The sequence below is a fragment of the Lagenorhynchus albirostris genome, chromosome X (genome assembly GCF_949774975.1).
Source record: "Lagenorhynchus albirostris chromosome X, mLagAlb1.1, whole genome shotgun sequence".
Lineage (NCBI taxonomy): Eukaryota > Metazoa > Chordata > Mammalia > Artiodactyla > Delphinidae > Lagenorhynchus > Lagenorhynchus albirostris.
Window position 1 is genome coordinate 113,876,678 of NC_083116.1, and position 117,671 is coordinate 113,994,348.

At 42.4% G+C, this 117,671-nt stretch overlaps 1 protein-coding gene, 2 long non-coding RNA genes and 2 pseudogenes across 3 annotated transcripts; 1 reads left to right on the forward strand and 4 right to left on the reverse strand.

The window, feature by feature from the left end:
- Positions 1–809: 809 nt before the first annotated feature.
- On the reverse strand, positions 810–51,302 carry SMS (spermine synthase). Its single transcript, XM_060138061.1, has 11 exons — positions 51,022–51,302; positions 33,933–34,053; positions 31,832–31,922; positions 31,215–31,279; positions 25,973–26,148; positions 24,286–24,429; positions 23,519–23,619; positions 10,281–10,395; positions 9,352–9,431; positions 2,759–2,874; positions 810–1,323 (listed from the first exon to the last, which is right to left on the reverse strand). Exons 1-11 carry the CDS (start codon positions 51,068–51,070, stop codon positions 1,284–1,286), a joined length of 1,098 nt encoding a protein of 365 aa, XP_059994044.1. The 5' UTR covers positions 51,071–51,302; the 3' UTR covers positions 810–1,283.
- Positions 51,303–51,618: 316 nt separating this feature from the next.
- Positions 51,619–54,402, reverse strand: LOC132513584 (uncharacterized). The gene is made up of 3 exons (XR_009538505.1): positions 53,871–54,402; positions 53,582–53,766; positions 51,619–52,668 (listed from the first exon to the last, which is right to left on the reverse strand). It is a non-coding gene; the product is annotated as an uncharacterized LOC132513584 (long non-coding RNA).
- A 161-nt stretch (positions 54,403–54,563) lies between these two features.
- On the forward strand, positions 54,564–56,359 carry LOC132513218 (centrosomal protein of 78 kDa-like; annotated as a pseudogene).
- A 114-nt stretch (positions 56,360–56,473) lies between these two features.
- On the reverse strand, positions 56,474–65,869 carry LOC132513669 (uncharacterized). Its single transcript, XR_009538513.1, has 3 exons — positions 62,095–65,869; positions 61,435–61,553; positions 56,474–57,271 (listed from the first exon to the last, which is right to left on the reverse strand). It is a non-coding gene; the product is annotated as an uncharacterized LOC132513669 (long non-coding RNA).
- A 1,398-nt stretch (positions 65,870–67,267) lies between these two features.
- Positions 67,268–101,418, reverse strand: LOC132513668 (centrin-2-like; annotated as a pseudogene).
- Between the last annotated feature and the right edge of the window lie 16,253 nt (positions 101,419–117,671).

Below are 117,671 nucleotides of genomic sequence, written 5' to 3' on the forward strand. Positions count from 1 at the left end.
CACTACTGAAGCCCACGTGCTCTAGGGCCCGCGTGCCACAACTACCGAGCCCGTGTGCCACAACTACTGAAGCCCGCACGCCTAGAGGCCGTGCTCTGCAACAACAGAAGCCACTGCAATGAGAAGCCCGTGTGCCGCAACGAAGAGTACCCCCGCTTGCCGCAAGTAGAGAAAGCCCGCAGGCAGCAACACAGAGCCAACACAGCCAAAAATAAATTTTAAAAATTAAAAAATTAAAAAATAAAAGTTTGAAAAAAAAAAAGCAAAACAGGATAACCCAGTGATGTCCAACAGTCCAGGTCAATATAACCTCACCTTTGATGTGGATTGTGACCCACAAGTACACTACCAAGCTGTTACACGTACTTCCTTAGGTGAGTTTAAGCTGCTCTTGCGGCTGTGGGCCTCTCCACAACTGTCATCTATCTATGCATCAAAAAACTCAGAAAACTTCACAGCAGCATTCCAAAATGGTCTTTATTTTCACATCTAATACACCAATAAGAGTTGGAATAGAAAGAAGCTTCTGACTTTCAACTTTACAGTAAGGCCAAATCTTTTCCTATCCTTAGGTCAATTTTATAATGAATAACTGGTGAATGTAATAGGTTGTGTGTCATTTACCACGGTGGTAAATGAAGTCATTACTGCTGTTCAAAAAAGGCCCTAAGGCCATCCTATTAGAAAGAGATAAATGGCACCGAGTGATATAACAAAACTAAAAAAAGACCAAGGAGACATCTTTGTTCTGTGAGATCAGAAGCGAGAAAGAGACGACCTGGCTGAAATAAAACAACAGACACATGAAATTTCTCATTTGTAATTTTAATCGAAAGCATTGCTATTCATTTTTTAAAGTCTTTCCTTATAAGCACCAAATTTTAATACCTATATCAATTTGGGGGGAAAAGAAACTCCCGTCAAGAGCTTCCCTCCAGAAGAAAACAATGATGTTCATTCTTCCAAACAATCAAATTCGAAGTCTACCAAAACAGAAACAAAAGAAGCCCACACAGAAAAACAAAAACAAAAACAAAAATCACATTCTAGAGGTTCAGTGCATTTAGCAGCCTTCACTGTGCTGTCTAATCATCCTTCAAAAAAATAACACCCTAGTTCACCAAAATATACATTTTCCATTTGATTTTTAAATTAAAAAATAATTAAAAAAAGGAAACTTGAAGGAATTCACAACTAATTGCCTGACTCCTTTCGATGTCATGTACAGCATATGAAGGTCAGGAAGGCTATTTGCAGCACACATGATTAGGGGAAATTGATTTTCAAGGTTTAGCTTTCTTCCAAACAGTGTAAAATACCCACCTGCACAAGGAGTCAAGGAATAAGAACAGGTAATTCAAGGAAAAGCAGGCATCACTTCAAATTTGTTTACTGGCCTACAAACTGGAAGATGGATGAAAGCTTCAGAGCTTACAGCACTGTGGTAATGAGAATGAAGACCTCTTAAACAAGGGCACTTTGCAGCCAGGATGCCCACCACCTGTGACGTCGCGGGGTGGGGAGGGAGGGCAGCAGGTGAGCAAAGAAAAGATTAAAGGGACACAAATATCCTCTCAGGTAACACTTCTGCTTCCAAGGACTCTAAAATGTTTTGGGGAATTAACAAGAGGGGAGAGACAAAGACAAGAGGGAGGTGAGAAGTGGGGTGGGGGGGATGGGAGGAAGAGAGAAAGGAGGGAGGTGGGAGAAGAGGGAGCTAGGAAGAGAAGGGGGAGAAAGGTGGAAGGATGGAGAGGAAAGAGGAACCAGAGGGGAGCCAGAGGGCGAAAGCCTTTTCTCCCGGTGTCATCAACTGCTTTCTAAACTCTTTCAATGTATAAAGAAGAGCTGGAAAAAAAAAAAAAAAAGAAGAAGAGCTGGCTATAACAAATGCTCTGGCTATAACAAATGCTCTGGAGAGGAACCCTGATGAACATGCTCGCCTGTTCGCCAGGGAGAGGTGTCAAAGCTCTCCACAGGCCAGGAGGAACCTGGCGGCCCCTCCTCCCTGGGAGACTGTCATGGTCACAGAGCTCAGGCTAGCAGGCAGCCATGAAACCTGCTCTCACAGGAAGCTAGACCCTGCCACCTCCGGTATGGTAGCTTTGGTCTACAGACCACAGTCCGGTTTTTAGGAGGAAGAAATGCACTATAAATTTCCAATGACAATGCTTTCATTTGGCATTTCTCTGGGTTCTTTTCTTATTTCCCTGGACTAACTTTACTAAGTGGAACTAATGGAGAACATCAACATTAACTTTATGATGCCCACCATTATTTTTAGCTCTATCTCTACTGCAAATCAGAATCAAGTGAAGTGTAGAAACTAATATTAAAGTAGGGTAATTTTAACATAAAAGGACAATGAGCTTCTTCAGTCAGCCTGCTCCAGCTGGGACGGTGTCTAGCTTGGGGCTTCTGAAGCTTTAAAGTGCACATCAATCTCCTGGCAGGCTGGTCAAGACAGGTCACCAGGCCCCACCCTCCAGTGTTTCTGACTGGGCAGCAGGCTGGGGCAGGGCTCGAGAAACTAGTTCCCAGGGGATGCCACAGGTCTGGGGACTGCCTGTGAGAACCAGTGGTGCCAGACCATTAAAACCACCTGAGAAGCTGTGTCAGGCCACACCCCAGCATCTGAGGGGCGGGGACCAGGGCCTTACATGTACTATACAACTAATTCTGTTTCTTTAAAATGTTAAACAGGCATGATATTTACATGGAGGTTCTGATTTGGCAACACAATGTGGTCAAAGGATACAATTCCAAGTATGAAGGGACACAGACGATCTCCTTCGAGAATTCCACAGGACAATACAGGTGCCCCAGCTGTTCTTCATAGAGTGACAGGGCTTCAGTCAAATTGACACAGTTTCCCTAAATCAAAGAGAGAAAAGCAAACAATAGGATTCTTAAGTCCTACTGAACGTCCCACTCATTTGAAGGTCTCTAATAAATGAGCAATTCTAGCTTTAGATAAAAGTTCAGCTCTGAAAATGAGATAAGGTTTCTGTACTTTCACAAATTGCACTGAGTTCTATTTATAGATCCATTAGCTCATTATCCTTCTACCTCATTTAACAAGCCATTTCAAATTATTGGAGTATGAAGCAACAAAAACCAGTGAGACCAATTTCTCATTAGTGACACAGTCATTGTATCAACATCATGCAATTAGCAAAGATTCATACACGTAACCCATTCAAAATAGTCACCACTGTGTTGAGAATGAAGTATCAAAAAGATAATGTTCTTGGCTTCCAGAAACTACAACCCTCTTAAGAGTCTAAGATGTTGACACAGAACTATATTCACACCTCTGTGCTTTCCCCCAAAATCTGTGATTTATTTTATTTATTTCAATAAGAGAACAAAAGTCTATTCAGGATGTATACACTAAGGATATTCCCCAGTTCTACTCTTTATCAAACATTTTCTCTTGACTTCATTGTTCTAATTTTTCTCCCTTTTTTGCCACCCCTTTTCTGTCTCCCCAGCAGGTAGGAGTGCTCCATGAAATATAGTGGAAGTCTGCTGGGAAAGATTTATTTTTTGAAATGTGTTCTTTTTTTAAACTCTTGAAGTATAGCTGATTTACAATATTGTGTTAGTTTCAGCTGTACAGCAAAGTGATTCAGTTATATATACTATATATATTATTATATATTATATATAGATAGATAGATAGATATATCTATATCTATATATCTTTTCAGGTTATTTTCCATTACAGGTTATTACAAGATATTGCACATAGTTCCCTCTGCTATACAGTAGGTCCTTGTTTATCTATTTTATATATAGTAGTTTGTATCTATTAATCCCAAACTCCTAATTTATCCCTCCTCCTCCCTTTTCCCCTTTGGTAACTATAAGTTTGTTTTCTATGTCTGTTTCTGTTTTGTATATAGATTCATTTGTATGTTTTTTTTGTGGTACGCAGGCCTCTCACTGTTGTGGCCTCTCCCGCTGCGGAGCACAGGCTCCGGACGCGCAGGCTCAGCGGCCATGGCTCACGGGCCCAGCCGCTCCGCGGCATGTGGGATCTTCCCGGACCAGGGCACGAACCCGCGTCCCCTGCATCGGCAGGCGGACTCTCAACCACTGCGCCACCAGGGAAGCCCTGTATTAATTTTTAGATTCCACATATAACTGATACTTGATTCTGGACAATCAAGGATAAATACAGTGACCCAGCTCCTTCAACTTTCTTCCAGCCTCCAACTTAGATAGGATATGTGGAGCTGCAGTAGCCACTCTAGGACCATTAAAAAAAAAAGGTGAAGAGAATCAGAAATGCTGGCCAAGACACAGGAGAGCTGCTGAATGCATACAGTACCTGCATAATTCTACAGCAGTGATTCTCAATCTTTAATGTATGTATGAATCATAGGGGGCCTTATTAAAATGAAGATTTTCATTCAGTAGATCTGGGGTAGGGTTTATCATTTGAGCACAATTTTCCCCCAAGGGCTTTTCATAATGGATTTAGAAAACAAGATGGATATTTAATACCAACGATTTCCTCTTAACCTCTAAAATTCTTATATATTTATTTATTTAATTTGGTTGTGCGGGTCTTGGTTGCGGCAGGCGTGCTCCTTAGTTGTGGCACATGTACTCCTTAGTTGTGGCCAGCAGGCTCCTTAGTTGCAGCTCACCAGCACCTTATTTGCAGCTCACCAGCACCTTAGTTGCAGCACATGTACTCCTCAGTTGTGGCTGGTGGGCTCCTTAGTTGCGGCTTGAGGGCTCCTTAGTTGCAGTTTGCTGGCTCCTTAGTTGCAGCTCACAGGCTCCTTAGTTGCAGCATGCGAACTCTTAGTTGCGGCATGCATGTGGGATCTAGTTCCCTGACCAAGGATCAAACCCGAGCCCCCTGCATTGGGAGCATGGAGTTTTAACCACTGTGCCACCAGGGAAGTCCCAACCTCTGAAGTTCTTAACATTTGGAAGACAACTGAATATATGTGCTGATCACATTCCCTCATAAGAACTTTGCTATCAATTTGCCTCAAAATAGCCAAGTATAATGTAAGATGAAAATTATTCACATATAATAAAGCAGCCTGTGATATAAGCGTTCCTGAGGATGGCTTTCAAAACCAAAGAACCAGTCAGTCATGGGCAAGTGGGTAGACAGAACTATTCCAAGGGCTGGCCTGGGCGGTTTTAACGTAGCACATTCGCTCAGCACATCGTCATCCTTCAGTGCCAGCCTGTTTAGTAACCCATCATCTAGGGTCCTGCAGTGGAAACTGGCCAAAGTGCCCTTGGCCAGCATATAATTTGGTTTCAACATCAAGTTCACCATGAGAGTACATAAACACCACATGTGTAATTTAAGATTCACAAATAGAAAACACTGCCCGGTTGTTTATAGAACACCTCACTACCGGGGAAGCTATAGAATGGAAATGCCACCAAGGTTCACAGTTCAAGGTTTTCCTTGCCATCTTAAAAATGACACCATGCTCTCTCTTTACAGAGGGTATATGGGAAGTCCTCCTTACAAAGAATGTGGTAAAGAAATAGGATAGTTTCAATTTATGCTTCCCCAAAATTGTCAAAAAGCAGTTTAAAAAAGAAAAAAAAAACCCACAGATACCTACCCAAAAAAAGTAATGTGATACATTTCACTTTTCTATGTATTTAAATGGAACTACACTGTTCTTTTCTTACGACACATGAAGGATGCATAATAACAATCTAATAGCAAAGAATTAAGAAGTTTCTCCTTGCCTCATGTTAGCTGTGGGTGACACTTGCTTTATTACTTTATAGATTTTAGTTCTGTTTGTATCTTTTACACAGCTTGTGTGATTTCTGTAATATAAAAAAGTCTGGACTTCTCTGGTGGTCCAGTGGCTAAGACTCTGCACTCCCAAAGCAGGGTGCCCGGGTTCGATCCCTGGTCAGGGAACTTGATCCCACATGCGTGCTGCAACTAAGAGTTCGCATGCCGCAACTGAAAAGATCCCACATGCCGCAACTAAAAAAAAAAGTCTGGAAGAATACCTCCTTAAGGACACCATTTTTATCTAGTTCAAAAGCAAGCAAAAACAATATGATGATTTAGCAGATCACACGTGTGTAAAACATCTATAAAGAAAGCACAAGAGTAACTGAAACAAAAAAATCACACTAAAAATGGGTTACTTCCAGAAGGCGGGAGGGGATTAGGGAGGAATGCAGACGAGTCAAGCGTACTGGTAACATCCATGACTGCGGGGGGACGGGGAAGTTAATATCTTTGTATCATAACTAATATGAATACCACACACATATTTTTGTACTTTGAAATAACCTACAGTTTTTTTTTATAATGAGGGGTGGGGGGAACCTGCCTCCTAGTCCCACAAAAGCAATTCTTCCCTGGATTCAAATTCCCCTAGCCTGCCAGCGGTGGATCGATGAATCCCCACACATTCCAGGACGCCTTCCCCAGCTCTGTGGCCCACAGACAAGGCTGTCTTCAACCAGCCACAGTGACACTAGTGACATCATGAACTTGCCATTGTGATGCAAGCAGTTTTAGGCAGGAACATTTAGCTTTTGTCAGTCACCAAGTTAACAAGCCAAACAACATTTTTGTCCCATCTTTAACCTTACTCCATTTCTAAGCTACAGGCTCAGGGAAGGGGGGTGGGTGTGAATTAAAGGTATCTCCTGAGCATACCACGTGGTAGTTTTTGAAAGTATTACACTGTGGGAATGACATCAGTACATACTGAGTCAAACCACACTGCAGCTCTTGACTCCTGCTTCTTCAAAGGCCTACGCCCCCTTGGTTCATATGACACATTCAACCACCCAACATACTGTGGGATTCCTGGGTATCATAAAAAGAGATCGCCTTGAGTTTCCAACTATAATGAATGCGGGGGTGGGAAGGATGTCCTAATACATCTTTTGGACAATTCTTAGAAACCAGCACAGCCTTGAGTATTTAAGGTGATTTTTAGTAAAAGTTGGCTGGCAAAGGCCAGGTTATCAAAGCCTGAATCATTAGTATTTAGGAATGGGCGGGGATGATCTGTCAAGTAAGCCTTTCTATTAGTTGTTCATACTGAGAAAGCAGTTCCCCAAGGAAGCAGTGTACCAGGTAAATACAACAAAAGAAAACACTCGTGCTTTCTTCCTAACGGTACCTATTCTCTACTATAAACTGACTGGTTTGCAGTAGATCCAAATTGTTTTCAGTCACTTTTGATTAAAGATGTCAGAGCCTCACAGTCTCCCCAACTTAAGCTCCATGAGACTTCTATTTGCAGAAACATAAAAAGAACCAAATTCTATCAATATATGCTCTGCTTGAGAAATATCCACTTATGAAAAGCCCAACTCACTGAATTCGGGTTGTTTTTATAAGAATAAGACCACTTGGTTTGAGCAGGTTTCATTGTAGAGTTCCTGTAAAGCAGGGGTCAGAACCCTTTACAGGGTTCCTGTAAAGGGCCAGACAGAAAATATTTTAGGCTTTGCAGATCATATAGTTTTCACCAAAAGTGCTCCAAAGCTGCCGCTGTAGCAAAAGCAGCCATGGACGCTCTGTAATGAATGGGCATGACTGTGTGCCAAGAAAACTGCAAAAACTAGCAGTAGATGAGATCTGGCCCGTGGTTTACAGACCCCTGGACCCATGGCTTTTAAAAAGTCAATTCTACAATGTGTTTTAAAAATCATTCTTAAGGATCAGGGTAAGAAAAAGTCCATTCGTCGACAGTTGTCTGTTCCCTTGAAGCTTGCCAACACTTTCACCAAGTGCAAGGTCCAGGATTAATTGCCCGTGCAGGGGGAGGAGGAAGAAAACAGGATGGGATGGAAACTAATTCAAGGTGTCTCTTAAGTTGCCCAGCTGTTTTCGGCACTATGAATCTCAGATCCCGTAAACTGTCTGGGGTCTGCTTAAAAAAGTCTCCTTGGGAGAATAAAGTTAGGACCTTTCTAGTAGCTCTTGACATTTAACTATAACAATGCTTTAAAAAAGTTGGGGGGGAGGTGGAATTCTCCTGAAAATGCTGAAGAAGTAATTACAGGGACCAGAGTACAATACTGTTTATCTTCTGCTTATGAATCAAGGGATTTTTGTACCAAGTAAAAAGACGGATCATCAATTAGCTGCTTTTGCTGTCATTTTCGAAAAGTTAAGGACTTTAGTAGGTTATATATATATGTATTTTTTACATATCAAGAAATACTAACTTCAAACCTTTTAAAATTAAGAATCCCCTAGAAAATGAGGAAAATACAATTTGCTTCCACCTGGTGGCAGCAGCTCATACTACAGCCAGAGCAGTTTATGAAATTATGTAGATGGCTTTTCCACTAAGAATCTCCTAGAGGATGAGGGGAAAAACCACGGTCTGTGTCTCCATCTAGTGGCAGTAACTCACACTACAGCCAAAGCAGTTTATGAAATTATGCTGATGGCTTTTCCACTAAGAATTTCCTAGAGCAGCGGTCCCCAACCTTTTTGGCACCAGGGACCAGTTTTGTGGAAGACAGTTTTTCCACGGAAGGTGGGGGGATGGTTCAGGCGGTAATGTGAGCCATGGGGAGCGGCAGATGAAGCTTCGCTGGTTCACTCGCCGCTCCCCTCCTGCTGTGCGGCCCGATTCCTCACAGGCCACAGGCCGGTACTGGCCCATGGCCCGGGAGTTGGGGACCCCTGCCCTAGAGTTTGGGGGTGGGGGTGGAATCACAGTCTGTGTCTCCATCTGGTGACAACTGCTTATACTACATCCAAAGCCCAAGTTTAATAAATCAGAAGGTTGTGGTAACAGGACACAACAGAACTCATTAATTCCCTAAAAATGACAGGTCAGCTATTTACAAACTTACTGCTTGAGAACATAATCCAATTATACTGGTCTGTCCTTGAAATTTTTTTCAGTACAATACGGTTTTATTTATCCACTTCTCTATTACATCTTCAACTACTTCCTTCCATATTGACAATGTTGGGGATGATAGAATTAATATATTGCATAATTGCTCCATTGCTTTATGCCACATTACAAATATAACAACCTCAATAACAATACTAATACCATCACCACCAACATGATTACCGAAAATATACAAAGGATTTTTGCATATACTTGTCCCAGTCTCCCCCACTCACCACTATTTTTAATAGTTGTACTATCCCTACATTGTCAAAGCATACAGCCATTACATACTATACGCACTCCCTTTTAACCTTCATTTAGTCTTAATTTTACAAGTAACTAAATAGTTAGTGCTACCATTAGTCTTTATGTTAATGTCTCCTTAAGTATTTTGGCTGTGTGAAGCACAAAACATAAAATTTGAGAGTTTTGGGAAAAAAACACTTAAGTAAGTCTATACCTGTGTAAAATATTTCCCATCCTGTTTCAATACTTTCATTGAGAGGTCAAGAATCAGTCTGAGAAACTCCCATGTGGAATCTGGATGTAAAAAAAAAAAATTAAGTTTTATAAATATGAGTTTACGTGCATGAGAAACAACATCTAAAGTCAAACATTCACATTAATATTCAACAATACAAAAAATAAGAAATAGCCATGAGCTTCTTTAAGACCCAATATTTGAGGGCTTATTCGTGAATGAAAGCATACTGTCACATATTTTGTGTCTTGGACACACGTGCACATACACGCATACACAAGCAAGATCAAAAGCAAATGTGCATGTACGTAGCAGTGTCCTCACCATACCCATAAAGATTTGACACAAAGGCAGTGGTTGAAATCTGAAAGACAACAGCTTTAAGTAACGGGGAAAGCAGCAACATCTCAAGAGAGAAACTGCAAGGGTGAGGGTCAGCGAGGGTCATCAGGTGGTGACCCGAGTCTGGAAACTCAGCAGGAAGACAAGGTAATAGAAAAAACATGAACACTGAAATCCTAAGCTAGCAGTAATTTCGAGTGGTGGTCTGAGAAGGGGAACTGTCTCTGGTGTGGCTTAGAAAGGTCACCATATTGTCCCAGTACAGGTTAAAAAAATCACAGTATGTAAAAATAAGTTATCCAACAAGCTAGTGTCTCAATGGTATGAGTCATTTTATTTCATGCTTACTTCAAACAACTGAATTAATTTTTCTCATTTAATGGCAAAACAGGATTTGACCAAAGCCAAATATAGCCATCTTTCCACCTCTGGCCTCAGTTTAACTACCTTTAATAAATGAAGGAACTTTTCTAGACAATCTCTTAAGATCCTTTCATTCTCACATGGTGCCAAGAAAAACGTTTCCATGAACATTATCTTGGTTAAAAAGAAAAAACAGAATCTACCTTCTTCCGGAGATGTGGAGATTGGAACAGCTGTCAAATCATTAATCACATAATCAAACTCTCTCCCTTCTTTGGCGTACCTCTTCAGTACTGGAATACAGTCTTCTATTAGAACCTTCCAGAGAGAACAGGAACAGATGCGGGTGAGCCAACACATATGGAAGTAGTTAAACACTTGTAAAAGGAAAGGGGAGACGGCATGTGGGGGTTGAGGGCCACAGCACCCTGCCGCACAAGCAAAAATGACTTCCACCCATACCTGCTAAGAGCTAAAATTCAGGACCTACTGCATGCTTTACAACTCCTCGCAGGTACTATTATCATCCCCATTTTACAAATAGAGACACAAACGAGAGAGGTCACAAAGCCTGCTCAAAGGCACCCAATAAGAAACGGAGCCAAGAAGCACACCTAGATCTGAAAACCAAGTTCACACTTTTAACTCTAATCTATACTGCCTATCCTACTGCATGTATTTTCTTCTACTTTTAGTTTTTCTTTTATACTAAGCACTGAATGACTTTGTTGTCTATTGATTTATTTTTTGCACCTTACCTCTAATACCTCAAGTACTGATGGTAATAAAGCCATGTGATAAATGCCAGCTCTCACAATCACAGAGTTATTAACAAGCAGAGTATAGCAGGTAGAAGCTGGAATTCTCATACAGACCCTTTACAGTAAATACAGGAAATAAGTTTGGGGGTTGCCGTATCTTTGGAGTACTGAAGCTATGAGCTAGGGACCCACCTAGCTGTAGGCAAATTCCTGAACAAGAAAGGAGTTATTCTCCTTGTCTTTTCATTTTTCTACTTAACAAAAAACATGTTCGTGTATAAAAAAAAAAAATCACATGTAACAAGTCAGAAATCGAGCTTGCCACAATTCCCTAAGATAAACTATTCCAGATCTTTTCCTATAAATGCTCTTACACATATCCTCAAAACCACAATTCTTAAGAAACTGGATCTTCCTGTCCGGTTGTTACATAACTCGTTTCATTTAATGCATCAAGTGCAACCATGCAAAGATCTAGAAGGCACTAACACCTCAGCCGCCTCCAACTACGTATCAGTCTTGTTTGATATGTTCAGTTTTCCCTTGTGCTCAAAGTCTTGTGCACATTCACCCGCACATAAACACAAATGCTTGTTCTCGTTTGTATAACTAGGATCACACACATCGTTCTGAACTTGGCAACTTTCACCTAACACCATTCCAGGTAATGATGTTTTTTTAAAAATATTAACATACCACTAAAAGTGCTATATATTCTTACCATCGTCAAGTCTTGGTCTCTACAAACACAGCCATAACAAACCTCCTTGTATAGATGACGGTTGCCTGGATGCCCAAACATTGGGTTGCCAGAACAAAAGGCATGTGTACTTTACTTTTTAATTCTGAAGGCAATTCTTGCTCCATAAAGCACCTGTGTCCTTGCAGCCTTCCCAGTACTGGATGTTGTCCCCGTTGTTTTATTTTGTCGAGTCCCTTGCTAACTTTTCACAAGAACTTCATGCCCCCAATAGGGGCAAGCAGCTTGTCATAAGTTTGCAGGCTATTTGACTTTCGTCTTCTGAAAAGTACCAATGAAAGCGAGTACCCCTAAAGCCGAATTCCTCTGCCAACTTTATGATTAACCTCTCTATCCAAAACTTTATTCCCTTTCTTGTCCCACACCTGTTCCCCTCAAGCCTGAGGAGTATCAAAGAAGTTGGGGGGGGGGTGTTGAAACTGAGCAGGGCCCTGCGGGCCCTCCCGGGTACAAAACCTTTCTGTATCCCTACACCTAACAATCTGATACATAACTCTGGGATCTTCGACAGGAACTAAGGCCCCCACCCACGTGGAGGCTGGTAACTTCAGGCTGAGCACAAGTACTTACAACCATTAGACTGATGACTGAGAATCCAGTTAACACCACCGGGGTACCTCACCACCAACCAATCAGAAGAAAACTACACACCCTGCAGCTCTCCCCTCAAATTTGCCTTAAAAAACTCTTCCCTGAAAACCCATTAGAGCTTGACCTGTCTGTTTTTGCTTGGCCCTTGCAATAAACCTTTCTTTGCTCCAAACGCTGAAGTTTGTTTGTTCGGCCTCACTGTGTATCAGGCACACGAATTAGGTTTCACCAGTTTTGATGAGCCAACCAAGAGACTGCCCGAGACAGGTCGACCCTGGCCGAGGGCAGCCTTCTTCCCTGAGTCCCCAACAGCCACCAGAGCTCATTTCACTCAGAGGAACTTGGAGGGACGCTCCCTGGCGATGCCGGATGCCAGCCCTTTCAGCACAGGACTGTTTAGAACCAAGAAACATTCTGACCTACGGCCCACCTTAGGTATCGGTTTGGGCTGAGTCTCTCCAGCATGCGTGAGCTAGGAATTCTACCGGCTCCGTCTAGGTTCATTCCCTTTCAGGAAGTGAGCCACTCTGGGTTCACTGAGAGTCAATCTGATTCTCTTTTGGGAGTCAGACGAATCTGTTTGGAGGCCTCCATCTGGGAGTGGGAAAGCAATTTTGAAATATACCTTATCTGATCTCTTGTCTATGCGACCGTATTTGTTTTTTATATCTGTGTATCAGTCAGTACTTGCATTGGCTGGTTAAGATATCTCTGGTAATGGAGCTCATACTGACACCCTGGTTATTCTTCCCTATTGCACTGGCTTCACCTACAGCAAAGAAATCTTCCCTTCTAGTTACAAAAAACATGTTCATGTAAAAAAAAAAATCACATGTAACAAATCAGAAATCGAGCTTGACACAATTCCCTAAGATAAAGGGACTAGGGGACTAGGCTTGGTCATTTGGCTTTACCTCTGATAGGGCATTGGTTGGCTCTCTCCCTTTCTGGGGCTAGGGAACTGTGACCCTGAGATTGTTCTGCATTGCATTGGTTTGCTCTTTGCTTGGTATTTGACACCACCAGCCATGAATAACTATGGATGAGCACAGCTCTGCTCCATCTTGTAGTCCCCTAGAGTACATTTTTCAGAACTGGGAGATCAGCTTTGCTCCCATGAATGAAAGAAAATATTCATCGTAACACTGCCTGGCCTCAGTACGCCTTGGGATCTGGACAACAATGGCCCTCTAAATTATAACAGCATCTTTCAACTAGAACTGTTTTATAAAAGGGAAGTGAAATGGGGTGAAATTCCTTATGTATAGGCTTTTATGCTATGTCGTATCTACTGAGCCTTTTGGAACTGATTTGGCTTTTATTTTGGGTGTGAGCATGAGTGTCTTGGTACACGAGTCCCAATCCTGTTCTCTCTTCCTGGTTTTAACCCTCTTTAAGGGAGTCTTGGTAACCTGAACGCTGATTCAAGTTCATCTGGAAGGGAAGCATGTGAATGTGCGTGAGTGATATGTATTACTGTCTATTACTGTTATTGATTTAAACCGAATTGGCTACTTACAAACTGAAGGAAATCTCACCCTGAAAATGGCTAAGATGGGGCTCTTCTGACATTCCAAAACTAGTTTGTGTGTGCACAGTTAGTAGAGGTTAGCTAATACCTTGGAGATGAAAATGATCTACCTGGGCTCTCAGAAACTTTAATCGTCTGTGATCCCTGACACCGGGGTGGGAGTGGGGGGGACGGGGACAGGGAAGGGGGCTTTTTAAACACAAACAGGAAAACTTTTACATCTGTGTCTATATAGACATATGTATGTCTATGTGTACATTATAAATATGTGTCTATCTCCAAATGGCATTGACAAGATTGGTTTGTGGATGAGTTCCATTTAACTGACCTAAACAAAATTATGTGCTTATTTAAATTCTCAGAAATATAAAAAACTAGTTAAATTTCAGGTTCATGTGATCTGGGAAACATTATTAAATTGATATTTGGTATTAAATCTAACTTAAGCATGTTGGTTTAATATACACATGTCTTTAGAGTCATCAGTATTAAGTATAATACTTTTATTGCATCTAGGGTTACTGAAAGTTCATATTGTTATAAAATTTGTCAACAAAAAAAACAACTTGATGAGACATTTGAGTAAATTAAATGTAAATTAGGTAAGTTTTCTAGGAGAAACCTTCTTTTCAAATGTTTAAAAAATAAGGGAAGGGCTTCCCTGGTAGCGCAGTGGTTGGGAGCCCGCCTGCCGATGCAGGGAACACAGGTTCGTGCCCCAGTCCGGGAAGATCCCACATGCCACGGAGCAGCTGGGCCCGTGAGCCATGGCCGCTGAGCCTGCGCGTCCGGAGCCTGTGCTCCGCAACGGGAGAGGCCACAACAGTGAGAGGCCCGCGTACCTCAAAAAAAAAAAAAAAAAAAAGGCTGATGACGCATGCGCCCTTTTTGGCCAACTGCATCATTGTCGAAGTTCTGCCGCTTTTCATGTGCTTTAAAGGCGAGTCCAATCTACCTCTTGAAAACTGTTTCCTGCAATTCTGCATTGCTTTCAAATCCTCTTCGTTGCCTTACCTCAATATATTTTTGGACGATAGTTATCATTTATAACTCTGCAGGTTTGTGAATTGCAGTGCCCCTGAGCTCCATTTTTCAACTCGCTTATTCAGGAGCTGGCAGCAAAACCCCAGGATTGCTTCAGGCCCTATTCTGGTTCCGGGGGGCAGGCTGATCCTTTGGTTAATTCTTCTTCCTGATTGGAAATTAGAGTGACATGTGCCTGTCCAAACACCTAGAGCTAGTCTCTCATTGGTTCCCCTACTTCCCGTTCATCCTCCGGCCAAATTGCACACTGTATGAAACAGGAGGTTAAAGGTGCTGATTCTCCAAGTGGGGAGATTGTTAGTAAAGCGGCTGGAATGGCAAACCCGCGCACCAGGAGATGAAAAATGAGGTGCGTTTTAGAAACCTTTCCCGATCACACGGTGTACCATCGTCTGGGTTTCCCATGCAGGTTGTAGCTATAGGAAGATTTCCTTGAACCTGGAGATTTGGGACCCTTGGAATGGGTACCACGCAGTATTACTTTAAAGGGTCTGCATTTGCTCACCCAACCTCACCAATCCTCTCAGCCCCAAGATTGCCCAGCCTTATGTCTCATCCAGCTGTGCGTCTAGATGTGGTCAATCCAGGTTGCATCACAGCCCCTGAACGAATTTTGTAAAAATTTCTCTTTCACTGTCTTTTTTTTTGTAATTTATTTTTATAACGGGGTATCTGATTTTCACTGCTGTGTTTATGCCGCTTTACACCCACTTGATTCACTTACAAAGAGATATCAATAAACGTTTTTTTAAGATTCTTAAAAAAAAAAAAGAATAGGCTGATGCAAGACTGGAGTTTGGTTTTTTGGTTTTCTCTCTCTGCTGGCAAAACAAAGTTTTCTTACAATGCTAAGCTGCTTTCAATAACAGATTGTGAGTTTTTTTGCCTTTCTGAGGGATCTGACTGTAACTTTCTATATTTGCCTTTGAGATCTTTTATTGTCACTTTGGTTAGGTGAATGGATATTGTTTCACAATGACCTATGATCTTATTTGACCAGGTGTTTTGAAACTTTTTAATATTTTTGACAAACGTCCCAAATATCAAATTCTAATTGACGTTCTTTTGACCTCCAGCTAACTTTAGGATGCTTCAGAAGAACCCTAAGGCATCTCAGAGATTAAATGAACTAGGATACTTCAGTATGTTAAATTACATGGGAAGCATTGTCAAATGAATGTTAAGCCTTATCAGGTTATACGGTATGGGCAAATGTTTTTATATTCTTAAAATTATATGAAACACAACATTATAAATCAACTATACTCCAGTAAATTTTTTTTAATTATATGGAATTTCTCAAAGTCTGGTGTGTCCTGATAAAATGTTACTCATAATTCTAGTTATTATAACCAAGTTTTTGGTCAATTACATTGGGATCAGGTGTTTAACTGTACCTTTTAAGTCTTGTCACTCAGTTACTGTTTTACTGTTTTTCCAAAAGTGCTTCATCTTCAAGAAGATTCATAAAAAGGACTTTTTGACATGTCCAAGTCTCATAAATTTCAGATCATATCGATGAACTGGGTAAGCAATTACAGAATCCTAACAGAAAAACCTGGCGTCTTCATAAACACTGTTAACAAAAAGGATTACTGAGTGAACCGGTGAATATGGTTATAATTTTTATGGTTTTTGTCTAAAATACTACTGGTTTTGATCTGTGTTTTCCAGATATAAGGAAACACTTCCCCTCAAGCTAATTATGACTTACAGCAATGAAACACTGATTTTTTTTTTTCTACCTGAGCCCTCCAAAAATTGGCAACTCAGATTTCCCAGCAACCTTATCAAGGTGAACAAGAAAGGTCACTACCTGACAAGCGCAGGAGTCTCAAGATGTTTTGGAGACCTCTAGAAGAGAGGAATTCACCCAGATCTACAGACATGGCAGGCAGAATCTGTGGCAAGCCCTTGGCATAGCTTTCCTGGCCCTGAGGGGCCTTTTAAAAATTCAGTCTGGGATTCCTTATGAAAAGTTCCAGCACAGCCAATTTAAAGGATCAATTACACGTATGTAAATAAATCAGACCAAGTTTGTGAAAGTCTGATTTCCATAATTTGGCTAAAATATTTGGTAAAAAATGAGGGTAATTTTGGAGAAAGATTGTTTCAATAGATATTAAATTCTAGTTCTGTTGGGGTCTGTATTTATTGCCTAAGACTTACTTCCCAGATAGCTCCTTGTTATATAGTTGTAAAGTTTAACTGAATTATTAAAGACACTGAGCTTGTTTCTGAAGCTTATAACAGCAACCTATCTTGAGATGAAGATCAGATGTCCCATGACCTGTGTGTGACAAGGCCCTATCAAAATTGAAAGCTACTGTGTTAACCATATTGTTGCCCCCAATGTTCAGGATAGAAAGAAAACTTTCTAGTGAAGTTGTCAGGGTATAACTACTCATACATGACATATATAATAGCTAGCTTTAAGTCTACTGCTAAAAGCACATACACACTGCTTGTGTTACAATTCGGTATAATTAACTAAATGTGTAGCCTATGAAATGTTTCCCCATTAGCATACCTCTGAGCCTGTTGACAGCATCTGATTAGTTTTCCCGCAAAGTAGATACCTAGGCAAATTTATATAAACAAAAAGGAGGCCTAGCACAGAGGAACATGAGGGACCCAGGGGGAGGCAGCAAGCACCCTGACATCAAGGGACAAGTACTTTGGTCTACTGAAAGATTTGCAATCAAAAGGGGAAATGATAGAAAAATCTTCACATATGGAAGTATGGGGGAGTCATTCTGGCTTATACACGGTTTAACTTAAACTTTACTGACCAGAGCGGCCTGGTCATATGGTACATATGCTTTGGCCATTGAGGAGGGGAATGAATTTGTCAAGTCAAAATGGAAGACATGTGGTTCAGACATCCAAGGTAGAACTAGGTGGCCTTTGAGGACGTGATTTTAGACACATCTGTCTTGTTGAGAACTTGAATTTTCTGAACTGTATCAGACTCTGGGATACCACCAGCCATTCTCAAAGTAGTGCTGGCTGGCAGCTGCAACCTTATCTCAAGGTCTCCTCTTGTAACTATTAAATTTTTTAGACAACAAAACTGCTTTAGATCATACATTAGCAGAAAAAGGAGACATGTAATGGCCAATAGCTCCTTTCATGTTAATATCACATCAAAAGTTATAACCTACTTAGGGGGAGACTTGTAACCAGTTAATGTAATTTTATCTAAGTGCCAGGTCCAGATTGGTTTTCAGGCTCATTCTCCTGAATTTCTCAGGGAATGACATCTACTTTCCAAGGTCTGTGTGGGTTGTCACTACTACTCCTACTCCTAGATCTGGCACACCAAAACAGGGGACTAAAGAACTGAGATCTTGTTTTTTAAAAGAACTGTTTTGATGTGGACCATTTTTAAAGTCTTTATTGAATTTGTTACAATATTGCTTCTGTTTTATGTTTCGGTTTTTTGGCCATGAGGCATGTGGGATCCTAGCTCCCAGACCAGGGATCAAACCTGTACCCCCTGCATTGGAAGGCGAAGTCTTAACCACTGGACCACCAGGGAAGTCCCAGGAACTGAGATCTTAATCATACAAGACTCTGATTCAAGACTTGGAACTTGGGAGTATTTCCAACTCAGTGTCCACTCCCCAAGGTGAGGCAGGACTATGCCCCATTTTAGCAGGAAGCAGACAGACAGGTCATCACCCCATTCCCTCAAAGATTTGGAGAAGGTTGAAACAGGGGTGGGGTATTAAAACTGAGTCATCCATCTCCCCAGCCCCCAAAAGTGGACTCCCTCGGCGGAGTTTATGATTAACCTCTTTATCCAGAAGTTTATTCCCTTTCTTATCCCACACCTGTTCCCATCAAGACTGAGGAGTATCAAAGAAAAGGGGAATTTAAAGTGAGTGGGGCGCCGCAGGCCCCTCCCAGGTACAAGTCTTTCTGTGTCCCTATAGATAACAATCTGATACATAACAGAGTTCTTAACCAGGAACTAAAGCCCCCACCCAGGCAGAGGACAGTAACTTCAGGCTGTGCACAAGCACATGGACCCAGCCTGGCTGAAACAAGATGGCTGATGATTTGAGATTTCTTTAACACCACCCTGTTACCATCAACCAGAGGAAGGTCACACACCCTGCACCTTCCCCCAAATTTTGCCTGTAAAACCACTTCCCTAGACACCACCAGGGAGTTCGGGTCTTTATCACATGAGCTGCCTGTTCTTTGCTTGCCCTTTGCAATAAACTTTGCTCCAAATTCCATTTCAGTTTGTTTGGCCTCACTGTGCACTGGGCACACGAACTTGGGGTCTACAACACCAGTTTATATCCTTTACACCTTTAGTTAATATTTTAAAATATTAGTAGGGGCTCTTTGTATTATTAAAGGGATTAATTCCCTATCATGTTTGTTGCCATTATTTTCAGACTTTTGGCTTGGTTTATATAGTATGATGTTACTACTTACTGGTTTCTTGTCTTTCATTATGAGGTTTCCCAACTCCAAGGTTAGATACTCTAAATTTCTCTAAATGTATTAGTTTTAGTATCTAGAGCTTAAGTCATCTGAAATTATTTTTTCTATGGCTTCTAGGGTTAATTTTGTTCTCATGCAGATGGACAGCCCATTATGTCGACATTTACTAAATCAACTAAACCTTTTCCCAAACTTAAAACACTTAGGTCCATATATTAGCTTTGTGTCTACACAAACACCAAGGTGTGGTCAAGTCTCTGTGCCATATTTCTATATTTGTCATCATCACACTTCCTCTATTTGCTTACTGTACTTCACAGTAAATTAATAAGAGGACAAATCTCCCTTCACTGTGATCTTTTTTTAATTTTTTCTTGGCGAGTCTTAGATAATCACGGTTTCAAGAGAACTTCAAAATCATTTGGTCTAATTCTAAAAACCCCCTTGGGGATTATGGTACTTTTTCATCTAAGAAATAACTTGTCTCTCCACATATTCACACTTCAGTTGCTTGTCTATCAATAAGATCTTAACATAATTCTATCAGTCTCAAAATCATTCCTGTTAAATTTATTCCTAGTATCAACTGGTTATTATTTTGAAAACGATTTCTGGCCCACACTCAATTTCCATTCAAACTTTTGCATTTACAATAAGGAAAAAAGTTTTAGTCTGCCTTTATCCTATCGCTACACCAAATTCTCATGAGTTCAAGCTTGTTTTCTAGATGAGTTTTCTATATTTTGTGAGCATTCATGTCCTCTGCAAGTAATGTGGTTCTGTCTATGTTTCTACTGTTTTCATTTTCCTACCTTACTGCATTAAGGAGTCAAAAACAAGGTTAAACAGAGCATCCTCTTCTACTTCCTAGTTTTAGTGGAAAACGCTTATGTATTTTGCCATTTAATACAGTATCTTTACATTTCTGATCGTTTCTATTATGTTTAGGTAGTTTCCCTTCTCTTGTAATTTTCTTACCAAGTTTTTATTAAGACTGCTAAATATTCTCAAATGGTTTGTCACCTGTTAATACCAAATTATTTTATTATTTTTATAATGGATTGTGTTGACAATAGATTTATGGATTGTGTTAAGAGATTTAAGATTCACATCTCTTCGGGCTTCCCTGGTGGCACAGTGGTTCTGCCGATGCAGGGGACGCGGGTTCGTGCCCCAGTCCAGGAGGATCCCACATGCCACAGAGCGGCTAGTCCCGTGAGCCATGGCCGCTGAGCCTGCGCTCCGCAACGGGAGAGGCCACAACAGTGAGAGGCCCGCGTACCGCAAAAAAAAAAAAAAGATTCATATCTTTATACTTAACTAAATTTTTTTTGGACCTAACTGAAAATTCTTTAAACTGCTAGATTTACTGCTTATAAATCTATTTTCTAAAAAAGGATAACATTAATTATGTTTTATAAATGATAAACAGTTGCAAGGACCTGGTATTTTTTTAATGGTAGTATTTTAATGGCTAAGGGGCTTGCCTACTGCTGTCCCACAGACCAGGAACCCCCACCCCTTTAGAGCTCCAGGAAAACTCTCAGCCTCAGAAGAATTTTTCAGACTCCCTCTGGTGGCTTTTCTGTTCCTGAAAGGGAACTCCACAGTACTGAAGGTTTAGGTTTGCAGTTCTTGTTACATTTTTTTCTTAATCCATAAGTCAACCTAAGGAGCCGCCAGGGAGACATGAATTTGAAACATTCCTCTAAAGTTACCCTATAAATTGCCCTTTAAACTCCCTAAACTTACTGTCTTCATCTACAAAATAGAAACAGTTGCCACTTGATACACATGTGAGGATTAACACTTTAGGCAGAGGGTCTGGCTAACAATGCAAACATTTGCAAACAATGGTAACTTTTAGCTCATTGTGAAAAGTCTGTCATGCTCTGAAGAACCTAAATTCCCCCTCTTCTTTTTCATGTGTATAGCATTATATTTTGACTTCCGTGTATACTATAGTATGCTCACTGCCAAAAGCATAGTTTCCATCCATTACCATACAGTTTGATCCCCTTTAGCCATTTCACCCTCCCCTACCCCTTCCCCTCTGAGAAGCACTACTCTGTTCTCTGTATCTATGTATTTTTATTTGGTTTGTTTTTTTCCTTTATTTAAATTTTTTTTTACATTCCACATGAGTGAAATCAGTATTTTTACAGTATTTTTCTTTCTCCATCTGACTTTATGCTAAGTGGAAATAATACCCTCAAGGTTCATCCACGTTGTCACAAATGTCAAGATTTCTTTCTTTTTTTATGGCTGAGTAGGATTCTATTGTGTATGTATACACCACATCTTCTTTATCCGTTCATCTGTTGATGGACAGTTAGGGTGCTTCCATATCTTGGCTATTGTAAATAATGCTGCAATAAACATGGAGGTGCACGTATCTTTTCGAATTAGTGTTACCCTTTTCTTCAAATAAACACCCAGGATTGGAACTGCTGCATCCTCCCTCCCTTTTTAAACTTTCCAACAGTGTAATAAGTGAAATACGTACTTTCTTTTCCTTTTGCCCATAAAACTATCACAACTGCATTTTAACATTGATATAATTTCTCTCTGTTTAAAAAATTAACACACGTGGGCTTCCCTGGTGGCACAGTGGTTGAGAGTCCGCCTGCCGATGCAGGGGACGCGGGTTTGTGCCCCGGTCCGGGAAGATCCCACATGCCGCGGAGCGGCTGGCCCTGTGAGCCATGGCCACTGAGCCTGCGCGTCTGGAACCTGTGCTCCGCAATGGGAGAGGCCACAACAGTGAGAGGCCCGTGTACCGCAAAAAAAAAAAAAAGAAAAGAAAAGAAAAAATTAACACATGTACCATGAAATCGAATTTGGATACACACGTATTAGAGAACATGGGTAGGTGTAGGTAATTTACATAACGAAAGCATTCATCTATATGTTTATAAAACTAGAGGTACACATTTAAGATTCTGGTCAAATAAAAATATGCATTTGCTTAGTTATCTTGTTCTACCTAATAATGTAGGTATGGGCACCTAACATATGAATCCTCAAAATACAATACAAAATGTATCCTATAGGGCTTCCCTGGTGGCGCAGTGGTTGAGAGTCCGCCTGCCGATGCAGGGGACACGGGTTCGTGCCCCGGTCCGGGAAGATCCCACATGCCGCGGAGCGGCTGGGCCCGTGAGCCATGGCCGCTGAGCCTGTGCGTCCGGAGCCTGTGCTCCGCAACAGGAGAGGCCGCAACAGTGAGAGGCCCGCGTACCGCAAAAAAAAAAAAAAAAAAAAAAAAAAAAAATGTATCCTATAAACTATAATGATCAGTCAACTTACAAACACAGTAGAATTTAGGAACTTATTTGCTTAGCAAGAATCAATTATTCCTACATCAAACATCATCTACACCCTCTAATAAATACCTGAATTCCTTCTCAAAGACCCAGACACAGAAAGACTCAGGCTAAAGAGACAAAAGTCAAAAGTGGTGGTTGCCAGGTCATAAAAAAGGTACATGGCATCTTTTATACAAGAATGACTTAATGTTATTAAATTCAAAGAATCTGGAGTTAGCCATTTCTTTCTTTCTTTCTTTCTTTTAAACTATATGTACACACCTTCCCTGAATACAAATGTATATAGAACTCACATAAAGAGAATAAAGGGTAGCAGAACAGGCTACCTCAAAATACGGTGCTTTGGCATATTGAACATTTTGAGCTGTAGGCACTTGAAAAACAGCAAATGTAGGGAGAGGCTTTCTCTGAACTCCCCTTTATCTGCCTAAAGACACATCCTCCAAAAGGAATTCAACTGCCATAGATCCCCTCCCCGAGGAATTCAACCAGGGAGGATGGCCTCTTATCACAGCAGATAAGGCTGACACCACACCCAGACAAACTCTGTCACAAACTATCATACTTCTTTTTCTACTCTTCTAAGGGCCCTGTTCATTTTTCCTAAGTCATTTATTCTCCCTTAAGACTCCTACATCCCTCTGACCCTATTAGGATCATATTTAAGCCTAAATTCTAAAGCTACCTCTGAGTTGCTCATTTTTCTGTGCATCTCCCATAAATACATGAGTTTAAAACATTTAATAACTTGTTTTTCCTCTTGTTAGTCTTTTATTACGGGGGTCCCAGGCAAGTACTAGAAGGGTAGAGGGAAAATTTTTCCTCCCCTACAAGATGACCTATCATCTTGATTATTTATCTTCTTAACCAATTATACTTAAAGCTGTTTTCAGAAGGCACAGTTCTGATCAACATATTATCAGTTGACATAATAAAAAAAACATTATCTGATAAATATAATTACCTGATAGCAGTCTCCTTTAAGATTGTCTAGGACATCACCACATGTTTTTCGCATGTATTTCTTACATCCGTCAATCACCATTTGGTCAATGTTCGAAATAGGTTAAGGAGAAATTTCCCCTGGATTTGGATGTATCAAAGAATTCTGAGATATACTTTTTAAAAAGGTTAAGATGAACATAACATTTTTTAACACTAATTTGCGTATCGTAAGTTTAAAAAATGATAAATGAGACAATGACTTCATTTGTTGTGCACCAAGGACACTCAAAAGGAACTCAATTTTCTTCTAATGAAGAAGCCATTTCAGCAATTGCTGAACAGTAGACACAGTACAAAGGTTACTTGCTCTTTAATTCTCAACTCTGCTTCTTTGTTGGTAGCCATATAAAAAGGTACTGGTGGGCTTCCCTGGTGGCGCAGTGGTCGAGAGTCCGCCTGCCGATGCAGGGGACACGGGTTCTTGCCCCGGTCTGGGAAGATCCCACATGCTGCGGAGCAGCTGGGCCCGTGAGCCACGGCCGCTGAGCCTGTGCGTCCAGAGCCTGTACTCGGCAACAGGAGAGGCCACAACAGTGAGAGGCCCGCGTACAGGAAAAAAAAAAAAAAAAGGTACTGGTACTAAGTCGAAATGTTTGTTCAAGGTAGTCTTTATAACACATTTACCTCGTAACATTAACTTGAGTCTTAAGACAAAAAACGAGGAAGAAAACAAACAAAGCCCACTTAACTTGATCTCTTATACCACAAAGGATATCTCTACCATAGTGACCATCTTTGGTTTCAGTTTGACTATTTCACATAATATGCCCCCATCTCCGCCTCCTAGAATCAGTACATCTTTGCCAGTGTAATCTTCTTTGCCGCTGCCCATGATGGCCCGGGTATACGCCAGATCACTTTCCGCCAAATCTAGGGAGAAGAAACATCCAAAATGGTGACTATAACCAAAGCCATACACCACCTGACTTATACCAGAAAGTGCTAGAATCTAGAAAATTCAGAAATTTTCATTTTCAATCTTTAAAAACAGCAGTATACAGAGGTGTTGTTTTTCTGGTTTTTTGGATTGTGGACTTTCATCAACCCTACTCATCTTAACACCCAACATAAAATGTTACCTACATAGATTATATACATATATACTTTAGTCAGTAGGAAGAAAATTCAGTCTTTAGACTGTTCTGATATGATAATTAAAAAGCAATTGCATGTGTCCAGATGAAATATGAAGCAGAGTTGCTTCAAAAGAATATGAGAGAGGTCTTCCCTGGTGGCGCAGTGGTTGAGAGTCCGCCTGCCGATGCAGGGGACACGGGTTCGTGTCCCGGTCCGGGAAGATCCCACATGCCGCACAGCGGCTGGGCCCATGAGCCATGGCCGCTGAGCCTGCGCGTCCGGAGCCTGTGCTCCGCAACGGGAGAGGCCACAAGAGTGAGAGGCCCGCGTACCGCAAAAAAAAAAAAAGAATATGAGAGGTATGTATGTCCATGCCTCTCTCTCACTTTGTCACAGACATATATATACACTACCAAACGTAAGGTAGATAGCTAGTGGGAAGCAGCCGCATAGCACAGGGAGATCAGCTCAGGGAGATCAGCTCTCGGTGCTTTGTGACCGCCTGGAGGGGTGGGATAGGGAGGGTGGGAGGGAGGGAGGGAGCCGCAAGAGGGAAGAGATATGGGAACATATGTATATTTATAACTGATTCCCTTTGTTATAAAGCAGAAACTAACACACCATTGTAAAGCAATTATACTCCAATAAAGATGTAAAAAAAAAAAAAAAAAGAATATGAGAGGGAGAAAAGTAGACCGGAGTTCAGGGGAAACAAGATTGGCCAGGAGTTTATAATCGTTGGCACTCAAGGGTGAGTATATGTCGGTTCATCTTACTGTTTTGTCTACTTTGGTTTGGAATTTCCCATCTAAAAGACTTCTTTAAAAATAAGCAACATAAAATAGATAACCAACAAGGACCTACTGTATAGCCAAGGACCTACTGTATAGCACAGGGAACTCTACTCAATATCTTGTAATAACCTATAATGGGAGAGAATATAAATAATATATATTCATATACATATGTATAACTGAATCACTCTACTGTACACCTGAAACTAACAACACTGTAAATCAACTATACTTCAATAAAAAATTTTTTTTAAAAAGGCAATTACATTTTCTTTTGAAATACAATCTAAATACTAATCACTAAGAAAACTAAGGAAAAAAGAGTAACAAGACAAAATTTTCATGGCTCTACTATAAAACATGAAAGCCCAGACAAGCCACAGGTTAATCCAATGCAAATACTCATCTCAAAAAAAAAAAAAACAACCCAGCAGGGCCATGGACAAATCTGGACAAATCCACAACGGTGGTATGTGTCAGGAAAACACAATCTAATACATTGTCACTTTGTCATGCGATTGGGGTAGGGATGGAATACTTACTAACATCCCCACTGAGGATGAGAATATTTCCAAATTGTTTTGAGTGTAAAATTTTAATGTTCTGGTAAGGTGAGTCTTCATCATACACCACTTCATCTATGTCGTACTCAACCAGGCGGCCATCTGCAGTGGGCCAGTATCTGTCAATGGCCCCTCCTCGAACTATGGGTGGTAATCTGGAAAAAAAGGAAAACAGGAATGAGTCTTAAAAGAAAGGCTGCTTAGGTGAGGCTGCCTTAAAAGAGGACCTGGGAACAAGCATGTGCAGGGGCCACATGACCCCAGGCAGACGCCTAAATAGTACACAACCAATCTAAAACTTGCGCTTTGAGGTTTATACAAACGTGGCCACTACCAAATTTCAACACTGTTGTACATTAAGAATTTACTTTTTAAAAAACCTTTCTGGCATACTTTAAATTTTCCCTAAAAAATGTTGAAGGAGAAAATGGCCACTGCAAACATCATCCTTCACCCCCAAATACTCCAGCAGGAATCTGTTAAGACTGCCTACATAGCTGCTTTGTCACTACCACATCCATTGAAGTCCACATGGATGGAATACCAGCACCTAGTAAGGAACCCATGTTCAAGTATCCCCAACTGCCAATTATCTCCTTCAGAGCTATTCTACTTTTGAATGAAGAATCATATACTGTATTTTGCTGTTTCCCTTTTTTACCCTCATTTAATCGAAAATAGTCCGTTGCAGGAATAGACACAGACAGAGAATGGACTTGAGGACACGGATGAAGTGAGAGATTGGCATGGACATATATACACTACCCAACGTAAAATAGATAGCTAGTGGGAAGCAGCCTCATAGCACAGGGAGATCAGCTTGGTGCTTTGTGACCACCGAGAGGGGTGGGATAGGGAGGGTGGGAGGGAGACGCAAGAGGGAAGAGATATGGGGATATATGTATATGTATAACTGATTCACTTTGTTATAAAGCAGAACTAACACAGCACTGTAAAGCAATTATACTCCAATAAAGATGTTAAAAAAGAAAAGAGAAAAAAAAAAGAAAAGAAAATAGTCTGTTGGCGTCGTCACCTCTTCCCCGTGTTTCATGACATTGACATCACAGCAAAGTCCAGACCAGGTGTTCTGCAGGAAATCCCTCAAGTGGGTTTGCCTGAAGATCTCTTCAATAGAGTCAAGTTGGCATATCATGCAAGCATCACATCAGGGGCACGAGATGTGTTCCTGTCCTATTATTGGTGATGCAAAGAGTGACCACATGGTTAAAGCAGATGCCCACGAGATCCCTACACTTGCAAAGGTACCGTTTTTCCTTTTGAAATTACTAAGCAGGGTGTGGAGCGGTCCTGTGAAACTGAGTCAAGGTCCTGATCTTTCAACAAACCTTCACCAGTGGCTTTGGCATGTAGAACATTCTTGCCTGAACCAATTATTACGAGAAGAGCTGCAAACTGATGATTTTCTCATTCAGTTCTTTCTGTTAATACTGAGTATTTTAGATAGGGTGAATGTACTAGAAACTAACAGCAGAGGACACTACATGAAAAGGAAAACCAGACCTGGAAAGGGGGCTTGGCAAATTAAGTGGAACACAAACAAGATGAGAACTCACTGCATACATAACACAACCATGGGCAAGTCCTGTGTTCTCAAGTACAGTGGGGTTTACAGTAAACAAGCCACAGGTACCTAAAATGCTGGGCTGGGCTACCTCTGACTCGCTTTGATAAGTCTTTGCTCTTCCGCTCACCTGTTTCCAAGAATACAGTCTGAACCTGTTACAGGTTAATAAGGCTTTCTATGAGGAAATACTAACATCTGCAAAAAGCACTGAATTTACAAAGCAAATTCCCATAAACTGTCATTTAATCCTAACTCCTCCTAATTTAACCACTTCTTCATCTTCCAGGAGAACAAACTCAGCTGTTGGAATTAGGCAGATCAGAGGTTTTTCTTGTAAAATGTGGCACCCCAAACAGGACAAACCCCGAGAGTAGGCAAACAGGACTTGGGGGAAGCCTCTTCCACCTCTGGCTGATCGGCGGTGGGTGGCATGAGGTGGGAGCATGAGCTACCTGTGACACTGGATGAAAGTAACAAATAGCAACTCAAGGGCTTTCAGGGGAGGAAACCCACCCCTCGGGTCGGACAGCTGGCCAGCTACCGGCAATTACTGAACTATGCACAAACCCAATGAAAACAATGTCCATTCTCAATTGAGTCAGTGGTGCCTTGGGTGCAGGTAAGAGCTCTTTCCTCCACAGCAACACAGTGGTTTTTAAAGAGATGCAAAGAAGCAAGGATCTTTTTCTTTTTAACATCTTTATTGGAGTATAATTGCTTTACAATGATGTGTTAGTTTCTGCTTTATGACAAAGTGAATCAGTTATACATATACACATGTTCCCATAGCTCTTCCCTCTTGCATCTCCCTCCCTCCCACCCCTCTAGGTGGTCACAAAGCACCGAGGTGATGCAAGGATCTTTAAGGATGGGGAAGCCATCACCTTGATCATACCGAGCAGGACCCTGTGGGGCTCCTGGGCACAAAAGCCTTTCTGTGTTCCCCATTTCTTGATTACAAGAAACGGGGCTTCATTCAGCCTTCAAGACCTTCCCTGAGTGCCGATGGGCAGTTCAAACAGATGCTAATTAGGGAAGGGAGGGGATGTGCAGAAGAGGGAGGAACAGTCAAAGGAAACAATAGTGCAGCCTTGGGGCACGGTCCTGGTTCCCCTCAAGGGACACACATAACAATATCTTTGAGCTGTTTTGCAGATACTGAAGCCCCCACCAGGTGGCAGAAGTTAACTGCATGCTGCCCACCAGCACGTAGACCCCAGACCAGTTGCAACCAGAAGGCTGATGATGCTGACGCCCACTTACCTCCCCACCAGCCAATCAGAAGAATGTCCACGAGTGGATCACGCTCTCCTTGAACCATTACTATAAAACTCCTCACTACCCCCTCCAGGTCGGGACACGCAGTTCTGACGGCATTAGTCCACTGTGGCCCCCTTTGTCTGGCAAAGCAATAAACCTATTCTTTTCTACTTCACCCAAAACTGTCTCCAAGATTTAATTCAGTGTTGGGGTACAGAGGCCGGATTTGGCTTCACTAACATGAAGCACATCTCCCTGAAATGGGCTTTGGGAGATATTCTGGAGCCCTACATAACTCTCTTTTCAACCTTCACTACAGAAAGTTGAAAATAGATGGTAGAGAGAAAGACAGAATATGTCCCGGGCCTCAGGTACACCGTGTAAATTGCAAGAATTTTTCTTTTCAACAAAACATTACTGATGTAAGCTTGTTTTTCCTGTTTCTTTTCTTTTGAATAGCAGGATATGAAAATAAAGTTTCTAATGAATCCCATGGCTTCTTAATTCAGATTTAAATCACTGGCCACAGGGGAGTAATCATTTCAGATGTTACTGAGTCATTTGTTAATGATTCAGTCTCTAACAATGTCATTCCCCAGACAGAAAAGTGGCACCATTCTTGTCCTTTTGAGGCCAAAAACAAAGGGCCTACAACAAAGTATTCCCAACAACTTCCTGCCCCCTCCACCCTGATTTTATGAAAAGATGTAAAAACAGTGACAAGGAAAAACAAGGCCTGTGCTGTTTTGAACTGAAGATCGGAAGTATAACTGCATTCTCACTTCAAAAACTCCCATATCAAAACCACAAAGGAACCAGACTTCTCATGAGTGGGGAAGCCCATAAATGCATTCCATCTATTTGCTCACTCCTAGAAGTAATCCCAATAAAAACCAGACCAATTAAAAAAAAAAAATCAGGCATTTTGATGTTGGCCAATTCATTATCACCGAGTTAAAGACACAGTGGGAACCCGTTCAATTCAGATGGGCCAGGAAAGATTAGGAAAATTCTGCAAGCAGGAAAAGAGGGAAATTCCAGAAAAGATTGTAGGTGTGGACAAGTTCTTTAAGGATGGGGAAGGGCCCGAGGACACGTAAGCTGAACTTGGGTGGGGTAAACAAGTCTGGGTGCTCCAACAGATTTCAATCAAGTGGCCGAGTTCTACACTGTGTCCTGCTCTCTTCACATGCAGTTTCCTGCTTTGTGTCCATGTTGGAGGTTAAACAATTTTCCAGTTATCTTACATCTGCCCTGGGGCTTTCCTCTAGGCTGATCAAATTTAGCAGGATGAGCCATTATGTACTTAACTGTTCTTAAACAGCCAATAAGGACTCCCTCTTGTGGAAAGTGCCCTGAAATGGAGAAGTCTGTATTCTGGATGGTCACTTCCATCAGTGATGCCCCGACCTTACCGAAGTCTCTCTGTGTTTCTGCATCTACGGGTTTGCCTTTATGAGCAAGGGACAAGCCCACTTTTGAGGGCCTGATAAGGAGCCACCCAGGCAGGGCAAGGCAGAACCGCTCAGAATTACCTGCTGTGCAGCCATGATTAATTCCCAGGACCTACCAGACTCTATCCCTCGCAACAAATGTCAAAACTATTACTTCTATCAAAGCTCTTTTAACATCTGACACCACTGACAAATACTTCTGTTCTGTCCAACAGAACATTTCTGGCACCACAGAAATGTTCTTTATCTGCGTTGTCCAATATGGCAGTCACTAGCCATTAGCTAGAGACATGAGGCGAGACTGAGGAACTGAACTGTTTTTTTATTAACTTAGTTTTAAATAGTCACATGTGGCATATAGTGGCTGCACTCCTCAAGAAAGGTTAATGGTCTTCGTTTTCATCTGAAAAGAACCCACCAGGGGCTGCTCAAGGTGGGTGGCCTCTGAAACTCTTAGTACCTTGCAGTATCAATGTCATCTTACCTGAAAGCACTGAGGCAAATTTTCTATCATCCCATGCTGTCATAAATCTCTTAAAACTGCTTAATTCTACTCTGGGGCCCAGAACTCTGAGGAAAGACAAGACAATCTTTTCTCTTTACTGGACAGGGTCGAGGCGTTTTCTAGCTCCCCTTCGAGGTGCCAGCCCCACCTGATTCTCTGCGTTACACAGTTCCAGCCCCTTGGAATCACTGTACACTCCCTTCTGCCTTTGTTCCACTTTGTCTAGCATCTCTTTCTCTCATATACAGTTAGTCTTCTGTTGTAAGGGCCCACTACCTCAGTCTACCAAGTGGCCAGAAGCAGAAGTCGACTTTGATCTCTTCTACATCTTAGACACTGCTCAGGGATAACACCACCATTCTGATTATTTTATCGATGAACCAAATATAAAAGAACATTCAGGAGTGGACTTACCGCTTCACCCGCTCAGTACTGTCCTGACTCAATTCTTTCATTCTTTCTTCTACTTTGTTCAAAAGCTGCAATCAAAAGAAAAGAAATGGGCTTATCGAATAAGCTGAGTGGAACAGGAGGTTGAGACTGTGTTGGCAGAGCTGTGATACTGGCAGATGCCCAGATACACCTGTCCTCCCTAACCCCTACAGCAGCCTGCAGGCCTGGCACAATTCCACACGCCACTAGCGCAACACAGTGTCGACCTCGCTTCAGCCTAAAGTACCAACAAAATAATGGCAAAGGGAAAGCCTCAAGAATATTGCAGCTGTAACATCCTGGATAAAGGTTTACATTCCCTCCAGTGCAACAGTAAAATCATAACTCAGTACTCAAGCAGTCAAGGGAAAGATGACAGCCAGGTTCCTAAAAACTACTGAGGAACAACTATTTTTCTTCTAAAATCACTTACTTGAAGGGAGGCAAGTTTAAAATTAAGTGAATATTTAAGATAAAATAGAAATTTTATTGAAAAAAAATAAGTGAAACTCAGCAAATAGGTGAAAATAATTTTATCATTAAACTGAGCAGTTTTTGTGATCCTCAAATACTTGAGTAAATAAAAGTGGAAAACTGACACTGTCAACTTCTTTGCCTTGTGCATCACCGTCGTAACTCTGAAGGTCCAGCAACACCAATCCATGCGGGTAAATTCTCAAATTGGCAAAGCTACAGAGGAAAGCATAATTTTAAGGTTAGGAATTGTATCACGGCACTCAAAAGAAAAAAGACACCAACCCAGTTAAAAGGCAAAACCACTGCTCTTTTTTCCCTATATTACATAATTGTCCCTGTTGCTTTCTCATTAGAGCCTCTTCATGGGGGCAGGGAAGCCAATCATTTAGGGAAGATTTTAGAGAGAGCCACCAAGTGCTAAGGTTTTCAAAACAGGTTCTTGGGTCCAGAAAGTGATTCAGCAGCAAGTCCTATGCATCTGATTTTTAAGAAGGTTCCCCAGCAGTGATTGACTCCTCCTTAAAAGGAAGCGAGGGTGGTGAAGAGCAAACTGGGTTCTCCCAATTACCCTCAGAGTTCAAAACAGAGCCGTGGTATTTCTTTCGTTTGTTTGAATAAATTTATTTATTTATTTATTTTTGGCTGCGTTGGGTCTTCGTTGCTGTGCACGGGCTTTCTCTAGTTGTGGCGAGCAGGGGCTACTCTTCGTTGCGGTGCGCAGGCTTCTCATTACAGTGGCTTCTCTTGTTGTGGAGCACGGGCTCTAGGCGTGCGGGCTTCAGTAGCTGTGGCACACGGGCTCAGTAGTTGTGGCTCGTGGGCTCTAGAGCGCAGGCTCAGTAGCTGTGGCACATGGGCTTAGTTGCTCTGCGGCATGTGGGACCTTTCCGGACCAGGGCTCGAACCCGTGTCCCCTGCACTGGCAGGCAGATTCTTCACCACTGCGCCACCAGGGAAGTCCCCAGAGCCGTGTTTTTCTGACTGCAAGCAGGTGGTGGCTAAATTCACTGAGCTCGGGGCCTGCAAGCCAGATCCAGCCCGCGGCATGTTTTGTAAAGCCTGCAGATTAAGTATGTTTTTTTACATTTTTAAAGAGTTGCTTAAGAAAAAAGAGGGAGTATGTGACAGGGACCTTATGTAGCTCCTTACAGGAAAAGCTTTAACCTCTAATTTAGTGTATCTGACCAGCTTTTTTATGGAATAAAAATAAAGAGTGTATTACACATGTGTAAGAATTATCTGAAGAAACTTTTCTTTCAATTAGACATGTATATTTGTATACATGCAGATGTGTATGTGCACATCTGATATAAAATCACTTCTTACTATAAGGTGTGGTTAAAGAAACGTTTGAATGACACTAAATAAGATGAAGAATTCTGTTTGGAGAATACGGGCAGTGCGCTTAGATTAAAAAAATTAATACAACTGTGGGAGTTCCCTGGTGGTCAGTGGTTAAGAATCCGCCTTCCAATGCAGGGGACATAGGTTCAATCCCTGTTCGGGGAACTAAGATCCCACACGCTGCGAAGCAACTAAGCCCTTGCGCTCTAGAGCCTGCGCAGCACAACTAGAGAGCCTGTGCTGCAACAGAAGATCCCGCGTGCCGCAACGAAGATCCTGCGTGCCACAACTAAGACCCGATGCAGCCAAATAAATAAAATAAATATTAAAAAAAAATACAACTAGTTAATTTTCACCTTCAGCCCTTAAATGGCCTCAAAATCAAGTTCAGGCCCAGGACACCACAAACTCATCTGCACCTGCACGAGCTGACCATCCCCACCCACCACCACCACCAGTCACATAAAGGAGAGGGGCCAGGGGTAAAGGAAGGAGAGAGAAATGCCACCTCTTAACCAGCTAGGTGGTTCTAGCAAAGAATCCCCCACCAGAGAACCTAGGAACACAGAGAATGCCGAAAGGTAGAGTCAAACCTCACCGGATTAAAACCGGAAATAAAGAGGAAAAGTTGCAAGGGGGAGAAAATGGAGACCAAGAAAAAAGGTGACTGAGGACCAGGACCACACACAAAGGGGTCATTAACCAGAAGTGAGGCCACCCTTTACACATACATCCACCCACACATACAAACACACATCCCCACCCCTACACACACACACACACACACACACACACACACACACACACACACACACACACACACACACACACACTGCTGAAGTGCTCAGACCTGAATAGGAGCACTCAAGGCCGCCTCACCTGCCGTTTTTGTTTACGTAGGTCGCTAAATAGCCATGGTCCTGCCAGGTGTGCACCGACTCCATCATCCCCTGCTCCTGGAAAATGGACTGGAGGCCTTTCAGAATGGTCTCACCATCAGCTGGAGAACAGGGGGAGAAGGCAAGATGGTCAGAATGAAACATTCAGAAGCAAAGCCAGTGAGGCACAGTTTGATGAATGAACTTTTAAGAAAACCTGAACAGAGCTGCCAGCGTCGCTTATCCCCTTTGTCATGAGCTACAACGTTCTGAACCCTATAAGGAGAGGCTTCAGATTACCAGGGAACAAAATAAGAATGGCAACACCAACCACAAAACAGCTGTGCCAAAAATGCAGACAGATATTCAGGAAACTAGAAATAGTCTAACAAAATATTCAGGCTAGCCAGAAACCAGAAATACAAACACAATAAAAGACATTCCACTTTAGCTTAAGTAAGTTAATGAGAATACAGAGTACTAGAAAAAGAATTCCATCCACTGTTGATGGGTATCATAAAAAACTTCAAAACTTTTGGCTTTGTGTTCCAGGTTTTCTACAATAAGGATGGCTTGCTTTTATTATTGGAAAAAATAAATGGCGCCACTCAGTAACCTATCTCTAACTGGTAGAAACTGAACAACACTTCAGTATGGTACAAGCTGCTAGGCACTGTGACCCCATCTCCCATCCCACTACCTGCTACCCAAGTGGAGCTCAGGTCAAGGACTGAGGTCAAGGTTATAGAAATTGCGTTAACCTCTGTAGGTTCACTTGAAGCCACAATCTTCAAGAACATCCATCATTATGATATTTAGATAAAAACAAAATGCAATTTATTCTTATCTAGTTGTACCTGCAAAAGTACTCACTCCTTGAGAAGGGTAAGATAAAGAAGCAAGATGAGACAAAAGGAATTACTCTGTATTCTCAGGAGCCCACCACAGGCTGGTGCTTTTTCCACACAAAGGAAAAGAGCAGGGGCTGCAAAGCGTCAAAACAAAGCATCCCTGTGACCTGAACCGAGGGCAAAAGAAAAAAAAAACAAGATCCACAGCTGACCACAGTGTGGTTTCACAAGAAAATTACACTAGAATTCCTTCCAGAAACTAAGGAGTGCCAAAACAGACTGGAAGGATTTCCACAATCTACGCAAGAGTCTATCTCCAATGACATTTGGAACTATGCTCCCAACACCTTCCAGTGCACAATAAGAACGAAGGCCACAAACTGGGTTCAGAGGCCAAACTGGGCAGCACATGTGTCTTATTCTGGCCTATGCAGACATTTTAAAAAATGTAAATTGCCACTTACATAGCAGATGATTTCATCCACTCCAACTGTCGTGGGTGGAATAGTGACCCCCAAAAGATATGTCCACACCCTAATCCCCAGAACTTGGGAGTGCGACCTGATTTGGAAAAGGGTTTTTGCAGATGTAGTTAATTTAAGGATCTAGCGATGGATCATCCTGGAGCCTCCAGGTGGGTCCTAATTCCAGTTAAGTCCTTATTAGAGACTGAAGCCTGGAAGACCCAGGGAGGAGGAGGGGGGGAGGGGAGGGGAGAGGGGAGGGGAGGGGAGAGGGGAGGGGAGGGAAGGGGAGGGGAGGGAAGGGGAGGGGAGGGGAGGGAAGGGGAGGGGAGGGGAGGGAAGGGGAGGGGAGGGGAGGGGAGGGGGAGGGGAGGGGAGGGGAGGGGAGGGGAGGGGAGGGGGAGGGGAGGGGAGGGGAGGGGAGGGGAGGGGAGGGGAGGGGAGGGAGGAAGACAAAGACTGGTGAGATAATGGCTACAAGCCAAGAACACGTGGAGCCACCAGAAGCTGGAAGAGGCAAGCAAGGACTCTCCCCTAGAGCCCTTAGAGGGAGTGAGTGTGGCCCTGATGATACTCTGTTTTCAGACTCTAGCCTCCAAAACTGGAAGAGAACGCGTTTCTGCAGTTTTAAGTCACCCAGTTTGTAGTACTTTGTTACAACAGCCCTGGCCAACTAATATACCCACCAAAAGTCCTATTTTAACTCTGCTTAACAAACAAAAGCAAATGGAGTAGCAAAAATGGCAGTGAAGGAGTGATTTTTTTCATCTTCTCAATCTCCAAACACAGAGCAATTAGGCTAGCACAACCAAACCTCACAGACAACATTTAGAACAAAACTAAATGACAGACTGCATCCCCAAACAGCACACCAGGAGTAGGTAGAGACAAGCAGCCCTGGCCCACAGACCTGGTGGGGTACCAGCAAGTGTGAGAGAAGTGAGCAGAGCGAAGGGACTGCAAACCCCCATAAAAATACCAACAGCGGTTCACCCACAAAGGAGGGGGGCTCCTCCTTTCAGAAGGCAGTGAGCGCCCAGCAGGTCGCGGGGACCTGGGCAGGGTGGAAGAGCCACGACCTGTGCCCGGCCAAAATGAACTGAGGCCCCTTCAGGAAAAAGCCCCGCATCGGGAAGGGACCACTGGAGCAGCGGCCACACCACGGCCCCACCCGAGCACAAGCACCGCCCAGCATGAGCAGTGGCCTCCAGTCTCATTCGAGTCTCCCTCGTTCCCAGCAAAACTGTGCCTTTGGGAAACTCATTTGGCAAAGACTAATCTAGCTGGCTTTGCTATTCTGGAACTGGTTTCAGGAAATTAAAACGGGGAGGCCTGAATTATATCCCCCAGAACTGTGGTTTTAAGACTGAATTCAGCCCCTGAAAAAAATGTCAATTTCAAACTTGATACAAAGAACTGACCTCGTTCCATTTGTGTTTGTCAACGAAGCCTGGTGGGGTCGGGCCACCGTGGAAGTGAGTGAGCTGCGGGGCGGTGGAGACAAGTGCGCCCAGCAGTACTTGAATTGTGACTAGGAAAGCCACTATGCAATTATTCAATCCCTCCCTGGCCAGAACAGATGTTTTCTGTTTTGAAAGTGTATAAAACAAATCATCGCTCCTGGTAAACGGCCTCAAGACCGTGTTCAGCTGGCACATCACAAAACAGGACACCAACTCCCCGTGCTGGTGAAGAGGGCTGTGCAGGCAGGGTCATCCTGCGGATCGCTGGCCAGGCTGTGCACCGACTGAGGGCCCTGGGGCTGAGCTGGAGCAAACTCTGTCCCCTGGGCAGGAAAAGGGGGTGTCTTTGTCTGATACACGCAAAGCCCTTGACTGCTGGCCAAGCCCAGCGTGGCAACCATCCCCTGTTTCTAACTGGCACAATTAGCAGAAAGGCACTGAGTGGGCTAATGGAGGCCCTCCAGCCAGGTTTCAAACTGAAGGAAAACAGATTACAAAGGAGATCCAGTTTAGTGTTCCCTTATTTCTATACTGTGGGCTTACCCCCGCAGCTCAGTAGAAATAGCCCGGGTCTGAATGATCCTTCTGGCTGTTGCCACCGCCCAGTCCCTGTGGCCAGGGACATGGGGACCATGCCGTTTTGCCCACTGTTCACCTCACTTCATATTCACCTTCCTCCTGACCCGGGGGCTCCCCTGTCACCCAAGCTGCTCCCAGCCCTTGGAGAGGACTCCAGAAAGCAGAGCTGGAGCTGAAACAACTACCTAGCATCTCTTTTCCAGAACCAAGGTTTTAAGATGAAAACTGGAAACCAAAGAAATGAGATACACTAGCCTTAACAAGGTAGCTTCCTTGGTCATCTTGATCTCAAGTGCTCAATAAATGTTTTGTGGCTAAATGAAAATTTCATCTAGCTAAATGAATCATCCTCATTCCTGTACCTCTGCAGAGCTTCTGGAACACCTAGACCAGTGGATTTCAATCCTAGCTGTGCATTATAACCACCTGCGGAGTTACAAAACTTCTGATGCCACATCCTAGACCAATTAAAGAAAAATCTGGGGGTGGAACCCAGGCAACACTTTTTTAAAGCTCCCTGGGAAATTCAATGTGCAGCCACGTGTGAGAACCACTGATCTAAACCACTAGATAAAAAAAGAAAAATAAACCCCCACTAACTCCAAGCTAACTACACTACAGTCACCAGAAGGTTACAGAAAATATTCAACACAACAGGAGGCCTGAAGAAAGTCCGAACTCCCTGCTAGCTATAGCCACAGGTAACCCGTGACGGGCCCCCAGAAAATGCTCTGCAATCAATTATCCAATTTCAACCTTTATGCCTGTCTAGTAAGGAGCACGTAACATGACCAAACAAAATGTGCTTGCTCTATCAGGGTTCCTCAACTTGGGCTGAAAATACAGTGTAAGTGACTTTCCTGTCCCTCACAGGACTTTTGATAATCCTAGCCATACCCACTAAATACAAGAAGAGCCCCCCTTTGTTAAAAAAAAAGACCCCACACCCCAATTTCCCAGGGGCAGAAGGGAGGTGGGTAATGCAATCCCTTGAGAACTACTACATGCTCTACACGTAAGCGAGCAGGAGCCTGGGGTCAAAGCGCACCCAAATTTGGGAACACAAAACAGCAACGTCATAAGTGCCTATGAATCAGAAAATATGAAAATAGATTCAATGCTAAAAGAGATATAAGTACACTGCTTTCAAGTAGACATGGTAATCCAAACTAGGCTAATAAAATGTTGCTTGGCACAAGTTCTTAGAAAACTCTGCCCAGGCAAGAATGATGTGCAACTAGTAAAGCACTCAGAGCCTTCCAAAGTGCTCAGAAACATAGAGACCTGTCCCAGGGCAAATGTGTCCTTTGTCCAATGGGCAACTCAGTGTCCTCGTTTCCAGACCACTGCCCACTTTGTGTGTGTTTATTCAACAATAACTTAAGAAGAATCCACTTGGAGGTCTGCTGGAGGTCTAGTCCAAATATACCGCTATCAAAAGAAGACAAGGGAAGACAAGGTTTCATCTCCCTGCCTCATTTTGTCCCAGGGATCCATTCATAGGCCTCTCGGAGAATGAACCTCATTCCTCTGACCCTGGCCATCAGCTCCAGACGGCCGAATCCCAAATCTGTACATCCAGCTACAACCTGCCTCTCACCCAAATGCTCACCACACTGTCCCAATCTCAAGTCTGGAATAAAATCCAGACTTCCCCACTCCTTCCCACCAATGGTTAATACCCCTGCCACTTAAGATCCCCCTTAACGGTCCCCTGAAGCTTCTCCCACAAGTCCCCCACCACAGCCTCTCTGCACCACTCAAACTCACTGGCCTCACAGACCTCATTTCATCAAACATCAAATGGAGGCACCACTTCACAGGGTTCCTATAAGGAAGCCAGCACCAATGTTCGAGCCCTCCATCCCTCACAGTCAGGCACTGCCATTTAATCATTATCCATAAGGTGGGCAACCCTGTGGACATAAGTAGATTAGCTGCACCCCCCAACATTACTAGCCCAAGTAGAAAAGAGAGTCCTCCCCAATAAAAAACTATGACACCAGGTGCCCTGCTTCAGTTAGATTCCCTCTTCTCCAGCTTCAAGAGGCTAAAATACTGTAACCTCCTTAACTAAGTGAATTCCATTAGAGAGGCTGCCCTCAGGAAATAAGCAATTCTCACACTTCCAGAAAAACTCTTGGACTCTCCACCCCATGACCGTGACTTGTGCCTTTAAGTCTTTTCCAACTTCAAACACTTCAACTAAGAAAACTCTGGACATAAATTATGAGGGCTTTAAGCTACACAATGCCAAGTCTCTGCCGCTGCAGGGTCATCACCCTGCACCAGCTGTGGGCCAGAGCCACACTAGTCCCCCCCCCTCTGCAAAATTAGGTGGCTGCATTCCTCTCTGCTCTCACATTTAAGCAGCACCTGGCTTATAAAATTAGAAGATGAATTTCTATTCTTGCTAAACGTATCTTTATATGCGCTGGAAATGCCACACTTCACCATCAAGGACCACCCCCCCCCCGAATTTTACTGTCTCCTAGGTCTCTCTCTCCCAAGGTCTCTCTCTCCCACAAAGCTCGGGCAATTTAAGCTCCAACAGGTGGTTAATTATTCCCGTGGTTGCACCATGCCCAAGTAGTGAGGCCCAAAACCCAGCCTCCTTCCATCCCACCTCCCACTCCCCAGACCCTGGAATTTCCAGAGCCCCCTGATGTGCCTCCTCCATGCACACTTCCCATTTACCATCAAGGTCAGACGCCCCACCCCCCCTCCCACCTCCCCCTCTCAGAGATCTGCACTCTTTCAGTGGGAAGATGGCCCGAAGCTGTTGGCAGATCCGTTTGCAGCTCCCTGCAAGGGGAAACATAAATGCAGGTATCCTTTCCCCAAAACCCCAGACTCTCATGTCAGAGAACCTATGAGCCAGGCTTGGGTTTGTACAGTTTACCAGCTTTCTGGTCTTCTCGACAGACCCCTAAACCTAAAAGAGGAAGATAAGGAAAATGGACTCCAAATACAGTTTGAAATCATTCAAGTATCTGCTTTAAAAATCCTCTCAGATATTCTCATCTTCACAGTGGTGTATTCACAGGACAGTATGCATTGGTCAAAGCTCACAACTGTACACTAGGCACTTCCCTGGTGGCGCAGTGGTTAAGAATCCGCCTGCCAGTGCAGGGGACACGGGTTCGAGCCCTGGTCCGGGAAGATCCCACATGACACGGAGCAACCAAGCCCGTGCGCCACAACTACTGAGCCTGCGCTCTAGAGCCTGCGAGCCACAACTACTGAGCCCACGGCCACAACTACTGAGCCTGCGCTCTAGAGCCCGCAAGCCACAACTACTGAAGCACGCTCACCTAGAGCCTGTGCTCCGCAACAGGGAAAGCCACCGCAATGAGAATCCTGCGCACCGCAACAAAGAGTAGCCCCCGCTCTCTGCAACTAGAGAAAGCCGGCGCACAGCAACAAAGACCCAACACAGCCCAAAATAAATAAATAAATAAATATGTGAAAAAAAAATGTACAACCAGCATCCTACTTAATGGTAATAGACTGAATGCTATCAGTAAGGAGGCAAGGATGTCTCAATAAGGCCTAGAGGTCAAGATGTGCCCAAGGTTACACATTTAAGGCTTGTAAGTGGTAGAGCTAAGAGCTAGGATCCAAACTCAAGCAGCCGGGCTCCAAAGATCCAGTGCTTTTAATCATGACACTGTGTTGCCCCCTGCTTAGTTAAATACGGGACAATAAGCCATTTGTCCCAGACACCAAAACATCAACAGGTTATCTACTTGTGATAAGGTGAGAGATCTGGGTTTCCCCCTTTCTATTTCCCTACACCCTGCAGGTAGTCTAAAATGAGCACATAACTTAAACAAAAATATGTAAAAAGACAAATGCATAAACCATTATTTGAACAGCTTCTGGAGTTTCTTCAAGCAAAGCCATATCCTTCATTAAAAGAAAAAAATATGCATGGGAACTCTTAACAAACAAAAAACATTCACAAAATGTTTTTTTTAAGACCTATCATATTCCAAAGGGAATAAAGTGATAGTAAGCTCTTTTTCTCTCCAACCTAGACAAACCCCACTTAGGAACACTTGGACTGACAGGCCCATGATCCCCTTCCTCACAACCCCAGACCAACTGGGCCACTTAGCTGCAACATTAAACAGTTCAAAAATTCAGTGTTAAACCATTTATAAAACCTACACCACTACTGTTTCCCCAAGTGTGATCCATGGCACCGGTTCTAAGAAAAAGGGTCCCATAAGTAAGTCATAGGATGTAATGTACAGCATGGGTGACTATAGTTAATACCGTACTGCATATGTGAAAGTTACTAAGAGTAGGTGTTAAAAGTTCTCATCACAGGAAAAAATAATTTTCAACCTATGTATGGTGACAGATGTTAACTAGACTTATTGTGATCATTTCACAACATATACAAGTATCAAATTACGATGTTGTAATTAGTTGTAACCTGCAGCTAATACAATGTTATGTGTCAGTAACACCTCAATAAAAAAAAGAGAAAGGACCCCATGTTGAACCCAGTTTGAGAAATCTTCTAATATTTTCTAGAAATTCAGAATGCCCATTATCCTATCGGTCTTGCTTGACCACTGTGATCTGCAGTCCTTCAGAAGAGACAATTTGGTGCTAAATGTAACAGTATCCTAGAAATTGCTCAGGATTCTCACAGGAGAAATTTCCATTCCAGAGAAAACAGTCATGCCACACAAACCCATGGAAGTGTTATCTTAAAAATCAAAACGTCTTCATAAAATTCTGCTTTAGTAACTTAGAGAGGTCAAGTAAAGTAGACCAACCTTCAAATCACATGCCAACCCTTTATTTTCTGCCTCTTCTTTTGCCAGCAGAACTTTCCTTATCTTTCAGTAAGCGAAATTCACACCTCTTTATAACAGATCATCTTTACCCACTGGCACAATTTCAAAGTACTCAGCGCTAAGTACTGCAATTAGTGTTAAGTGTTTTATGTATCATTTGACACTCTTCCAAACATTTTATTGGACATCCCACCCAACAACACAGTGTGTGGGATATTGGTATCACTGGTGCCTTCACGCAAAGGGCGAAATTAAGGTACATGAGAAACTACCCAGAGGGTCAAGTCAGCTCAGGAACCCAGAACACGCTCCTGGCTCTTACCAGTTCCTTTTGACTTTGCCGCTTAGCCCATGAATGCCTTTGATCACAAGTGCGGCCACTAGCTCAGGAGCTCACTCCAGAACACAGGTGACATCATCAGTTTAACGAACTGCAGGCCCACCACAACTTTGGGCTCCAGAGTTGCCTTTTTCCTGGGGTCTGGAAAAATGCCCAGTCGTAAGGGTTTAAAAGAGCATTTGTGCAATGGTTTACATACTTGGCTGGCAGAATTCAACTGAGGAGGTTTCCTGACTTTTCAAAAGAACTGAGCCTGTATTTAAACTACCATGAAATGGTGGTTGGAGCCGCAGCACACACCAGCAGGCTTAGGTTACAACTGCAGTGAAATGGTGGATTAAAACGCGCAGAGCATGCGTGACTCCAAAAACTAAACTCAATAATAGCTTTCTTGAACACGTTTTTAAACAGAGGCCCAACCACAATCCAGTAACTTTCGAGCTAATCCTTACGTGCCAAGGGTTAGTATAACCACGGTGGTCTCAATTCAAATTATAAAGCCCGTAATTCCAAATCTTACCCAGGGTCCCAAATCCAACACCAAAAGCTCTAACTTTTCAAAGCTATGAGAGACCACAGCACTTCAGTCTACCTCCCAAGAAGGTAGGGAAGGTCTGTGAATGCTGATTCAAATACGGCCAATTTCATTATACAATTAAGAGGATTCAAAGAATCCAGGACTTCCCTGTTGGTCCAGTGGTTAAGACTCAGCGCTTCCACTGCAGGGGGCACAGGTTTGATTCCCTGGTGGGGGAACTAAGATCCCACATACCGGGCAGGGAGGCCTAAAAAAGAAAAAAAGAAGAGGGGCTTCCCTGGTGGCACAGTGGTTGAGAGTCTGCCTGCCGATGCAGGGGACACGGGTTCGTGCCCCGGTCCGGGAGGATCCCACGTACCGCAGGGCGGCTAGGCCCGTGAGCCATGGCCGCTGAGCCTGCGCATCCGGAGCCTGTGCTCCGCAACGGGAGAGGCCACAACAGTGAGAGGCCCGCGTACCGCAAAAAAAAAAAAGGAGGATACAAAGATTCCAAATTGGTAACTCCTCCACTGCAAGACAAAACTAGCTTTGCCCCACAAAAACAAAACAGACAAAAAACCCACAAATCATCCACCAGTTGCTTATTAAATTGGAAAACACTCTTTTTAAGAAACATCACCTGCAAAGCTTCAGGTTACTTGAAAAAATATCTCACTTGTTAGCTGGGGTGATTGTTCCTAAATGCCTGGATTATGGAATCAATTTCTTAAATAGCTGTTATCCCTTCCAAAGCATTTAAAACAATAGAGAACTATCAAGTAGGAAATAGATGAGGCTTTTTGATACAAAGCACAAACTAACTTTACCCTATACCACCTCTACAAGTTTAAAGACATAGGTATAACTGCGGAACTATACTCTAAAAAACCATTAAGGTTTACACAATTTTTTAATGGCAAGCTCACAAAATGAATTCCCAGCAGTGTGCAATTATTCAGCCTGGGGTCAAATACAGCATGATCAGTGCAATTAAGAATCTTGCAAAGTTGGGGAAAGGGGAGGTTTTTTTTTTAAATCCCAGCAAAGCAAAGGAGCATGCCAAATGTAGTCAGACTCTAACAAGGAACCTCCCCCCAAGCAGTCCAGAAAACATTTTCAAAGACAATGAAGGTATGAGAGAATACCTATGTCACACAAAAATATACCTTCCCCAGAGCTGTTAGAAAATTCTGAGTCCAGGTTCTACCTGGAAGCACAAGGAGTGTGAGACTCAAGTGTGTGTTGGGTGAGGATGCAGAATCGGGTAGAAATGGACCTTCATGTACCTTGGAAGTGCTGATAAGGAGTTTCAACTTCATCTGTAGAGTAATGAGGACTCACAGGAGGGCTTTTAAATGGGAAAGGGGACAGGGATCTGTTGCGTTCCTGTTGATTGAGCCCTTCCCAAACAAGGGAGGGAGACAAGTAGGGAGACTGTGGCCAAGGACTGTAGCCAGGAAAAGGGTGAGCAAGGAATCTGAGAGGGTAGCAGGTAGAATCCATAGGACTTACTGACGTGGATGGGTGCCTCGAAGGTTTCTGATACACGGGTTTTTTTTGTTTTTAATGAGGATCCTATTATAGTGGTTCTCATATAATCAGCATCAGAATTGCTAGGAGGAAAGCTGGTTAAAAATGTAAATTCTAGGTACTACCCTCCCGTCAAAGACTGTGATTCACGTCAGTCTAGAGTGGGGCCCACGCATGCATTTTCCCATTCATCAGCCGCCCAAGGTTTCATCGTTAAAGCGGGTGTGGATGTTCTCTATCACGGTGGTGGATAAAGTGTGATGGGACAATGATAATGCTGAGGGGGTAGGGAGAAAGCTTTTTCTACTCTTGAACAAAAGAACCAAAAAGCTAGATGCAATCAAAACTGGTTTAGGTTTTATGCTTATAGTTATAGCTATTTAAAATACATGAAGATGGGCTTCCCTGGTGGCTCAGTGGTTGGGAATCTGCCTGCCAATGCAGGGGACACGGGTTCAAACCCTGGTCCAGGAAGATCCCACATCCCGCGGAGCAGCTGGGCCCGTGCGCCACAACTACTGAGCCTGCGCTCTGGAGCCCACAAGCCACAACTACTGAGCCCACAAGCCACAACTACTGAAGCCGGCATGCCTGGAGCCCATGCTCCACAGCAAAATAGGCCACCTCAATGAGAGGCCTGCGCACCTCAACGAAGAGTGGCCCCTGCTCGCTACGGCTGGAAAGGGCCTGCGCGCAGCAACGAAGACCTAACACAGCCAAAATAAATAAATTAAATAAATTTAAAATACATGAAGACAGTGGGAGGGAGACAGAAGAGGGAGGGGATATGGGAATATATGTATACATACAGCTGATTCACTTTGTTATACAGCAGAAACTAACACACCATTGTAAAGCAATTATACTCCAATAAAGATGTTAAATTAATTAAGTAAGTAAGTACATGAAGATGATCTGCTTCCGCCAGAAAGGAGCTCAATAAATACATGGAAGAGCGGGAGCTTGGTGGAGAGGGTCCAAGATGGTTCAGGAAATGGGGGGTGGGGGGTCACCTGAAGCCACAGGCTTTGCTCGGTAGGAAGTGCTAACTGACCCCAGTGCAAACCTCAGGGGAAGGTAAGGCCCATCCTCCTTCCCTGCACCACGGACACTTGCAAAAAGAACCAGGGAAATTTTGCTGATGATTTGTCATCCAGATCACTGCAACAACCTGGTTAGAATTTACACCGGGGATTCTCTACTCCAGCACCACAGATATGTTGGCTTGTCAATGCTGTGCACTGTAGGATGTTTAAAATCACCCCTGGCCTACTAGATGCTGGTAGCACCTCCCAAGGTGAAGAGACAAAAAAAGTCTCCATATAGTGATAAATTGGGGGGGAGGGGGGGAACACGCAGTCATTGCCTTAACTTAGAGGCTTCCTGGTTGTGGAAATTAACAAAGGACTTGGAATCAAATATACAGGGTTTTGAATCACAGGTAGCCCACTTAAAAGGAGAAAAACTTCAATGGGCCTATTTACTCATCTTTAAAATGGGGATAAAACCCACCATATGGCTGTTGAGAAGATTACATAAAATAATGTGTTATGCACTTAGGGCAATGCCTAGCCCAGGAGGCAATTAGTAAACACTGGCTTTTTTGTTTTCAAAAAGATGTTTTGAAGAAGCGGGGACATTTGCTTACAGCTTTGGCCTGAGTGGAAACCTCCTCCCAAAAGGAACAATATAGAGAAATGACAGTCTCAGTTCTCTCTCCAGCTCCTGGGGGCCCTGAACCTGGGGTCTATGGACTCCCAAGGGCCAGGGGACACAATTCAGGGGCTCTGTGAACATGGATGGCAAAAAGCATACATCCTTATTTTCACTAATTGAAACTTAGCATTTTTTTCAATTATGCTTGTAAAACCACACATTATCAACTACCTGGCCACTGTCACAACAGAAGCACAGCTTTTCCTGATCAAATGACAGCTGAAATACGGATTTCCTTGGCTCTACTCCGAAATTATGGAAATTTGGAAATTATGAGGCCTGCAGCTAGACTGTATTTTGTGTTATGAAAGAAGCACATATTACTATTTACTATGTCACATATTAGGGGTTTTATTTTGAGAATGTTATTTTAAATAGATGGGTTATTTTATGCATTTAAAATTCTTATTCTGAGAAGCGCTCCACAGGCTTCCCCAATGAGGGCCAAAGGCACACAACTTAAGAATCCCTACCCTCAACATTTTTCGGCTAAGCCCATAATTCCCCAGCAGGCTTATGGTTTTTCTTGTTGTTGTTTTGTTTTGGGTTTGTGTTTTTTTTTTTTTTTTTGGCCGCGCTGCGCACTTGTGGGATCTCAGTTCCCCGACCAGGGACTGAACCTGGGCCATGGCAGTGAAAGCCCAGAATCCTAACCACTAGGCCACCAGGGAACTCCCGTGTCCTTAATTTACTAAATAAATTTCTGTTATAAAACTAATTTGTTAATTTGAATGACATAAGTCACTTTGTTTCCCTACATAAACTATAGTGATCCAAAGGACAGACACAACAGCATCAGTCACATTTCCTCACTCAGGACCCATCCTCTTAATTCTAACAGTAAATGTGTGCCTCGTTTTCCCCTAGTGGACTTGAACTAGCTTTCCACCTTTACCATAACATTAGTCAGGTCCATTTAACCAGTACTTCTCAAACATCTATGATGTATCAGAACTGTGTCCAGGATAAAAACCCTGGAGGTCACCCTTCAAAGACACTCCCAACCCGGGGAAGAAATGGACATGAAAAGGAAGACTGCAACCCTACCCTTCCAGGGCGGGCAGAGGTCGTTGAGTACCTCACTCGGTCTACCTCACTCGGTCTACGCAGAACACTTGCTGGCTGCCTAGCATAAACAAACCACGTGTCCTCCACCTGCCCAAAGATGCTTAAGCTATACTAGTGTGGGACATGTTTATTCTTCTTAGCCTCAGGCTAAGAAGTCACAAAATGTTTTCTGGGCTCAAGAGTCTTCACAGTCCAATACTTCACTTACGAGAGGATCAAAGGTGAGATTTTTTTTCAGCAGAAGTTAAAATTTCCTGAGTTACCTCATCAGCCAGAACTAAACAGGCACCGCCAGGCCCAACCTATAATTGCCCTCAGTGGCCCAGTGGCTGCTGGGTACTAGCTGGCTTGCACTGGTAACCAAGTTATACAGAATCGTAACATAACGTAACTAAGTGGTTCAAGTTTAATTCCATTAAAATCACATCGTGGAACTGGGGCATGAGGAAGGATTACTGACAAATGAGAAAAAGAACATGATTCCAGGCTCCACAGGCATTTGACTCACCCTTGAGTCACATCCAATACTCACACGCCAAGATTAATGCCTTTTGACTCATTATTATCAATTAAAATAAATGTTTTTGAAGACCTCACAGGTGGTAGACTTCTCATCAAGTGCCCCTTAATGAAAACCGAAAACAGATCCTAGTTTAGCCGATCCCCTTATTCTACAAGGGTGGATACCTACAGACAGCAAGGGCGACATGCCTCCCCCCAAAATCAAGTGATGGGGGGAATACAATAAGAATCAGGGTCCTCTTACTCCCGAAACAGTTTTGTAGGGACTCAAGATCTAACACAGATGCATACATACATGTCCCCTTAGGATCTCTTTCTAGAATATTCACCTTGTCATCAAAACTTTCTCATCTTTGAAAACAAAAAACTTTCTCATCTTGAAGATCAAACAATCTGGGAATTAAGAGTAACTGGCTGGGGGACATCCCTGGTGGCGCAGTGGTTAAGAATCCGCCTGCCAATGGGCTTCCCTGGTGGCGCAGTGGTTGAGAGTACGCCTGCCGATGCAGGGGACACGGGTTTGTGCCCCGGTCCGGGAAGATCCCACATGCCGCGGAGCGGCTGGGCCCGTGAGCCATGGCCGGTGAGCCTGCGCGTCCGGAGCCTGTGCTCCGCAACGGGAGAGGCCTCAACAGTGAGAGGCCCGCGTACCGCCAAAAAAAAAAAAAAAAAAAGGCTTCCCGGGTGGTGCAGTGGTTAAGAATCCGCCTACCAATTCAGGGGACACGGGTTCGAGCCCTGGTCCGGGAAGATCCCACATGCTGCAGAGCAACAGAGCCGGTGCGCTACAACTGCTGAGCCTGCGCTCTAGAGCCTGTGACCCACATCTGAAGCCTGCACGCCTAGAGCCCGTGCTCCGCAACACGAGAAGCCACCGCAATGAGAAGCCCGCGCACCGCAACGAGAGAAAGCCTGCTCGCAGCAATGAAGACCCAACACAGCCAAAAATAAAATAAATAAAATAATTTAAAAAGAAAAAAAAGGATCCGCCTGCCAATGCAGGGGACATGCGTTCGATCCCTGGTCCGGGAGGATCCCACATGCCACCGTGCGCCACAACTACTGAAGCCCGCGCGCCTAGAGCCCGTGCTCCGCAACAAGAGAAGCCACCGCAATGAGAAGCCCGCTCACCGCAACTAGAGAAAGCCTGCGCGCAGCAACGAAAACCCAACGCAGACAAAAAAAAAGAGTGACTGGGAATTCTCAATTATTTTTTACTTTCTCTTCACACGACTAAATTATTTGGATGCCACTTCCACACCTCGGCAACTTCGAACCCGCCAGCTTCTCCCGCTCCCTTCCAAAACTGCACGTCCATGGTTCTCTCTCCCTCTCTAGACGGTGCCTGCCCAAAATGTTCAAGTTCTCTCATTTTTTCTTCATACAATTAAGGGAAGGTTTTCCCCACTTCTACAATAGAACACAGAAGTCCATTGGGAGCACCCATTTCAACAGACAACACCTGAATTTAGCTGCAAGCTGTTTAAGGCTTCAGGCAAGGACACTCAGGCTGAGGGAAGGGCAGGAATCTTCCGGCCTCATCGTTACCCTGCTTAGAGCCTGGAAAACTCACACTCAATAAGTACAGGTGAGCGCTCACACAAGACTGCCACCAGAAACTCAACTCAGCAGCTTAGTGGCTTTGAACCCCTATTTCTTCCTCAAGCCTCACCCTCCCAGTGAAACTGGCAGGCTAATTACTCAAGAAAACCTTTTACAGCTCCAATCACCATTTCATCTCCTGATTCTCCCCAGCCGCCTCCCTTCCCTCCAGCCTCACCTAAGAAAGGAGGGAACTAAGAAATGCTTTTTCTCCTAGTCACTTCCCCACCACCCAAATACGCTGATATTACTTCACAACCCTGTAACGTTTTCCAGCAACTCCATTAACATTAAAAGCCCTGGGGGATGGGGGTGCCCAACGAAGTGCGCCCTATCCTTCCCCCTTTTTACCACAGGGAAGAAGCAGCTCAGACAGGTTGAGAAATAAAGCCAAAGTCACAAGCAGAGCCAATCAACACAGGACAGAAAACTAGGTCTTGTCCAAATCCCTAAGGTCTTTTTTTTCCCCCTCATCTTATGCCTTCGGAAATCCTTTAAACTGGGGAAGAACATGCAAAGTGAGTACTCAGAAGTTTAAAAAAAGGGGCAGGGGAGAAAGAAAGTGTAAAAGTAATGTTTTCAATGGTAACAGAAAAGGTGGCTCCAGCCAATTGGAGGAAGACGGTGAAAAAGCAAGACCTGGGTGAGACGCTCCAAGTGGGACAAACCGGAAGCGCAGATTCAAGTCTGCGGCACTCACAGGTTTAAAAGCCACCAGAGGGACTTCCCTGGCGGTCCAGGGGTTAAGACTCCACACTCCCAATGCAGGGGGCACGGGTTCGATCCCTGGTCGGAAAACTAAGATCCCGCATGCCGCTGGGCCCGGCAAAAAAAAAAAAATCCACCAGAAAAAAGACCAGCAGTCCTACCCCTCCCCCTCCCCCCCTTAGACGCACCCAGGAAAAAAGGATGCAAAATACCCTTCCTCTCCACAATTTCCGCAGTCAGTCCGGACTTTCCCAGCCCCCTGTTCTGGCCGGCTCGCAGTCTTCCGAGCCTCCCCGATTCGGAGACTTATAGTTCCCGCGCTGGGACTTCACCCCCCACCCAATAATAATATAATCATCGTTTCCTTTTCCCGTGCCCAGTCCCTTTCCGGGGGAATCTGTCCTACGCGGTCGCCTGAGAATTCTGCGAGCGCGGCGCGGTCCTGCCCCAGGCCCGGCTCACACGAGGGGAGCCCCCACCCCCGGGGGAATATACCCGCCTCGGGGAACGAGGAAAGGTCCCGCGGGCGGGCCCCTCGCACGCCCCCCGCCCCACCCGGACTCTTCCTCTCGCGCCCAGGGCGCGAGGGGACCCCCGGCGGGGGCGGCCGAGCCCGCGAAGGGCGCGGGTGGGCGACTCGGGCCCCGGAGGGCGGCCCGGTCGGGGTCGAAGAGGGAGCCAGCGCGGCCCCCCCCGGGCCCCGCGCTGCCGCCGGGACAGAGCGCGGCGGGAGCAAGAGCGCGGCCTCCACGCGGGCGCCGGTGCAAGCGACAGCCCGGGAGACGACAGCGCCGGGGCTGGGGCCGCGCGACCGTCCGCATTGTTCGGCCCGCGGCGCGCGCCCCGCCCGGCCCCGCCGGCCCCAACCCGCCCGGCGGCGGGAGCGACGGGGCAGGTGGCGGGCGCGCGCCCTCACCTTTGGTGCCGAGCATGAAGTCAAGGGTGCTGTGCCGTGCTGCTGCCATAGTGAGGCGAGGCCCTGGGCCATGCCTGGGGGAGGCGGCCGGGGAGACTGGGGGGCCGCGCGGCGTGTCAGGCTGCGGCCGGCGGGGAGTGCGCCGCGCCGGGGAGGCTGAGGGTAGGAGGTAGGAGGGACCGCGGGGAGCCACCCGGGGAGCGGGGGCGGGGTCGGGCCCGCCTCCGGGAGGGAGGAAGCGAGGACGCCCGCAGCCCCGAACTCCGAGCGCAGCGTGTGAGGCCGCGCTAAGGCAACTGTGGAAACGTGGGCGCCGTGCTCCCCGGCGTGCGTCACCAATGGCCGCGCCCCGCGCCGAGGATCTGGCGGGCGCTCCCGCCATCCGTTAGGTCACCTTAGGTTTAAACCACGCAGCACGACTTCCGGGGGGCCCACCCCCTGCGCTTCCCCCAGACCGGCCCCCCGAGCCCAGGCCCCTCTGATTTCCTGGCCAAGCCAAGAAAATAAAATGCTGGGAACCACCCTGGAGTCTAAAAGTACTGCCGCCTTTTCCTTAACTCTTCAAATGCTACAATTTAATCTATTAGAATTGTCATTTACATTATCTATAGCCAGGGCCGGCTCTGCGTTTCCGCACAGAACAGAAAGCTCTTGGGTATTCAACTTAGTTGCCTACGTTTTTGCGAAAAATGGGAATGGGGAAGAAGTGAGAGGAAAACGTTGTTAATGTTGACTTGAGAAATTACAGCTTCTAGAGTTGCTCGTCCACCACTGATGTCTACATTCGTGGCAGTGAACCTTTTCGCTGTGAGCTTGTCTTTGACTTCGGGGTTGTAGCTAGTGATCAACAAGATGCGACAAAGGAGAGAACATCAGTGTCTGGCCACTAAAGCCCTCTTTATGACACTGACAGTATCACTGGGCAAATGCCTCCATCATCCCATCAGTCCTCTGTGCCTCTCTAGGCGCTCCCAGGCTCCTCAGGAATTGCTGTAATGGCTGGACAAAGTCTAGATCAGTGAACTCTTGTACCTCCACAAGCGCAGGAGGAACCTAGATATGAAGCTTAATCTCTCCTGCAAACAGTCCCTAGTGGCTGTTTTGCTGAGTCCTTCACCTTTCCACAGGAACTGGGCAGTGTCTTCACAAGTGTCCTTTAATAGACCATCCTGTTAAGAACCGGGGCCCCCTTTCAGCCCCCACATTAATTTTCTCCAGCCCAGGCCACCTGTTTGTTGCCCTGCATGTTTTCCTTTCTTCTGTGGATCCCAGGGTCCTCAATTTCCATAGCTCTTCTGCTATCTCAGCCTTCAGTCTCTATTCTTCAGACTGCAGCTCTTGCTTGCTTCTTGGGATGCTCTCCAGTTCTGGTCATTCCTCCGGAGTCAGGTCCCCGGGAACGCAGTTGTCCTTGTCTGCCACACTGCAGGGGCAGCAAGGCTCCACAGGCCTCCTCAGGCTCAGAACAGCCCTGCACTTGCTTTAACTTTCTGCTCTCGCTGTCTTGAAATTGTGAATGATTTTTGAACAAGGGGCCCCGTGTTTCCATTTTGTACTGGGCCTGCAAATTATGTAGCCGGTCCTGCTCAACAGCTTGTGTCCTCCAGGGCAGGTGGCAGTGGCCAGCGATAGTGCCCCGCCTTGCTTCTGCAGGTGCAAAATAGACAGAGATAAAAGTCCCTGAGATACTCTGCCATTAACTAATCAGAAAGCCACAACAAAACCCTAACGCTTCATAATGTTAGCACAGCATCAGAGATAAATGGGCCTTGAAATGGAGCCAGCATTGTTGGGTAATTTTAAGCATGTTCACAGTGCCTGTATTACCTATCAATGACACAATCCTGGTGAGACTGTTACAGGTAGGACATGGACAGGAATCAAGGGCTTGAGGCCTTTGTAAATACCTCCAACTGGGCTGTGAGTACCTATTTGGATTCTGGAACGTGTTCTCTTTGCCTGGGTTTTATAATCTAGGCCCCTGGCTTCAAGGCCTCTTAGAAGACAAATAATCACTTTGTTTGTGGGAATTGCTTGTGTTACAGTTGACCAGTGTATCCTCTGCAACTGTTATCACATCAGAGAATTCAGTAACTTATCCTGCAACAAAAAAGCAGAAGAGACTTACCCAACGCCAGCCTGCATTTCCTCATCAACAAAATCTTGGCAATGGTGAAAATGTAGATATCATGGATTAATGTCCTCTTACCTGCCCTCGTCTGCTCTTGGCCCAAAGGAGGCCTGAGACAGAGAAAAGCAGTACCTGGCATCCAGCAGGAGCTGGCCAGGTGCCCTCCTGTTGAACATAAACAATTCCCCACAACCCTGACATCAGACAAGGCCACTCTGTGACCAGGATAGGACGGAACAAAAACAACACCACTCCATAATCATGTCAAAACACGGACAAAGCAGGAACTTGTCCAAACCACCAAAGTCACCCCAACGTCCCTGGGTCCTGGCTCCTAGAAGAGACTGCTGCTTCTTCACCAATCCCAGCCTTTGTCTGGTCTTCCCCGCTTCTCGGGCAAGAAGACTAAGACGCCTGATCAGGACTCACCCCCGCTTCCTGACAACATCCAATCCAGAGCGACACCCGGCTTCCTTAAACGCTCCCCAAATCACCAGACACAGGCCCCACTGCTACGTGTGGTCCTTCGTGACCCCCTCTCGCTGTGATGCCCCGCGGGTCCCCGTGGCATACGGCTGTTCCATTGCAGGTGCTCCTGAGGACGGGGGGAGTGGCTGGAGGGCGGTGAAAATAAGCTGAAGTCAATACTTAGAGCGGAAAAGTGACCTCTTAGCAAAATCCTACTTGATGTTAGATATTACACTTATCCAAAACTCACATTCACATGGACCCATCTGCTTATTGGCAGTCAGGCCAACTTGCACGTCTGCAACAGTTTTTAAAAACTCAGAGAGGGGCTTCCCTGGTGGCACAGTGGTTGAGAGTCCGCCTGCCGATGCAGGGGACACGAGTTCGTGCCCCGGTCCGGGAAGATCCCACATGCTGCAGAGCGGCTGGGGCCGTGAGCCATGGCCGCTGAGCCTGCGCGTCCGGAGCCTGTGCTCTGCAACGGGAGAGGTCACAACAGTGAGAGGCCTGCATATCGCAAAAAACAAACAAAAACCTCAGATAAAGAGCCACACTGTCCTGCACAGTTAGCAACAATAACTACCTCCTGGTAAGAAGAGAATGGAAAACAGAAGAGATTTCTGTTAAAAAGGAGAAGACAGTGGCCATGGCAGGGAAGTTGGGGTGCTATCTGGAAACTTCCCCAGCTGAAAGAATGCACAGGCCATTCTATGGGGCTGCAGTCCAAACCTCTCTTGTGAAGAGAGGTGGGGGGGAGGCAGGGGCGAGCGCTACCCAGTAGCCGTTTGTTCTACTGTTTTGTTTTTTGCTTTTTCACCAGTTCACTTGGGACCCTAGGAGACATTCTGCCTCCCTGCCCCCTGTGTGCAGCTGTGGTGAAATCACTTCCTCTCTTAAAAAAAAAAATAAAAAGAACTGGCCTTAGCTGTTTGTTAGGGTTACAATGTCTGACAGATATCTGGATCACTCCCCCACCATTTCTCAGATGAATGTGGGCCTGGCCTAGCTAGTTAAACACGGTTTAAATTTCTGATTAAAAAGAGCGTATAACCAAGAGGGGCCTGGAATCTTTGATACAACGATTCTCAACTTTGGCTGCAGACTGGAATCACCTAGGGAGCTTTAAAAGCTATTGCTGCTACCTGGGCCCGGACTCAGGTGCAGCTCAGGCATTGGATTGTTAAAATAAATATATAAAAACCCGGGAGGCCTGCCGGTTTGAACCGCAGCCCCGCACGCGGAGGTCGATGAGGCTGGCGCCAAGGGCCGGCGATTCGCCGTGGGAGACAGCGCGGGAGCGCGGCATGGAGGGCCTGGCCTAGCTGGGGCTCGTGGCCCTGCGTCATCTGGCTGCGACGCGGGTCCTGCGCACGCTGCGGGGCTGCAGCCCCCGGGCGGTGAGCACCCAAGGGGCCGGGAGGCGAGCCGGGGACCCCAGGTGGGTGTGGGCATCGTGTCCACAGCCAGCGTCCCCGAAGCCGCGCTCGGGCCATGATCACTCGGTGAAGCTGCGCTGCGACACCGCGGCCGACTTCTTCCCGCGCTGTGAGGACCTGTGTGTGCTGCAGGACTCAGTGCCTGTGCCCGCCTTGCGCGCTTCCCTGCAGGAGGGCCTGCTGGAGTTAACGGCGACCGCCTCCGCGGGGTAGACTGGGCGCTGCTCCTGAGCACCCTCTGCCCCTGATCTGTATCCAGAGCTTCTTCCAGCCACGGCTGGGCGAGACAGTTATTTGTCAAGGTGTAAAGAACTCTATCACTTTTAAGACAGTAAACTTCACGGGGTGTAATCTGACATGGCAGGGAGCAGATCACATGGCCAAGACCTTAAAGTATCTGACTACCAGAAGGCATGAAGAAACCTGGGCTGAGAATCTCCATTCCAGGAGACCTGATCTTGACTGTATGGCTGGTTTGAGGCGCATCGCTCCGAACTGCGACATGCTCATGGGTGACCTGGGTGCAAGTGCTTCTGCAGAATCTCTTAGTGAGGATTTGTGGCTTGGAGGACTCTTCCACACGTGAGAAAATGAGAGTTGTCTATATGTTAAATCTGTAGAGTTAGCAAGTGACCTTTTGTCTTTCATCAAAAGCACTGGACCTGCAGCAGTGTGGCCTCACCAGTGAAGGAGCAAAGGCTTTACTAAAGGCCCTTGAAACCAATGGAACTCTGCTCATTCTGGATGTAAGAAAAAATCCACTTGTTGTACCAGTGGATAACTTCTCCATCGGTGAAGGAACCATCCAAAGCTGCTAGACAGAAGAAGAGAACTCTAATTTTGGAAAGTGGTCGAAAAGGAAAAGCTACTATTAGAATTGATGTCCAGTGGAGCCCCAGAATAGAAGCAAGATGAATATTCCATTTCACATTGGCAACACCAAAGGAGATGATGCTTTAGAAAAAAGATTTGTCGACAAAGCTCTTGAACTCAATATGATCTCCCTGAAAGGGCATAGAGAACAGCAAAACATCCACAGCTATCCCAAGCTGTTGAAACTTAACCTTAATTCTGACTTGAACTGGAAGCTTTTAAAAAGTCTTCTCTTGCTTTTCTACCAAATTCCAGCTACTGTTGTCTTTGCTGCTACTTTTTCTGCCTAGATCTCATATTCAAAGCTGCCTATGGGTTTAATTATATGCAAATTGCAGGTTGTTGTTTTTAGAGACACACAGACACACAGCATGGAGGGTGGGTGGGGCCCTCTAGGTGCTGAATTTTGATCCTTTGCAAGATGACAGCAGTGGGGTCTTCTGGACTTTCTTTATACGGGTTATTCTCATAAAGCGATAAAAGTGACTTACTATATGTTTATATAGCAAGGTCTGTTTTTAATACCAAATAGTTTATATCTCTATGCATTTATATCTCTGTGCCTTTATATTTCTAATAATACGGTTCTTGTTGGTATATGTTGAGACTTTGAGAATTTGTTAGGATCCTTGACCTTGTGCATTAGAGTGTTACGTTCTCAACAGTTGTGTGCCTCCCCTTCCCCCTCCCCTCTCCCTTTTTAAGCTGCTTCACAAGATTTGGAAGCTCCCTGATTCACTTTTACTTTCCTTTCAGTGGGTAGAAGAACGGTTAGTTGGTTGGTTGGTTGGTTTTGTTTTTCAGTTATGCTGTTAAACTAAAAATCTGTGTTAAATTCCCTTACTGTTTCTTCACGTGACTGTTCTCTTTCTGGTGTTTGACCAGTGATGCCGTGAGTTCGGGAAGATTTTTGCTGAAGAGTCTTTTCCCCTATTGTTCATCCATTGTCAGTGTTTTATGTTGACCGTGTGAAGGACATTAAAGTCCTAAAACATCTTAAAGAAAAAAACAAAAACAAACAAAAAAAACCCGGGAGATTCCAGTGCAAAGTGAAGAGTGCCTCTGCCAAACCCCAAAGCAGTGTGAACCCCAATAGATAAAGCCATGAGGCTGGCTCTGATACAAGTAAATAAATACATTTTAAAAGCGAGAAAGGGCTTCCCTGGTGGCACAGTGGCTGAGAGTCTGCCTGCCGATGCAGGGGACACGGGTTCGTGCCCCGGTCCTGGAAGATCCCACATACCGCACAGCGGCTGGGCCCGTGAGCCATGGCCGCTGAACCTGTGCATCCGGAGCCTGTGCTTCGCAACGGGAGAGGTCGCAACAGTGAGAGGCCCGCGTACTGCAAAAAAAAAAAATAATAATAAAATAAAAGCGAGAAAATAACAAGTGTTGGGGAGGATGTGGAGGAATTTCTGGTGGGAATGTCAAATAGCACAGCCACTGTGGAAAACAGTTCGGTAGTTCCTCAAAACGTTAAACAGTTACCATGCAACCCAGCAATTCCCCTCTTGGGTGTATACCCAAGAGAATGGAAAACAGGTGTTCAAACAAAAACTTGTACACAAATGTTTATGGCAGCACTATTTACAATGGCAAAAAGGTGGAAACAACCAAATTTCCATCAACAGATGAATGGATAAACAAACTATTTTCAGCCACAAAAAGGAATGAAGTACTGATACATGGCACAACATAGGTGAACCTCAAAAACATTATGCTAAGTGGAAGAAGCTAGCCACAAAAGGACAAATACTGTATGATTCCACTAGAAATGTCCAGAATAGGTAAATCCATAGAGACAGAAATTGGATTAGTGCTTGCCAGGGGCTGGGAGAAGGAAGGAAGTGAAGTGACTGCTTAATGGGTATAGGGTTTCCTATTGGGGGGGATGAAAATGTCTTGGAATTACATACAGTTACCCCAAATTGTAAATGTACTAAATGCCGGTGAATTTTTCACTGTAAAATGGCTACTTCCATGTTATGTACATCTTACCTCAATTAAAAAAAAAAAGACATGTAGCCAAACCAAGTTTGTAAGGTAAAGCTGTATAGAAATTTTTATTAAGTGAACTTCATCACCTATAGCAAATTCCAAGTAAATGCCTGATGGGGTGGACTTGAAGTGAGATGTTTGCAAAAAGGAGCAAATTGAAGGCAGCTGCGAAACCAGCCTCATGGTTGTGGTTTTCCCAGAGAGAAGCATTCTTCAGCCTCTCAGCCTCGAATGCTAACTTATTTAATCCTTACAATAGCCCTAAGAGGTAGGTGCAATTATCCCCATTTTACAAATGGATTAACTGAGGCACAAAGAGGTTAGGTAGCTATAAAGTGCTGGAGCCAGGACTCAAACCCAGGCAGGTGGTTCCAGTGTCTGGCTAGTCAACCCTTCATGGTGCTGCCTCTGATTGCCCTGCCTGTTGTCTCAAAGTGTCCCCACTTTTCTTTCTTTCTTTCTTTCTTTTTTTGCAGTACGCGGGCCTCTCACTGCCGTGGCCTCTCCCGCTGCGGAGCATAGGCTCCGGACGCGCAGGCTCAGCGGCCATGGCTCACGGGCCCAGCCGCTCCGCGGCATGTGGGATCTTCCCGGACCAGGGCACGAACCCGTGTCCCCTGCATCGGCAGGCGGACTCTCAACCACTGCGCCACCAGGGAAGCCCCCCCCACTTTTCTTATAACTCCCCAAACCGGAGGTGTGTGAGTCTGCCCGCCTCCCACCAGCAGGCGCCCCCTCCCCGTCACGGAGTGTGTGATTGGAGAGGGTGTCCTGCTCCCCTCCTCTCTGGAGCCATTGCCTATCTCCACCAATTTCTGGGCTGAACCCCTACCCAATCTCTTACTAGCTGTGTGACAGTGAATAGGTTCACCAACCTCTCTGTGCCTGTTTCCCCTCTCTGTAAAATGGAGCTAATAACAGTAGAGCTGTTGTGAGGATTAAATGAATAACTATATGACAAGCGTAGAGAGCAGTATCTGACACCTGACAAGTATTCAATAAATGGCTATGCTGATGAGGATGTTTGATATTATTACTAAGGCACACCCTACTCTGGGCACTGAGCTCCTTCAGAACTCTTGACTTTTCATCCTTGGGTTCCCAGTTCTTAGCACTGTGCCTGGCACACAGCAGGTGCTCCATATCTGTGTCCTTTGAAATGAACTGAGGAATAGAGCATCATGCTCAACACCCCAAAGGACCCCAAGCAGAGACCCAGTTCTCAGGAGTCCTATGTCGGGAAAGGAAGATGATGGTGACAGCCAACCCACTCTGTTCCCCACTCTGGACTTCCCCACTCTCTTCCCAGTCATTCAACTCTACAGTTGGCCCTCCAAATCCGTGCGTTCCGCATCTATAGATTCAACCAACCTCAGATTGAAAATATTAAAAAAAACAAATTCCAGGGCTTCCCTGGTGGCGCAGTGGTTGAGAGTCCGCCTGCCGATGCGGGGGACATGGGTTCGTGCCCCGGTCCAGGGGAAACCCACATGCCGCGGAGCAGCTGGGTTCCTGAGCCATGGCCGCTGAGCCTGCGCGTCCGGAGCCTGTGCTCCGCAACACGAGAGGCCACAACAGTGAGAGGCCCGCATACCGAAAAAAAAAAAAATCCATAAAGTCCCTAAAAACAAAACTCAAATTTCCCTCTGTCCGGCAACTATTTACATAGCATATACATTGTATTTATAATTATTTACATAGTATTTACATTATATTAGGTATTATAAGTAACCAAGTAATAACCGAGGGAATTCCCTGGTGGTTAAGACTCCGCACTTTCACTGCCAATGGCCCAGGTTCGAACCCTAGTTGGGGAAATAAGATCCTACAAGCCTTGGGGCACGCCCCCCCCAAAAAACAAAAAGTAACCGAGAGACGGTTTTAAGTATACTAGAGGGTATGCCCAGGTTGGTTAAATGGAAACACTAGGCCATTTTATACGAGGGAATTGAGCATCCTCAGATTTTGCTGAGGGGGGGGGGGGTCCTGGAACCAATCCTCTACAGATACCGGGGCAAACTGTATTCCTGACCCCCAGGGTGCCAGGCAGTTCACAGCCCATTCAGAACCTCCTTAAGAGTTTGTTGGTAGAACCCTCTGGATGATTATTTAAGAAAAATAAATGACAAAATAGGTTTTCTGCAAGACATTTCAAGCCAGCACCCCGAGTGCCAGTCATAATCCTCATTTGTGTCCCCGCTGACCCTTTTAGAATTAGCATGTAGAACACAAAAGGATGAGAAGCAGATTCCTATTATTACCTGCAGCCACTTTCCTCACCCTTGCAGAATCGCAGTGCCCTGAGATATGTCCACACACCGCCCGCCCCACCAAAGGGTTCCTCCAGTTTGAGAAAGCCTGACTTAGAGGGAAGATTGGCAGCCTGAGGCTCCATCACTCAGCCCAGAGAAGACACGCTGGTCCAGGCTTTCTTAAGAGAATCTCCACTTGAGACTCTTTACAAAGCCCACATTGCTCCAAGTAAAATGCTGTCCAACCCATTCCACTTCCTTCTTTCCTCTCATTTCCAACAAAGAATGGCGCATTAGGGGGAGGGGAGACTGAAGTGTTGTAAGGCATTACTTAACCGCCTATGTTCAAATAATGACACAATCAAAATTGTTACCAAAGCAAATAATAGAGCATGTTTTGGTCCCAAAAGTAATGCCCTGGCTTCTCATCTGAAGGCAGCATTTCCTACAGCTATACGCAAAGATGTGACTAAATTCTCAACTGTTAGTGCTAGTTAAATATATACTTTTCTGTTGTAAAACAACTATACTTCGATTAAAAAATTATGATATATATATAAATATATATGTTTTTTATTTTATTTTTTTTCTGTAACATTGATTCTTCCTCAGTCTCTAGAGAGGCAGCCTGCAGAATGGTTAGGATTGGGGGGCCTGGATCCTAATTCTAATCCTCCCATTTCCTTGCAGGTGACCTTTGGCAAATGATCTAATTTTTCTAACTTTCTTTATCTGTGAAGGAAGTAACACAACAGCACGTCTTTCACACGATTGTTCTGAGAATTAAATAAATTAATAGAAGTATAGCACTTCAACAGTGCCTGGCACATAGAACACACCATGGAATGATTAGTTATTATTATTAGTGAGTTAAGACTTATGTTTAACTGGTAGTTTCCTTTGCCCCAGTCCAAATGGTGAGTACCTGGGGTTTACAGGGCAACTCCCATTTCAGTTAACATTTCCCTAGAGTAGAGCTAAAAGATTTCCAAAGCCCACAGAGGGTCCACTTGTTTTAAATGTATTTGATACAACTCAACAGTCAGAGGTAGTCCCAGAAGCTGATTGCAGTGGGGTTGGATATGAGCCGCCATTGGACAGCACCATGCTCTTTCACCTGCCGGACACTTGGGTCTTTGTCCTCACCTGAAACACCTCCTTTCTCCAGTGGAAAAGCCCACGCATGAGCACTGAAGGTCCAGCTCAGGTGCCACACCTGATCCAGCCAGAGCTGATTGCTCGTTTCCTTGCTCACCTGTGTTCCCACAGCACAGCAGTCAGCTCCCCAGTGAAGAACTTTCCACCTCGCATTAGTGGCAGCATGCTAGCGCCCCTCCAACTGGACCCAGTTTCTCTCCAGCCAACACTTCTTCCCTAATGGGACAAAAATCCAGAAAGTTTGAGGAACCAGCTCAAGTTTACATGCTTCTTAGTGAAATGAAGGCTCAGGGACCAGGACTGTAAGCAGGTAGGATAGGGAGTCCCCAGAGAAAGAGAACCAGGCACAGCTTTCTTGACATAAGAGAAACCATCTTTGGCCTAAGCCATTTTGTGATCTAAGCCTGGCCACAGTGCTTGCCCTTGAACAGGTCTCAGTAATTAATGATTTTAAGGGAAGTGAGGGAATGCAGGAACAAAGGAAAAACAGTCAAGAAACAATAGTTCAGAGATAAAACAGTCCTAGTTCCTCCTTAAGGGATATACATAACAATCTGATACATATCTTTGAGTTCTGTGGGAACTAAGACCCCCCACCCAGATGGAGAATGGAATGAGGATGTTGACCTTTTCTGACCCTTAAGACTTCGATCAACTACAGCTTGGACTCTGTCAACCTTTACCCCAATTCTATGCTATAGTCTCCTCTGCCCAAACCCCTTCAAAAATATGCATGTACCCTTAGCTTAAAACTTACCCAGTTTTGGTGTTTGGGGAGACACTGCTTTGGGAAAGATCCTCAGTGTTCTCCTTACTTGATGCAAGTAGTTAATCCTTCCTTCTCCCAATCAACCTGTTGTAGGAAAGGGGTCCCTTCCAGGGTCTGAGAGTAGGCTCTTGTCTAACACTTGGAAATGAATTGTCCAAGGAGACACATGTGCTGACAAAGCAAGAGACTTTATCGGGAAGGGGTGCCCGGGCGGAGAGCAGCAGGGTAAGGGAACCCAGGAGAACTGCTCTGCTATGTGGCTCGCAGCCTCGGGTTTTATGGTAATAGGGTTAGTTTCCTGGTTGTCTCTGGCCAATCACTCTGACTCAGCGTCCTTCCTGGTGGCGTGTGCATCACTCAGCCAGGATGGATTCCAGCGAGAAGGATTCTGGGAGGTTGGTAGGACATATGAACTGGTGTCTCCTCTCTCCTTTTGACCTTTCCCAAATTCTTCTGGTTGGTGGTAGCTTGTTAGTTCCGCATTCCTTACCAGGACCTCCTGTTGTAAAAGAACTCATGTAAGTGGTTACTATGGTGCCTGGCTAGGGCGGGTGGTTTCAGTCAGTGGTTCCCCTAACAACTCCCCCAGAGAGACTTCATACTCAAGATACTTCTTGGGAATTGGGGCAGAGGTCTCTTTCTTCTGTAACTACTTCCTGATGAGAGTGGGTGTAGTCCTGCCTAGTGGAATAGAAGTCTTTCTCCACCTGATTGATTGATTGATTGATTGATCCGCATTGGGTCTTCGTTGCTGCATGCGGGCTTTCTCTAGTTGTGGCAAGTGGGGGCTACTGTTTGTTGCGGTGCACAGGCTTCTCATTGCCGTGGCTTCTCTTGTTGCAGAACACGGGCTCTAGATGTATGGGCTTCAGTAGTTTCAGGACACAGGCTCAGTAGTTATGGCGTGCAGGCTCTAGGGTGCACAGACTTCAGTAGTTGTGGCTCGCGGGCTCTAGAGCACAGGCTCAGTAGTTGTGGCACACAGGCTTAGCTGCTCCACGGCATGTGGGATCTTCCTGGACCAGGGATCAAACCCGTGTCTCCTGCATTGGCAGGTGGATTCTTAAGCACTGTGCCACCAGGGAAGTCCCACTCTCTCCACCTGATTTAAATCGAGGTATTCTGTGCCCCAAATCAGCATTCACCCTCATAGTAACAACAGTTTAGCCTGAAACTGTTGGACCCTATCAGAGATGAACCTTGTTAGCAGCTGAAATAGACAAGGGCCAAACAGGAGGCTGAACAGGATGGTCATTGCCGGGCCCAGAAAAGGAAGGCAAAATTTGGGGTGAGAGCTGCAGTGTCTGTGACTTTTTTCTGATCAGTTGGTAGTGAGGTAACAGGGCGGTGCTCCAAGAGTCTTGTGCTCAGCCTGAAGTTACCATGCTTCACCTCGGTGGGGGCCTTAGTTCCTGCAGAAGAACTCAGAGAGATTGTTATGCATACTCCTTGAGGAGGAACCAGGACCCCGCCCCAAGGCCATACCATCACTTGACTGTTCCTCCCCTGTTTCTATATATCCCCACCATTCCCTGATTAGCAACTGTTTGAATCTGCTCTTTGGAACTCAGGGAAGGTCAAGGAGGCTGAATGAAGCCTATTCCTACAAACAAGAAATAGGGGACACAGAAAGGATTTGTACTCCAGAGCCAACAGAGTCCTGCTCAGTTTCAATTCAGGGAACTGGGGTACAACAGCTCTGGCCACTCCCTGCTAAAAGGGGGACTAGTCCCGCCTCAATTTGGAAAATAGACACCGAGTTGGAAATATTCCTGAGTTCCAAGTCCTGGATCTGAGTCTTGTATGATTAAAATCTCAATCCCCTAGGGCCTGCATGCCACAACTACTGAGCCTGAGTGCTGCAACTACTGAAGCCCACGCACCTAGAGCCCGTGCTCCGCAACAAGAGAAGCCACCGCACTAAGAAGCCTGCACACCGCAACGAAAAGTAGCCCCTGCTCGTCACAACTAGAGAAAGCCCACGCGCAGCAACAAAGACCCAAAACAGCCAAAAATAAATTAAAAAAAAAATTAAAATCTCAATCCCTTGGTCCGCCATTTTGGTGTAATAGACCCAATTAGAAGTAGTTGGGGACTTCCCTGGTGGTGCAGTGGTTAAGAATCTGCCTGCCAACGCAGGGGATGTGGGTTCAAGCCCTGGTTCAGGAAGGTCCCACATGCCGCAGAGCAACTAAGCCCGTGCGTCACAACTAATGAGCCTGTGCTCTAGAGCCCATGAGCCACAACTACTGAGCCCACGTGCCACAACTATTGAAGCCCATGCACCTAGAGCCTGTGCTCCACAACAAGAGAAGCCACTGCAATGAGAAGCCTGCACGCCACAACAAAGAATAGCTCCCACTCGCTGCAACTAGAGAAAGCCCGCACGCAGCAACCAAGACCCAACGCAGCCAAAAATAAATAAGTTAATTAATTAATTAATTTAAAAAAGAAGTATTTGGACGAGTGACAACTGGAATTTTAAGAGACAAAATAAATCTCATTCCCTGAGGAATTCAGAAGAGTAAGCCGGAAACCCAGTCTGGACCTCGCACTTTGGAGAGACTTGTAACCAGGTAGCCAGTTGTTTATTCTTATCTAATCTAAGTAGGTTTTAACTTCAGATATGGTATTAATATGTACATAACAGGAGCTATTGGCCACTACACATCTCTTTTTTCTACTACTATCTGATATAAAACAATTTCATTTTCTAAAAATTTAGTAGTTACAAGAGGATACCTTGAAACCATAAGGTTGCAGCTACCAGCTGCCAGCAGACATTTTTTTGCGAATGGCTGGTGGCATCCCAAGTCTGACACAGCTCAGAAAACTCAAGTTCTTAGCAATACAAGGACTTGTCTGAAATCATGCCCATAATGCCACCTAGTATTACCCTGGATGTCTGAATCACAGCTACTCCATTTTGACTTTCAGTTGCACTTCTCTCTTTAATGGCCAAAGCAGATGTCACTGTTAATGATTTTAGAGCTTTTCTAGATATGAGAAGATGGAAGAATTTGGGCTCATAAAGTCTTCTCTTGAAAGTATCTAACGATCTGCAGGCCTGTTCTACCAGTTTTTCCCAGAGCACAGAGTGCCTCATTCCTGATCTCCACCCTGAACTCCTTTCAGGGTATGTTAAGGTCAGTGGCTGCAGTGGCCATTGACCTAATCCTTGCATAAGCATACGGCAAGTGACAGTCTTCATTTGGCAGGGCCCCTTCAGAGTCATAAATTCAACCATGGTTTCGGGGGCACTTCATGACCACTTCGTCCCATGGTGCTAGGAATGATCATTCCCAGGTCGGGCAAAGATTTCACTGATAGGCCACTCAATGTGCTATTACTAGACTAGGCCTTATTCACAGTAGCCAAAAATCTCTGGACCACCTGTCTTACTAGTCTTTTATGGTCCACGAAAATATTCCCTCTTGTTGCTTCTTCCCATATCTAGAGTTACTATTACCATCACTGATCTTATATGGAACTATATGTCATCATTTTATCAGAGGCTCAATCACACATTTGGTAATACAAAGAACAACAATTCTGTAAAACACTCAATATAAAAAATAATATAGGGACTTCCATGGCAGTGCAGTAGTTAAGAATCTGCCTGCCAATGCAGGGGACACGGGTTTGAGCCCTGGTCCAGGAAGATCCCACATACCATGGAGCAGCTAAGCCCGTGCACCACAACTAATGAGCCTGCACTCTAGAGCCACAACTACTGAGCCTGCATGCCACAACTACTGCAGCCTGTGAGCTCAGAGCCCATGCTCCACAACAAGAGAAGCCACCGCAATGAGAAGCCATTGCACCACAACGAAGAGTAGCCCCCGCTTGCTGCAACTGGAGAAAGCCCGTGTGCAGCAACGAAGACCCAATGCAGACATAAATAAATAAATTTATTTATTAAAAAAATAATATAGCTAGCAGTATTAGTAAGCTCACAAGTAAGAATTTAAGTCAAGAATTTCCATTAGGTGCAGCCCAGTGTACCCCAGGTTTTCTTAGTCTGTTCTGTACCAATCTTTATCTTTAAGGGAAATAATATATTGGCACTATCCATAAGGCACCCAGCCTAGTTTCCTAGTGTTACTAGGCTGGTTATCTCTAGTATGGTTTAATTGTCCCCAAATAAAGTTGCCTTTAAATTTAAATGACCATAACCTGGTGTTAACCTCCCAGTTGCAGATCATGGAGCATCTGAGCTTCGTCCAAAGACAGATTACTGAGTTAAGCTTCAGAAACAAATTTAAAGTGTCCTTTTAATAATTCAATTAAAACTTTACAACAATATAACATAACAGCAAAAACTATCTAAGAAGTGAGTCTTAGTGAATATAGACCTCAATAAACAGAATTAGATTTTGATGTCCATTGAAGCATCACTTTCTGTCTAAAGTTACCCTCATTTTTACCAATATAGTCAAAGCAAGATTAATTTGTCTGCACATTAAGTCTGATTAATTGATTAAAGGCTTCCCCAGACCAGGAAAGCAAAGCCAAGGGCTTGTCACAGATTCTGCCTCAGATTTAGGTGAATTCCTCCCTTTTTAAGGTCCACAAAAATACCTTCAGATTCCTGCACCTATTAGGAGGTGGCCTTTCTAATTTATCTGATAAAGCTGCTGGGAACCCAAGAGTTTCCAATCTCTGGAGGGGTCAGGTAGAGAGAAAAGAGAAATCTTTCAATTCTGCTTACAAAGGTGTAATTTACCAAATTGCTGTAAGTCATAATTAGTTTGAAGGGAAGGGTTTCTTTGTATCTGGAAAACACAAATTAACAGCTTGTAATGTTTCAGATAGAAACATAAACATTACAACTATATTCACCAGCCCATTCAGTAACTAATCCTCTTGTTAAACTTTTGATGAAGCATCAGGTTTCCTTAAGATTCTTTACTTTCTTACCCAGTTCCCCAGGATAACTGGAGATTTATCAGAGTACAACAACTGTCTATAAATGACAGAAAGACTTAAAAAGTCACAGTTAACCATCTGATCACAATGTAACTGACAAAAGAAACTTACTGCTGTGACATGCAACATTTTAAAATAACTAGAATTATGACTGGCAACATTTTACCAGGACATACTAGATTTTTAGGAATTCCATGTAATTTCTAGAATAATAACATCCATACAGTATATATATATATATTTTTTTTTCAAAATAAGAAAGGGTTATTTGAAGACAAAACAATAGCACACACACACACACACACACACACACATCCAAATGCAAGTAAGAGAGTTCATTGGGTTTTATAAAAGAGAAAGCTGCACTCAGGCGCCAATTAACATTGGAACCATTGAAGAGATGCCCCCTGCTTGTGGTGACACAGGTACAACATGTGCTTGTGAAGAAGTTGTTCTGCCGTAGCATAAATGTGGGAATGCGGGACAAAGCGATACAAGGCAGAGCAGCAGGTGGGCAAAAGCTTGAAGACCCTTTTCTCCACTCTAACGTGCTCTCGTTCTGCCCTGGGGAATTAAAGCACTCAGCAGGTCACCTTACAAAGAACCTCAATTTCGGGCTTCCTTGGTGGCGCAGTGGTTGAGAGTCCGCTTGCCGATGCAGGGGACACGGGTTTGTGCCCTGGTCTGGGAGGATCCCGCGTGCCGTGGAGCAACTAAGCCCGTGCGCCACAACTACTGAGCCTGAGCTCTAGAGCCCGCAAGCCACAACTACTGAGCCCACGTGCCACAACTACTGAAGCCTGCACACCTAGAGCCCATGATCTGCAACAAGAGAAGCCACAACAGTGAGAAGCCGCAACAAATAGTAGCCCCCGCTCACCACAACTAGAGAAAGCCTGCGCACAGCAACGAAGACCCAACACAACCAAAAATAAAAATTAATTAATTAAAAAAAAAAGATGACACTGATCTTAATAAAGGCTGGTCTTCTTCATGATACACAGGAACTCTTGCTCATTGACTTCTCAATCTCCATTTATATTCATCAATCATTTCCTGCCCCTCCTCATCGGTGAGGTTTTCACCCAACTCCTTGGCCACACATTTTAGATTTTTGAACGATATCTTCCCCGTTTCATCATCATTGAAGAGCTTCAAAGCTTTCAGGATTTCTTCTTTGGTATCTTTCTCAGACATTTCCTGACTCATCACCATAAAAAAGTAGCTACAGTTCATTTTTCCAGTCCCTTCCTTATCAATTTCGCTTATCATTTTCTTATCTCTTCTTTCTTGGGTTCAAAGCCCAGTGCCCTCACTGCCACCTTAAGTTCCTTAACATCAGTTGTCCCAGTTCCGTCAGCATCAAAGAGATCAAAAGCTTCTCGAATTTCCTGTTTCTGCTCTTCAGTAAGCTCTGGTTTAGGACTCATCCTTTTTCACTGAGCAGTTGATGCCATGTTTGCCTTCTTAAAGTTAGAGGTCATCGCAGATGGACTCCACTTCCCGTTCCATACAGTATATTTTTTAAAAAGTTTATCACTCATGTAATAATGCTCTCCATGTACTGTAATTTAACATACTGATGAAATATTTCTCTGTGAGATGCTTCATGGGTCTTCTAAAGCATCTCGAACTTAGCTGGAGGTCAAAAGAACTGTAATTAAAATTTGATATTTGGAAAGTTTGTCAGAAAAATATCAAAAGCGTTTAGAACACTCAGTCAGATAGGATCACAGGTCACTGTGAAACAATAGTTATTCACTTAGCCAAAGTAACAATAAAAGATTTCAAAGGCAAATACAGAATATATCGCTTAAAAGGTAAAGAAACTTAAAATCTGTTATCAAAGGCAGTTCAACATTTTAAGAAAACTTGTTCTCTTAACAGAGAGAAAAGCCAAATTCAAGTTTTGTACCAGCTTACTTTTAAAATTCATTTAATCAATTAAATTTATTCTAAACTTAGCCAGTCCTGACCATGCACAAAACTCTTTCTTCAGGGTCCACTCCCCACAAATCTTCCATCACTTTCTGTATCCATCACTTTTTCTTCTATCTAGAAACAACCAGCTCTCAGTCAGACTTACTTTCTTTTCACTAATAAAATGCAATTCTATTCCTCATAGCTTCTTTTTTTTTTTTTTAAGCAGAAGGAGTTTTATTTTATTTATTTATTTTTGGTTGTGTTGGGTCTTCATTGCTGTGTGCAGGCTTTCTTTAGTTGCAGCAAGCGGGGGCTACTCTTCATTGCAGTTCATGGGTGTCTCATTGCAGTGGCTTCTCTTGTTGCAGAGCATGGGATCTAGGCACACAGGCCTCAGTAGTTGTGGCTCATGGGCTCTAGAGTGCAGGCTCAGTAGTTGTGGCACACAGGCTCGGTTGCTCTGTGGCATGTAGGATCTTCCCGGACCAGGGATCGAACCTGTGTCCCCTGCACTGGCAGGCAGATTCTTAACCACTGTGCCACCATGGAAGTACCACATTTGCTTTCAAATAGAGAACATCTCAGGGTGGCACTAAACCTATTCATTAATAGTCCTAAATATCTTTAGTTTCTCTGTTTAGTAACTGATGTCTCAGCATCTTATTTTATTTGGGAATGACCCAGCTATTCAACAAACTTCCATCATTTAACTTAACACAACTGTAAAATTTCACATTACCAAATATCTGGAGAGATCATCCTCAAGTAGACATTTCTAAAACATAATTATTCCTAAAAAGTTCATCCAAAAGCTCTTATCTCACTTGCATTTAATACACTTATAAAAATTTCATCATACCAAGTTATTTTTCTTGCTGAAAAATTTGCAACAGATATAATAAGGTCTTATTTGACTTCTATTAAACCCAAGTACAATAAAGGTATTATATTTGATGTTGATGACTCTAAAGACATGTCTATATTAATTAGATCAACAAACTTAAACATTAATACCAGGTATTAATTTAATACTGAATATTTCCCAGTTCACGTGAACCTAAAATTAATTCTGGCCAGTTACCTTCTGTGTGTTTTTGAGAATTTATATAAGTGCTTAATTTCCTTTAATCCAATTAAGTAGAGCCCACTTACAAATTAATTTTGTTAATACCATCCAAAGGTAAAAACAAAGATAATGCACACATAAACATATAGACAGATACAACCAGAGGTCTCATAGCCTCATTTCTAAACTTAGTCATGAATCAGGTATTACAATATAAAACTCACTAGCTTATAAATAACAGTTGGAATAGGTAAAATTTAGAAGTCTTCTTACCTTTTTTTTCCCCTCAGTCTCAGGAATTAGAGATGGTCTAGATAAGATAAGTGATCCTGAGAGCGCTGGTCTCAAGGCACAGGGAGAGAAAGTCAAGTTCCCCTAGTAGGACTTGTTCCCTCAGGGTCAGAATTCTGAAAAGACATTTTATCAAGCTTGCTTTTCCTAACTGTATATGCAAAAAGAACCAGTTTTGGAATTTTCAAGAGTTTTACCTAGACCAACTTTCTCTGGAGTCTAAATAATATGGTGGCCACACAATGTTGTAGTAAAATATCTTTTTCTTAGTTATAGGTTCATAGCTAAAATCTTTCCAGTCAGACAGAATTTGCCCAAGAGGGCTTCACAGTGGAACAAAACTAGAATTTCCCATTTCACAAGGCAGAATGGCCATCACAAATCACAACACAGAACACAAAGCATAAAACACACACAGGCTCGGCCATCCTAATCAGTCACTCCCTTAAATACAAGATTGCAGTCTCTCAGAAAACTTCCTGCAGAGACACAGAACTTCAGATCTGAGTACTGACAGAGTAAACGGAAATATCTCGTGTCTTCAGAGATTTCAAAGGGAGGAAAAGAGGTTGAAAGAAAAGGGGAAGGAGGGGGATAAAAGGGATGGCCTTACAGATATCTCCTGCCACCTGCAGATGCCCAGGTGTTACGGGACTTTTCCCTTGGGCTTCCAGGAAGGGAGGATGGGAACTTGGCCCTACCAGAAACCAGAAACCAGATACCACATACCACATACCAGACCAGAATTTGAGTTATCTGCCCACTGGAGGTGATCAGGCTCCGACCCTCAGATTAGGCTGAGGCCCTTCAACTAGACTCCTGCATCCACGACCAGGACAGAAGAAAAAAGGGTAGGATAGGAGGGGTTGAAAAGAGGAAGGGAAGAGGGAAGGGGAAAGAGATCAATAAAGTCTCTTGTTCCTTACCTGGTCAGGGCACTCTGGCCAGTCATGTGTGTCAGAAGGACATGAGGGACAAAAGGGTCCCGGTTGTGGCCTCTGGGTCTGGTCTGTCGGCAGGCGAGCTGGTCCCTGAGTACCCCGAGTGGCCAGGATGTCAGTCGTAGCAAAGAAGAGGCCCACCAGAGTCACCATTTGTTGCAGGAAGGGGGACCCCCTTCCAGGGCCCGAGAGTGGGCTCTTGTCTAACACTTGGAAATGAATTGTCCAAGGAGACATACGTGCTGACAAAGCAAGAGACTTTATTGGGAAGGGGCGCCGGGGCAGAGAGCAACAGGGTAAGGGAACCCAGGAGAACTGCTCTGCTTCGTGGCTCGCAGTCTCCGGTTTTATGGTAATGGCGTTAGTTTCCTGATTGTCTCTGGCCAATCACTCTGACTCAGGGTCCTTCCTGGTGGCGTGTGCATCACTCAGCCAAGATGGATTCCAGCGAGAAGGATTCTGGGAGGTTGGTAGGACATATGGACTGGTTTCTCCTCTCTCCTTTTGACCTTTCCCAAATTCTCCCGGTTGCTGGTAGCTTGTCAGTTCCACATTCCTTACCAGGACATCTTGTTGTAAGAGAACTCATGCAAGTGGTTACTATCGGGCCTGGCTAGGGCGGGTGGCTTCAGTCAGTGGTTCCCCTAATAGATCTTTGGCTTGGTTGTGTCTTTTGACTTGACACCTACCAAGAGATGAACCCAGTGTTTGGGTAACAGAACCCCAGTTCCCAGGCCAGGGCTCTTTTCTTTAAACTACATCGTCCTTATGTGCAGCTTCCATTATTGAATGTCCACTATGGGCCACAGTATTTGTAAAGTACTGTGAGTTCTTTACATATGTCATTTCTAATCCTCCCAATCCAGCAAGGTTCATTCCTTGTATAAAGACATAGACACTGAGGCCAATTGCGGGCGTCAGTCTGACTCCAAAGTCAGGAGACTTCTAGTCTATCATGTTGTCACTCAGTACTGGAAATGAGAGCAGAAAAGAGCACTGAATGGTTCATTTAAAACACATTCATTCTACATGCAGACAGTTGTTGCTTTAAGGGAAGGGTAGAAGAAAAGAAGAGATTACATTTTGGCATGCAAACGCAAAACAGTAAATATTCTTTTTTCCTGTTCCTGGATCCTACTGCAGCTTCTTCAAAGCAAGTGATTGTATGCATGTTGACACAGCTCTTATTTTAAAATCTTCTTTGGCTCAGTTTTCAGCTTCTTCTTTCAACCAGTCCCATGACTCCCCTCTGTCGGGCTCTGAGAATCTGCCTAAAATCATTATGCAGCAGTTACTGTTAAGATCCACTCTGCAAAAATAATTCACTTCTCTCCACTTCTTCTGGTTTTAGAGTATATTACCTGGCATGGTGCCATGTTAATCATAAAGGTCTTGCACTTTCAGTATACTTTAATATTAATATTTAAAAAATAGGTTCGTTCTTATTTACAAGTATATAGTTTTCTCATTTTTGTCTGAAATAGTACATTTTTTTGCCCCTGCCCCCACCCCTGCCCATGTCTGCCAAGTCTAAGTACATTTTGCTTTAACCTAAGTATACCGAGACTTGCCTGGTGGTGCAGGGGTTAAGAATCTGCCTGCCAATGCAGGGGACACGGGTTCGAGCCCTGGTCCGGGAAGATCCCACATGCTGCGGAGCAACTAAGCCTGAGAGCCACAACTACTGAGCCTGCGCTCTAGAGCCCACGAGCCGCAACGACTGAAGCCTGTGCGCCTAGAGCCTGTGCTCCGCAACAAGAGAAGCCACCACAATGAGAAGCCCACGCACCGCAACGAAGAGTAGCCCCCGCTCGTCACAACTAGAGAAGGCCTGCGCACAGCAACGAAGACCCAACACAGCCATAAATAAATAAATAAATAAATTAAAAAAAAAAATCTAAGTATACCTGTTGACGTTAAAACTCCACAAGTAAAAATGAATGGATAGGGAATTCCATGGTGGTCCAGTGGTTAGGACTCTGCACTCTCACTGCCAAACCCTGGTCTAGGAATTATAAAAATCCCACAAGCCGTGAGACATGGCCAGAAAAAAAATGGATATTATTTCTAACTTGCTTCCTTAAAAAACACCAGGTTATTGTACTTTGGTTATTTGCAAGTAATCAAAACTAATTTAGAAACTTCATATTATCATGGTTGTGCAAAAAAGAAAGTTATACTGCAATGCAAGATGCCTGCCAAATGGGAAAAATAAAGCTCAAAGAACGTTCTATTGCTGTTATAAAGCAATGGTAAGATCTCCAATTGGGCCAAACTGACATCATGTGCCTCCTGCTGGGATGTACTGAGAAGGAACAAACATCCCTTCTGTGGTCTTTTTGCCAAAAATGCACAACCTGAATCTAATCATGAAGAAACATCAGATAAACTCAAACTAAAGGACCTTCCACAAGATGAATGACCTATATTCTTCAAAAAATGTCAAGATCAAGAAATACAAAGTAAAGTTGAGGAACAGTTCCACATGAAAAGAAACTAAGAAGACAAGACAACTAAATCACAATTTGTGAGTCTGGACTGGATCCTAGACCAGGAAAGAAAAATAGCCATAGGAGACATTACTGGGACAACTGACAAAAGTAGAACAAGAACCGTGGATTGAACAATAGCTTTATCATAATGTTAAATTTCCTGACTTTGATCAGTGTACTGGGGTTGCATAAGATAAAGTCCTTGTTCTTAGGAATTACAGCCTGAAGCATTTTGGGTAAAGGACTATAACATCTCCAACTAACTAGTGGTTTGGGGGGAAAAAATGCATGTAAACATAAAGAGAGAGAGACTGATAAATAAACGGAGCAAAATATCAACACTAGTTGTATCTGGATAAAGAGTATAAAAGAATTCCTTGTACTCTTTTTACAGCTTTTCTGTGCATGCATTTAAAATTATATCAAAATGAAAAGTTATCGAAAACAGTGAATGTATAGAAAATGTAAGAATATAAGAAAAAGGAAAAAAAGAAAAACAATGCTCCTGAATTATATATGACACAGCACCATCTAAGACATGTTTAAAGCTCTCGATAACAGGCAAGCTTGACTTAAGGGAAACAAACGGTCTGCCTTTTAAAGTGCAGGGTTGAAGAAAACAGGAAGGTGGCCTTTTTGATACTTTCAGCCCATTGTTCACAGAGTTAATAAAATAACCCCAGGAGGTACATGCCTCATCCAGCCCAGTCACTCTCTACCAGGCCTCCAGGTCTCAGCTCACTTTCACTGACAACTTTTTTTTTTAAACAAATTTACTTATTTATTTATGGCTGCATTGGGTCTCTGTTGCTGCACGCGGGCTTTCTTTAGTTGCGTCAAGTGGGGGCTACTCTTCGTTGCGGTGCGCGGGCTTCTTACTGCAGTGGCTTCTCTTGTTGCGGAGCATGGGCTCTAGAGCGCAGGCTCAGTACTTGTGTCACGGGCTTAGTTGCTCCGTGGCATGTGGGATCTTCCCGGACCAGGGCTCGAACCCGTGTCCCCTGCATTGGCAGGTGGATTCTTAACCACTGTGCCACCAGGGAAGCCCCACTGACAACTTTGACACCTGTGTGACCTCAATTCAATGCCTGCCTCATTCTGGGTGGAGTTTCTGCTTCTCTGTGGAAGATTCAGCCAAGGCCCTGTCTCAATTCCTTAATCTCCTCAACTCCAGTACTTCTGGATACTTGGGGCAGAGCGGGAGGAGGAAGCAGTTTCATGTAAAGGCCATAGGCCACTCAGAATATGTATGCTGTGCCCGTTCCTTGATCATATCAAGACCTTCAGTCCCAAACCACCTTATTTCCCTTCACATTATCCCTCACCTTGTTTCCATTCTCTCCCCATGGTTAATCATCGCATCCTCAACCTCTCAAGCCCCTGTCCTTTGTCCCTGCAAACTCCCAACCCTGGATCAATCCAGCCTTTTGCCTCTTCTGGTCCTGCCCACTTGTTGTTCAGGATAATGGGAAAAACCTCATGTTGGTGCTGACTGGTATGTGCATGTACACACACACACACACACACGTGTGTATGTATGTGTGTGTTTCCCCCAACATGATTGGGCTTTCACCTTATTTGGCAATTTTTTTTTTTTTTTTTTTTTTTGCGGTACACGGGCCTCCTCTCCCGCTCCGGACGCACAGGCTCAGAGGCCATGGCTCACGGGCCCAACCGCTCCGCAGCATGTGGGATCTTCCCGGACCGGGGCACGAACCTGCGTCCCCTGCATCGGCAGGCGGACTCTCAACCACTGCACCACCAGGGAAGCCCTTGGCAATCTTTTTTCACCTTTTCTCGGTTCTTTTATTCTTTGAACTTATTTCATATTGTTGAAACCTCCTTTTCCCGTGGCTTCCATGACATCACTATCTTTGGGTTCCCACTGCTTCTTTGCCCTGCTCTCTGTTATCTCTCTAAATGTTGAGTTTCTGCAGGATTCTATCATTGGCATGTCTTTTTTTCTTACCCTGTACCAGTGGTTCTCAAACCTGGCTGCATATTAGAATTGTTACAGCAGGCAGGTAGCTAGATATGAGCAGAAAAAGGGGGGCATGGCCAGATGGCAGGAAACCACGCATCTTGTAAATAGCGGGTGGCCCATGGACAGACAAAGAAAAGCAGGACCTCCAGACTGACAGGAAACCACACATTTTGGGGTGATAATTGTTCTGAAGGCAGAGAAAGAAAGGTGGGAAAAGGCGGGAACCTCCAGTATCTGGATGTAACCTTTTGCTCATTATGCTCTCATTACAATAAAATTAGCCTTGCAGGGCTTCCCTGGTGGCGCAGTGGTTGGGAGTCTGCCTGCCAATACAGAGGGCACGGGTTCGAGCCCCGGTCCGGGAGGATCCCACATACCACGGAGCGGCTGGGCCCGTGAGCCATGGCCAGTGAGCCTGCGCATCCGGAGCCTGTGCTCTGCAACGGGAGAGGCCACAGCAGTGAGAGGCCCGCGTACCACCAAAAAAAAAAAAAAAAAAAAAAATTAGCCTTGCAGATAAGTACCCATCATGCACCAAAGCCATGACACTTCCAATCAAAGCTAAATAAGCACCAAGCCGATAGGGATATCGGCTGGGTGCTTTGTGACCGCCTGGAGGGGTGGGATAGGGAGGGTGGGAGGGAGGGAGACGCAAGAGGGAAGAGATATGGGAACATATGTATATGTATAACTGATTCACTTTGTTATAAAGCAGAAACTAACACATCATTGTAAAGCAATTATACCCTAATAAAGATGTTAAAAAAAAATTGAAACACAAAAATAAAACACCCTATGAACCTCTCGTTTAAAAAAAAAAAAAAAGCTAAATAAGGACAAAATCCCTCCTCCCCTCGGGAAGGTGGTGGTGGGGTGAAAATCAGAGAATACGACTTCCAACCCCTCCCTCCCCAATGAATATTCTGCCCCTTCATTTGTACACCCCACATAACCAGCTTGCCAAAGAAACTCAAGGCAGCTATTCACCTGAAACTGCCCGCTCTCATCTCCGGAGCATACAGTCGCTTAAATGAATCCTCACTTTACTTATTTTACTGACCTCCCTGTCTCGTTTCTGAATTCTTTCTGTGATGAGACAACAACCTTTCACTGGGAACAGAATCACCTGGGAACTTTAAAAAAACATCATGCCTGGGTCCCACCCCTGATTTGATTTGTTGGTAGGATGGCCTGGGCATTGGGGTTTTTCAATCCCTCCAAGTGATCATAAGGTGCAGCCAAGGTAGAGAATTTCTTCATCCAGGTGATCTTCTCTACTCCCACAATTCTAGCCACCTATATGCAGAAGATTCCTAAATCTCCACTCCTAGCTCCCACCTTTTCCCCTGAGCTTTGGACCTGTCTATTGGTTATGTTCACCCCCTAGAGAGTCAAAGTCAAATGACCAAACTGAACACTTGACCTTCCTCCCCAGCTTGATCTTTCTCAAATAATCTCAATCTTGAGATATTTACATGTTAGTACATAGTGATAGTCTGTAGCATCGCTGTTCACTGAGCTGACCACATCAAAAACTTCGGACTCATCCTTTACTCTTTACCTTCACTTCCCACACTCCACCAATCTCCAAATCTTTCTTAAATCCATCTCATCATTTCCCCCACCCCTTATTTCCAATTACCTAAACTTGGGTCTTTATTCTTTCTATTCTGTATAGTAATAACTGGCTTCCTGCGATTCATGTCCCACAGGCTTCAATAGTTACCTTTCCAGAATACGAATCTAATGATGAAAAAAAAACCCTTTCTAAAACTCTTCAATGGCTGTCAATTGCCAGCAGAATAAAGATCAAATGCTTAAAGACTTCTCATAGCTTGGCCTTAGACTTCCTTTTCTGACTCAACTGCTATTATTCTTCCAAAGACACAGGCTCAAAACCTGCTGAGTTACTACAAGTCTCAGACATATCATGGTCTTTCATGAGCCAATAATATTAAGAAAAATTATCCAAACTTTGGGAATAAATTTACTTATCAAATAATAAAAAGACTATTCTGTACTCTTTCAGCGTTGTACTGGAGGATGTCAAATAAGTATGACTATGTTACCTGATGCAAAGCAGTGCTGTCCAACGGAGCCACATATGCAGTTTTAAATTTTCTAGTAGCCATATTAAAAAAAGAAGTTAAAAAGAAACTAGAGAAATTGATGTTAATAATGCATATTATTTTACTCAGTATATCTAAAATATTATCCTTTCAATATGTAAGAAAAAAGAGTACCAAAAATCATTTTCCTTTAATATTTGCATCCACACTGATAAAACTAGCTTATTTTTTTCGAAGAATTGATTTGACCTTAAAGTTAAAGCATGTCAATTTCAAAACCACATCTGTCCAAGTTAAGCAAATGCACTTATTTGTGTCAACTTAGTATTCTTGACATTAAATCCACAGGGGTACTGTGTGATTTGAGAAGCAATTCTACTTCTCAATGTAGAAATGTACTTCAAAATGTAAATGAGGCATTCTTCAAATTTTTCTTCCAGTATTTACAGTCAATTTACATAATACTATTAAAATTAAAATCTTCTATATATTGATTCATGATAGAAAAATGTATAAAATCACTATTATTGCTTTGAATCACTGAAAAATTTCAACTTTAACATAAATTCTTAGACCTGTCTAGCTAAATCACAAGCTTCTTCTTGGACTTTCAAATTTATCTTGTTCATATGTAGTGTGAAATCCGTGAGAAAACATGTAAGACACATTGACTTTTTTTTTTAATTAGTGAATATTTGGCAAGCATTACTTTTTTGTTTTGTTTTGTTTTGTTTTTTGGGTTTTTTTTTGCGATACGCGGGCCTCTCACTGTTGTGGCCTCGCCCGTTGCGGAGCACAGGCTCCGGACACGCAGGCCCAGCGGCCATGGCTCACGGGCCCAGCCGCTCTGCAGCATGTGGGATCTTCCCGGACCGGGGCACGAACCAGTGTCCCCTGCATCGGCAGGCAGACTCTCAACCACTGCGCCACCAGGTAAGCCCAAGCATTACTTCTGTTTCAAGAAAATCTTGATTTGGAGTTAACAGCACAGTAAAACTCTTTGTGGCTCAACCAAGGAGCATTGGCAATGAATACAAGATCATTAACTTTATTTTCTACTTCTTTCAACATTTCCATAAACTGGTGATGAGTCATAGCATTTGCATGTATATGCTGAACAGTTTTAACAACTGTATCCGTGACGCTTTTCATAGAGTCTGTTTCAGAGAACTGGGCACAAATATTTTCAGTGTGTATCATACAGTGATATGAAGTCACCAGAAAAACATCAGTCTCTTGTTTTTAAAATTCCAACAGATCCAGAATTTTGACCTAACAGCTGGAGCACCATCCGTTATGATATATTTTTTTCATATCTAACTGAATTTCTTCTTTGACAGATATAAAAGATTCAAAAATATCTATGCCATAGTTTTTTAGGCTATGAATTGGCTTTTTTTTTTTTGCAAATATGGGAGTACTTTGAGACAAAACATACCAAAAGTATTAATTAGACAGTGTCTTGTATCACATGAATCATCTACAACTAAAGAAAAGTACTTGCAATTTTTCCAATTTTTGAATCAATTAATCTTGGTTACTGTTAGAAAGGTCTTGTAATCTACAGGCAATTATTTTGCAGTTTAATTGAAGATTTTTTTTTTTCTAAAATATCATTTTTAGTCTTTCCTTTACATTTTTATTTTTTTTATTTTTTATTTATTTATTTTTACATCTTTATTGGAGTATAATTGCTTTACAATGGTGTGTTAGTTTCTGCTTTATAACAAAGTGAATCAGTTATACATATACATATATCCCCATATCTCCTCCCTCTTGCTCTTTTACATTTTTAAAACAGAATTTCCATAACAGAAATAATTTCTTTTACTATCACCATCTAAAACAGTTTTCTATTATGTGCAAGAATGTAACTCATTATAAAGATGGCCAACATTAAAAAAAAAAAAAGCTGACCAAAGTTACAAGTTCAGAGGCTGTTATCATTTTTTTAAGCAATTTTCACTGGACATTCATTTTGAATGCTGGCAACTAATTATATTGACTTCTTTTTTTGGATTGTTTTAATTAAACTCACTCTGTACTTACTGAAAATGTCCCTTAATATTGTCCACTTTACTATCTTTAAACAATTTTTACACAACAGCTTTTAAATTTTTCAAATTACATGAAATTTACAACATGCTTTCTTCCAATCTGTTTTTTTGCCTCTTCTGATATAGTGCTAATATCCACATCTCCACTCAATTTTGCCTCAGTAGTATGCCTTTGTTTTTGTTTGTTTGGTTTTTTTTTTTAGCAGTACGCGGGCCTCTCCCGTTGCAGAGCACAGGCTCCAGACGCGCAGACTCAGCGGCCATAGCTCATGGGCCTAGCCGCTCCGCGGCATGTGGGATCTTCCCGGACCGGGGCACGAACCCGTGTCCCCTGCATAGGCAGGCGGACTCTCAACCACTGCACCACCAGGGAAGCCCTATGCCTTTGTTTTAAGTTTAAAAATTAGCCCATACTTATTTTTTATTAAAAAAATAGATTAATTATATTATCATTTAAAGCATAAGAAGTATTTCAATTTAGTTACCAATTATGATTGACAAAGGTATCACTGTAAACGGTGCTGATTGCATAAGATGTTCAAATAAACACATTTCAGTGTTATATTAATGCATATAAAAATAATTTGAATTGATTCAACCCATTGACATTTACTAGAGAGATGAGTTCACGTGTAATACTGGAGACAACTCTTGAAATACAGTACAGCAATATCCATGAGATGCAACAGTTAAAGTGAAATGTAGTCCTATGGAAACAATAAAGTTGAATTTAATGGAAAAATATTTTACACTGCTTCAGTTTTACATTTAAATTAAAATTGAGTAAAATTTAAAAAAACTAAAACTTCAGTTCCTTAGTCTATCACACTAGCCTGTCAGGTGCTCAGTAGACATGTGTGGTTAGTGGCTACCGTATTGGATAGTGTAGCTCTAGAGAAATGAAACTTTAACTTATTAATTACTATTGATTAGGGTCCAGACTCTATGAAGTTACATATTTACAATGTTAACTTGCAGAAGAGATGGATAAGTTGGGAATGAATTATATATATTTTTGGTCCAGTAGAATTGCCTGGTAAAAATGATAACACTAACGGTTGCATCTGTACCTAGCTTTGTAGCTTAGTCAGTAATTTTATTTCAACATTCTCTCTTTCCATATAGTGCTACCCTTTAATTTGATATCCTAGGAGAATATTTGATGATGTAGAAAGATAATCACAAAGTATTGTTAAATGAGAAAAAAGTAGGTCACAAAAGAAAATATAGATCAGTCCTATTTTCATATATTTTTAAGTATATATGTTCTAGAAAAATAGGAAGGATATAAACAAAGATGCTTACCTATGGGTGGAATTATACATGATTTAAAAATATTTTTCTTGGACTCCCCTGGCGGTCCAGTGGTTAAGACTGTGCACTTCCACTGCAGGGGGTGCGGTTGGATCCCCGGTAGGGAACTAAGATCTCACATGCCACGTGGTGTGGCCAAAATAATAATAATAAAAATATTTTTCTTTCTTTGATTGTCTTCATTGTTAAAACTACAGTTTATACTAACAAAAATCTCATTAAAGTATTTTATAATTTTAACTCAGGTTAACTGCAGGAGGCTTTTTTTCACCCCAGTTTAGCAACACTGGTAATCCTAGGTACTTGTCAGCTAATTCAAGTACTACTTTTAAAAAATGATGATGGGGCTTCCCTGGTGGCGCAGTGGTTGAGAGTCCGCCTGCTGAAGCAGGGGACGCGGGTTCATGCACCGGTCCGGGAAGATCCCACATGCCGCGAAGCGGCTGGGCCCGTGAGCCATGGCCGCTGAGCCTGTGCGTCTGGAGCCTGCGCTCCGCAGTGGGAGAGGCCACAACAGTGAGAGGCCCGCGTACCACAAAAAAAAAAAAAAAAAAAAAAATGATGATGATGGTGATGACACTGAGACTGTACAGTTCTAACTATGCTAGGTTCTTTCGGCTGCTAACTGAGATGCTGTGCTTTTTTTGCCCTTCCCTATGAATACTATTCTGATGTGCCTAAATTGTGAATAATTTGACACTGCCTTATAAATACAACAACAACAACAAACCCAGTGCACATTTATATCAGTGCCTGCCTCTCCCCCCAGGATTTATAATTCGTTGTTTATGTTTCTCTCTTTCCATCTAGCCTGTGAGCCCTTGAAGCAGGGGCTGTGGTTTATTAATCTCAGTGGCTCAATGCCTAGGAGAATTCCTGGCACATAACAGGAGAGTGGGTATGATATAAATCTGTGAGGAATGAATGAAAGAATGGGAATCCTCATGTATTCATCTATTCATGTGTGTACACACTCAGGCCCTATTTGCTAACCTAGGCATGAGGGATATAGCCATGAACATCTGTAAGTTTGGAATATAAGAGGACCATGACTTAATTGCTTGAATATGATTAAATAGTATATTTAAAAGCAGAAATTAAGAGATATGGAACCAAGAAGGCAACATAGACCTGACTAGTTTTATATAGTGGGATGTTCATCCTAACTAGGAAACAATTGCATTGCTGTCAAAGAGAGAAGCAGTGTCCTTAATAGACTTCTTTCTCAGCAGACACCCGATCCTAACTCCATGTGAAAAGCTTAAAATAAAAAGACTGCTCTTTGCTTTTTTTCTTTCTCCAAATCTCATAATTTGGGATCAGAATCACCAGTTGGCAAACCTACACACAGTTTGTAGCATTCTGTTTTAAGCACAGACTCTGTTGAACTACAAATAGAATTGAATGTTTTCATCACAGCTGGATTTCCACCTTTTTATGCCAGCTGTGGCGCCCACTCGCTGGGTAATCAGTCACTGGAGCTCACCTTCTGTCTGTATTCCAATGGCATTAAGGCAGGTATTTCCACAGAGAAAAATGTAACTCTGAAGTAGGGTCCCTTGACTGCTATTGTTACGGTGGTCTTAAATCCATGTAGCAACAGTTACTAAAGAAAGAAGATGAGACACCCCACAGATTACTTATTAATGAAATAATCTGGTAGACAAGACTTTAACCAAATGATACAACTTTTCATCACTGTTAATGGGACAAACTGACATCATGTGCCTTGTGATATAATGCCATGGTGTCTGGGCTATCCATTGCTGTCTGATAAACTACCTCAGAAGTTAGTTGCTTAAAGTAACAATTGAAGGGGACCTTAAAATTGAATACAGGGGACTTCCCTGGTTGCGCAGTGGTTAAGAATCCGCCTGTCAATGCAGGGGACACGGGTTCAAGCCCTGGTCCAGGAAGATCCCATGTGCCGCTGAGCAACTAAGCCCATGAGCCACAGCTACTGAAGCCCGCATGCCTAGAGCCCATGCTCTGCAACAAGAGAAGCCACTGCAATGAGAAGCCTGCGCACCACAACGAAGAGTAGCCCCGGCTCGCTGCAACTAGAGAAAGCCGGCACACAGCAAGGAAGACCCAATGCAGCCAAAAATAAATTAAATAAATAAATAAATTTATATAAAAAATTGAATACAAACAGAAACAAATGAACTACGGCTTTTTTCAAATAAATAACATAACATTGGGGAGGGAGTATTAATCCAAGTAACTTTGATACACAAAATTTGTACCACATGCCCTCAGGCTAAAGAGAAAAAGAACTCTAAACAAATATTGAACTCTCTAGTAAGAAAGCTTTTTTTTGGATAGGCAAAAGTTCACAATTCTGAAACTACTTTCTACACATTCTAGGATTAGGCCAATAAGTAAATATATTCTGTATAATGGGATCCAGGTTTTCCTGTTTTGGAGAAGGTAGTCACAATTATGGAAAGAGGAAGGAGTAGATTGAACACGGCTGTGTTGGAATGGAACTAGAGGTATCAGTCAGATGGATAGATAGATAGGTACATAGATAGATACATAGATAGCTTGATATGGAAATGGATATAGATATGTGTGACTATGTATATGTATTCACTACATATATACATCTATTTCCCAGCTCTGTCTGATGAGAGGGTCTAGAAGTAATGACACCCAAGGAACAATGAACATACCCAGGACCCAGATGATAGTTCCCAAATAACATTCTCCACTAAAAGGAACCAGGGATCCTTGGAGAAATGAGTGGAGCAAGGAAAATACAAACTGAACCTAGATTATCTTGTGCTAAAAAATAAAGAAGAGCTCAAGAAATGATGGGGGCATGTTAAAAGTTCACAGAAGCCAGCTTGAAGAACTCCTTCTGGCTAACTCCGGAAAAATTTGAGCATAAAAGTAAATAATAACATTAAGGGTTATAATTTATTGAATAAAGTAAGAATCCATGAGTCCACACTTAACTGAATGAACAAACAAACAAGTAAATAAATAAGAAGAGAAAGATTTTTCTTACAGTAGAAAGTCAAATAATAAATGTAGAAGGAATGATGGAAATATCAATATAAAAATCACCATTTGGCCACTATCGTAATAATAGTCGCTTCAGACAAGAATCATCAATGTGTGCTAAAACCAGTAGGTGAAATTTGAAGTAGTAACAGGATAGTTACAGTCTCAAAGCATCTCTCCAGAAGAAATTTGTTAACTACAAAGAGGAAAGCAGTAACTTTATAGTTACTGGCAGATGCTAGCTTAACCCAACAATCAAAATTAACATTCTCAGTAACAGGTCTAATTGACAGGAAGTGCCTCTTGGTAGGATGCCCTGAGAAGAACTCAGCATCACTTCTGCGGGATTCTTGCCCCAAATGCATGATCTGAACCTAATCATGAGGAACAGCAGACAAACTGCAAGTGAGGGACAATCTACAAAACAACTGACCTGCACTCTTTTAAAAATGTCAGTGTTACGAAATAAAGAGAAGACTCACGAAATCTTCCAGATTAAAGGAGACTAAACAGACATGATAAGTGAAAACAACATGTTATCTTGGAATTTTCTGGGGTTTTTTGTTTTTCTGTTTTTTGCTATAAAAACAAGTCATTGAGGGCTTCCCTGGTGGCGCAGTGGTTAAGAATTCGCCTGCCAGTGCAGGGGACACGGGTTCGAGCCCTGGTCCGGGAAGATCCCACATGCCGCGGAGCAACTAAGCCCGTGTGCCACAATTACTGAACCTGCGCTCTAGAGCCCGCGAGCCACAACTACTGAAGCCCGCGCGCCTAAAGCCCGTGCTCCGCAACAAGAGAAGCCACCGCAATGAGAAACCCGCACACCGCAACGAAGAGTAGCCCCTGCTCACCGCAACTAGAGAAAGCCGGCGCTCAGCAACGAAGACCCAACGCAGCCAAAAATAAGTAAAATAAAATAAATACATTTATTAAAAAAACAAAAGTAGATACTAGTATAATACATTTGATAATCTAATACATGATAAAGGAGGCACCATAAATCAATGGTAGAGACATGAATTCAGTAAAATTTTTGCCATATTTAGTTAATTATTAGGTTTAAAAATATTTTAGAGCCTTACTCCAGAATGCCTATTATTTTAAAAGTCAAATTAGGGGATTCCCTGGCGGTCCAGTGGTTAGGACTCTGCGCTTTCACTGCTGAGGGCCCTGATCGGGGAACTAAGATGCCAGGAACACCCAGCAGAAGGCAGAGATGGTTTAAAAGCAACCTCCCTTTTCCAAGTCTGCTTTTAAAAGCCCAAGCTCCCTGAGGGATATGTGCTGAGTAGAGAGAGGCCAACTGCATAGACTCCATCAATGTTTTTTTTTAATTAACTTTATTTGAACTCATCATACATATTTCACATAAAAGATTCCTCACCTTTAAAATGAAGAGAGTGTATTAACCTAGGCATTCTCAACCTGGGGTTTAGTAGATCAGTGAACTTCAAAGAAAAAAACATTTCCTTTTCACTTTCAGTGATCTCTAACAAAAGTTAAATGTTTCCTTCAACTGCAAATATAAGTATCAAAGCACAGTTGTGTTAGAAGGACCTGTGACTTGTCACCAATGGAAATCACAAATATTTTCCTATCACATGACAGTTGTCCCAGATGCCTTGAAATATCATTTACACTCATTGCCACTTCAAAATCATGGGTAGTTATTAGACTGCTGCTAGATCTCGTTATTTAATAGATTAAATAAAGAAGTACATCTATCACACATTTATAATATTTAATACTTTGATAATCACATTTTCAATGTAGTTGGCTTCCTTTGTATTCCTATGTATGAAGTTTTATGCATTCAGAAACATTATTCTGAGAAGGCAGATTGAAAGGGCCCCTGGATCAAAAAAACCATGTAGAGCCCCTGGACTGAATGCTCTCTGGCTTTCAACGGGCACATTGGTACATACCCAATATCTCTACCTGTTCCTCTTGGAAAGTGACTCACAACTTAGATAATCAGCTCTGTGACAAGGTTACAGTGATATTTTGATCATTCCATATATGACTTGAAGTACAACCTCAGGCCGAAACATCTGCAGGCTGAAACTTTTAAACTTAACCTTCCAGACAAACCCTTCTATTAAAATTATTCTCTAGGATTTTCACGGCAAAATGTAGGAAAACAGCACCAGAAACTGAACCAGAAAACACACGTCTTACTCCCACTTCTGTTATCTGATCCTGAGAAAGTCATTTAACTTCTCTGAACCTCATCTATAAACACATTTAGATGAGCTTTAAAATCTATAAGTTCCCAGCGGGGGGTGGGGAGGGGTGGAGGGATGAATTGGGAGATTGGAACTGACATATATACACTACTATATATAAAATAGATAACTAATAAGAACCTACTGTATAGCACAGGGAACTCTTCTCAATGCACTGTAATGACCCATATGGGAAAAGAATCTAAAAAAAGAGTGGATATATGTATATGTATAACTGATTCACTTTGCTGTACATCAGAAACTAACACAACATTGTAAATCAAGTATACTACAATAAAAATTAAAAAAATAAAATAAAATCTATAAGTTCCCTTTACTATATGTATAGAATTAGTAAAATTCTATACTTCTGAAATTTTCTGCCTTTTTGCTGGGTGTGTTCTTTGGGATTTAGTTCTTAGTATTCTATCTTTAATTAGTTCATTCACTTATCAAATATTGAGGTGGGAATAACTAAGCAACTAAGCTAGAGAATTCTGGGAAAATTTTCTAATAAGTCATATTTAAGCTGGGCTTCAAAGGCTGAGTAGGAGTCTGTGAAGAGAGGACTAGGACATTCCAGGCACAGAGGACATTGCTAATGCCCAGTGTGCTCAGGGCACAGAGCACACTGAGGGGCTTGATAGGAGTTCAAAGGAGACCAGATTTTTTTTGTTTGTTTTGCGGTACGCGGGCCTCTCACTGTTGTGGCCTCTCCTGTTGCGGAGCACAGGCTCCGGACACGCAGGCTCAGCGGCCATGGCTCACGGGCCCAGCCGCTCCATGGCATGTGGGATCTTCCCGGACCGGTGCACAAACCCGTGTCCCCTGCATCAGCAGGCGGACTCCCAACCACTGCGCCACCAGGGAAGCCCAAAGGAGACCAGTTTTGTACTGAGTCTGGGCTCCTTGCCTTATAAGAAATGGGAAGAAAGTATATAAACATTAGGTGAAGTGACATGGCCAGGTATGTGGAAAACAGCCCTGAGAGGAATGTGAAGCGTGGGAGAAATTGAAATCACAGCGGTCAGTTAGAAAGGATACTGCAACATTTGAGGTAAGAGATCATGGAGACCCGAAACAAGGCACTGGCACAGAGAAACGAATGCAAAGAAGGAAGTAGCAGATCTTTATGAGAAACTGGGTGTGGTGACGAAAGAATCAAGGGTAACCCTAGTTTCTAGTGAGGACAGCCATGTGAAGGGTGATGTTGAAAGGTGCAGTTCTTTTTTTTTTTAATTTATTTGATTTAAGTATAGTTGATTTACAATTTTGTGTTAATTTCTGCTGTACAGCAAAGTGATTCAGTTATACATATATGTACATTCTTCTTCATATTCTTTTCCATTATGGTTTATCACAGGATGTATTTTTAAAAATTTTTATTGGAGTATAGTTGATTTAAAATGTTGTGTTAGTTTCAGGTGTACAGCAAAGTGAATCTGTTACACATATACATATATCCACTCTTTTTTAGATTCTTTTCCCATATAGGCCATTACAGAGTATTGAGTAGAGTTCCCTGTGCTATACAGTAGGTCTTTATTAGTTATCTATTTTATATATAGTAGTGTGTATATGTCAATCTCAATCTCCCACTTTATTCCTCCCCCACAAAAGGTGCAGTTCTTAACTAGAATAGGAAACACAAGAGGAAGAAAAGGCTCTCTGGGGAAGAAGGCTTAGCTTTGAAATGTTGAGTTTGAGGAGGCTGTTTGACCTCCAGAGAGAAATTCTGGCCAGCCCTTGGAAGCATGGGCATGGAATTCTTGGGAAAGGTCCACCTGGAGATATAGAATTATAAACATCACATGAGGTAGCTGAAGTCCTTTCTTCAGCTTCCCCATCACCAGCAGCAGCACCACCATCTGCCTGGTCTTTCTGCAGGGAGAGAGACCTTTCCAAGCCCCTCCAATCCTGACGCCTGAGCTTGCTAATTTTTTTTTTGTGGTAAGCGGGCCTCTCACCGTTGTGGCCTCTCCCGTTGCGGAGCACAGGCTCTGGACGCGCAGGCTCAGCGGCCATGGCTCACGGGCCCAGCTGCTCCACGGCATGTGGGATCTTCCCGGACCGGGGCACGAACCCATGTCCCCTGCATCGGCAGGCGGACTCTTAACTACTGCGCCACCAGGGAAGCCCCTGAGCTTGCTATTAAGGCTTAAAACAATTGCTTCCTCCTCACTCCTACCTTTCCAACTCACCTTTCTTACTCTATAACACATCTCTGTATTAGTTAGAGTACAGGCAAAGTTGCTGTAGCAAAGAAACCCCAAAGTGCAATAGCTTATATATGATAGGAGTTTCTTTCTTATATACCAGTCCAGGGCCTGCAGGGCAGCTCTGTTCCATGACATACAGGAACCTAAGCTGGTGGGCAGCTCTGCCACTCTCAGCATCCCTCTTAGCACTGAAACGATTGTTCCAATCATCGCCATTTCCCAATTGGTGGGGAAAAAAATTCATGGCAAGCAGCTTCATCTTTATGGAGGTAATACACATAGCTTCTGCTCATATTGCATTGGCCCAAACTTGGTCACACAACCACACCTACCTTTGAGGGAGATCGGAAATGTAGCATCTTGCTGGGCAGTTGTGTGGTAAGCTCACACTCAGAGAGGCTCCTTTACTGAAGTGCAGAAAGGGAAAATGGACACCAGGAACAATTAGCAAACTGACATTTCTAAACCCCTGGCTGTCTAAATATCCACGCGCACCCTTATTTCCAAGACTAAACTACATTCATCCCTCCCCTCAGGAGATAATCCACAGTACGATCCATTTACTGAGTACAAAATAAAGTCTAATATCTCTGGGTAATAGGCAATCCTCTCCATCAAGTCTAGCTCCAGCTATCTGTATAATAACAGAACGTTACTCCCCCACCACTACACTACTCAACTTTCAGTATGTAATGTGAAGCAGAAACAGGATATCTACAGTGAAAACTCCCATTTGGAAAAGAGAAGAAAGGAAAGCACTTAGCAGTCACTGGTGCATAGCAAAAATGAACCATGTTGGACAAGAAGTGCAGATTCCCTCCCCCAGAGTGAAGGAAGTTCTCGTGTCAGGACTTGGATCTGCTCTCTGGGAGGAATGCTCTGTACCTGGTCCTCTCTGGACTTTGTCTTTGTCCATTATTCTCCATGATCATACCTGAAATGGGATGTAGAGAGATTAATATAGCTATATCAGCTTTCTTTTAGTTAACAATTGTGGGGTAAATGTCATTTCTTTTCTTTCTATCTTTTTTAATTCTCATGTATTTATTTATTTATTTGGCTGTGTCAGGTCTTAGTTGCAGCACGCGGGATCTTCGTTGCGGCATAGCGGGCTCTTCCCTGTGGTGCGCAGGCTCCAGAGCATGCAGGCTCAGTAGTTGCAGCACGTGGGCTCTCTACTAGAGGCTCTCTTAGTTCCCCAACCAGGAATCGAACCTGCATCCCCTGCCTTGGAAGGCGGATTCTTAACCACTGGACCACCAGGGAAGTCCTACTCTTATGTTTTAAATGTATCTCTTTAAACAACAGATAGTTGGGTTTTGTTTGTTTTCCATCTCACGATCTTTGTTTTTTCACTGGAAAATTGAATAAATCAGACAAAGACAAATATCATATGATATCACTTATATGTGGAATCTAAAAAAGTGATACAAATGAACTTATTTACAAAACAGAATCAGACTCACAAACTTAGAAAACAAACTTATGACTAACAAGGGGGAAAGGTGGGGGGAGGGATAAATTAGGGGGTTGGGATTAACATATACACATTACTATACATAAGATACATAATCAACAAGGACCTGCTGTATAGCACAGGGAACTCTACTCAATACTCTGTAATAACTGATACGGGAAAGGAATCTGAAAATGAATAGATATAAGTAAAAAAAAAAAAGAAAGTTGAGTTCACTTATATTCAATGTAATTACTGATATATTTTTGTTTAAATCTACTGTCTTATTACATATGTCTCTTTTCCCTTCTGCTCTGTGTTCCTTTTTCATTTTTCCCTTGCCTTCTTTTGGATTAATCATTTTATCATTCATTTCAAAAAATCTTTTAGTTTAGAAATCATGTACTCTTCTTCTATTCTTTTGGTAGTTATCCTAGAATTGCAGCATGTACCTTTACTTATCTAATGTTAATTGGTATCTTTCCTCTCCTCTAAATGTAAGAAATTTAGAACATTTACCTCCACTTAACCCCCTCCCAAACCTTTATGGTATTATTGTCAAGCATTTTAAATATCTATCCATCTATCTATCCCCACAGGACATTATAATAATTGTTCCACATAGTCAATGTTCATTTCGATTTACCCAGTGTAATCCCTTTGTGTCTGTTTTGTTGTTTATTTTTCCTAGTGGTTCTTGCTCATGGTTTTCTGTCTCCTATTAAGGCTTAGTTATCTTTGATTGTGTAGAAATAGTTGTAGAAATTAGTTGTAGAAATAATTTGATACCCAGGTTGATGTGTCTTCCTCTAGAGAGGATGTTCATTTGCTTTTTCCAGGTTTGCCTTAATTCAAGATTTGAGATTCTGTAAGCAAGCCACTTCCAATTCACCCTTACTTCTAGGGGTGTGTGTGTATGATGGGGAACGTTTTACCAGATCTCCACCTTGGCAGGTCCTGATCCAACTTTTGTCCCCCTAGTCCCATGAGATTGTTACAAAGACAGCTCACCCTCTCAATTGTCTCTTCAAAATCAGTTCATGACCCTAAGGGAAAGAAGTTTAAAATTAGGCAGCCTCTCCCTATCAAACTACCACTGGCATTTTTCACAGAACTAGAACAAAAAATTTTGCAATTTGTATGGAAACACAAAAGACCCCGAATAGCCAAAGCAATTTTGAGAACGAAAGAAGGAACTGGAGGAATCAGGCTCCCAGACTTCAGACTATACTACAAAGCTACAGTTATCAAGACGGTATGGTACTGGCACAAAAACAGAAAGATAGATCAATGGAACAGGATAGAAAGCCCAGAGATAAACCCACGCACATATGGTCACCTTATCTTTGACAAAGGAGGCAGAAATGTACAGTGGAGAAAGGACAGCCTATTCAATAAGTGGTGCTGGGAAAACTGGACAGCTACATGTAAAGGTATGAAATTAGATCACTCCCTAACACCATACACAAAAATAAGCTCAAAATGGATTAAAGACCTAAATGTAAGGCCAGAAACTATCAAACTCTTAGAGGAAAACATAGGCAGAACACTCTATGACATAAATCACAGCAAGGTCCTTTTTGACCCACCTCCTAGAGAAATGGAAATAAAAACAAGAGTAAACAAATGGGACCTAATGAAACTTCAAAGCTTTTGCGCAGCAAAGGAAACCATAAAGAAAACCAAAAGACAACCCTCAGAATGGGAGAAAATATTTGCAAATGAAGCAACTGACAAAGGATTGATCTCCAAAATTTATAAGCAGCTCATGCAGCTTAATAACAAAAAAACAAACAACCCAATCCAAAAATGGGCAGAAGACCTAAATAGACATTTCTCCAAAGAAGATATACAGAGTGCCAACAAACACATGAAAGAATGCTCAACATCACTAATCATGAGAGAAATGCAAATCAAAACTACAATGAGATATCATCTCACACCAGTCAGAATGGCCATCATCAAAAAATCTAGAAACAATAAATACTGGAGAGGGTGTGGAGAAAAGGGAACCCTCTTACACTGTTGGTGGGAATGTAAATTGATACAGCCACTGTGGAGAACAGTATGGAGGTTCCTTAAAAAGCTACAAATAGAACTACCATATGACCCAGCAATCCCACTACTGGGCATATACCCCGAGAAAACCATAATTCAAAAAGAGTCATGTACCAAAATGTTCATTGCAGCTCTATTTACAATAGCCCGGAGATGGAAACAACCTAAGTGTCCATCATCGGATGAATGGATAAAGAAGATGTGGCACATATATACAATGGAATATTACTCAGCCATAAAAAGAGACGAAATTGAGCTATTTGTAATGAGGTGGATAGACCTAGAGTCTGTCATACAGAGTGAAGTAAGTCAGAAAGAGAGAGACAAATACCGTATGCTAACACATATATATGGAATTAAAAAAAAAATGTCATGAAAAACCTAGGGGTGAAACAGGAATAAAGACACAGACTTACTAGAGAATGGACTTGAGGCTATGGGGAGGGGGAAGGGTAAACGGTGACAAAGCGATAAAGAGGCATGGACATATATACACTACCAAACGTAAGGTAGATAGCTAGTGGGAAGCAGCCGCATAGCACAGGGAGATCAGCTCGGTGCTTTGTGACCGCCTGGAGGGGTGGGATAGGGAGGGTGGGAGGGAGGGAGACGCAAGCGGAAAGAGATATGGGAATATATGTATGTATATAACTGATTCATTTTGTTGTGAAGCTGAAGCTAACATACCATTGTAAAGCAATTATACTCCAATAAAGATGTTAAAAAAAAAAAAATTAGGCAGCCTCATCCGTCTGAATTTCTATTCCCTTCTGGATCTCATCCCAGTAATTTATCAGTATTTTCTTAGCTTTCTGATGCTTAAAAAAATATGTTTAATAAATTATGTTCAGCAAGAAGGCTGATCTGAATTAGCTAGTGTGCCATTACTGAAACTGGATGTGTTGCTTCTCTACAGCTCCTAGAACAATGTTTCTCAAGATGGGGGTCCATGGACTATGTGCATCAGAATTACATTGTGTTTGTTAAAAACTGAGATTCCAACGCTGCCATCTCTGACGTCATTCAGAACCTATGACACAAAAACCTAGATATCTGCTCTTTTGATAGGTTCTCAGGCTATAATTATGAAGACTTAAGTTTAAGAAGTTTTGCCCCAGAGCTTAGCCCAACACTTAGTAATAGGCATTCAATGAATTGATTTGATTCTTGTTTAAAGGTCAGTTAGGGAGAACAGTTCTCAGAGCTTTCTGAGATGCTCTTCCTAGGTTATAATCCTCAAACAAATTTGGCTCGAATAAAATTTCCCATTTCTTAAATGAACAAATGAATGAATGTCAGGTAAGGCAGAAGAAAGCTGAATACATGTCCCAGTCAGAATTTGGTCAATGTTCAAATCTCCTATCTACTCACCTTTTGAAAAAATCCTCCTTAAGACAAGAGGATCCTAAAGAAAAATTCTCAAGAACCAAGCCCCTATCTGGAGCTAAAGTCTAATCCTGTCACATTCACCTGTCTCATTTTGATCATTTTGAGTAGGATTCATTTTGATCATTCATGGATGACAGGTACTTCAATGTGTCTCTTAGTCACTAATGAAAGGTATGAGAAAGAATTTACCTAAAGATATCTTGACCCCAAATCCACTGGTAAATCCAATTATGAACTAGCTTCAAAAAAAGTCTGTGAAAGGAATAAAGATGCAGACCTACTGGAGAACGGACTTGAGGATATGGGGAGGGGGAAGGGTGAGCTGTGACAGGGCGAGAGAGAGTCATGGACATATACACACTAACAAACGTAGTAAGGTAGACAGCTAGTGGGAAGCAGCCGCATGGATATTGGCTCGGTGCTTTGTGACAGCCTGGAGGGGTGGGACAGGGAGGGTGGGAGGGAGGGAGACGCAAGAGGGAAGACATATGGGAACATATGTATATGTATAACTGATTCACTTTGTTATAAAGCAGAAACTAACACACCATTGTAAAGCAATTATACCCCAATAAAGATGTTAAAAAAAAAAGTCTGTGAAAAAAAAATTGTCTGTGAAGCCCCATCTTTTATGAAATGATGGCAATGATAAATAGTAAGGTTTTTTCCCCCAGTATTATTATTTGGCAAAATAAGAAGTTAACACCATGTTAGCTTTCAATATTATTTTGAAAGTTTACTGGTCTAAGAAATCTGTAGATTTTGGAATCACTGACTTAGAATTTCTCAAACCACTCCAGGCTCCAGTATTCAAGAAAGCTCTCAGCCTGAATGCTAAAGTCTCTGCAAACAGCAGGCGAATCTGCATTCCACACTGTCAGGAACATGATTGATTATCTGTTTGGGTTAGCCAGCAGAATCTATGTTCCCATGTTTCTGTGACAGTTACTTAAATTTCTTAGTTTTGGTCATACTTCTTTCTCAAATGCTTGTTTTTGCTTCCTTGCAGGAAAACAAACAAACAAAAATAAAAAAACACAGCCAAACAGTCAGTGAGCAACACCTTTAGATTTCTCATTTCTGCACCAACATGCAGTGTCTTAGATTTCTTCAACTTTTAAAGGAAAATGTTTATGTGAGTTCTTGTATTTTCCACAACTGAATAACCTTACTATGGAAATGTGCTCATGTTACATACCATAGACTTCAATAGAAAGTTTCAGAGAATTTGAGCTTTTTAATCAGATGATCTTACTCTCGGAAAATGAAATTCCATGGGGAAACTGCTACTCAGAGCAGGCTTTGTTCTTTTATAATATTCGTTTTCTTTTATTTCTCTTTAACCAAGAGGATACTTCAAAAACCAACTGAATAAGGAGGATGGTATTACAAATGAGCTGTTATGAGCTTTTTAAAAATCAAAACTGTTTTGGAAACTACTGTCAGTTGGAGAGTGGGTTAAATGTGAACTGGGCTAAATTCCTTAAAGTTAAGCCAACTCTGAATATGCCTTATCCATGAAATAATGTTTGTCACTTCAGTAACCTAATAGACTAGCATCCATTTCATGGGCTGTGGTGACCTACATAATGCAAGATGACTGAAAATTATCACATGCCCTTATGGTTTCATTTAACCCGATTAATCTGCTTTTAATGGAATCATTTAGGCCTAATTAAATCTATCTAGATATGAATCTAAAAACAGAAAGGGTAATTTGTAATAAAATATCTGTAAAACTGTAAGTTTGGAGCAACATCACAATTCTATGTTTTTAAAGATACCTATTCATTTGTGTCTCTAAAGCAGAAACCCAGACTTGCTTTAAATGCCTATCTTTTATTTCTGTAGGCTCTTTATAAATTCATTCATGGCTCTTTGTTCCAGCAGCTGTCACCAGACTGGGTTCGTGTCTGTTAAGGTGGATAGGGTGTATGTAGTGTTTGACTATGTTAAGAAAAAATTACCTAACATTTGGAAACAAGGCAAAAGGATGACTGCTTGTCCTTTCAATGTGGGACTGAAGCTTTATTTAAGGCCCTTTATCTAACAAGCCCACCCAAGGATTCAGTTCTCCATGGGAATGCTCTGTGGCTTGATTAAGGCTCAGACAGTTAACTTGTAGATTTTTGTCCAGTAGAGACGCAAAAGATTTCTGTGCAAAAGTGATAGCCCCAAAGATTATGGTTTTATTGCCCTGTTTTGCTTCTAATTTAGCAAACTTATTTCAGCATTATATTCCGTTTTGAACATATAAATCTCTGTCTCCTGAATTCTCTTTTGTACCAGATTTACCATCCTGCTGGCTCCCCCATTAATGCATAAAACCTGTGACAAGTATTCACACCATATTTTCATCAGAGTTTCGTTTATGTTTTTTAAAAACCTTAAAAATTTTTTTTTAAAATTATACTTTGTCTCTATGAAGATAAGAGATGGATCTCGCAAGACATCCAAGAAAATGAATCTCATCACTTTAGTTCATCTAATTTCACCTCTCTAGGGAACACATTTGATAAGAATTAAACCAATGCATTTTGATTCCCCCCTTTAAATCCTATTCCCTGGTAGCCTTCTGACAGAGTCATCAAGCTTATTGTCCCAGAAAAGAAAGGACAGACAGGTGCTGCCCAGAACCGAGAGGCCATTCATCAGCTTTGAATTTCAAAGCTGATTTTCTTGACCTCTTTTTAGTAAGACAATGTACATAAAACCCAGGCTTTCTGAAGAAAGGGATTTCTAAATAACAAAGCTTCCTTTTTAATGCATAGGCTGTGTGTGCAGAATAGAAGGAAGGCCCCCCCACCCCAGGCTGTAAAGAAGAGAGGGGAAAAGCATTCCCCCAATCCTTCTGGACTCACTTGTAGGGGAAAAACAAGGGGGGAGAGGAGCCTGGGAGGGAGATCACAGGGAACAATTGTCCTGATCTCCTTGTTCCAGGCTGAAGTACTAGGGCAGGAGGTATGTTAGCTGGGTTGCTGGGCAAGCAGAGGACAGGAAGAGGCGCTCAGGGTCTGGATCCTACTTTTCTCTGGCAGGATTAACATCTGCCCTTTGCCATTTTGAGGTCAAGGAAACCACATCCCTCCCTCACACACCCAGATGCCTTCTAGGAGAGGATCAGAGGGAGGGGCGGAACTCTTACCGTTGAGCACTTAACTGAGTCATCCAAGTAGAGACTGTTTACCTACAAAGGCATTATAAATTATGGGATTGAACTGAGGTTAACAAATTGGACTTGATCTTATTCCTCCCTCCCTGCTTCTTCTACCTAGAGGAAGGGAGCTTGTCAGGTAAATCAGAGCAGACTTAAGAGAAATAAGCTACATTTTTAACCTAGTTGAGTAATCTTGAGTAAATTTGAAAGGCTGCCACCTATGTATGTATTGCACGCTCTTCTATCCTCTTTCTGTCATACACAATTAACAAATGCATTGATGGTGGTGTGATGAATTGGGAGATTGGGATTGACGTATATACACTAATATGTATAAAATGGATAACTAATAAGAACTTGCTGTATAAAAAATAATAAAATAAAATTCAAAAACTAAAAAAACAAAACAAAACAAAAACCAAATGCATTGCTGCTTTTTGATTTCACAAAGAGCATGTCCTATTCTCTTGTGATTTCTGGTCACCACCTGACACATCCGTGCACTTTCTTCAATGCTTATCTGACAAGATCAAGTCGGCCACAGACTCCAGTAGCTGGTGCCAGAAGTACAACCACTGTGATTACAGATTTACTACAGGAATATGAAAAATACATATAAGCAAAATTTTCGAAACATCACCCTCTAATCCCACCACTCAAAGATAACCAGCCGCCTTTGGGGAGACGATCCTTACAGACTTACATTCATGCATATAAACATTTTTATCTCTTCCTATTCTTTTAAAGGATGTTTTAATGTATGCACGTTTTTAACCTGCATTTTTTTCACTTAATATATTGTAAACATGTTGTCAAGTCAATAGACATGTTTCTACATCATTTTATTGGCTGCTCATTTTTCTATTGTATATTTATACCATAGTTGACTTCACTAATCCTTTATGTTTGAGTTGTTGGACATTTGAGTTGTTTCCAATTTTTTACTAAAAAACCATTAAAGTTGTTTCTACTTTTTTTGCGTGGTGATTAATTTCATTATAGCCAATCATCATTTCCCTAGGATCATCTCTTAGAAGTGGAATTTCTGGGCAAGCAGCTGTTGGTTTTTTTTTTTTTTTTTTTTTTGGCTGCGCCACACAGACGGCAAAATCTTATTTCCCCGACCAGGGATTGAACCCATGCCCCCTGCAGTGGAAGCACGGAGTCCTAGCCATGGGTAAGCAGCTTTGATTATACCATTTTATAGGATTTTGCTTAATTTCTTTTCTTATGCTATTATAGTCATGCAATGAACAAAGTTTCATATCCTGTTCGCTCTCTCTCTCTCTCTCTCTCTCTCTCTTTTTTTAACAGCTTTGGTTTTTTGTTTGTTTGTTTTTAAATTTTTATGGGAGTATAGCTGATTTACAATGTTGTGTTAGCTTCAGGGGTACGGCAAAAGTGAATCAGTTATACATACACATACATCCACTCTTTTTTAGATTCTTTTCCCATATGGGTCATTACAGTGTATTGAGAAGAGTTCCCTGTGCTATTCAACAGGTTCTTATTAGTTATATATTTTATATATAGTAGTGTGTATATGTCAATCCCAGTCTTCCAATTTATCCCTCCCCCCCTCATCCCCTGGTAACCATAAGTTTGTTTTCTACATCCATGACTCTACTTCTGTTTTGTAAATAAGTTCATTTGTACCATTTTCTTTTAAGATTCCACATATAAGCAATATCATATATTTGTCTTTCTGTGTCTGACTTAATTCACTCAGTATGACAACCTCTAGTCCATCCATGTTGCTGTACCTGTTCTCTTTTTTAATGAAAATATCTCCCAACGTTATCACATGTGTTCTGTAAAACAATTTTTAATAGCTTTATGGGAATATAACACTGAGTCATTAATCAATTTAATCTATCCAGTCCACTATTTTGGTTGTTGGGCAATTAGGTAGTTTCCATTTATTCACTGGGGTAAATCACACTTTTAGGAACATCTCTTTGTAGAAAACCTAGTGTGTACTTAGGATAAATTCCCAGAAAAGGAATTACAGCCTGAAAGGCTATAACCGAGCAGGACCCTATGGGGCCTTCCCACAGGCTTTCCCCCATACCTTCTGCTTTAGCTCCTCTCTGAAGTACCTAGATAATAGTAGTTGATGCAAATTTCCTGAGTTGTTTTGCAGATGTGAAAACCCCCCACCAAATGGAAGATGTTAACTACTTGATGACCATGAGCACAACGCCCCAGGCCTCCTGGAGCCTAAGGACTGATAACGTGAACCCCTGTGACACCACCTGTTCCCTCACCATCAGCCAGTCAGAGGACTGTGCACCATCTGATCACGTACCCTGTGATGCCCCCACCCACCCACCCACCCACCCCCAGCTTTTTTTCTTTATTTGGTTGCGCAGTGCGGCTTGTGGGATCTTAGTTCCCTGACCAGGGATCGAACCCAGGCCCTCAGCAGTGAGAGCTCAGAGTTCTAACCTCTGGACCATCAGGGAATTCCCTCACCTGGCTTTTAAAAATGCTTTGCTGAAACTCTTTGAGGAGCTCAGGGCATTTTAGGGCATGAGCCACCTGTCTCCTTGTATGGCCCTGCAATAAATCTTTCTCTGCTGCAAACTCTGACGTTTCAGTTTGTTTGGCCTCACTGTGTGTCGGGCACATGAACTTGCACTAACAAGGCCATGAACATTTTTGAGGTTAGTTGATAAATATTGTAAATTGCTTTCCAAACTAGTTATATCAATCTACATTGTAATGTATCATGTCTTACCATGCTAAATTATAGGCTAGATGTTACAACAGCCTGATAGACTGTAGGACAATCTTCCTTAGAGATCTTCAAAAAGAAAACAAATTTCCTTTTCTGTGTTCCAGGTCAGACTTTCAAAGACATAAAAAAGGGTTGCCAACTCTCAGTTAAAAAAAAAAGACATTTAGGGACTTCCCTGGTGGCGCAGTGGTTAAGACTCCGTGCTCCTGATCCGGGAACTAGATCCCACATGCATGCCACAACTAAGAGTTTGCATGCCACAAGTAGGGAGCCTGCAAGCCGCAACTAGGGAGCCCGCTTGCCACAACTAAGACCCAGTGCAACCAAATAAATAAATATTAAAAATAAATAAATAAAGACATTTAAATCATAAAATCATAAACACCAGGAAGGTTAACATGCACTTGGTGTTCTTTACCTTCTCTCTTATTTCAGATCTTAGACTTGGATGGTAACTTTCTTTTCAAGTGAAATGTTCTCACATTATCTCTGAGAGTAAAGTAGGTACTTATTCTATGGATAGGGAAATACTGAGGCACAAGAGTTTTATAAGTGACTTTCTTTTTTTTAAGTGACTTTCTTATAGCCATATAATTTACATGGCACTCGTATCTATAGTCCATACCTTGGGGAGGATCCTTTGCCATGCTAGTCAAGTTCAGGTTCACCTCCGGAAAGACTAGATAAAAAACAATATTTTTAGAGAGGGGGTTCCAGGAAGAAAGGCTTCAACTAAGTTCTGTTAAAAAACAAAATTCAACTGAGTAAATTTGAAGATCTAATTGACTGTGCTCAATGACTCATGAATCTGGCAGCATCCCATCTAGTAAACAGAAGGGTATTGTGAAGGGTTGTACAAAATGGAAGGTTTTTATAGGTAGAGGCGGGTGGGGCAAGAAGGCATTGGCAAAAGCAAAGAAAGAATGGTTTCAGGCCAGGCCATCTTCTTCTGGGGGGGGGAAGGGAACAGCAGGGGTCTTTATCGTGCAGATTACCTACCTCACTAGTGTTGATCAAGAAATTTCAGATTGCCTACTTAAAGGTCACATTCCTGGAAGTGGTTGAAACTGCAAGTAAGTCTGGGTTTGTTGTTATCCCTGGGGGCAAATGATTCCATTTTGGGCTCTGTTATTTCTTTTCAACAATTCCCTTCTGATCAAACTCACCCTAACTGAGAGATGTGATAAAAATTTAAGGCATTAGCATCACTCTCAGCTACTGCTCTGTAGTTCCCACAGCTTTGCTGATCCTTGGTGTGGTATCCATAGGTCATGACTTTTTGTTTAATCCCCGTGACAGTCACAGGTCACGGTTCCAGGTTCATAATCCTTAAATCTGTCATTTTCTTCATTCCCTTTTTGACAGTCCTGTCTTAGGGAGATCATTTGCCTGGTGGTTAGTGGCTGTGAACATGCATTTAAAGCTTTTGAGAGGATACAATACGAGGGAAAACATTATGATAACGATAAGCAGGATAATTTCCTAGGAGTACACTTTGGAGTCCCTATTGACTGAAAAACAAAATGCACAAGCTAAAAGTTGAGAATTATATTTTATTTGGTGGACTTTCTGAGGACTTCAAGCCCTAGAGGTAGCCTCTTAGATAGCTCTGACGGACTGCTCTGAAGAGGTAAGGGGGACCCAGGAGATATGGGAGTTTTGCGACAAAAACCAGGTAGTCAGGACATTAAAAGATGACTGTTAATTAAAGAAAATCACACATTCCAAGTTAATGACTTTAGAGCTTTTCTACGTATGGGAAGATGCAAGAGTCTGGGCTCACTGAAATCCTTCCTTTGCTATGTGCCTCAGCTATCTGGGGCCAGTATCCTGTGCTTTCCCATCCTGAGTCCCCTCAGGGTACACTGTTGGGGGTGGCTGCAGTGGCTGAGGGCTTGGCAGCAGGCATCCTGTTGGTCTCCATCCTGAGTTCCCCCAGGCTCACCTTTAGGGGTGGTGGCAGTGGCTGATGGCTTGATGGCCGCAACATCCTTTGTTTGCTGAGATGGCGGACAACATCTTTTACCCACATCCTCAAGACCCAAACCAAAGAAAGACCCCATTGAAGGACCCCATTTTAAGCCACAGGGCTTGTTCAGTGATCTTACATAACTGAATTTCAACTTCTCTAGAAATATTGATCCAGGTTGTGGACAAAGAATGTCGTATCAGTAAACAAAGTTTACTTTGTTACTGCCTTATCAGTAAAGAAAGAATGTTGAGGCCATCCAGCCATCAGCCACTGCAGCCACTTGGACCGTGTGCCCTCAGAGGACTCAGGATGGAGAAAAACAAGATACTAGCCCTAGACAGTTAAGGTGTATACCAAAGGAATGATTTCAAAGAGCCCAGACTCTTGCATCTTCCCATAAATAGAAAAGCGCTAAATTCGTTAACTGGGGATGTATGGTTTTCCTTAATTAACAGTCATCTTTTGATGTTTCAACTACCTGGTTTTTGTTGCAAAAATTCCTATATATCCTGGTTGCTCCCTTACCTCTTCGGAGCAGTCTCTCAGTACTGAGAGGCTGTCTTCTGGGCTTAAGTCCTTAGAAAGTCCACAGAATAAAACATAATTCTCAACTTTTAGATTGTGCAAATTTTTTTTCAGTGGATAAGATGTAAGCACTTATGGTAGGGGGTCCCTGGAGAAAGAGAACCAGGCATGGCTTTCTTGACATAAAAGAAACATTTCTGGCCTAAGCATTTAGTTATCTAAGCCTGGCCACAATGGTTGTCCTTGAACAGGTCTCAGTAATTAATGATCTTAAGGGAAGTAAGGGAATGCAGGAACAAAGGAAAATCAGTCAAGAAACAATAGTTCAGAGATAAAACAGAGTCCTAATTCCCTCTCAAGGGATATACATAACAATCTGATACATATCTTTGAGTTCTGTGGAAACTAAGGCCCCCACTCAGGTGGAGGATGAAATAAGGAGTTGACCTTTTCTGACCCTCGTGACTTCAATCAACAAAGCTTGGACTCTGTTGACCTTTGCCCCAACTCTATGCTGAATCCTCCTCTGCTCAAGCCCCTTCATGAATATGCGTATACCCTTAGCTTCAAACTTCCCCAACTTTGGTGTTCGGGGAGATTCTGCTTTGGGAAAGATCCTTGGGGGTCTCCTTACTTGCTGCAAGTAATAAATCCTTCCTTTTCCTGCTCTTTGTCTTGGTTATGTCTTTGGCTCGACACCCACCAAGAAATGAACCCAGTTTTTCGGGTAACACTCCCAACAACTATGTTTAGATTACCCACCAAAACTTCATGAGACATTGGACAAAAATCAGCCATCGTTCTAAGTTATTTTTCTTGACAAATCCCATAACAGAGATAACATGGACTTATTTGAGTAGTAAGACCAGGTAGAATAAAAGTTGGTTATCTGCCTTATATTTGGTGTTGATAACTTTAAAGACATGTCTTAACTAAACCAATGAACTTAAACTACCTTTATTTACTGAAGATTATCACTTAAACTACCTTTATTTACTGAAGATTATCCCAGATTACTTGAACTTGAAAAGCATCTGGGGTACTTTCCTGATGGTCCAGTGGCTAAGACTCCGTGCTCCTAATGCAGAGGGCCCAGGTTCTATCCCTGGCCAGGAACTAGATCCCACACGCTGCAACTAAGATCCCACAAGCCACAGCTAAAGATCCTGCATGCCGCAACGAAGATCCTACACGTAGCAATGAAGGTCCTGCAAACTGCAACTAAGACCCAGAACAGCCAAATAAATAAATATTTTCTTTAAATCATTTAAAAAAAAAAAAAGAAAAGCATTTGGGTTAGTTTCTGTTAATGCCCCATCCTTGCAAGTGCTTGCCTTCAAACCAACTAAATAGAGCTCTCTTACAAATTAATTTTGGCAATACCGTCAAGAGGTAGGAAAACACCACACATTTAATATATATACATATATGTGTGTGTGTATATATATATATATATATATATATATATATATACAGACAGATGCAAACAGATAACTTACAGTTACTAACATCTGTGGAGAAGATTTGCAAGATTTTTCATTAGCCCAATTGCAAAATACCCCTTTTTCTTTTTTTTTTCTTTTGATGGGAAACTTCTTCTTAAAGTTTGCATTTCAAAGAATGGCTCTTAGGTGCTGGAGAAGATGGGGGTAGAAAATCTGTATCACAAATGCATAGATTAAGCTCAGGACGATTCTGTTTCCAATGTCCTGATCTTTTCAAGCATTTTGAGAGGAATAGGTGAGGTCTGGGGGATTGGCAAAGAAAAAAACTGCAGGTAAACTTTAAACTTTAGGATTGCAGCCTAAATGATAAAGAGGCTGACCTGTTCTTACAACTACCTTTTCTCCAATTTGCATCTTTCCTTCTGGGTACATGGTTTTATTTTAGCTAAGGAGAGAAAGCATTTAAAAAAAATTCCTATCAGGCTCTGAATATCAGCTTCTGATTTGGCCAAATTTCTGATCATATAGTTATTAAATCCTTTCAAATATCTTATCAGATTTCTGGTTGGATAAACAGTATTTCTGGCAGTATTAAACAATCCCATTAATTTTAGTTTCCCCTTGCTGCTTAAGGGAATAATGTAGCAGTTTACCAAAAATTCCTGAGTTTCATCAATTCTAGGAGGAGTACATACAGGTGCATTGGAGTTGATGTTGAAGAATTCACATAGGGCTTTTGAGGACAATCTGTCTTCCAGTGCCCCAGTTGATTGCAATAGAGACATCAATTTTTGGGCCAGTGATTTGATAATGAACCCTAGGAGGGTGAAATGTAGGAGGCCTAGGTATTGTTTTAAATACCTTTTGTGTTTTTAATTTTTCATTAGCCTTTTGCCATGAATCTTTCAACAAAGCAAGTTTGGAATTTTGAAAAGTTTTGGAGCCTTCTGCATGCTAATCAAAATCAAAATCGGTATTCCATTCTGTTAGCTTGATTTGGGAGCCCTTTTTTGAGTCACATTAGAAAGGATCTTATCTATTTGGAACATTCCTCATAATGGCCATTGTAATCTCCCTGAGGGCTGGCAGCAGGTTGGTAGGTTCCTGGCTGCAAATGGAGTTTAACCCCCATTTCTATGCTGGCCATATTTTGGAGCCCCCACCCTTTCAGCTACCAAGCTAAGCTCTTAGGACACAGAACAAGCTTAGCAAGATATTACCATTTTTGTAACTATCTATAGCTTCCAGAATCACAGTTCTCAAACATATAATAATAAGCAGGTGTGCTTATTTTAGAGTTGAACTTTCAACTCTTTGGATGTAAAGGATCCCATTAGCAGTGAGCCTTTGTCTACAAAAAATAAGTCAAGCAAATACATGAAGATATTGGCAGTAACCAAGAGATGTTACTGTGTCCTGGCTGAAAGATGGCCTAGTGCACACGACCAACAATTCCTGTGGACCCTTGAATGGGGGAAGGATTGAACCAGCAAACCTGAAACAATGGGGACTGAGGACTGATTCCAAACAAAATGGAGAACTGCAGCTGCCACCAACAGTGCCAAATGTGGAATCTGGGGAAGGATTCCAAAGAAATGGGGGGATTGCAGACTAAATGATCAGCAGTTCCCAATGTGGAATCTGGGAACTGAATCAAGGGCTGGGGTTTTCCATTAAAAAACTTGGGAACTGTGGTCAGAAAGGCTAGGGGCTTGGCTCTGGGCAGAACTATCTGCTAGCTCGATTGAGCTCTGGGCAGAATCGTCTACCAGCTCAAGCTGACCTGCCCCAAAAAGGAAAGCCAGTTAGTTTGGGAGCTTGAATGCAAAGAGAGTGGAGCTCAAATTTGAGAGGAACTTACCAATGGCCTTCAGAAACAGCGGGAACAACAGTGAACTCAAAAGTGTTTGTGGGGCACCACGCCTGTGTTTCTTGTTGTCCCCGAATGCCATCATAAGTTTGCTTTGGATCCCACCACTGCCAACAAGTCTATTAAAAAACAAAATTAAACCAAGTAAGTTTGAAGATCTAATTGGCTCGATTCAATGATTCATGACTCAGGTAGCATTCCATCTAGTAAACAGAAGGGTACTGTGAAGCGTTGTACAAAACGCAAGGTTTTTATAGGCAGAAGGAGGGTGGAGCAAGAAGGTATGAGCAAAAGAAAAGAAAGGATTGTTTCAGGTGAGACCATACTATTTTTGGGGAAGGGAACAGCAGGGGTCTGTGTCATGCAGATGACCTCACTAGTGTTGATCAAGAAATTTCAGATTGTCTGCTTAAAGGTCACATTCCTGGGAGAGGTTGAAAGTGCAAGTAAGTCTTGGTTTGCTGTTGTGGAGGCAAATGACTCCATTTTGGACTTGTTTCTTTTTATCAGTTTTGTCTTTGCATGAAAGAAAATATAACATCAAAAGGAGTTTCTCATACAAAACACACAATACATACAAGCTGAATGTTAACCTAATGTTTTACAGTTTGTAAGAATCCAGCCTTCCCCTGAGAAAATGTTGAAATGATTTTAAAATGATAATAATCTATTCTTTCCTCTATAGGAATTCTAGTGAACAAAGAACTGTTGTCGAACCCAAGTTCATGTGCCCAATGTACAGTGAGGCCAAAGTAAATGAAAAAGTCCGAGTTTGTTTCTTCTTTTTCCTTTGTTTCTGCATTCCCTCACTTCCCTAGTTAGTTTGAATCTACCCTTCGGAACTCAGAGAAGGTCTAGGAGGCTGAAGCCTTTTTCGTACAAAGAAGAAAGAGCGGACACAGAAAGGCTTTGTACCTGGCAGGGCCTTGCAGAGTCCTGCTTGGTTTTAAGCCCCTCTTCTTTGATACTCCTCAATCTTGAGGGGAACAGGTGTCCGACAAGAAAGGGAATAAAGTTTTGGATAGAAAAGTTAATCATAAACTCGGTAGAGGAACTCAGTTTTAGGTGGACTAGGTTTCAGAACCAGTTTCTGCTGTATTTTAAACATCAGGGTGCTTGGTGTAGACCAGAGTTTCTCAACCCTGGAAGTATTGATACTTTGGAGATCATTCTTTGTTTTGGGGAGCTGTTTTGTGCATTGTGGGATATTTAGCAGCATCCCTGGCCTCTACCCACTAGATACCACAGGCACCCTGCTAATTCTCCAGTTGTGACAATCAAAAGTGTCTCCCGACATTGCCAAATATCCCCTGGAGGACACAATCATCCCAGTTGAGAATCACTTGTGTGGTACATATGGTATATTAATTGTATTTGATAAGCTCTGATTATGTCCAGATGAGTAACAGATGGCAAACGATGAAGAGCTTGGACACTAACATGCTTTAACACATATTTTTATATTAATTTCATTTATTCAACTTGATTTGATGCATTTTGGGAAAAATATATGTCTTAGCAAAATAAATGGAAAAGGAAAATGGACATCAATTGCTAAGTATAAAGTGTTCCAAATCTGCAAATCAAATGTGTGGGTCCCATATAAATTACAGTAAATCTAAATGTTAATGAAGATAGTTTTCTAGCAAACTCGATAAAAAACAATGGATTTGTTCATTACGTAATTACCCGTGAACGACAATACTTTATCAGTCAATGGCTTTTCCTGTTTTATTAAGAAAAATACAAGGTCAGATAGCTAGGTTTTCTAAGATATTACAGAAACTACTTCTAAGCTGCTTTATTTATAAATTCTACTTTCAATCTGGATGATTTATGTGGCATTTCAAACTGGACAATTTAAAAACCTCATTACAATCAGAATAAATGACAGATTTGAATCCATAAGAAAATCCTTGACTAATTAAGATTGGCAGTCTTATCTTTGCCCTTATTTATTCACTTAGCATAAAACCCTCCAAGTCTATCCCTGTTGTAAATGGCAAAATTTTGTTCTTTTTAATGGCTGATTAGAATTCCAGTGTGTATTTATATAAATATACATTCTTTACCCATTCATCTGTTGATGGACACTTAGGTTGCTTCCATATCTTGGCTATTGTAAATAATCCTGCTAAGAACATTGGGGTGCATGTATAATATCTCTTTGAATTAGTGTCTTCATTTTCTTCGGATATATACCCAGGAATGGAATTGCTGGATCATATGGTGTTTCTATTTTTAGCTTTTTTGAGGAATCTTCATACTACTTTCAGCAGTGGCTGCACCAATTTACATTCCCACCAACAGTGTATAAGGGTTCCCTTTTCTCCACAACCTCACCAACATTTGTTATTTGTGGTCTTTTTGATGATAGCCATTCTGACAGGTGTGAGGTGATATTTCATTTTGGTTTGGATTTGAATTTCTCCAATGATTAGCGATGTTGAGCATTTTCTCATGTGCCTGTCGGCCATCTGTATGTCTTCTTTCAAAAAATGTCTATTCAGGTCTTCTGCCCATTTTTTTTTTTTTTTTTTTTTTTTTTTTGTGGTACGCAGGCCTCTCACTGTTGTGGTCTCTCCCGTTGTGGAGCACAGGCTCCGGACGCGCAGGCTCAGCGGCCATGGCTCACAGGCCCAGCCGCTCTGCGGCATGTGGGAGCTTCCTGTACTGGGGCACGAACCCGTGTCCCCTGCATCGGCAGGCAGACTCTCAACCACTGCGCCACCAGGGAAGCCCCATTCTGCCCATTTTTTGATTGGGTTGTTTGTTTTCTGATGTTGAGTTGTATGAACTGTCTATATATTTTGGATTAGCCCCATATCTAGCCAAGTCATTTAGCTTCATTAAATGTCCCAACCTATAAGGCAGAGAAAATGATTGTAAAGGAGAAATCAAAGAGGTAATGTATGAAATTTAGCCACTTAGCTAAACATATGGTGTGATACAAAATAAGTTGTTATCCTGGGGGTGATGAGGGGAGGTTTCATAAGGGCAATGAGATTTGAACTGGTACCGGAAGGGTAGAGAATAACATTTATTGTGTGCCTACTCTGTGCCTATCTCAGTTTACATAGCAACATTTTTGAAGGTATTATCCTCAAAAAGAAGGAATTAAAACACAGAGATATAATTTGCCCAAACCTCAAAGTAGCTCCATATTTCAAATTCCTCATTTTTTCCACTCATAGGAAGTTGTGAAATAAAAAGGTGTTGATATTGGAAATAGATGATAATAGAACATAAAAAAGCAGAGATGATCAATAAATGCAGAAGCTGGTTCTTTTCTAAAAAAAAATTTTATTTTGAAATAATTTCATACAAAAGTCTCAAGAAGAGTACAAAGAACTGCCTCATACCCTTCTTCCAGATTCAATAACTGTTAATATTCTGCCATATTTGCTTTATCATCTCCCTCTCTCTCGCAACCATCTGAGAGGATCATGCCCCTTTACTCTGTCAGAGAGAAAACAGTTTTTCCTCTACCCTCTTAGGTTAATGATTTGGGGCCTACAAATTAAACTGACAAAAGAGAGATTAGCAAGAGAAAAAAAACACACCAGATTTAATTACATATATAACACAGGGGTTCACCAAGAAATGTGACTCAAGGAGGCAGCTGGAATTTAGGGCTTATCTAACATCTGAATGGGGGATGGGAAGGGGTGGAGGGGCACTTCTAGAAGAACAAATGACTTCTTAGAAGCAGGGGAGAAAGGGCACTTAGGAAAAACAAATGACTTTTTGGAAAGATAAATGGGCCCTTAGGAGTATAGGTAGGAGATAGGTAGTTTTGTGACAATGTTTGAGAAGATTAGAGGTGCACCTGGGGAGGCACTTTATGATAATTAGGCTCTTCTGGGAGGCTCTGCTTTTAGGCAGATAGAGGGTTTTAGGAACTCAAATGCCTTCCGCTCAAAATCATTTTTATGCCACAATGCCTTATTCTGGACCTCTTCGACTTTTGTACTTCAGCCCTGTGTTTCCTGAGAATTTAGGTAAACACAAAACATTCTTGAAATCACTAAATTCAGTGCTGTTATCCCAGAGCTGAGCACTGTGTGCCTGTTCCTCAAGTGCCTCTGCTGGCAGGTCTTACCTAGAAGTGGGTTTGGCTAGGCTGCTTCTTGCAGCTATGTGAGGACTATCTTACTCAACAAAGATTTCTAGAGTGCCTACTCCGTGCCAAGCACTGTTCTAGACACTTAAGACTCAGATGATGTTTGATGGAGAACTTCAACTGAGGTTCTCCATCAAACCCACAGATAACCACACCTGAATCCGTGTTTCCTCTTTCTCCCCTCTTAGAAAGGCATCCCTCTTGCTGCTTTGCTTGTGCTCTGGATCCCATCTCCTCCCTTAATGGTCTTTCTTTCTCTAGGGTTCTTTCCATTAGCACCAAAAACATGCCTCATGAACTTCCCATTGCTAAAGCAACGACAGTAACACTAAAAACTTTCCCCTACATCCTTCACCAAGTCCCTTCACTCTTTCTCCCCACCCCTTCCAAATGGAACTTCATGAGGGCATTTTCTGCACTTGCAGTCTCTATCTGCACGCCCCCCCTTCCCCTGTCCCCACAATTCCTCCATTCACTTCAACCTGGCTCAGCTTCCCCTGCTGTACTGGTACTGCTCTCAAGATCATCTATGAACTCCTGCTAATCCCATGGACATTTTGCAGCTTCTCTCAACCACATCTCATATTATCGACACCTCCTTCTTGACACATGCTCTTCCTTTTGTTTCTCTAATACCAAACTCTCACTTATAATTTTCTTACTAATTTTTCTGAAGCTCCTTCTGTTTCCTCTTCCTTGTACCCTTCTTACCTAAATGCTGGTGTTCCTGAGAGCTCCATTCTAGGACACCTTCTCTTCCCTTTTCCTTTTTCTACATTCTCCCTGGACTATCTATCCACTCCCATGGGTTCAATTACATATTTGGTTTGCATGGTATCTCCAAGTAATTTCTTTTGAGTTCCAGACCTGTATACCCAGTGGCCCACTTGAAGTCCTCTCAGGCATTCAGACTCAAGAGTTCCAAATTGAACTGTGCATTTTCTGATGTTCCCTAGCTCTGTTAATGGCACTGCCATCATTTAATTATCCAAGCCAGAAATGTGAAGTCCTCTTGACTCCTTCCTGAACCTAAACTATGTGTAACCATCAAATATAGTGGATTCTACTTTTGAGTTGGTCCTCTTCTCTCTTTTGGTCTTTACGGCCACCATTCCATTCTCTCTTTTATTTTATATTATTTTTTAATCTTTTGGCCATGCTGTGCAGCATGTGGGATCCTAGTTCTTCAACCAGGGATCGAACCGTGCCCCCTGCAGTAGAAGCACGGAGTCTTAACCACTGGACCGCCAGGGAAGTCCCATGCCACCATTCTATTCTATATCATCACCATCTCTTGCTGAGATTACTGAAATAGTCTCCTAACCAGTTTTGTTGCCTACAGACTTGCTTCCCTCCAATCCATGCTTTACCCTCAGCCAAGGTGATCCATACAAAATGTAATTCTGATTATGGCACTCTCCTGCTTGAAACTTTCAATGACTTCCCATTTTTAATGAGGTTAAAGTCCACAGTCTCCTTATCATATTTGTAAGACTTGGCCTCTGCTAACCTTCGTTTTCTTTTTCTTTTTGGCTGCATTGGGTCTTTGTTGCTGTGCATGGGCTTTCTCTCTAGTCATGGTGAGTGGGGTCTACTCTTCATTGCAGTGCGCAACCTTCTCATCGCGGTGGCTTCTCTTGTTGCGGCGCGCAGGCTCTAGGGCCTGCGGGCTTCAGTAGTTGTGGCTCGCGGGCTTAGTTGCTCCGTGGCATGTGGGATCTTCCCGGACCAGGGCTCGAACCCGTGTCCCCTGCATTGGCAGGCAGGTTCTTAACCACTGCGCCACTAGGGAAGTCCCTCTGCTAACCTTTAATCTCTTGCCACCCCATGCCTACAACACTTAGTAGTAGTCAGCATATACTTACTGTTTTAAAAATAAATAGCATTTTTTCTTTCAAAATACAAAAGAGAAAAATTGTCTTACTTACTGCAGCATCCTCAGAGCCCAGAACACTGCCCAGAACATAGTAGGTATGCAATAAATATTTCTTAAATGAAGGAAAGAATATATGTATCAGTTCTAGTGACAGCAGAATGAGGATGAGCAAGAAAAAATGGGACATTTTTAATCCAATAAGCATCTATTAGAGTAGCGTACTTACAGTGTCATACTCTAAAATCTGGCAAGTTAAAAAACCAAGTACAATGATCTCAGAAGCATTTTAAATGGGGGGGGAAGCACACTTAACCAACTTCTTTTAAACTGATCATTTATTATGAATAGAAAAAGTTAAATTTTTATAAGAAATAAAATACAAATTCATAGTATCCTAACCTCTCATTTTCCTGATTTTAAACCATGACTAAAATTAACGCATATATTTGAACAAGTAATCAAGAAATGCAGTGTTCCATACTTAATCATTATATAACTAAAACAGATGAAGATACTTACTTTAAAATCAGGACATCTATTTCAAAGACAGATTTTTTTTTAAGCTTTAAAGACTAATATTTAAAATTCCACAGAAAGAGGAATTAATGTTTGAAAATCTCAGCAAAAAAAATTTTAATTAAGAAGTTGATGAAAACAGTACCTTTAGATAATGATATATATTAAGGATAATCTCCAGATTGCTAATCTATATTGTTTAGGAATGAGAAACACTATTTCAAAAAAAACCAAAAAACCCGAAAAACTTACCTTAAGGAAAATAAATTATTTAAGCACTCTATTCAATTAAAACACATGAGATATACTCTCAGTTCATTGTATTAATGAATTGAAAAAGTAAAATAATAAATAGTTGCTTCCTATATAAATAAGAATGATTTATCAAATGAGAGATAATTTCACTTATTATATCTATTCTCTCCGAGGTATATAAATTTATGCCTCTTCCTGGCTGGTATGAAAAATCTCTTAAGGCTAAACCATCTCCTTTGAGACGACTGGTTAATCATTTGGGGATAACAAAACACAAGGTTACATCCCTACTTTGCACCAACATCAAAATACACTGCATGTAGATTAATGATTTGAATGTTTGAAAAACAAAATAATAAAAATATTATAAGAAAATGTGAATACTTATAAAATCTTGAGGAGACTTTCAAAACATATCATCAAAGGTGGAAAGCATAAGGTAAAGACTGACAGACCATGATATATGAAAACATAAAAATAAGCATTATACTTAAGTGATGTTTTAATATATTTGCAAGTAACAAATCAAATGATGGAGCTGAGCTTATGAGGAAAAGCAGTAAGAAGACAATAATCACTCCCTTGCAAAATGGGCTAAGGACAGGGATAAACAAAAAGAATACAATGGCCAATAAATACATTTTAGTATTCAACCTCTTTTCTAATCAAAGAAATGCGAATTAAAATGAGACGCCATTTTACCTTACCCAATTAACAGAAAAAAATGTAAATGCGGGCTTCCCTGGTGGCGCAGTGGTTGAGTCCGCCTGCCGATGCGGGGGACGCGGGTTTGTGCCCTGGTCCGGGAGGATCCCACATGCCGCGGAGCGGCTGGGCCCGTGAGCCATGGCCGCTGAGCCTGCGCGTCCGGAGCCTGTGCTCCGCAACGGGAGAGGCCACAACAGTGAGAGGCCCGCGTAACACACACACACGCACAAAAAAAAAAAATGTAAATGCAACAAGGCAATATGTATATATAAAACTTTGTTCAATTTCAAGATAGCAATTTTTCCTTTTAGTATTAAGTTTCTAGAATTACCCAAAATCATAGATATGCAAAAAGATGTAGTTATAAGGATATTCCTCACAGCTTTGTTTATAATATTGCAAAATTGGAAGTAATAGGGGCTGATTAACTTATGGCATATTTAACACTGCAATATTATACAGCTATTAAAATAACACCAGAATATTAATAACATTGAAAAGTGCTTATAATATACTGTCAAGTTTAGAAGGTAGCTTACCAATTATCTATAATATAATGCTATTTTTTCAAGATATTACAATTTACTTTCATTTAACATGTTCTCTATAATGAACTTGCCTTTCTTTTCTAGTAAGAAATATTCTATAAAGGCCCCTAAATTACATTATCTGTCTCTTTCTGTTCCAATTCCATATTCCCAAAGTAAACTCCTGATAACCAACCTCTTTTTCCCAGTTATTTCCGTAACAGAAAAGGGGATGGCCTGAACTGGACGAATGAAAATTCTGTAAATTGCTAAGTGCTACCTCCCACTGTAGATTGCTGGTGATACAGAAAGCCTAGGAAGAAAATTGGAAGCCATTAAAGGATGGAAACAAAGTGGCTGAAAGGGAAGATAAGAATGCTAGGAATAAAGCGTGAAGGTCAAGGGCAGGTAAAAGAAGTTAAGATATGGTCCAATATATTTGCAAACCCTTTGTGAAAATGTGAATCTTGAATGATGACAAGCAGTAAGAAGGTGATAATGGCTGCAGGGAAATATGGGCAAAGGATGTGGATAAAAAAGATCTACAAAACAACAGACATTAAAAAAAAAGTTTAGCCTCTCTTCTAACTAAAAAAATACAAATTAAAATGAACTTGTTTAAAAAAAAAAGAGCTTACTTTGAAATGCAATATCCCAGACTGTGTACAGCTTTCTATAGTCTGATTTAGTCCTCAAAGTTCATCCTGCCCCAAATTCTCTCCTACATTGCTTCATCACAGTGCTTCCTTCTGAATTAAGACAGTTTGGGTCAAATGCCCATGTTACTATCAATGAATACACCCATGAACACAGATTATTTTGAATAGTTTCAGTGAGCAAAATCCTTAGCCAACACCTTAAATACGATTTTAGGTCCATTTTTATTGCAGGAAAAAATATTTAAAAGGGTCAAGGCCTGGGGAGACACTCTGGAAAACCAGAGCTAGCCCAAAAGCACTGGAAGCCAAAAAGGCATACCAAATGGAGGCAAGATCTAATGCCAGTGTGGACTGAGATATGAGGGAAAATTTATGTTATAATTCTGCATTCTGAAAGTAAATAGAGTACATAATAGTAACTTGAGCGTGTCAGGTGCCATATTAAGAACTTTAGGTAAACTGTTTTATTTAACAATATTATAAAGGAAAATACTATTATGTCTATTTTAAAGATAGTTCATTCTATACAGAAAAATAAACCTGGATTTCCTACCTCACACAATATATTCTAGAAATTAAAGATCACATTGTGAAAGTACAACTCTAAAGCAAACAGAAGAAAGTATAGGATATTATTGTGACTTTGGGACAGGACAGAACTTTTTAAGTAAGACTCACAAAATACAAACAATGAATCAAGAAATTAATAGATTTGACTACATCAAACTAAAAATCCTTGTTCAACAAAGGACCTCATAAATAAAAATTTATAGATGGATGATAGACTGGGAAAAATTATTTGCAACATCTAAAATGGACAAGAGTTGATATCTAGAACTTGGGTTATTCTGTAAATAGATAGTAAATATTTTAGGTTTTATGGGCCATATGGTCTCTGTTGCAACTGTTCAACTCTGCTGTTGTAGCATGAAAGCAGCCATAAATGAATGAATATGGTTGTGTTTCAATAAAAACTTATTTACCATAATAGCTGGTGAGCAGGATTTGGCCTTCAAGCTATAGTTTGTTGATCCCTAATCTAGAATATACAAGAAATTCCTATGGATCAATAAGAAAAATTTAGGATGCTTGATGGAAAACTGAACAAAGGATATCAATAAGCAATTGGCAGAATGAAAAATCCAAATGGCTAAACAAATATATAGATGTGCAATATTATTAATAATATGAGAAATGCAAGTTCAAAGAAAATGCCATTTTGCACCTAAGGGATTTGTCAGGACATGGAAGTCAGGTAATTCAGGTGGAGGTAAGGGTGCGGGTAAACATGAAACCCACACGCCTTGCCAATGAATAAATTTCAGTTACAGAGAGCCCTTAAGTGCTAAGTGAAATTATTGCATTTCCATACTCCAAATAAAGGAGGGCTCTTTGATAAAGGGCAGCAGGCAACCTTTTAACAACACACATACATTATCTTTATTTTGTAATTAGCGATAATACACATTATCTTTATTTCACTATGGATCCAAAAACACCAACATAGGCTGTCACTAGTCTACAGACCAGCTGTTATATACTTTCTACCAATGTGTTTTATTTTATTTTATTTATTTTTTGGCCACACCGGGTGGCTTGCGGGATCTTAGTTCCTGGACCAGGGATTGAATCTGGCTCATGGTAGTGAAAGTGCTGAATCCTAACCACTGGACTGCCAGGGATTCCCTCTACCAATGTGTTTTAGACATGAAGAAAAATCTTAATATTCATAGGGTTTAATTCTTTTACAGTTTAGAGTTTCATATCTTTAAGAGGAGGACTGGCTTTATGATGCCTGATTAATGGAATGTAAAATTCACATGAATTTAAGATAAAGTGAGATTCAACTTTATAGGATGGAGAGCCAATTACAGGGTTCTACTCTTAGATACTTCTGGGTTTTCCCTTCTCTACAGTGTCAGGAGCACTTCAGTACAAAAGTCTGAGAAGCATTCAGATAATAAGGGACATTTATTGAATATCCATCAATCTTTAGCTAAATAAAACTAAGATATAAGGGTGTTTTTTTTTCTTTCTTTAATGGGAAATCAAATTACACAATATAACCTGCTTGGTAATTAGAACTGCAACTTCCTTTAGCCATTTTTTTCTATCTCCACCCTGAATATAACCTATTGTAGCATTAGGTTCTGAAATAGAGGCTTTCCCCTCATTGAATTCATTTGCCATGGTCTGATAAAATATACAATGGATTATTCAAATTAGTATGGCCTAAACAGCAAGAGTAGCTTGCATATGCACTGATTTAAAAAGGCTTACTGTTTCAATAAAGTATATCCACATGCTTTTCCTTAAAAATAAATTTGTTACTTAACTCTATCATTGATCACGTGTTCATGTACTTAAAAGGATAGATTATACTAAAGCGTATGTATACTATTGTTTGATGAGTCATTAAAAGAAAACTGGTTTACATTGAATCGTACATTTTAAACAGGTGAATTTTATGGTATTTAATTATATTTCAGTAAAGCTGATAGATAATCAATCATCTAGTCTTGTGGCTCTTAACTGTCGTATAATGGGATCAGAGGCAAAGAGGAGGTGTGAGATGGGGCTACTAGTCAGTCAGGAACTGCGGTAAATTCCCAGCCTATTTTATCTGGCCCTTAGTAACCAAGAAGAGAGAGGAAGAGGGGGAGGGGGAAAGAAGGAAAGAGAATGTGAGTGTGTGTGTGTGTGTGTGTGTGTGTGTGTGTGTGTGTGTGTGTGTGTGTGTGTGTGTGTGTGTGTGTGTGTGTGTGGTGTGTGTGTAGGAGGGAGGTTGGCTCTGTGGACAACGGAGGAAGTGCTAGGGCAAAAGGTGAAACACTTTCTTTCACGAATTCCTAAAAACATAGACTTAGAGAAGACTTCTATCAGTCACTAACGAAACATGATGGTCTTCTTTCTTTATCCATGAACAGGCCATTTCCAAAACAGTAGTGAGAGTACAGGGATTTCATTTAAAAAAGACTTCTTTCTGTGGCCTACCAACAACTTTCATATACAGATTGCTTGAGTGAAAACTGAGGCTGCTTTTAGAATCAAGAATTTTAAAACATCTAAGATGGTACTGTATGTAAAGGGAAAAATTTTGACAGAAAAGAATACAAATTTAAAAAAAGACAACACATAGATGATAAAACATAGAGTGCTGGTACACATTTATTCTTTTATTGCTAAACATTAAACGCCAGCAACTACGATATCTTCAAGTTAAAGCCTAAGAATGAATTACAGCTCAGTTGAAAGATTTATAGAAAAAAAATACCTGTGTACCATTAGTATGTGGACATTCAATAAATACCACAGGACAAACTGATGACTAAGAGCCACATATCCATGAAGTGCATGGTTACAATTTACTGTTAGAACAGATAGTGACCTGTAAGAGCGATGATCAGAAGGTCAAGTTTAACTGCATGTCTTTTCAAACTGAAATGCTAAAAAGAATATATACATCCTTTACGGATTTTAAGTGATTAAAAACAACCCTGAAAAATGTAAACAGTGCAGAATAGAAACACTGAAAATGAAGTTTTACTGCTAAACAACTGCCAACACAACACTTTCTTCAAATCCTCAAAATAATTCATTTTTCTAATTGCTCTACAGAAACCAAAATGGACTATTTTCATAAAGATGATAATATATCAGGGACACAGACCTTCCAAGTTATTATTTTATGTTATATATTTACAGTATATTCAATAATACTTTTTACAGCTTACTTAAATAGAAACATGCTTTTCTAATCCATAAATAAC

Bases quoted from the DNA above. Each gene is read 5' to 3' on its own strand.
- SMS (XM_060138061.1), bottom strand. From the start codon at position 51,070: ATGGCAGCAGCACGGCACAGCACCCTTGACTTCATGCTCGGCACCAAA. The intron at 31,923-33,932 runs GTGAGGCGGCCT...TTTCCTCTGTAG, and splicing joins TACGTAAACAAAAACGGCAG to CTTTGCCAATTTGAGAATTT. The intron at 31,280-31,831 runs GTCAGTTTTCCA...TTTTGATTGCAG, and splicing joins AAGGCAAAGAAGTTGACAGT to CTTTTGAACAAAGTAGAAGA.